Source organism: Triplophysa rosa, linkage group LG25, assembly GCF_024868665.1.
Source record: "Triplophysa rosa linkage group LG25, Trosa_1v2, whole genome shotgun sequence".
Classification (NCBI taxonomy): Eukaryota; Metazoa; Chordata; class Actinopteri; order Cypriniformes; family Nemacheilidae; genus Triplophysa; species Triplophysa rosa.
Window position 1 is genome coordinate 7,026,436 of NC_079914.1, and position 139,111 is coordinate 7,165,546.

At 40.2% G+C, this 139,111-nt stretch overlaps 16 protein-coding genes and 1 pseudogene across 29 annotated transcripts in view; 13 read left to right on the forward strand and 4 right to left on the reverse strand.

Annotated features, from left to right (window-relative positions):
- The window catches only part of vasna (vasorin a), a 16,248-nt gene extending 11,688 nt beyond the window's left edge, over positions 1-4,560 (reverse strand). The window contains exon 1 of the mRNA XM_057326374.1: positions 4,350-4,560. The gene's annotated coding sequence lies outside the window, so the exon portion shown is untranslated. The remainder of the gene's footprint in view (positions 1-4,349) is intronic.
- Positions 4,561-9,934: 5,374 nt separating this feature from the next.
- aars2 (alanyl-tRNA synthetase 2, mitochondrial (putative)) lies at positions 9,935-17,317 on the reverse strand. Its single transcript, XM_057325634.1, is given in 22 exon segments — positions 9,935-11,079; positions 11,165-11,278; positions 11,563-11,646; positions 11,718-11,828; positions 11,922-12,047; positions 12,153-12,261; positions 12,366-12,469; positions 12,590-12,727; positions 12,808-12,948; positions 13,161-13,274; positions 13,363-13,532; positions 13,999-14,143; positions 14,283-14,410; positions 14,744-14,858; positions 15,043-15,081; positions 15,155-15,263; positions 15,376-15,521; positions 15,635-15,779; positions 15,862-16,053; positions 16,122-16,267; positions 16,506-16,694; positions 17,056-17,317. Coding segments are annotated over 22 exon segments (3,006 nt in total). The 5' UTR covers positions 17,314-17,317; the 3' UTR covers positions 9,935-10,896.
- A 446-nt stretch (positions 17,318-17,763) lies between these two features.
- Positions 17,764-29,441, reverse strand: rrbp1b (ribosome binding protein 1b). Of its 4 annotated transcripts, none has more exons than XM_057325707.1 (25): positions 29,348-29,441; positions 26,571-27,309; positions 26,328-26,476; positions 26,119-26,241; positions 25,858-26,022; positions 25,655-25,773; positions 25,378-25,531; positions 23,420-23,558; positions 23,125-23,228; positions 22,915-22,952; positions 22,706-22,815; positions 22,570-22,603; positions 22,406-22,493; positions 22,204-22,296; positions 21,911-22,003; positions 21,087-21,188; positions 20,909-20,998; positions 20,639-20,731; positions 20,481-20,552; positions 20,239-20,331; positions 20,078-20,161; positions 19,172-19,255; positions 18,659-18,739; positions 18,422-18,565; positions 17,764-18,319 (listed from the first exon to the last, which is right to left on the reverse strand). In XM_057325707.1, the coding sequence occupies exons 2-25, from the start codon at positions 27,274-27,276 to the stop codon at positions 18,284-18,286; spliced, it is 2,994 nt and encodes a 997-aa protein (XP_057181690.1). In that variant the 5' UTR covers positions 27,277-27,309; positions 29,348-29,441; the 3' UTR covers positions 17,764-18,283. The 4 variants fall into 4 exon arrangements, with proteins under 4 accessions (XP_057181690.1, XP_057181688.1, XP_057181689.1 ...); XM_057325705.1 differs by having other exon boundaries at positions 22,570-22,604; positions 22,701-22,815; XM_057325706.1 differs by lacking the exon at positions 29,348-29,441 and adding an exon at positions 29,130-29,215 and having other exon boundaries at positions 22,570-22,604; positions 22,701-22,815.
- A 2,638-nt stretch (positions 29,442-32,079) lies between these two features.
- LOC130549009 (protein PET117 homolog, mitochondrial) lies at positions 32,080-32,708 on the forward strand. The gene is made up of 2 exons (XM_057326136.1): positions 32,080-32,271; positions 32,556-32,708. Exons 1-2 carry the CDS (start codon positions 32,176-32,178, stop codon positions 32,706-32,708), a joined length of 249 nt encoding a protein of 82 aa, XP_057182119.1. The 5' UTR covers positions 32,080-32,175.
- A 141-nt stretch (positions 32,709-32,849) lies between these two features.
- Positions 32,850-37,082, forward strand: kat14 (lysine acetyltransferase 14). Its single transcript, XM_057326135.1, has 10 exons — positions 32,850-33,108; positions 33,320-33,441; positions 33,658-33,779; positions 33,876-34,057; positions 34,189-34,608; positions 34,689-35,266; positions 35,441-35,574; positions 36,051-36,226; positions 36,302-36,492; positions 36,590-37,082. The coding sequence occupies exons 1-10, from the start codon at positions 32,850-32,852 to the stop codon at positions 36,761-36,763; spliced, it is 2,358 nt and encodes a 785-aa protein (XP_057182118.1). The 3' UTR covers positions 36,764-37,082.
- A 161-nt stretch (positions 37,083-37,243) lies between these two features.
- On the reverse strand, positions 37,244-41,826 carry dzank1 (double zinc ribbon and ankyrin repeat domains 1). 5 transcript variants are annotated; one of them, XM_057326134.1, is made up of 20 exons: positions 41,341-41,451; positions 41,095-41,245; positions 40,888-41,017; positions 40,737-40,797; positions 40,552-40,655; positions 40,382-40,470; positions 40,176-40,293; positions 39,816-39,929; positions 39,642-39,734; positions 39,433-39,555; positions 39,210-39,353; positions 38,911-39,133; positions 38,737-38,840; positions 38,516-38,599; positions 38,338-38,428; positions 38,174-38,259; positions 38,019-38,102; positions 37,767-37,894; positions 37,593-37,667; positions 37,244-37,479 (listed from the first exon to the last, which is right to left on the reverse strand). In XM_057326134.1, exons 1-20 carry the CDS (start codon positions 41,447-41,449, stop codon positions 37,308-37,310), a joined length of 2,283 nt encoding a protein of 760 aa, XP_057182117.1. In that variant the 5' UTR covers positions 41,450-41,451; the 3' UTR covers positions 37,244-37,307. The 5 variants fall into 5 exon arrangements, with proteins under 5 accessions (XP_057182117.1, XP_057182113.1, XP_057182112.1 ...); XM_057326130.1 differs by adding an exon at positions 41,738-41,826 and having other exon boundaries at positions 38,338-38,599; positions 40,552-40,797; positions 41,341-41,465; XM_057326129.1 differs by adding an exon at positions 41,734-41,787 and having other exon boundaries at positions 38,338-38,599; positions 40,552-40,797; positions 41,341-41,465.
- A 455-nt stretch (positions 41,827-42,281) lies between these two features.
- Positions 42,282-45,511, forward strand: polr3f (polymerase (RNA) III (DNA directed) polypeptide F). Its single transcript, XM_057325849.1, has 9 exons — positions 42,282-42,515; positions 42,818-42,935; positions 43,025-43,092; positions 43,224-43,291; positions 43,371-43,483; positions 43,791-43,934; positions 44,265-44,372; positions 44,476-44,667; positions 44,864-45,511. Exons 1-9 carry the CDS (start codon positions 42,460-42,462, stop codon positions 44,939-44,941), a joined length of 945 nt encoding a protein of 314 aa, XP_057181832.1. The 5' UTR covers positions 42,282-42,459; the 3' UTR covers positions 44,942-45,511.
- A 418-nt stretch (positions 45,512-45,929) lies between these two features.
- On the forward strand, positions 45,930-49,956 carry nptxrb (neuronal pentraxin receptor b). Its single transcript, XM_057326513.1, has 5 exons — positions 45,930-46,816; positions 47,800-48,034; positions 48,290-48,531; positions 48,601-48,780; positions 48,873-49,956. Exons 1-5 carry the CDS (start codon positions 46,124-46,126, stop codon positions 49,104-49,106), a joined length of 1,584 nt encoding a protein of 527 aa, XP_057182496.1. The 5' UTR covers positions 45,930-46,123; the 3' UTR covers positions 49,107-49,956.
- A 4,432-nt stretch (positions 49,957-54,388) lies between these two features.
- On the forward strand, positions 54,389-56,260 carry dnal4b (dynein, axonemal, light chain 4b). Of its 2 annotated transcripts, none has more exons than XM_057325972.1 (4): positions 54,389-54,571; positions 55,135-55,214; positions 55,318-55,401; positions 55,571-56,260. In XM_057325972.1, the coding sequence occupies exons 2-4, from the start codon at positions 55,143-55,145 to the stop codon at positions 55,733-55,735; spliced, it is 321 nt and encodes a 106-aa protein (XP_057181955.1). In that variant the 5' UTR covers positions 54,389-54,571; positions 55,135-55,142; the 3' UTR covers positions 55,736-56,260. The 2 variants fall into 2 exon arrangements, with proteins under 2 accessions (XP_057181955.1, XP_057181954.1); XM_057325971.1 differs by having other exon boundaries at positions 54,390-54,571; positions 55,132-55,214.
- Positions 56,261-58,597: 2,337 nt separating this feature from the next.
- fam20cl (family with sequence similarity 20 member C, like) lies at positions 58,598-63,865 on the forward strand. The gene is made up of 11 exons (XM_057326079.1): positions 58,598-58,699; positions 59,034-59,414; positions 59,663-59,838; positions 59,944-60,022; positions 61,840-61,932; positions 62,095-62,210; positions 62,297-62,477; positions 62,626-62,735; positions 62,828-62,909; positions 62,977-63,036; positions 63,128-63,865. The coding sequence occupies exons 2-11, from the start codon at positions 59,038-59,040 to the stop codon at positions 63,372-63,374; spliced, it is 1,521 nt and encodes a 506-aa protein (XP_057182062.1). The 5' UTR covers positions 58,598-58,699; positions 59,034-59,037; the 3' UTR covers positions 63,375-63,865.
- A 643-nt stretch (positions 63,866-64,508) lies between these two features.
- Positions 64,509-73,768, forward strand: LOC130548979 (contactin-6-like). Of its 5 annotated transcripts, XR_008962119.1 has the most exons (9): positions 64,509-64,766; positions 66,281-66,628; positions 66,712-66,936; positions 67,013-67,333; positions 67,524-67,742; positions 67,953-68,034; positions 68,135-68,192; positions 68,295-68,727; positions 73,631-73,768. XR_008962119.1 is itself a non-coding variant. In XM_057326081.1 (8 exons), the coding sequence occupies exons 1-8, from the start codon at positions 64,715-64,717 to the stop codon at positions 68,355-68,357; spliced, it is 1,359 nt and encodes a 452-aa protein (XP_057182064.1). In that variant the 5' UTR covers positions 64,509-64,714; the 3' UTR covers positions 68,358-68,807. The 5 variants fall into 5 exon arrangements, 4 of the variants coding, with proteins under 4 accessions (XP_057182064.1, XP_057182065.1, XP_057182066.1 ...); XM_057326081.1 differs by lacking the exon at positions 73,631-73,768 and having other exon boundaries at positions 67,524-67,733; positions 68,295-68,807; XM_057326082.1 differs by lacking the exon at positions 73,631-73,768 and having other exon boundaries at positions 67,524-67,733; positions 68,007-68,034; positions 68,295-68,807.
- A 1,321-nt stretch (positions 73,769-75,089) lies between these two features.
- LOC130549156 (protein turtle-like) lies at positions 75,090-77,541 on the forward strand. Its single transcript, XM_057326343.1, has 8 exons — positions 75,090-75,143; positions 75,234-75,306; positions 75,421-75,768; positions 75,946-76,269; positions 76,470-76,679; positions 76,830-76,926; positions 77,019-77,074; positions 77,185-77,541. Exons 1-7 carry the CDS (start codon positions 75,129-75,131, stop codon positions 77,044-77,046), a joined length of 1,095 nt encoding a protein of 364 aa, XP_057182326.1. The 5' UTR covers positions 75,090-75,128; the 3' UTR covers positions 77,047-77,074; positions 77,185-77,541.
- A 3,154-nt stretch (positions 77,542-80,695) lies between these two features.
- Positions 80,696-84,759, forward strand: LOC130548992 (uncharacterized). Its single transcript, XM_057326107.1, has 8 exons — positions 80,696-80,844; positions 81,291-81,638; positions 81,722-81,922; positions 82,003-82,326; positions 82,454-82,663; positions 82,971-83,085; positions 83,219-83,285; positions 83,383-84,759. The coding sequence occupies exons 1-8, from the start codon at positions 80,769-80,771 to the stop codon at positions 83,584-83,586; spliced, it is 1,545 nt and encodes a 514-aa protein (XP_057182090.1). The 5' UTR covers positions 80,696-80,768; the 3' UTR covers positions 83,587-84,759.
- Positions 84,760-85,755: 996 nt separating this feature from the next.
- On the forward strand, positions 85,756-90,915 carry LOC130548902 (uncharacterized). Of its 2 annotated transcripts, none has more exons than XM_057325951.1 (5): positions 85,756-85,941; positions 86,040-86,387; positions 89,244-89,358; positions 89,615-89,672; positions 89,793-90,915. In XM_057325951.1, the coding sequence occupies exons 1-5, from the start codon at positions 85,890-85,892 to the stop codon at positions 89,988-89,990; spliced, it is 771 nt and encodes a 256-aa protein (XP_057181934.1). In that variant the 5' UTR covers positions 85,756-85,889; the 3' UTR covers positions 89,991-90,915. The 2 variants fall into 2 exon arrangements, with proteins under 2 accessions (XP_057181934.1, XP_057181936.1); XM_057325953.1 differs by having other exon boundaries at positions 89,812-90,915.
- A 7,643-nt stretch (positions 90,916-98,558) lies between these two features.
- Positions 98,559-102,507, forward strand: LOC130549246 (sialoadhesin-like). Its single transcript, XM_057326466.1, has 9 exons — positions 98,559-98,576; positions 98,728-98,895; positions 99,593-99,940; positions 100,014-100,229; positions 100,348-100,671; positions 101,404-101,613; positions 101,866-101,881; positions 102,190-102,244; positions 102,322-102,507. The coding sequence occupies exons 1-9, from the start codon at positions 98,570-98,572 to the stop codon at positions 102,505-102,507; spliced, it is 1,530 nt and encodes a 509-aa protein (XP_057182449.1). The 5' UTR covers positions 98,559-98,569.
- Positions 102,508-105,927: 3,420 nt separating this feature from the next.
- LOC130548687 (vitellogenin-like) lies at positions 105,928-122,848 on the forward strand (annotated as a pseudogene).
- A 14,785-nt stretch (positions 122,849-137,633) lies between these two features.
- The window catches only part of LOC130548773 (vitellogenin-like), a 7,504-nt gene continuing 6,026 nt past the window's right edge, over positions 137,634-139,111 (forward strand). The window contains exons 1-7 of the mRNA XM_057325784.1: positions 137,634-137,697; positions 137,820-137,840; positions 137,971-138,122; positions 138,238-138,489; positions 138,564-138,725; positions 138,817-138,965; positions 139,046-139,111. The exon at positions 139,046-139,111 is cut by the window's right edge and continues 85 nt beyond it. Coding sequence (XP_057181767.1) covers positions 137,658-137,697; positions 137,820-137,840; positions 137,971-138,122; positions 138,238-138,489; positions 138,564-138,725; positions 138,817-138,965; positions 139,046-139,111 — 842 coding nt within the window. The 5' untranslated portion in view covers positions 137,634-137,657. The remainder of the gene's footprint in view (positions 137,698-137,819; positions 137,841-137,970; positions 138,123-138,237; positions 138,490-138,563; positions 138,726-138,816; positions 138,966-139,045) is intronic.

Genomic DNA, 139,111 nt, shown 5'->3' on the forward strand with positions numbered 1-139,111 from the left:
CGGTTTCTCTGGCTACTTGTCCCGACCTGTTTGTTTAACGGGTACCACAGTGACCTCGGGGCTCTCTAGGGGGGAACGTTTACCTCCTACGAATGATGTGCTCGCAAGCGTAAATACGCCGCCCAGACAGATTATGTTGTGCGTGTGTATGACAAATGTGACAAATGAAGCAGAATGACCTGTTGGCGGAATTGTGCGCATGCGCTGGCACAACATTGTGTTTTGTTACACAATGTCTACATTTCAAAAGAAATGACACTTGAGCAAAGGTGCATACACACTGACATGTACAGAGACGAAGCGGCTAAAGAAATGTAGTTTGAGTCGGCAATTTGCAACAACTGATAATGCAACAATTTTAAGCCGAGATTCTGAATAGAAATTACAAGTAGACTTACAAATATACAGAAGTGTACAACATGGCCCTGTCTTGACATATAAATTCTGGGATAACACGGCGCCATCCACCATTGCCAAGACATGCATGCAGTCATAAAACGCATAGCTTCAACACAATGAAAGATGCTTTTGGGTATCTACCAAATGCATAAGTTACCAGGAATGCACCTGGCCATAATTCTTAACATATTTCTCACCGATGAGCAACTTGCGTACAGGTTTCGTACCAGAGCGTTAGCCTTAGTAAACTCAGTATGTATCAGCCAAAGTAACCCAAAAAGCGTAGATCAAACAGCACACTTCTGGACTAGTGTGTTTGAAGGACTGCAGACGGATGTTTGCTGTTCTTGACTTGTGAAAACCTGAACCACCACCCAGCACACTCCACAAACACCATAACTCACTCGCTCTCTCTCCGTCGCATTCTCTTTTGAAAAGGGACTTACATGATGGTCACTTTCAGAGAGTTGCAAGTGTTTGGAGCACCTGCAACTTTTCTATGTATGCGTAATATTACATCTAGTCTTATTCATGCTTACATTTTTTCTGCTACCTCTTAGCTTTTATTTCGCTTTGTGCGAGTGTTTATACTATCTTGTTTATCTTGGCAGTGGTCCTTGCCTTTCGGTTATGTTCATACACATGGATGGGGTACGACTTAAACTGTTATTACAACTGGACACCACTACAAAATATAGCTACACATTAAATAGGCCAAGTCAGGGCAGCCACAACATAAGAAATTACAGGACCTACAGTTTTTTCTTATCTTCCTTATCGCTTTTTAGTTTTTGTTTATCTGTAATATCCGTCTGTGTTTGTGTGGATTTGTACACAAAAGGTATAAGAAGACTATATCCTTGTTGATAGCTAATACATAATCAAAGATGTAAAGACACAATCTTTTCCTTCTGGTTAAAAATAAACAAAAAATAGTTATTGAGCAGGTACATAAAAAATCTGATTCTTGAAACCTTAACAGTGGTAACCATATAATAATGATTTATACACTATACAAAAATAACACTGTAATATTCCGGCAGCTGAAAAATACATTAAAATAACAGTCTTTGTAAAGTAAAATTGCATGTTTGCACTATATTTCTGTAATTTGTATTTAAACAATTCATGAAAATTACGTAAAATTAAAGTTTTTTTACCATGTAAGTTGAGCTGTTGGGTATGATTTTATGGGAAATGTTAATTTAATGTTATCTGACAGCGAGCGTAAAGTGCATAAAGTTACCCGCAATTTTATGTTTCAAACAGAGATGGTGATATGGGGGCAAAAGTTAGATATTGCAGCTTTAAAAGAGATATGCAGGGCAGGCAGGGAATAGATAGACAGGTGCTAAAATTCTGCATTCTGATTTAGTGCAGCCGAAGGTTCAATGCTTTTTCATAGTTTCATGCTTAATGCTCCTCTATTTCAACTCTTTGCTTATATAACACCTTAAAGGTGCTGTGTGTATGTAATATTTAGGAGAGTATCTATTGACAGAAATGCAATATAATATACATAACTATGTCTTCAGACATGTATAAAGACCTTACATAGTGAAGCGTTACGTTTTATTATCTTAGAATGAGCTATTTCTATCTACATACACCGCGGGTCTGCTTACATGGATTTCGCCATGTTGTTTCTACGGTAGCCCTAAACGGACAAACTGCTCTAAAGAGTGCGTTTCATAAATAAGTTATCTACTTCAGGAAAGACGCGAAAACCTGACATCTTGCTGTGTCAGCTGCTGTAGTGCTTCAAAGGGGAGGGGTGGAGTGAGCTGTTGGTTGCAATTCACAACCTCACCGCTAGATGCCACTAAAATCTCCATATTGCTCCTTTGAGGAAGAAAGCAATGCAAAATTAAATTCCGCCTTATGAGGTGGGGCCATTCTTTGGCAACCACACCGCTGAGGCAGATTTCAGGATTTTGAGTGATTGGTATAATCCAAACAACAAGTGAAGTGTTTTTCAGAGTTTCAGAGTCCGTTGAACGGCCATGACCTTTAATGAGAGCCAGAGCTCCACTCAAGACACAAAAGCATCAAACTTTACAATCAAAGGGTTTCTATCTAAACATTCTTCACGTTGGACACTTGACTCTTTACCGTGGACTAATTAAAGTCATTCTTCCCCCAACATCTGCACACACTTACTCCTCTTAAAGTCCATCATGCAGTTATTAACTCCATGGTAGGGAAGCTCCCGAGATACTCCCCTATTTAGTTGTCATGGTGGCATGACCCAGGCACTTATTAGCTGACCCTTGGGATTAGTACAAGCCTGGCTAGGGGGTTTAAGCCTTCACCTCCGAGTGCCCACTCCAACATCCCACAAGCCCCTTAATTAAATTGCCGAGACACCGTGTCAGGAATGTTTGCTTCTTTGCTTGGTCTCCTTCTGTATATCTCTCTATCTTTGCTTTTCTCAAACTCTCATCCCTTCTTCAGAGCCTGATCCCCTCCCCCTCCCCCCGCAAAGCAATGACTGGCAGCTTGCCAGTTGATTTCTATCTCTGAACGAAAACAAGACAAAGTGTTAACATGCATAGTGGTTATTACCACAAATTACGAAAGAATGCAGTTGAACTTAGAGCAAATTGCTAATGACGGGTCAAATTTTACTCGCAGCTTGGCCCTTGGTCTGGTCTTGACATCATACGTAAACAAAAACTCAGAAAATAAATAAATAACTTGGGTTTTTGCATTCAGGGACTAGTTGAGTGTTGTAATGTTGTGGTATGCAATAACCTTATTACTGCAGAGCCTTAAGCGGTACAGTTGTGCAAAACACTTTTTGGGTTATTATGAGTGTATTTTTAAGTGTAAGCTAAAAAACATAATCGATCACTACATATGTGCAACACCTTATATTTTGTTCATAAGTTTTTACCACCCACTATATAACATTTCAACATCTAAAGCAAATGTGTAGAGATTTCCAGAACTATTCATATCCACTAAAATAAATATCACAGCATGTCATTCAGCACATTCTCCAAAGCAGAAAAACCTTCTACTGATGGGTTTAAAACCCGAATAACAGAACGTAATCTCCTTTACGCACCGTGTAACTAAACAGATTTACGCATTACGCGTGCAAGATATCGCTCATCCGTTTCAGTGCCCTAACGGCGGCAGACATTGAGAAGATGGAGGTTTAATGAGAGCAAGGATGATTTTAACAAACAAAAAATCTCTAGTTACGTTATTTTGGATCGTCTGATTTGCGCTGACTTCACTTTGATATTTGTTTTATTCGAAGATACCTTTTACGCCTCGCGCCATTCACGCGAGGATTAAAGTAAACACAGGCGGTCACCATCAGGCGACAATAACAATTAGAAATGCAATGCAGATGTTAAATAAAATAAATTTTGTTATTTGCCCTCTTCTTCGTATAATGATAATCAGAGGAATGTGTCAACTTAAGTTCACAGGAAGTTCACAACGTCATGAAGATATAATTTACCGGCTTCGGTTACCTGGTACGAAGCGCATATGTTTAAACTGGACGTGCTTTGGTGAAGGCTTGACAGCGCGAGCCCGGGCAGATTGACGATCAGAAGTGTCATACACGCTCAAAATTAACAGCACGTGTGTGTCCACAATAAAAACAAACAGCTGTTTAATTCATACATATTAAAATGTAAACTATGCATTTATGCCATTATGATCTTATACAGTTCTGGTTACGTGGATTTTATGACGCTCAAAATCAGCATTTACTTTCTAATCAAATGTTTAAGAAGCCTAATTATATAAACAACCTTTACATTACTTTTGAAGACGTGGAAAACGCCATTTTAAAATTCTCTGATATTTCCCAGTTTTCCATGACCGTATTAATCTTGTTCAACTTTTTTGCAGGTCTATTAAAGATCTTCACCCTAAAAAGGAAATGTACGCAATATTTTAGCGAGTGTGTAATTCACTGAGCTGCTTACCTGTAGAAATACAAGACGAATCGCGAAGTGCGGTGTTTTATCCACAAGAGACGACAGAGTGAACAAATGACGCTTAAAGCTCTTGTAGACTGACTAGACTCTTTACACAGACCATAATAATTTCTCCTGAAAGCAGTCTTTGACACATATTACTACGCGGCGTATGAAGTTCAGACGATCCGCACAGGTTGCGTCCAGCCAGACAGCTGCGCTTTAAACACGCTGGTGTTTTTCTGAATGGCGAGGACGCAACACCTCCAGAGTTTTGGGAAGGAGGAGCAAAACTCTTCAGGCCTGACTACATTGCTCCAGCTCTCCGTCGCCGGGCTGTGGTGATATGGGACATGTAAAAAATAATACTACAATACTACTTACATGGAATAGAGTACTGTGCTTTATGAGATATGTTAGAGTATGTTTGCAGTTAAAACTGGTGTGTTTCATACTGCACTACAGTACACCAATATATGGTCAAATTAGTAGGCTCATGTGAAACAATATATTTCATAACATTACCATTAAGTTGCATGTATAAAGCATCCATTAAAAATATTTTTATTTAAATGCAGTTGTGTAAAATTTCTTAACTCTTGGCAGTCTGGTCACCTATGGGGAGGCTGATATACAAATCAATGTTAAAAAACATTAAAAACTTTCAAACCGTTGTATTATGTTGTTTTTTATATTTTTTATACAGATTATCTCCTTTATATCTTGATAATAAACAATGTGTTTTAATTTCATAAAACCAACACTACATGAACTATGTAATCAGTACACAGACAAACAAATCATGCAGTGCCATCTACAGACTGACCAATACAAGCATTTATAAATAAACCCTGAGCCCTGTTGAATATATTCATATACTCACTTCATCCTCTGCCCTTTAATTTTGGCAAACATGACCCTGTCATTCAGTCCTTTATTTTTTAAAAACAATTTAATAGATTATTTAATAAAACAATTCTTTATAATAAGAATAAGACCCTGTAATATATTTTCACCAATCTTTTGGTTTATAGGCTATATGATAATATTTGCGTATAAAAGTGACTGATTTAATTTCGGCCACATTTTAGATGCAAGCAAATGAGTCCATTCTCAGTTATATTTATGAGTTATGCACATTAGTGAAAACATTAATTATAGAAATATATAACATATTTGCTTCTCACTTTGTAAATGCATAAGTTCGCTTGTAATGCCAAGCTCGAAGTGCGACAGCTTGTTTGTATTAGTGTGAAAACATTTATTTTTAGCCGGTGTCTTGGAAAATTGTCAATGGTGTCAAAGTACGCTTCCGATGCTCATCCAAAGTAGTGCTAAGACACTGTTTTGGTCTGCCAGTGCCAAGTTTGCACAGAGAAACATGATCCACCTTCTCAAATGCTTTTTTATGCAATATCATGATGTTTTATTTAGCTAACCATGGTTTATGCAGCATCACTTTATATTATATTACAATAAGTTATATTGGTTATGTTATTTTTACTGGGAAAGTGATGCTAGTTAGTATTGTCAGACATGTATGACCATTCATACGTTTGCATGTTATTTTAAGTAGTGAATTTCACCACCCCCCAATACATTCTTTTCTCAACCGCACACAACACATGATAATTGAAGCTTTAACCTTAACATAACTTTGTACACTAGCTTTGAATCATAGCTGGGATTTTATCTTTAGCCATATTAATGAACAGCTTTGCTCTTTCTGTTTGTAGTCTGAGATATTTATAAGGCGACTTTGACAAACTCGGCTATTATTTATGTCTAAAGCAGAACTAGCGTAAAAGTGTTTGTGCTATTCTGTATATCAGAATGTTATATTAAAGTAGATCTGAATGAGCAATCGTAGTGAACTTTTCAACTAGCATTAGGCATAAGCTTACAATGCTTATAAATTCCCCCAAAGTTTATGTTCGCATGTCATGAACCCGCTCACATGCAAGCACGCAAACACACACAAACCTTTATATTAGTGAGGACAATGCACTTTTATTCATAATAATAAATAAAAAAATTGCTATAAATAGGTCCAATCTGAAAGCACAGCTGCTTGTTTTACTGTAACATCATCTTTTTTTCTTAGTAGTGTGATTGTTGATATATAAAGTTCAGAAACAGTGTTAAAAGTCTTCGACCTCTGCCAGACTTCCCAGCATAGCGGAAATGACTATTCTGTGTAATCCTTCTCCTTCATCAAATCTGACTCAACTCTGTCTCTCATGTGCAAAAGTATTTCTGATCATGTAGTGATGAAAAGTGCTTTTGTGAGAATACAGTGGTTGGTTACTGGTAACTGGATGGTTGATGGTTCCATTCTGCAACAGCATGGGCTAAATTGTTTATATCAAGAAAAAAAGGTTAAATTGCTGAATGGAATCTTGCCTGCGGCGTGTGTGTGCGTGTGTTTCTCAGGGGAGCCAGTTAAACAGCATCTGGTTCTTTGCCAGATACTGCTAGAAAACAGCAAATAATCTCAGACACTTCTTTCATGTTCTCTCACTTTCATTCCTTTATTTACCCTCAATTCTTATTTCTATGGTCCATATGTGTAACAATTTTTTGTTTATTGCCATTTTGCCTCACAATACATCCCAATTTTTATCACCCCAATTTGTTTTTAGATTTAGCTGGATTGGCACAGTACACACTTTCTCAGGGAGAGTAAAATCTCCTCATCTCCATCACACGCTTGTAGCTCAATTGGTCGAGCATGCCACTAGAAGTGTCAGGGTCCTGGATGTAATTTTAATAAAATCAATAATTAAATTATTAAAAATACTGAACAAAAACCCACTGAAAAAAACATTTTGGCCAAATGTAAACTCTTCCAGCTGACTAAGTTTAAACTTGTTTTAGTCATAAAATAGGTATTATTTTTAATGTCGTATACCATGATTTTTTAAAGTGCTGTATTTTATGAAAAAGTCTGGACAAATGGCTCTTATGTCTGGTTTTCCTAAAATTGTTTGTGTTTTTTTTAAAAACATATGTCTGAAGTGTATACTAGAGTAAGAAAATACATAAAATCAAAAGGGACAAAGCAAGTAAAGGAAGCATTGAATTGAAAATGTATTGAAAAAATTAATAGAATAACAAGATTAACAACAAAATAAAATGAATAATATAAAAATAAAAAACATTATTAAAAAAATAATATAATAAAAATGTAATAAAATTAAATTAAATCTTTGTCTCTTTTTTCTGTCTTTCAGTTTGCAAACATGTTTCACTGTCAAAGCATCTCTGCTCATTATTAGAACAGACTGTGATGATATTACCACCTGGCAAAAAACATAGCAAACGGAACTACTGTAACAGGTTCACATACACTCCCTCTCGTTCTGTCACACTAACATGCTTTTTTGCTCCCACTAATAAAAACGACTATTCATCTTCTTATCTGCACACATACATGGACACACACTTTCCCACGAATCTTAACAGAAGCAAGTTTACATCCAGCAAAGATTGTTCCTGTCCGCAGTACTAACACCTGATCCATCAGAATAAAAGAAATACTCTTATTGAATTTTTAAAAAACAATTGACCGATTTATTCATGCATCAATAGTCATAATGATATGAGCCGCATAAGCGTTTGTATGCTCTTTAAACAGTATTGAAAATCATTTGAATGATAATCAATTATTAATATTCGCTAGCATTACACATACTTGTACTATATATTAGGATCTTACAGCACTGATTTTATTTCCCAGGTTTGTCTCAGTTGTTATTTGTGTGTGTAAGACAGCAGCGGGGCTTTACTGCAGCATCAGAGAACAGCTGTGTTTGTTCTCACTCCTTTAGTGTGTGTGAGACCGGCGGAGCTGATGATCAATACACCGTTCTGCATGTGTGTGTGATCCCTCTAATGACTGTACACACTGTCCACGGACACACAGCTGATAGTAATGACAGTAGCAGCAGTATACAGCCCCTCCTGCTGCTGCCCGTGTGTCTGTGACCTTAGGGTTACCTTCGTTCCCACATCCCCAGTTTACACTACTTGCCATGGGAACCCACAGACTTTATGGAAATGTAAAGCCCCTCCCACTGCCTGTCATTACTGAAGAGTGAAAAGACCTCTTGAGTAAATATTTTATCTGCACGAGTAAAACAGGTCTCAGATCAGTGTGGTTGTTTTCAGTGGTGCTGCTGTTTTACTACTCAATAGATTTGCAGCTATCTTTCTGTCTGTCTGTCTATAGGTCTGTCTGGCTGTCTGCCTGCCTGTCTTTCTATCGAAAGTATCTGTCTGTATGTGTGTCTGTCTGTATATCTGCCTATCTTCAGTACGTGTCAGTCTGTTATTCAGTCTACATTATCTGTCTATTTGTCTGTCTGTCTGTGTTTCTGTCTGTCTATCTGTCTACATTATCTGTCTGTCTATCTATCTACAGTGTCTGTCTGTCTGACTCTCTGTAATATGTCTTGCTAACTGTCTGTCTAGTGTCTACAGCATCTGTCTTTCTGTCTGTCTATCTACAGTATATGTCTGTCTGTCTATATCTTTCTGTCTTGTCTATCTACAGCGTCTGTCTGTTTACAGTATCTTTCTGTCTGTTTGTCTATCTACAGTATCTGTCTGTCTGTCTGCCTGCCTGCCTGTCTATCTAGCTACGATTTGCTTTGGCACCAGTGACAATTAGGTTTAGGGATGGGGTTTCAGTGTTGCTATTTTCAACTAATCGTCCGAATAGCCACCTCGTAAAATAGTTACGAATTCCCGTGAGATCAGGATGATCTGTCAATGTTGTACTTGTGTGTGAGAGTGGTATGTATCTGGGCATGACTGTGCTTTAGGATGGGACTAGAAAATGCATTTAAAAACACATAAATACACGAACAACATTCTTGCCGGTACTAAAAGGCCTGAATAGCAAAAACACAACTCTGTGCAGGTCTCGGCAGGCTAATACACACATTAAATGTAAAACAGGTTGCGTTTTAACAAGAGAATGTTCTGGTCTCATTAACGTGATCTTGATCTTCACTTCACACCTTTCTGAAGGCAGCGTGTTCACACGCTGGTAATAAATTGAATGAAAACCGGATCTGTTGCATGCTGTAGCTTTTAACCAGTACTTTTGAAGGTTGGGATGTAGTTCAAAAGCAACATGTGTATAAGCTTCTTTAATGCTGATTCTGTAGCTTGTGTTGTGTAAAAAAACACAAAGGTTCAAGAGGTCAACCTAAAAACACTCAACCCAGATACTACTACTTTCACACAATTCAACAGTTTGTCAAACTTTTTGAGTAAGAGAGAAATTATAGCCTTGGTTTCTAGGTTCTCTGAGGTCACAATATTTTGTTCCCTGGTCTGTTGATGTGTATTGAGTGGACACATTTTCCAAGACCGATTTCCCTTTCCAGTTTTTCTGTAATTCGAGCAGGGGACACAACCTGAGTATATAAACAATCGTTCACTTCTCATTAAAAGTAATGCACGTGCATAGAGGTAGGTTTTTTTGTCCCTTGCCTATATTTCTTCTCTTTGTGTTTCACATGAGGCAGCATACAGTATGAGATTATAGACCAGTCACACAAAAATCGGAGAAATTTTGAATCACTAGATTCATGTTTAATTGCTTAACATCACTGATCTCATTGCTTCAAGTAAAACAGTTAACCCCAAAAATCTAAAATAATTTTGGAAATAAAGGTGCTGTCATGTTATCCTACATAGGAATAAGTGTGTTGAAGCTCTTAAAAGCACATACAACTACCAAAACTTGATCTTGCCAGACAGAAATACAAGTGAGATTAAAGCTAATGAAGTGTTGCAATATTTGAATTTAGTGCTTGGATGTGATTGTTTTGGTTTCACTAAGATCAAAATATTACTTTGTCACAAATCTATCGCTTTGCTTAAGGATTACTTTATTACTTACATAATAATGGGTGCATGTGTTTGTTCAACATTTTGAATTCTAGATAAGATAACATGGCTGCATTTTAATTTTACATGTTTAATTCCTTTGATTTGACGCTTTGGAAGTATTTTATAATGACCGCCAGGGGGCAGCATTTAGACATGAATTTAGGCTGTTTAATGCTGTTTGTATAGATATTACAATATTTGTCTCATAGGAAAAATTCAATAACAATGAATTAACATAAAAATCCTCCCATAATCATATTTTTCTGAGATGCTTGTCTTGTTCAAAAATGTATAAAATGTCTACATTTAACATTATAACTATAATATATAATTATAATAAGTACAAATCAGCAAGTGTGAGAAAAATGAGTAACAATTCTTATATTCATAATAATTGTCTTATATATTATAAACTATAAACAGAGCACCCAAAAACAGAAATAAATAATTTAATAGCAGCAAAACAACCCCATCCACAAACAAATGTACAATCAAGACTACAGATGTGCCCGACCCTTTTAAAACAAAGGAATAGGACCAGAAAACCACCACATCTTATATTTTTTAAAGCTTGATTTGATTCTTTTCTTTTTTGATGAAGTTGAGTTCATCATAGTAGAACTGTCCATTTATTTATCCAGACCTAGCTTGTTCAGTCCACATTCTTAATTTTGCCACAAGCAAATTTTTCAGCCCAGCGCAGGATCTCTGAAACATCAGTGACATTGGTCGCATTGCTAACACCATTCGCGACTACGTCAGAGCCACCTGCATTTCCTCCAAACCGCTCACACACTGCGAGAGCCCACTCGCACGCAGAAACACTAGTACAGCCCTGTACAAAAAAGAGCGGGTATAAAAACGTTGAATTATCCTTAATTTACTGTCTTTGCGTACACAGTTTGTGTTTTTTGCTCTACCTTTGGTACTTGGCAGGCACACAGCACCTTCTCAGATGTCTGCAGGTGAGACAGCAACATGACCAAAGAATCTGGGGTATTCTTGCTCAGCTGGTTCACGGTCTTCATTAGGATCTAAACAAATATAATCATTTATGCAAATATTTTTCAATGAATCAGTTCAATTTGTTTGTGTTCACTGAAGTCATTCTGCAAATGTGATGTTCACTGTATTTTTAAGCACCGCCAGTAGAGCGCAGTGCATGTATGGGAAGGTGACAGGTATTTTAACAGGTTTAACCTTAATAATTTAATGCTTAACCAAACAACAACTAATATCACTTAGAAATATGTATTTTTTAAATAAAATGTATTACTCCTATAAATGAAAACCCCCTCCACATGATGGACATCATTACCGATGTGGAGTCAGTCTGGACAAAGTCTACCAGCACAGCTTTATTTGAGTGTTTCTCCAGCAGGTCATTTGCTTTCAAGGTGGCCTGAAACAGACAAAATTCATCATAAGAAAAAAAAAGAATGCCAGCTAAGATCACATTTGGACATTTTCCACCTCTCTGATCTCCAGCTTCCTGATGGTCGTGTTGCTGCTCTTCTGTAGAGCCTTTAAGTGAGACTGCAGCTCTCTTCTCTGCCATTGTGGAATCGATGTGCTCTCGACCGCCTACAACATGCACAGATGCAGTTATGCACTTGATATGCAGCTGAAAAGAAATGTTTGAATATGAAAAGGTGTGTTGAGAGATACAGTATGTACATCGGTCAGAAGGCCGACTTCTTTGGAGAGGCTCTGTGCTGCTGGTAGAGAGAGGGCGTTGTCGACACCAACACGGGCCGCCAAAGACTTCACCTCCTCTTGCATGACTTGGCCTGTCTCCCGAGCCTGGGTCAGAAAAACAACAATATAGACAATCTCTTTAACAAATAAAAACAAACAAGAATTCACTGGAAGCAGTATCAACGGTTTAGTGTTTTTTGTATCTCTAACCGCTTTAGCTTCGTCTCCGGTAACGGCAATGATGCGACTAATGCCTTTGACCATTTGACGCTCAGACACGATGATGAGGTCCCTGATTTCTCCCGTCCGCAGTAAATGCCTGATCAAGAAAAGGACACAGCGATCACCATGATTGCAGCTTGGGGGGAAAATGTGGCCAGCATTATCTCATTATCACTGAAGTATTGATTTTTGAGGTCTTACGTGCCACAGCACAGCTCCACAGAGGTGCGTCGGACTGTGTTTGAGTTGAGGAGATCTGAAACAGGCACAGCCACGGACACCACACGCACTGGGTCGGGATACACCTGAAACAAACACATCAGATGACTAAAAAAAGAAATGTTCTGAGATTATGTGTGGGTCTCCCCTGCAGTTTAAAAAACAGATATTTTCATCTTAAAATATCAATGTAACAGACTCGTTACCTCATCTATGGTCCTCAGGGTTGCGATCTGATTGGCTCTGGACAGTGGGATTTCCTCTATGTGCACCTCTGCGTTCTGCTGAATGATGTTCTGCACCAACGCCTGGACCTGCTGCAACTGAGACACGCTCAGAGAACCCTGAACATAAAAACACACTTTTAATGCTCACGTATCAATCAATTTCATTTTCATTCAAGATGCCCATGCAGGTTTTATACCTTCACACTAAAGTCAAAGCGGAGGCGGTTGGCGGCAACGTGAGACCCTCGCTGATTAACCCCAGGACCCAGCAGCTCTCGCAGGGCGAAGTTAAGAATATGTGTAGCGGTGTGCTTCACCATGCAGCCCAAACGCTGAGTCTGCACCAAAAAAACAAAACAAACTTTTAGGTACCATGGTACAAAGATTGTATCAGGCGGTAATATTAAGTTACTTTCATATAAACCATGGTACTGAATGATCATCACTATATTCAATTAACATGGTATTTGGATTTCAGGTTGTTTCCGATAGGCCCATAATACTTGTACGTCACCATTTGATGTGTCATAAAAAAACTCTAAAGTCCCACCTCATCCACATGAAGCAATACTTGGTCTCCGGTTCTCAGAGTCTCCGCCGCAGTGATCTGATGTACCACGTAACCTCCAGCCAGACGGACACGTTCTACTGGAAACAGCACATCCTGCAAAACACAATCCCAAACATGATCCAGTCTGATTTTTTTTGTATAAACAATTGAAACAAATCTCAGGTAGGAGGTGATAAATAACCTGCGGTTCGTCTTTGGTGAAGTAACCCTGGTCGTGCGCCTGTCCACCCTGTTCTGCATAGAAATTGGTACGGTCCAGGATCACACCACAGCGCTGACCTTCACCCACCTCTGACACCAGGGATCCCTCAGAGTACAACGCCAGGACCGACGCTCTGCAAGGCGGAAAGACTGAGAGGGGAATAGAGTTAGTCTCGAACTGTGTCCCAACCGGGTATTATCCAATGAAGCAACAACCGTCGGAGGTGGGAATATTTGAGTTGAAATGTCCCACTTTCGACTTCAATTCAATCACGTCACGTCATCATGTTGACCACATGATGTCACCACAAGACACTGAAAACTGTTCTTGTGGCACAAACAAACAAGAAATTAACACAAAGTGCTTGCATATATTTCATGAGGTAAGAATACTTCAAATTTGTGATGTCAAATAATGTGTCTTGCTGAGGTCGGGGTTGAACGATCTGCCCTGAATTCACAGTATGAAATTTTGACAGTATGACGTTATTTCCAGGTAGGAGAAATCAAAAGTTGTCTGGAACGGTTAGAGATTTGTTCACAAAGTAAAAGTGGTTTGGTTTACTAAATTTAGATTATCGGACTGTGACGCACACATTTCCTTCACATCCATTACCGTATCGCCCGTCCTGCCCCAGACTGTAGGAGTATTTCAGCGAGTCATCCGTATGAGGAACGTCTCGGATCTGCAGCTCCGCTAGGCTGTGAAGATCCAGCTGGTCCACCCCGTCTCCATCATCCTCTTCTGACTGACACCTCAACTAAAAGAAAAAACAACAACTTATAAAGTCTATAAAACTCGAACTGAAGAGAGCCCATTAATAAACAAGCCCATAATTTATCAACCAATCAAATTCTGGATTAAGAAATGGCCCTTTGTTTACTAGACAAGACTGTTACCTTCTCATATTCATCTTCGAGCTCCTTCATTTCTTTCTTATCGACCATCTTGTCCCTCTCCTCCAGCATCAGGTCAATGAGGTCAAGTGGGAAGCCCAGGTTACGATGCAGTGACCACGCAACTGAGGCTGATGTACAGATATAAAGAGAGGAACACATGAATACTACGTCCATGCAGGTGCAATGTGAGGTGCTATGGTGAAGCAGTTAAAGGTCTGGACTGCAGTGGCTTGTGTCCACAAGGGTGTCACTGGGTGGAAGCTGCCCCCCCATAAAAATGAGCTTTGCCACCTTATTTGCCACCCCAACACTGATCTTACAGTCACAACTTGGGTAGTAATGTAATGTACAAACAATTTTTGGATTAAGTTTATGGAGGGTATCCAGAAATGCACAAAGCAGCTGATTCTTAAAAAGCCTCATTGAATTGACAAGAAAGGTTAAGAAAATCAAGTCCTGACCTGGAAAAACAGCTGTGTCTTTATCTATAGTGTTCAGAGTCCTGTCGATGACTCTTCTGCCCTGTTTCAGCGAGGTCAAGAATTGGACTTCATTCTGATGAATCAGATCCATGATCTACAAAGCAAATACAGTTAAATCAAATGTGATGAATATGATAAAAGTTCTGTTATAGGCACTGTTACAGTGTTAACACGGCACCATGTTTAGAAAAATCTGAAAATACTATAGTACCTTTCAGCAGGTATTTACATAGTTCAGGTATAAATACAATACTGTTGTATCATTCTAACATACTTACTCGTTCAGATTCTGTGTGCAATTCTGGATAGGCATCACCCTGTGAATGTGAATTTGTGCTTTAATTTGTGATGGAACAAAATAGTCATGGGAGTATATCAGTGTCCTCTCACAATTATATGAGCTACAGTTGGCACCAGGCTTGCCAGCGCGCCCTCGGGAGCCTGCAGAACTTCTGTTGAAAACCGCACCGCACGTCTCAGTATACGTCTCAGCACCAACCTATGACAAACAAATGAATAACAAGATGGAAAAACCCTTGAACGTACTGTACATTTCAGGTCACAATCACAAGTTAGTTCTCATTTCATGAGAAATTTGGTTTAAAACTCACTCTGCGCCAGTCATGCCTGGATAAACTCCTTCGGCAATACACACACAGAGCGTGCGAATATGGTCAGCAACAACCCGGTAAGCCATGTCCACCCGACCCACATCAGCATCACCGGTCCTGCCCTGATACGCTGGAGCTTTAGAGCACTACACACACACATTTTTTTTTTACACTTTTTGGTACGGTAATGAATGAGAATAATATTATACATCACAATATTCGTTTAAAATTTGTTTTGTCAGATGAAGATTCAACACACCTGGTGGATAGCAGACAATAGAGGTGTGAAGAGGTCTGTGTCGTAATTGGAACGTCTTCCTTGTAGGACAGTAACCAGTCGCTCTAAACCCATCCCAGTGTCCACACTGCACCGAGGGAGAGATCGCAAACTGCCGTCTCCTTCCCTTTAAAACACACAAACACAATCTCACAATGCACGTGTAATAAAACACACATTTAAATATTCCACAAACTAGTATCTCTAACCTGTTATACTGCATAAATACCAGATTCCAGATCTCAACAACATCCGGACTGTCTGCATTGACCAGCGACGCGGCATTCCGATTCCCAACGTGATCGTAGTGAATCTCCGTGCAGGGGCCTCACGGACCCATCTCGCCCATTTCCCAAAAATTATCCTTCATTCCGAATGGCAACACGTGATCCGGTCGCAGTCTTCAAGAGATATGACGATAAATCTCACATAAGAAACTGATCCGTAAATTTGTCTTCTGTGAACATACCCCATGCTGAGCCAGATCTCCCGTGTTTCTTCATCAGCCGGCAGACCGCTCGCCGCATCTCCGGAGAAGTACGAGACATACAGTCGTTCTGCGGGAATGCCGTATTCCTCTGTTAAAAGACGCCAAGCCATCGCGCACGCCTCCACCTGATGAGTTATTGATTTACAGTCAGTCTACAAAGTGCACTGCACAGATATATAATATTAACGTTTACGCATTCTGCACATTCTGCACAGGAACTTGCAGTGTATTCAAGCCACACGTTTACTATTGGTATGTGTGTTCACGGGGATTCGAACCCACAACCTTTGTGCTGCTAATACAATGCTCCTCCAATTGAGCTCCAGGAACTCATTTGTAATAGCAACAACAATTCCACCAAACCTTAAAGTAATCTCCAAATGACCAGTTCCCCAGCATCTCGAAGAAGGTATGGTGGTACACGTCTCTTCCCACTTCCTCCAGGTCGTTGTGTTTCCCTCCTGCCCGGACACACTTCTGACTGTTCACCACCCGCCGGTATGATGCCATCTCACTGCGGGGGTCTGCGCAGCCCAGGAGAATGGGCTTGAACTATCAGACAACACAGAGCATAATGACATCATATGTTAAGACTTACATTAACAGTAAGATATACTCCAAGCACCCTTTTTCCAAAATAAAGCTTTAATTAAGAGTTTCTTATACATAAATATTAAATAACCAGGAGATACGGTTTTATATACTGGTCTGCTCATCTGTCATGCTTTGTTTTATATAACACTACTACTGTGTATTTCATAATACTTTACTTTATATTTTCTTATCATTCTTTTTTCCTTCTTTTATACAGGTTTATTCCAAGGTTTCGGCTGTTTCTGCTAACATGTATTTTCTGTAAACAATGCAAAAATATGAAAAGCACTATAGAAATGGACTGAACTGAGATCTGTACCTGGTTCATTCCTGCATTGACAAACAGTAGACTCGGGTCTCCTCTCGGACGCACGAGAGAGGACGGCACCTCTTTGTGTTCATAACCCTCCTTAAAAAAGTCAATAAATGTCCGACGTACTCTTTCAGATGTGAATTCTTTATGTGGCCGTGGGTAGGATAGCGCAGAGCATCTTCTTATGCTCGCCGAGAAAGCGCTTAATTTCGTATTTAAAAGTGCACAGTGAAGCCGTTTCACAAGTCGAATGTGCGCAGCCATCTTGGTGGCCGACTGCGTCACAGAGCTGCGCCCAATCAGGGACGAGCACGAAACTGAAACTAAAAATCAACCCGAGGACACAGAAATAAATGTCTAAATATAAAAATTTCTTTAAAAATATATTATATGTATAAAAAAATGTTCTCCCTCTCTCCGAATACCTTACATTGTATACAAGTTAAAATGCACCAAATTATATAAATATGGTATAAAACGTGCACAATTATAATTTGGAGCAATATTATCTTAAAATCTAAAATTATATAAATGTATTTAAATTTTCACACAAGTAGGCCTACATGTCAAAAACTACCCTGAAATCTTGCTGAAAACATATACTTTAAAATGTCGCTTTATAATTGACTTTAAAACACAGTTTTATTTTACAGTTTTTATTATTATTATTAAACATCTCAGTTTGAAGTCATAGCAAGTATTTGCTATGTCATTTTAACAAACTACTTAGTCTTTACATGTTTAATTAATTGTCCTACCTTAGTCCTAATTTACCTTGTGTGTGCCATACCGGTATTTCCTACAGGATCTGACAAAATTTAATCAGTTACCTAAACAATACAAAACATATGCCAACATACATGTACATAAAAAGGAAAATAACCAAGTAATCAAGTAAACACTTTATTATCTTATCACATTTTTAGCAGCAAACTACAACATGTAAGTAGTTGCGGCCCTATGAAATGTTTCTTCCCATGAAAACATGCAAACAAAAGACAAAAAGAGTGATTGCACAAGCCATGTGTCTTTCTTACAAACACTTTTCCTTTTTAACACTGAAAACGGTTTTGTAGGAGGTGATGGGTTTTAGTCACCTAGTACTGGCTCCAACAAAATACAAAATGCTCCTTTACAACCATCATTTCATAACAGTCATCATGTTTGCTACAGTAGCAGAGAATACAAAATAATACATAAGAACAATTAAGGGCTGTTTTGCTCGACTATTTGATCAGACAGATGTCCCTTCTTTTGACTCCTCAGTTTCCTGTAGACAAAGAGGAAAGAATGCAAAAGACGTTACACAGTGAATGATGTTTTCAGCATTGAATCTTTATTAGAATGATTAATAGAGATGTTGGTAAAGTACCTTGCCCTGTATCTGCTCCTGCTGGCTCTTCACAGTCTCCTTCTCTTTGGTCAGTTCTTCCTGAGTGCTCTTCAAGACATCCTGTAGTTTAGTGGCTGACTGGTTGAGGTCTTGTGTCAATTTCATCTCCTTTTCCAGTCTCTCCTAACATTAAAACAAAATGTAAGACTACAGTCCTGCATTCAAGGGTTTAACTTAAACATCTCAAGGTGATGGTATTTTATGTGTTGTAGGAACCTTTTGTTCTTCATTTGGTCCATCTCCAGAAGCTTTGAGCTCTTCTAACTGGGCCTCGAGATCCTTCACACACTTCTGCAACTAAAATAAAAAACGTATGCAAATGAAAATTGTAAATAACAATCTACACTACTTGGAATTATTAATATTAATTGAATTTTAAATGAAAATAGAATATAAAAAAATGAAGACAACCAAGTAAAATTTAATGAAATCAATTGGAAATTCAATTTAAAATGTACAAATTTAATAAATCTGTAAATAAAATAATTTTTAAATGTTAAATAAATTATATATAATTTATTAAAATAAATGTATATATAATTACTGTACATATTCTATTGAAAATAAATAAAATCTTACAATCCAATTAAATTAAATAACTTATTAATAAATATTAAATCATTTTAACACTATTTCAAATCAAATGAATGCCTAAAAAATCTCATGTAGAGACAAAATCAATGGTGTCGTTCAGCATTAAGACACATCTAAAGCCCTCTGACATGTCACCTGTTCATAATCGCTTGTCAGCCGCTGTCTAGTGTTCTCCTCTGTCTGGAGTTTATTTGTGGCTTCTTCCAGTTGCATCTGCGCCTGTAGAGGTAGACAGCAAGATCATTAACATACAAACATTACATTACAGTATCCGGACACAACCGCATGAACTGTACATGTATACGTCGATGTTGAAAGTAAATGATAACCAAACACCCTGGAAGTCTGTTGTCAGGTCAGGTAACTGCAATGAAGAAAACCAACACTGCATAAAACATTACACTGCATTAGACACGCTTCCACCATTTGAGATATTATGATTGACACCGAACACACACAAAATGTTCAGGTGAAAATGGAAGATGAAAAGATTAAAAAAGCCTAAGAAAAGATACACCTGCAGCAAAGTTAAAGCCAACGAACTGCCATTCAGACTTTATGGGGATCAATAGAATGGAGAGAATAGCTTCAATTCTTAAAGGGATAGATCAGCCAAAAATGTAAAGTTCCGCCATCATTTATTCACCATCATGTTGTTCAAAAACTGTATATGGCTCTTTCTTCTGTGAAACACAAAACAAGATATTTTGAGAAATGTCTCTGTGGTTTTGTGTCCATACAATGGAAGTCAATGGGGGTCGGTGGTTACCAACACTCTTCTTCTTTTGTGTTCTGCAGAAAAAGGAAGTTTTACAGGTTTGAAAGGACACGAGGGTGAGAAAATGTGAAGGTTCCCATAAAGCCTAAGGATGCCATGGCCATTCCCTATCCTGACCTGAGTGGACCGTGTGGTGTCCTCATTCTGTATATGCTGTGTGACCTTTTGTAGCTTCTGTCTGACCTGCAACGCACAGCTGTCACTCAAAACACAAAGCCACGTGTGCGTTATAAAGGGGAAGGGAGATAAGATGTTTGACCTACCAATGAAAGTTCTGCTTTTTGCTCCTGTGCCTCTGCTTTGGCGGACATCAGATGACTGTGAGCTTCTGATAACAATGTCTTCAGCTAAAAAAAACATCAAGATATGCTAAAATATTCAAACACTTTAACCTGGAAAACTGCACCTTGGTTAGATGTTTTACCTGAGACATCTCTTCTTCATATGTCTGACTGATGGTTATGGACTCCAGCTGTTTCTCCAGCTGTGCTTCCATCAGCATCACCTGACCCTTCAGCTGTAGAGAGAACAGAGAAATCATGAGACTTTTCTACAACTTGAGTTAGATATATCAATCTTTTGCAAATAGGGACAATCTGAACAATTTAATACCCAAAACCTAAGAATAATGAAAAATGCTGAAAAAGCAATTTTGTTGACATGAACCTGTTCTGTGTCCTGTGTGTCGGCTTTCATTCTCTCCATCGTCTCCTCCAGGACCTTCACCTGATCCAGGGTCTGTATGAGAAACCCACAAATTTAGCACAACAGCTGAGCCAAATAACCCATGACACAAATCCAGCATCACAGAGACAGGTTCTTACCGCCAGCCTTTGCTCTTCTGCATCTGAGATCTTTGACTTCCATGCCAGCTCTCCTTCCCCCACACTCTTCTGCAAAACCTTCAGCATGCTCTCCTGTACACACACACACACACACAAAGTTTTAACCAATAACCAGATTTAGAATATAAAGGTCTAATATCATGGTTTATCATGACCCGTCTTTTAAACCGATTTGTCAAAATAGAATTCATTTCTTTAGGTATAAAACTAAGTGCGCAATTTTATCGTAGCACTTTTAGTGTATCATACCGTTTCACTGAGAGTGGATTTGTACTGTTCACACTCAGCCTGCAGTAACCGCCCACTCTCCTCTGATTGGACAAGCTTCTGTTGTAGTTCCTGTATGACACAGAAACATGGATTATCAAGGGATGTTATTGACTATACTTATATTGGTGTGTGTATGTGTGTAGTGATGATCTCTAACCGTCAGTTCTGAGCTTGACACTTCATTCTGTGATGCTTCTGGAATCTGTTGTATGTGAGTGAGGGACGCCTGTGCTTGTGTAAACACCTCCAGCCAGTTACTCTACAAAACACATGTAAAATTCAATAAAAAACAAATGAATAACAATTAAACAGAATAAGGTTAAATACATATTAGGGCTGTGCAATCAATCATAATTAATCGTAATCGAAAATTTTAGCCAAAATAATCGAGGTGAAACAATTATTGTAGCATTCCATTTTGTAAGGATTTACAGCGGTGCAGCTTATTTTTTTATTTAATTGTATTTGTTTTTTCAGTTGAATTCCAGTTAAAATGACAAGTTATATATTTTGATATTGTTTCAAAAGTCAGTGACTAATTATTGGCCATTATCTCAATATTGGCCATAATAACCGTAATTATGTATATTTTTGTCATACTCAAGCAGTCCTGATACATATTTATTATAAAGTAAAAATAAAATAACATTGTTCTGATTAAAAGACGACCCTGATTATAAGACGACTCTTACCTTAAATTATTTTCATATTGCATATTTTATTGTATATGTATTGTAAATAAAGTATGTTCAATACTAATAAAATGTACCAACAATCAGTTTTAAAAACACTTTACGGCTCCATTCTTTTCAGATTTTTTTCCAAGAAAAATATTTCCAAATATGTCTCATATTGGAATAATACGGTTTATAAAGTAAAATTAAATATTTTTGATTTACATAATTACTGTAAATTGATGCTTTTCTATCAATTACTAAAAAACGTTTGTATTTTCTAACAAATGCACAGGGGAATTCTTACCTGATGCGTTTCTATAGCGACGTGAGGAAAGAGAGTCTGAAGTGCGTTTCTGGCATCATTCTGGAATGAGTTTAGCCGCTGTTCTGCCTCACTCTGCACAAACACAAGACTTTGATAACTAAACAGAATCTTGGGGGGGAAATACACTGTTTTAACCAGCTAGATCCTTTAAATGTTGATCTGAAGAATGAACTCCTCATTCCTCATACTTTGTGTATTATGTAGATATACAAGTGAACATGTGTTTATAGTGTGTGTGTATATATATATATATATATATATATCAAGGTTACCTGGGCGGCCCTGGCTTGACTCAATCGTTCTTCACCCAACCGTTCAGCAGCAGCCAGCGCCTCCACTGCAGCATAGTTCTTCTCCCTCAGTTCCTAAACACACACCAGTTATATAGTTAAATATAATGCAATTGATAGATAAATGGGTAATGTAAGAAATGGATGAAGGTGTTGTCAAATATAGACAGAGGAATGGACTCACATTGCTCTTGGTCTTCATTCGCTCCATCTCTTCTTTAATCTGCTGAAGTTCCTCCTCCAGTGAGATCATACGAGCGTCCTTCTCCAAACTAAAAACAAAAACTCTGAGATGAGGCAAATAAAAAGATATACATGAGGAAACTTATCTAAAAACTCATCTCTTACTTCTCAAATGGTGGCTCTACTTCAACGTTGTTGGCCTGTGGGTACAAAATTAGGAAGCCATAAACACACGTGTTACACACACACACACACTCACACACACACACACATTATTTATCAAACGCTGAACTGACACTTTCCGTATTCCTCATGTGAGTCCCCGTGGCATTCTTTTTTGTGTCAAGCTCCTCTGTTAGCTGACTAAGCTCCGCCTCCAGTGATGTCAGCTGATCCTCCCTTTCTTTCAGACTGCACATTGATATAGTCATATCAGCAAAGCCATTAAACTTTGAACATGAAATTTCAATTGCAAATGAGATAAATCAATAATATGTATGTCCACATTACCTGCTCTTCAACTGTTGAACCTCCTCTGAATTGTCAGTCTGTACAGAATCAAAACAGTAAACAGGTTAAGAATCTTAAGTAGTTTCATTTTAAATTGACAATTGACATGCCATATGGTATTTGATATTAAAATTTAGGCGATAGTTTCCAAAATACAATTTTGGTGCACTGTACTATGACTATGATGACCAGAATCTTAAATATTTATACCTGGGTCTCTTTTGGTGTCTGAGACAACTGTTCTCTCAAAGTCTCCAGCTCTTTGCACTTGTCCTGTAGCTCTGCTTCTGTAACGCGCATACGCTCTTGGAGCTCTGTATACAAGACACATGATAAGACATGACACATGACAGAAAACATGATACAATTTTAACAATAAGCTGCGAAACGGGTCATGGTGGCACGCCCATGAGCACAAACATGCAAATTTATACATCATCACATTCAATATTCTATTCAGTGTTTCAACAGTCTCTGCAAATGAGATGCATTCATGTCTACTGACCATCGACGATCTTGACCTGCTCTTTCACTGTGTCTAGTTGAGTCTGTAGGGTGTTGCTGCTGTTCTGAGCCTGCCGAAGTCCTTCGCTGACTTGATCTAACTTTTGCTGCAGAGCTTGTTCTCCCTCCACACGAGACGCCTGAACACACATAAAACAGTTGATCAGCTGATCGTTCGTGACACACCACACCTGAAAACATTAATGAACTACTTATATCAGAGAGCTTGTCCTTCATACAACTTCACAGAACCTCCACCTTCATTGTGGACCAACTTGCTAATTTTCATGGGTCATATGGGTTTGGAACATTAGGGGCGATTCACATTTCGCATCTAAAACCGCACGGAAAACGCGAGCCACACTGCTTTCTCCTTTTTTTCAAAGCGCCTAAGAGTTTGCGCTCTCCTGGCGTCTGTCATCGCTAAGCAACTGTTATGGCCCGTCTAAGGCCAGGCCACAACAGAAAGATGTCTCAGACCCAAAATTCGTCATAACAGAATATTTATTGAAAACAAATAATATGGGATCAACTTTCAGACTTCGAAAACGCCAAAACATGGGCCACGATAGCTGTTGAGAAGAGGAGGTATAGACAAAGGATATATGGATTGTAAGCACTGAAAATACCTTGCAATAAGTCTGCTACTAGATTTTTTTATGCCGTGCCCGTCTGTGTCTCAATCTTCATTGAGCTTGTCTATATTGGCTGGTTGATTCTTGTCACATGACCTGCAGTGCACGTGCGGCATTTTGAAAAGTTTAAATATTTTCATCTCGATGCGGCTCTGACGCGCCTAGAAAAACAGGAGCATCGTCGCTGTCTATTTGAGCACGCTTATTTAAAATAACAAATATGCGCGCAAAAAACGTGAAATGTGAATCGCCGCTTAAAGGCCTACATAGAAAAGTCTATCAACTAAATTATCAATGTGGGACCTCTTTAATTAACAGGGGTTTACATTGCTTGCATAGCCGAGCTAAAAAATTCCCCACCCACACAGATGGTGTGTGCCATCCTGATCTTGTACACACACACACACGCACACACACGCACGCACGCACGCACGCACACACACACACACACACACAGCACACGCACACGCACACACGTAGGCCTACCGTACCTTTAAGTGGCTTAACCAAAGTGACTTTGAGTTTGACATATTAAAAGTTCTAACAAAATTAGATAAAAATGACAATTATTAAGTTATATAAAACATTACTTATATTCAACCAAACCGAAATTATATTTTTAATCAAATAAAGCATTTTTATCATTTTCAACTAACTTTTCAGCCCACAATAGCCAACTGAATTAACCAGTCTTTCTAAATGAGCAAAGCTCATTCACATATTGCATTCTCTGTGGTTTACTTTAAATGATTCAATGATTTCTTATATTCGCTAGTTCAAAAGTTCAATAGTTTAAATGAATCGGTTCAAATGAGTGATTCGTGTGCGAGTCTTTCTGAACGCAATGTGCGTTCATACTGGCGAACTCGCTGTGTACAGTATACGCTGATTCAACGATCCAACTGCACAGCTAAAGACATTACAATGTTTTACGTCATGTTAATTTAAGAAATTTCAAGAAATTAAACGTACTTGGATGCAAAACAAACAGCCGTGAAACACAGGCTGGCTCTTGTTCTGCAACTCTTTTTAGCGCCTCAGTGTTCTGATAACGAAACAGCGCCTCCACTGTGGCGTAATGCCACAACTGCAGTTACAAATGACAGTCTGTTAAATGCACGCAGCATTTCTTGTGAAGACTCGCAACATAATTTTGGCGAGAGCCTGAGGCGGCACGACATTTGATGGAGGCAGCCGCCTCCAATTTCTCTATGCAGGAAAAACCCTGTCCAATTCTGTTTCCTTAGAATTGCCATGGTACAAAGACCACAACCACTTCAGAGAGATGACATAACAAGAAAGAGGTCAGACGTGAGGGCTTTACTTTTGTTTGTGTTAGCTGTTCTTCAGTGGCAGCCATCTTGGCCTCCAGAGCCTTCCTGCGTTCTTCCTCGGCATGCTGTGCGACTGTACGCTCGTTCAACTTTTGGTTGAGATGTAAACAGTCTTGACGCATCTTGGCCACCTCTGCATTCTGCCTGCAGATGTAAACAAGCCACAAATAAGTCTTGTGAAGATAAACAAATGACAAATTATACACCTGGATGCACATCACCAATAACAAACAAAAAGCAATGCAAGGGCAATATCGTGTGCAATACCTGCTCTCCGCCTGACTTGTGGCCTGGTTGAGGGCATCTCTGAGAATGGAGTTCTCCTGTTGCAGACGGGCCAGCTGAGCGTTTGGTCCATTTTCTAACTGCTCTTGCAGGCTCTGGATCTGAGGTCACATACAAAGCACATATTTACTAACACGGCACATATTACAGAGAAGAGAAACTGTAAGAGGCTGGTGACCTCTGACCTTGCTGTTGAGCTGCTGTGTCTCGAGGACATGCTCCTGGAGGGATGCTTGCAGGCGCTCCTGCAGGCTGGCCTGCAGAGCTGCGATCCTCTGTTCACGGGCACTTAGCTCGGCGCTCATGCGGGTTTCTACGGATGTCATTTTGCTCTTTGCAGAGTTCAGCTCCTAGTAGGGAGAAGGTAAGGACAATGTTTCGTGCCCAAAAACATAGTTTGAAGCTATGTCCATTGATTTACTTGAAAGTGTATTGACAGATGTTACCTTGGTAAGCTCATGGACACGGGTCTTTGCTGCAGCTGCGTTCTCCTGCTCAGTGGTCAACTGCTTCTCCTTTTCTTCCAGCTGCTTCTTCAGTGCCGCCAATGGGTCGCCCTTCTGAGATGCCTGACATTCAGAGAGAAAAAGACATTAATGCTAAAAGAGAAATACAGATATTCGATTAGAGTACAAGACAAGTTGAGACTTCATACCAATTGCCAGGAGTCCTTTCCTGCCTTCTTGCTGAGGATCCCAATGAGTTTCTGCATTTCAGGTTCACTAAACAAAGCATTGTTCAGACTGGAAACCAGAGTTTTGAATGGTGACTGCTGGGGGGTATCCACCGTCTCCACAGTAACCACTTCAAAGACAAATTTTGGGTTAAGGATGGTCTTGAGTTCAGCCATCACATGGATAGCCACAGTTTAGGAGCTTCAGGAGCAACGGACACTCACCTGGCTCAGACTTTTTCTTAGATTTCTTCTTGGTTGGACCTTCAGTTTTAGGTTCCTCAACCTTTGGGAGAGAAGCAACTTCAGAGATGACTTTTGCTTTTACTTTCACCTCAGCAACAACTGGCACCTCCTTTACTGTGACCTCTGGAACCTCCACAGGCTTGACAGGGGCTGGTTCCACCTTGGCAACCTTCTTCTTCTTTTTCTCCTTCTGGGATGGAGCAAGTGGAGCAGCTACAACACTTACAACAGCAGGGGAAAAACACTTAACAACCTCAGGTTTGGGAGCAGCTGGCTGGGAAATAACTTTAGGCTCAGGAACAGCTGGGTTGGGATTAACTTCTGGCTCAGCAACAGGCACAGGTTTAGGTTCGGGTTGGGGTTCTGGCTCCACTTTGGGTACCTGTTCGGGCTCGATATGCTCAATGACAGCTTCAGTGCCCGACTCTGCCTCAGATTCAGGAAGCTTCCCATTTGGTTTCTCTTCCTTCTTCTTGGCCTTGCTTTTCTTTTCGGATGCCTTTTTCTTCTTGTCCGAGCGTTGGGGTTGAGTCTTGCCTGATTCTTGTCGTTGTTTGGCTAAAGCTTCCTCGAAAGACATTTCCTTCATGGAAAAAGTTGATACAAGCGTGATGCCGATGGCAGAAAATACCATGAAGCCACCAAACACCACGATGCCCAGAGTTTGAGGGTCGTAAACATCCATCGTTGCCTAGTCCTGTCCGTCCTAATCCTGATCCTACAAAAGAACAAAAGTCATTGTCACCTCAAAATATATTGTAATGGATGAAAACATTACTACACAAGTGGTCACAACTGGGACAGGCAACGGAACTATTGCTAAAAATTATCCAGAGGCAATTTCACACCAAACGTGTTTTTAAGTTTAGTTAACTTTATTGTCCGATACGGCAGTAGTCTTGGATGTCACACTGCCATCTATCTGCACGGATGAAGCATCACACGTTTGTGTTTGCAATGTTTACCGATTCTTTTTTGTGTTGACTGATAGAAATGTCATGTCACACATTATGAACGTTGCAAGCACAGCTTTCGAATTGCTCTTGCGATACTGTGATAGTTCACCCAAAAATAAACATTCTATCATAATTTACTCACCCTCTTGTCATTTCAAACCTGTATGTCTTTCTTTCTTCTGCAGAACACAAAAGAAGATATTTTGAAGAATGTTGTTAACTGGCCCCCATTCACTTTTGTGTCAATACAATAAATGTGAATGGGGGCCAGTGCTTTTCAGTTACCATAGGTGTTAAACTTACTGAAATAAAACCATGTCACTTTTAAATTACAGCTAGCCCAGTGCTGAGCTGCCGACAGGAAACATTTGCAAAGTACACTTCACTAAAAAAACAAAACCTTTATAACAGAATGGAGTTCATGTTATGCAACACCCCACGGAGACCACACTCCTTAACATTCCCTCACACACACAAAGGCATACATTCAGTGTCCAGGGAATAGGTCTGTGTGCAGCAAAGCACAATAACCTTCCCCCAACCTCACATTTGAAACAGCCAGAGCAATTCTTGATTGGAATGTTTAAGGAGGGGGGTCTTTAAAGGTCTGCCACAGGTAAATTAGTCGGCTTCCCACAGACACAAAAATGCAGAAGGCTAACAGAACTTAAGAATCATCCAATTTAAACTTAATTTAGGTTTGTGTGGCATAACCCATTGAAGTGGTAGCATGGAATACCGTAATTGTCATTTTAAACATCACAGTACTTATTTTATTTAGACAACAATCCGCTGCAAAATTAAAGATATACAGTGCATGTTTTTTCCAGGTTCACAATTTCCACATCCACATGTGAAGACCAAACAGTAGAAGCATCATCACTAATATATTATGCAGAGTCGCCTTATCTAGTGCACATTCAAAAGCCTACATCTCAAAGAAAGTGGGCTTCTTTTCTGTGTCAGACATTAACCCCTTCAGTAACATCACATACATTACATAACAACTGTGTGTGTGTGTGCAAGAACTTCAGATCATCTGCCCTGTTAATTTATCCCTTAAAAAACTTACTCTAGTTAACATCCTCAAACACTTATGTAAAACATACTTAGTTTACATACTTTTTTAATACTCCAAAAAAAGTTTTATTAAAAAGTGTTTTAATTTACCTCTTATTCCTGAGAGTAAAAAAAACCCTTTTGATAAAAAATACCTGATCCACTCAATTGGATTCAGCAGTTCTCTACATGAATTTAACAGCGTTTTATTATTTTTGACAAAATCTTACACGTTAAACTATTTAAGAGCTTTTTCCTTATTATTGCATTAACGGAACATAACAGAGGGAAACAAATCAACAGGAGTGATACGCTCTCAAAGCCATATTTTATTCTTTATACCAACCTTTATAAAGATATTTGATCCCTGCCAGCATTTTTAATATTTCAACTAACTAAACGCGTTTAAAGAGCGCAGAACAGACAGACCACCCGTTACTTAAAAACAGTTATGAGCTCAATGAAACAAGGATATAACAAAACAAAATACTTCCGAGCCAGTGAAACAGTCAAGGACACGTACCCACTTGCAGGGAAGAAAAACGCTATTAGGTCCTCACACACACAAGTTAAAACACTTTGAAAATACAAAATATGATCAAACACACTCTAAAAACGCTACTTTGTTATAGAAACTTTGTAATAGACCGAAACTTATATAGAAAAAGACTTTAAGCAAAGTAACATAACAACTGCAGTGTTAAACGCCACATCAGTGGTGATGTAAATGTATGCGCTTACCTGCGGTTAAACCTTCAGTACTTCACAATCACCGCTGACTTTTGGAGTCGTGGCACTTTCTGCGACTGCGAGCTGGCGCTGTGCCCGACTCTGAAGATGATACTCGGAACGAAGCTCACACTTGATTGGATGAACGCCCGTCACTCAACGCCCTTTTAACCTTATACGTCACGAGTAGTATCCGCGAGGTGTGTGGCGCATAGAGGGATTTTGTGATCGTTCTTGGATAAATAATGTAGGAATTACAGAAAATTTAACAAGACAACTTTAAAATGAAAGAACTTTCTGTTTCCGTTTTTAACAACAAAATACAACCAACAGAACATTTATAACCGAATGAAAATGTTAAACGCATATCTTTAAGATTTAATCATACATGAACGATAAAAATAAAAATGAAACCGGAAGTGGTTATGAGTCAGTGTTTACATTTTGCAAAGCGGTCTGTATGATGTAAATAAATAAATAAAACATAGGATGTAATTCATAAACACTGGTAATTGACACACACTCACGTTTTCTTTAAAGTTGGACTACTGTTGTAGTGTCACATGGTAATACCAGGGTAGTTCCGTTCATACCGTAGTAATGTAATGAATGGCATTCATCATATTATGTGATTTTTATTTTCTTTAGATCAGTATCTGTCATGTTTGATTTGGCTCTTTTTGGTCAGTTTGAGATTAATCACCAATTAGCAGTTGATTTATTTCCAAAATGTAACAGCAAGCATGAATGGTTCAAGTGTTTTGTTATAAGAAAATGTGGAATGTCAGTTTAATTGCAATTGCAAAACCCAATATCGCTCCCTATTCAACTTCAAAGTAAGACGATATTTTCCTCTTAAACCAATGGAAAAATTTATCCACTAATCTGAGATAACAAGTGGCAGATAAGATTCCGATTAAGGGTAACATATCACCGTAACAGATTTGTCAAAAAATCAATAGTACAATAGGTTCACAGAGACTAGTGTTAGTAAAGATTTTGTTTGTGCGTTTGTGATCGATGGGAAATAATTGACTGAAACTCTTCCTAAATGTATGTCTTTGGATGATTGATTGATTAAGCAAGCTTGCATAGATCCATTTAGTTGATAATGTATCTAATGCTTGTGCTGTCAGTTGTCTAATTAAAGCTTTCATCTATGCTCTTTCTCAGACACTCACATTTACGTCACACTATTTAGATTTACTGTGCTAAACCATTCATTCATCTGATTTTATGACAGCTTTTATGTATTCAGCTGCTGTTTGATCCTAATATCATTCCATGCTCACCGAAAGCTTCGCTCAAAAAGTCACTGAACTTTTGAAGATACATCCAAACATTGTACACTTTCACCCACATGCTCACCCGCCCACACCCACAAACACAGACACAGACTGTTTCTTCTTCTCAGAAGCCCTTCAGAACTAACTCAGTGAAGTTCATTGAGAGGGGGAGAATTCACACGTTTCCAGACGTGATGAAGAAAAGGACAGTGTGCAGATCAACAAACAGCAAGGGAAGCTATTTACTTAGTACCAAGCAATCTATTCCCATGCTGATTTCAATGCAGAACACTGCTGAGTGATACCCAACTGCTAACTCCTTTTTTGGGGTGTGTTGATGTGATGGTACATTTAAACCTGGCAGACAAAATAACAAAATTAAGAAAGATGGAGCCAGAAGCTACATTATTTAGAAGCCACTAAACTTGATATTTAGCAAACAAAACAAAATATCCTAAATACATCTATAATTCATTAAATTTTTTAAGTTTTAAATTCTATAACATATTTATTTTTACATTATTCTTGCTGGTGAACCCTGGTATTTAGATAACTACTAAGCTCAACCAGAAGCAATTTGGGAACAACCACGCCAGCAGCGGTAAGCACAATTACATAGCAGTGGAAGTGAGGGGGTGGGGTATGCGGGGAAATCTGGATGTTTGCTTTAGCTGTCACTGACCAGGGCTAGCCCATCAAACAAACCTTTATGGTAGCCCCACAGGACACGCGGCCGAGGAGCTCTGAAGCACCAGATGTGCATGTTCATCCTTCTAATTCCTTCAGGATATCACTATTCCTCAGACACAGACACATTCATTTAAATAATTATAATCATTACAATGACTATTTTGACAAATAATCAGTGTCATATGTAAGCTGCAGCTGCCCCTGTAGTCAGTGACAAATGCTCTTATTTATAGCTTTTCCTTGTGATCGCTTATGAAACGGTGTAAGGGTACACACACACACTCACACACACACACACGCCACACCTGCGTCAGAGACTAAGTGAACATTATTGACTGTACTGATGAGTCTACCACACTTCTGCGGAAGAGGATGAGCTGTAAAATACATTATGCATGACAGACATAATAAAACTAGTATATTTATGTGGCATTTACAGTCATTTCTGTAGAAGAGCATTCTAATGACAGATAAAAAAGTAATGCAATATCCAATGGAACCTTCAAGATGTTTGCATCAATCATAGAAAAGTCCCATACTGGTCGACCAATAATCCTGGAAACATAATGTACTACAAAAATACATTAAATACAAAAATACTACAAAAACGTATATAATATACAATGCCAAAACAATATATAATACAATCTAATACATCATGTAATACATTTTTGGGTGAACTGTCCTTTTAAGTCGTTTGTTGTATTGCTTTTAACTATTTTGTCCATCCAGACCGCTAGGTGGCAGTAAAGCGCTTGATATACCATTGTAAACACTCCAGAAAAAATCTGCTCATTTCTGTTTCCAAAGTGCCCTAGCCGAGTAAAATACTGCCGTTGTTTTATTGCGTAATGCCGTTTAATAATGTCTACGACCTCTAAGGTTGTTCTAGGATTATCGATAGTTCTCACTTTCAGTACCGTCGCAGGCGTCCATATCAAGCAAGACTGGGATAGACAGGTAAATGCGGTCTGTATTAGCCAACAACATGCATTTCTATTGACCTCGTCCATTCAGAATGTCCTATAACTGTGTATATAGATATAACTGTTAAAGGATATAAACCATTAAAGGAGATGTCTATTGGTCTGGTATTTTATGTGTCAATTGTAGTTGAGTGCATGCTGGACTCAATGACCAACAGTTGGAAACATTCATGACATTCACATTCAATGTTAAATGTGCATTTAGTGTAATTTTTCTATGTGTTGTTGGTTTAATATGACCTGCTGTGACATTGGCAGAGGTTGCGCGAGGGAGTGCTGCGGGATCTGGATCGCGTGGAGCGGAAGCGCGAGAACCTGCGCGCACTCGAGCAGCAGATCCAGCTGACTAGAGAGCTCGCGGCCGAGCGAGAGAGACGAGAGACCGACACGGCGGAGACACACAACTCATAAACTGACAGTTTAAACGGTAACATAAATTATGAATTATTTTTTAATCCCGTCTTATTTTTTTGGCACAGTTAGGGCCCTCACAAAAATAGTTGAAAAGGTTAAATAAAATATCAGATGTTTTTTTATCATTTACATTAAGAGATGGATAGTGGGGACCAGAGGGGCCTTGCAGCACAGGATGAGGAGACCATGTGCACGCCTGCCTCCGAGGGTCTGGAGGAGGGTGAGGTTGAAGGTGAAACTCTGCTCATCGTGGAGTCCGAGGACCAGGCGTCTGTGGATTTATCTCATGACCAGAGCGGAGACTCTCTGAACAGTGATGTCGGGGAGGACGGAGAGGGGAGCTGGAATGAGGACATGTCCTTTTACTGCGACAAGTGCCACAAGTGGATCCCGCCCGGTGAGAAGACAATTCAGCTCCGATACAAGAAGACAAAGCACTTTATACGGCCACATTAGTGCATCCGTTTTATGAAATAATGTTGAGTGCTCTTTTCAGAGTAACATGTTGTGCACTTAATGTCTCAATAAAGACTCTTCCTGAAAGGAAAAAGTGTCCTTGGTCTCAGAGCTGTCTTTTCCTCTTTATTTATTTTCATTGTGTGGTTCAGCTCAGCTTCGTGGGGAGCAGCCCAGCTACCTGAAAGGAGACAACTTCTTTAAGTTTATCTGCTCGGACTGCGCAGAAGATGGAAAGGAGAGTTTTGAGAGAATGAGGTTGACCTGGCAGCAGGTACGTGAAGACCTCAGGAACTTCAGATAAACGACAAACTAAAAGACCAAAATAACGTCCATGTGGACTGTCAAAAATGCATTTTGGTTCTTGTTTAGAAAAATTGAACTGTATTGCTGCAAATCCTGCAATCCTTAACAATCTAATTTTGAAGAGTATATGGTGATTGTTCAATTCACAAAATCTGAATTTGTTACTGTTTTTTTTGTTTTATAGGTGGTGATGTTGGCCATGTATAACCTTTCTCTAGAAGGCACAGGACGCCAAGGCTATTTCAGATGGAAGGAGGACATTTGCGCATTTATCAGTCGGCACTGGACCTTCCTTCTTGGCTCCAGGTGCAAGAGAATCGCTATCTTTTATTTAGACTAGTTTTTATCTAACTTCTTTTGTTCCAGGGCTAACTTTTTGTATTCTGTTTAATTCACATTTAGAAAGAAGACGTCCACATGGTGGAGCACTGTGGCAGGGTGTTTGTCTGTCGGCAGCCCAACGTTTTTCCGTTCTGGAGCGCAGGAGTTTGGAGAGCCCGGCTGGTGGAAGCTAGTGCAGAACCGGCCGCCTACGCTACGACCTGAAGGGGAAAAGAGCTCTGCCGCGTCACTCAAGGCCAAAGGTAGTAGAGGTTAACAAAACAGTAACAGAATAACCAGACATCGGTTTGATGTCAGTAGTTTTGTCATCCGTTTATCATTTTATCATCTTTTATTTAAAGATCTATGTTACAGTTTGCTATTGTTTTTCCAGCTGTGTCAAAGCCGTCCTTGGACCCCATCATCACAGTAGAGGGTTTAAGGAAGCGTGGAGGTCGAAACCCAGTGGAGAGCGCCATGCAGCTGAAAGAGAAGCGTTCTCGTACACAGGAAGCTAAAGAGATCCGTCGGGCGCAGAAGGAGGCTGCCGGCTTTCTCGACCGCAGCGCTTCATCCACACCCGTGAAAATGGGTAACCGCGTGCGCCGGACTGAGCCTTATCTGGAGAAAGGTGAAGTCATCGACTTTTCCTCCCTCAGCTCATCAGACAGAACCCCTCTCACTTCTCCCTCGCCTTCCCCTTCGCCCGACTTTTCCGCACCCGGGACGCCCGCCTCGCACTCTGCTACACCCAGCCTGTTGTCGGAGGCTGATCTTATTCCGGATGTCATGCCCCCTCAGGCGCTGTTCCATGGTGAGATGATACACATCTTTTTTATACCTACTTTGTAAAATGTGTCATTTACGGATATTTATCGTATTGCTACCCATCAGATGATGAAGAATTGGATGCAGAGGGCGTTATTGACCCCGGCATGGAGTATATCCCCCCTCCCAGCATGCCGTTGGCCACCGGCACCATCATGGTCAGAAAGAAGCTGCGTCCGGCCGAGCTGATCAAACAAGAACTGGAGAGCGAAGATGAAGAACGAGGTAGAGATGCAGAGGAAGACGAGGGTCAGGACGAAGGCTTGTTGGCAACAAGGGGACGTGGTGCAGAGCGTAGGAAGATACTTCAGGATAAGGGCGAGGGATGCGTGTCTATGCCCACACCACACTACACATTCATCAGCTTGTATGAGGAACGCATGCTGCTCCACAAGCTGGAGGCGTGTCCTCAAGCATTAGCCGTCACGCCGCAAGCCAAAAGGCTTCATCGCAAGCTGCTGGTGCGACAAGCCAAAAGGGAGCGAGGACTCCCCCTGCTGGATGTGGATCAGGCTGTGAGCGCTACGCTTAGCCTGGTGGGGGGCGTGTATGGGGCACAGGGGGGTCTGGCCAGCCACAGGACGAGCAGAGACGAGAAATATAGAACGACAAGCCAGGACCTTCGTATTCTTGATCGCTTTCAGGTCAAAACAAAAGATTTTGGTTTTATAATGTTGGCCTGTTAAATGGATCCAGTTCATGTTCAGTAAAATGATTTGTTGCAGCAATCAAATAAGTTTAAATGTATTAATATCAGTCCAAAATATCCTGTTGGTGCACTTTTAGAATTCAACATGCTATGTTTTGTTGTTGTGCAGTCATCAGTGTCCGTAAGGAAAGGCTTCTACCAGACCACAGTGTCTTTCTGCCACAGGCTGATGGGTTCTGATGTCTACATGGATCAGAACATCAAGAGCCCCTACACGTCCAGAGTACTCAAGCCGTACATCAGGTACAGTACATCCATTCTGAGTATAAACTCGACATTCATTTGTTACCATTATTAGCAATTAGGAAAACACGATTTGAGTTTATTTAAAGGAGTAGTTCACCTTCAAAATGAAAATTCTGTCATTGTTTACACGCCCTCGTGTCGTTTCAAACCTGTATGGCTTTCTTCTGCAAAACCCAACAGAAGATATTTTTGAAGAATGTTGATAACTGAAAACTGTTGGTCCCCATTGACTTGCATTGGTTTTGTGTCCATAGAAGTCAATGGGGACCAACGGTTTTTGGTTACCAACATTTTTCAAAATATCTTCTGTTGGGTTTTGCGGAAGAAATAAAATCGCACAGAGTGAATAAATAATGACAGAATTTTCATTCTGAAGATGAACTATTCCTTTAAAAAGGTCTTTAAGGTACAGTAGCAACGATAGCCGGAGAACAGTGAGAAGTGGAAACCATAATGTGTTTCTGTTTCTGCAGGAGAGATTACGAGAATCGACCGCTAAAGCTCCGTTTGCTCTCAGAGATCCGTGCGTATCCTCACAGGAAGGATCCATCATGGGTCCCTGAATCTGACGAACCTATAGACTACTGCTATGTGCGGCCTAATCACATCCCCTCTGTCAACTCCATGTGCCAGGACATCTTCTGGCCTGGTAAGCAACTTCAATCCAGATTTTCTCAGTGTATTATTTTCGGAAAAATATACAGTTGGTTTTTCTACCCAACAGGTATCGACCTATCAGAGTGCCTGCAGTACCCAGACTTTAGTGTCGTGGTGCTCTACAAGAAGATTGTGATTGGTTTTGGCTTCATGGTCCCAGATGTGAAGTACAACGAGGCCTACATCTCCTTCCTATCAGTGCATCCGGAGTGGAGGCGAGCCGGCATTGCCACGTTCATGATCTACCATCTCATTCAGGTCAGCCAACTTATAAATGAATAAACAACGCGAATTGTAATATCCTATGTTGATTCTGGAAACAGTTGAGGAATTTCTTCCTGTGTCCTCTCTGTAGACCTGTATGGGAAAGGATGTAACTCTTCACGTATCGGCGAGCAACCCTGCCATGCTGCTCTACCAGAAGTTTGGCTTTAAGACGGAGGAATACATCCTGGACTTCTACGACAAATACTACCCAGTGGACAGTAAAGAGTGCAGACACGCATTCTTCCTGCGCTTGCGACGCTGAGGATTCCAGGTTTGAAGGTTAAGGTTGGTGCCAGTTGTTCTAAACAGGCACTTTGTTTTTATGTGGCTAGCCACATTATGATTCATAGCACAAACTGGAGACAGTCTGGGATGTCATTCAGGAAGTGTTTTAGTTATTAGTATGTTACCAAGTCATACTTGTTCTGTCATGTCACATTTGAGGTGTAGTATGATGTGTGATGTCATTTTCTATTTGTCTTGATGTGTCAACGAAAGGGGAGCATTTTGTGTTTGTTTTCATAGACCAGCGTGATGAGTCACATATTTGTATGCGTTCGCAATAGTACAAATAAAAATGCTGGCAAATAACTGTTAATGAAATATCTCAGTGTTTAATATTGACAGAATGTTTCAAGATAGATTCAACATATAATAAGAACATTATTATTTGTGTCTATCTATAGATAAAACATTGACATGTGGAGTATATTCTTAACAGAAGGATAACAGAAATTCTCGAATTATCAATATTAGTAAGTAGTTTTATATATAGGATTAACTTTGGTTGAGGTTGGTGATCTATCTCATGAGAATGTATCTAATCCCGAGGGGCTCCTGGTTTTCGTGTGCCGCTGCAGGAGACCCTGACCCATGTGAGCCGCCATCAGTGAGATCACGGAGTTATTCCCTGTGGCCACGGCAATGTCATATGCCGTCTGACCTCTGTCATTCTTCTTTCTGATACTTGCATTGCACCTGCACAAGACAACATTCTTTCATTAATTAAAAAATATATTTTTAAGTTATGTATTTTAAAATGATGTGGTTTAGGATAAACAGCATGGATTAGACGCCACATAAACTCTCACCCCAGCAATATCTCGACACTCTTCAGGCAATCTATTCCCAAAGCTGCAGCCTCATGAAGGGCGGTATTATTCAACCTGTGTGCATCACATAAAAACACAATATGCATATATCCCAAACCTCCTGATTTTTACCGTACTTATGAAAGGAAGCTCGTTGTTTGGTTTACAACTCACGGTCCGGATGTTTGGTTAACATTGGCATCTCTCTGTACCAGCACGGGAATGACATCATGATGTCCATTTAGCACTGCGGCAACGAGAGCAGGACGCCCATCGCTGCACAGGCATGCAGGGTCGGCACCCTGCAGAGGCACAACCTCACTTAATAACAATATACTTGTACTTAAAAGGGTATGAAATTGCGGTTACCGAAATGTAATTTGTACGGTTTGTTTTTCATGTAATGTGTGTGATCTCATCCCTCACCTCATCCAACAGCTGCTGCATCACAGAGATTTGGCCCCGCCCCTCCGGCCCCAACTCTTTAAGCAGCAGATTATCCTTAGACTCCTTAAAAACAACAACAATTATGACGCTACATTTTTCTTATAAACATGCCAATGTGTGTGTGTGAGACGGACCGGCTGCTTTTCTGTTGCGTCTGAGCTCCAGATCTTTTTCTGCTTCTTTCTCTTGACTGAAGATGCTGCTGTGCTATTGTCATTCACTGTACACATGTAAGATTCATGGGTTGATCAAAAAATATGCAACGGCCAAATGCATTAGTATTAATGTGTGTTTGTACCTGGACTGGCTGAAATTCTCCCCTCTGTCACAGCACTGAGATTCTGGCTCTCAGACGCCACGGATCTACTCTGCTGTCCGGCAGAAGACGACTGGAAAAACATATCACATATAGGTACAATCACAAACACAACAAACATACAAAGCTCAAGAGACACAAAATAAGGAGTGTTTAATACCCTGGACGCTTCAGGTGAAGCAGAGATGAAATTGATGCGCAGACTGACTTCATAGCTGTCCTCCTGAATCACAGCAGAGATCATCTGAAAAGCAGATTAACAGTAATGTAAATGTATAATGTGTATCGTTTAATATAATAATGTACTATTATAAGATATTAATAATGATTAATAGTGTATATGGTTTGTTTATCATGTTTTGTGATTTGGAAAATTCTTACTCTGCCCAGACGAGGTTCTCCAATCAGAGCTCTGAACTCGGTATTATTTTGTGTGTAACTGCGCAGGTGAGCGCAAATGTGATCTAGTTGCTTCCTCCAGAACCCTGCAATCATACACATATCAAAGTGATGCATATTTATTTATTTTAAAACCTGAATCGTACATCAACCCACCTCGGCCTGGGCTGATGGCAGTAAGCAGTGGCTTCCTGTCACTCATGTGTTCCTGTCTGCTTAGCTCCGCCTCCCTCTGTTGGCTTCGCTTTTTCATCTCGGTACTGGATGGAAAAAACAGACCCAGCGTTTGTGTCTGTGCATCCGCACAAGTGTGCAGACTTGCAGCCGGAGGCACAGTTGTTGATTCATGAGCAGGCACAGCTTGCCAGGTGGCTGAGGTCTATAAGAGAAACAGAGGTCAATATGTGAATCAATGAATGTTAATGTTACTATGTACACTGTAGACTGTACTGTACCTGATCTGATTCCTGTGTGATCGGTACCGGGGTGGTCCTGGGTGGTCCGTCCAGAGAGGCACCGCAGCCCCCGCAGTAATTTGCATAAGGGTGACAGCTCGCCCCACACTGAGAGCACGTCAGACTCTTGGTCGTATGGCCAGGCTAAAACGAACACAAAGACAGCATTTGAGCGCCGATGAAGATCTAATTTAGGAAAATAGAAGTTTAAAGGGTCTGTCACCTTCGCCCCACACCAGTCGCAGAATCGAGCATCTGAATGGTTGATTCTATTGCACTTGGAGCATGAGATCATTTTTCCTTCTGTAGAAGGTCGAGGTGCAGCTCTCTGTCCACTTAAAACAGGCTGTGGATTGATAGTCACAACAATAATGCAGACTCCTGTTTGGATCCTTAGAAAATATGCAGATATTTGGTGGGCGTGTCTCTTACTGTGCTTTCCTGAACAAGTTTGGATTCACAAGTGACGCAATGTGCCATGTGTGGAGGGTTTCCAGTGCCACATGAGTGACAGATGATCTTATTCTAAAGTAAAACACGGCTATATTAACAATATGCATGACACGTCTTCTCCAATAAGTGATTCTCAATATATAAAATATTTACCTGTAGTCTTAGACTAGCTTGAGGTTGAAGCTGTTGGGCCAGTGGAGATTCACACACAATACATGTGGGCGTGTTCAGAGGCACCATGGATTTACAATGCACACACAGACCCATCTGTGAAAAATCCCAAACAAGTACACAGACAAAATTCTTAAAACTAACTATCACAAAACTATTAAAACTACAAAAAGTATTAAAATGAAAATGACCTGCACAGATAAATCAACTATAATAATTAATAGTTATTAATAGTAAAAAAGTTTTTGATCGCATGCTGACTTTAATGTTAGATTCTACTGTATTATTTTTGGAAATGACAGTATTTGTTTTGGTCTTGTGCAGTAACGGGATATTTAGTACCTGTCCTCCCTCAGTAGGGGGCAGTCTCTGTCCGGGGATTGGGGGCACTGCTGCTCCACAGGTCAAGCAGAATCGGGCGAAGGGGTCTGAAGGGCGATGACTCAGGCACTTTGGACATCTACATAAAAATGTCATAGGATGTACTGACCATTGATGTATTTCATACCAGAAACGGCATAAACATCTCTGGAACTCTTTCAGCTCACCTAAGAAAATCTGTTTCTCGCTGAATCCGAGTCATCTGAGTGCTCGTGAGGTTTTTGAAGGGGCTTCGCACAACATCTGCACTCTGGCTCTGTTAGTATTGAGCACAGTATGATCTATAAAACAGGATGTGATTTGTTTACAGTTTAACAAAACATAGCCTGTGTCTTACTCCTGCGCTTTGTGTTGACAGGCGTACAGAGGAACCAGGACCCAGGCGTTGTGTGAGGAATCGAGGGCCTTTCAGGGCTCTCTGAGGTTCAATGCTGGGAACATCTGAAAACACCACAGTACCATAAGACAGTAAGAAAAAGTTTAACTTATTAATGAACAATGATTGTGAACCACCAAATATACCTAAATATTTAACAGACAAGTCAGCTCCATTTTGACTTCCCTTTAAATTCATGTTTGATTCCTGTTGAAATAGTTATAATAAATACATTTTAATATATGTGTCCATAGCAAATTTATCAACTATAGAAGCCTGAATAGGTTTAAAACTGACATCTTTGCCATTGATCTGTCTGTCATCCTTCAGTGAATCATCTTCACGTTTCTTAGTCAGGTCTTGCTCATCTAAAGGAGAAGATTCCACGATGAAAATCTTGGTGACGACAGCGCTGTGCCGTCCATCACTGTGTTACGAGAGAAAAAATGCATGACCTTCATACAATAAGTTTAAGAAACACCCAGCTCTGTTAAATGAACCTACCTGGTGACAGCCATGGCTCTCACAGACACTTTCCCCACAGGTAGGCGAATAGGTCCAGTGTATTTCAGAGTACTGTCAGCAAAACCTGTTCTCCTTACAATCTCAGGCTTACTGCCATCCAGTGTGTACAGGATTCTCACATCAGAGGACTCTAGTATATAAGCAATCATTCACAGAACATATTAATGTCATAATTCAGATCCCTGAAACATATGATGATGTAATGTTACAGGTGCACTGACTCACCTGATTTGATTTCAACAGGGGTGCAGGAGTCGATTTCATGCTTGGCTTTGCCCGGAGGAGGAATGCGAATGGGAATTATTTGTGGTGCTGCTAGTGAACCCGCAGTCATGTTTGCACTCTTCAACCTGGTAAATGCGATGAGTGTATTGGCAAAGACATTCAGAACTATCGAAATTATTAATTCAGTGCATGCGTAAAATCATTGACAAAAACAATCAGCATGTTTAATATAGCTAACCGAGAGGTGATCGGAAGGAAATGTGATCTTACACGTGGATTACTGTACATGAATGAGTTTGGTTTGAATAAATATAAAGAATATACCACATGCTTGTTAATAGAGAGATAAAAGCGAGTTTCTTATAATGATATATATATATATTTCTACACGACCTACTGTACAACACAACGCTGTTTCCAACGACGCTGCAACACTCCACAGACAGCTGGACGTGCTATTGGTGTGCGTCATGTAACCCATAGCAACCGTGTGAACCAATGGCGAGTTGAATTTTTGAGTTAATACTTTACTTTAAATAAAATGGAATATAATTATTGTATACCTGTTTACCTAGCAATCTATACACATTTTGGGGTAGAATATATAATATAACAATACGAAATAATTGAAAAATATAGTAATAGTAATGGGTAGAATTGGCTTAGGGTCTTTATAATGATGACTTTAACATGATTTTGTAACTTTCTTGTTTTTCATATATTGAGGTTCTTAAAATTAACGAGAGCCTGCAACAAGCGCTGTGAACATTTCCACAAGCGACACGACACTTCCACAAGCAAAAATAATTATAACAATTAAAAATATAATACATATATAAACAGATGAACATAATAATTTATATATTTTATTTATTTAATGTAAAGATAATATATATATATAATACGTGTACAACATCTGTCACAAAATTTTCATACAGGCATAACCTTGGACTACTAAATATGTGAAGCGGAAGTTCCTTGTGGTCGCAGTAGCGCGAGTGCACGCTGAAATGTTGACACCGCGTTGCTTGAATCTTTATTTCTAAATGGATATTTAAATGTACAGCATTGTCTGCGGTCTCCTTACTTTAATCTCAAGCCATTTATTTCACATGAACAATGACTGAAGTTAAAGTAAAAAAAGAGTCAACAGATCCGGTTGATATCGAGAACAGGTGAGTAACTTACAGCTGTCTCTGGTGCAGCGTTAGTTTTCAGATTTTCTTACCTAACCTTAATACCTAATTCCTACCTTATTTCGCGTTTTTTGGCAGAGATAAAAAAGCTTGCAATGTTGTATTTGAAATGTTAGTTGCTATATGTTAACTTTATGTATATAGAATTGTTATTGAAAAGCAGTGTCACACACACTGTAATACTACTGTGTATGAGCATCAATATGTTTATTGACATGCAATACAGTAGCGCTGTTGCTCGTGTGAATATAGTTTATGCATCTTGTATTGCTCTGTTAAAGGATAAAAGAGCTTTGTCAGCAGTTTCCACATGGGATCACAGACCAGGTCATTCAGAATGACATGCCACACGTGGAGGCGCAGCAGCGAGCCTCTGCCATCAACAGACTGCTGTCCGTGGTGAGATAGTGAGCTGTTGATGATGACAGCGAATAATACTAAATTCCTGCCCTTTATACTCATGTCAGGTTCTGCTGTTGTGTTTTCAGGGGCAGTTAGACCTTCTCAGAAGCAGCAATGGCCTGTTATACAGACTCAAAGATGGACAATCTGCCAGGTGAGAGCAAGCTCTATTATTAAAATTCTGCTTGTCTTAAAGCAGCAGTGCACCTATTTTTAAGTTAAATATCTCGTAGATGCATCGGATGTCCACATCTGTTACATCATTTTTGTATGTTTGTTTTGCAGCAAAGTAAAAGGCTCTGATAATCAAGAAAAATTAGTTTACCAGATCATAGAGGATGCTGGGAATAAAGGTAAGGTGAATATCCTTCTTGCTTCCTGTATTGGCTTCTATTAAGGCTTTGTTATCGACTGCGTTTTCTGCTTTTAAAGGAATCTGGAGCCGAGACATAAGGTATAAGAGTAACCTCCCCCTGACAGAAATCAACAAAATCCTTAAGAACCTTGAGAGTAAGAAACTCATCAAAGCAGTAAAATCTGTAGCGGTAAGTTGATGCCCACAAATTCTCACAAAAATAAGTACAATTAAATAAAACAAACTTTGTGTATTTTAATCTAGCCCCAGTACTTCACTCGTTATTTCGAAGACAAGGCTTGTTATAATATACAAATGTAAAATCTATAAAAACATCATTAGAAAATAAGTGTGTAGTGTCATGTAGATCATATGCATTTGAGGAAAAGAACCAAAGTGGCTTCAAAATAAAGGTTTTTTTACACTTTTTGTTTTTTTCGTGTGAGCAGTAACCTCTGCGGCATTGGGTGTAAAAAAACATTTTTCTTTTCATCCAGGCCTCTAAAAAGAAGGTTTACATGCTGTATAACCTGCAGCCCGACCGCTCTGTAACAGGAGGGGCGTGGTACAGTGATCAGGATTTTGAGTCCGAGTTTGTGGAGGTGCTGAACCAGCAGTGCTTCAAGTTCCTGCAGAGTAAGGTGAGATGTTACTTAGAACCTTACATCGTTTCATTTTGCTCAGTGTCTGTGCCGCACATGTTCTTCATGAAACTCCAGCGGAACCAAGTTTACTAATGAATTTCTAAAAGAAAAATGTTCACTGCAAATGGTCCGTAAATGATTGAGATGACAGTCAATGCGATGATGCATTGACATACCTCTTGATGTCTGTTGTCATGTTATCATTAAGTGTTCGTTTAAGACCTTGGCGTATTTGATTATCTGAACTACAAAATAATTTAATCCTAAATAATTTTTGAATGACAGTAATCTTGATCTGTCGTTTTTGAAATGTTTGTGTTTCTATAGGCAGAAGCAGCAAGAGACAGTAAGCAGAGCCCCATGGTGCAGAGAAACAGCTCATTTGCTACATCTCATGAAGTCTGGAAGTACATCTGTGAGCTTGGCATCAGCAAAGTGAGAATCTGAATATGACATGATAGCGGGTTTATCGTGTTATTATTCTGCTGCTCATGTCATGTGAGGAAGCCTGTATGTTTAATCCTGCACCTGTGTTTAGGTGGATCTGTCCATGGAGGACATTGAGACCATCTTAAACACACTGATCTTTGATGGGAAGGTGGAAATGACTATAATCGCTGCTAAGGAGGGGACAGTAGGATGTGTCGACGGACAGATGAAACTCTACAGGGGGGTGAACCCCATCATTCAACCGACTGGCCTGGTCAAAACGCCATGTGGACTGTGTCCAGTAAACTTAACTTTGCTATTCGATTTTTTTTAATTGAAATGAAATTCATACATTTGTGACCTAATTTAGGTTTATGTGGGCTATAGATTTACCCTCTATTTCCAATGATGAGTGTTTAGAGCTCTCTAGAGTAAATAAATGGTTTCTTATAGTAAAAAAGGAGCAATGATGTAACCATGGTAACGTTTTCCCTTAGGTGTTCAATGACTGCCATGAAGGGGGCGAGATCTCTCCATCTAACTGTGTTTACATGGCTGAGTGGCTGGACTTCTGACCTGCCAATCGGATGTCTGTTTTTCTCTGTGGAGAAAGTGTAATTTTCATGCAGCGATTCGATGCAACCGTGGATATCTTTTTATTTATATTGAACAATTATAGCTTTAATAACATAAGCAGAACTACATTAACTGAACAAGAAGCGGCATCTGGTCTTCACTGATGTTTGGGAGCATAGAAAGACTGTGATTTTGCTTTTTTCCACATAGATTATCTTGTCTGACCTTTACGTCTATCCATGGATTAAAAGGTCATTTTTGTTGATTGGAGGGCTACGTGTATTTGACTATGTGTGACTATGTGTTTGTTTACCCAAAGTCTAAGGTTAAGGTTTGGGATAGAAGGTGGTTTGGAATAACAAGAAGACTGTAATACGCTACAAGCAAAACATGCTGGAGTAGAATAAAAACAATTTTGGTTTAAATGAAAAATGTGCATATTTATAGGGTTATAGGTTGATGCACTTATAACTGTTTTAGTCATATACACAAATTTGATTGCAAGCTGTAACTTGTCCATGTGTTTTTCAAACAAAACAAAAGCCGTCTAATAAATAAAGAAAAATGTGTTCTTTTTTTCTTTATTAATCTACACTGTAAACAAAACTCAACCCATTTAATCTTAAAAAACTCAAAACGTACGTTTATTTGCCCTTAAATTGTATATATTGGCCTACTTAAATTCAAAGTAATTTAACATCACCTCATCTTAAATATTGCCTAGTGCTGGCTTCAATTATTTTGATGAGTTAATATAAAAACATGTGGCCATTAATCACATTTTTTTAACATTATAATGTTCAGTTTTCCCTGTCATCTCCCAGCCTGTTCTCCTGCACATCTTCTGCCAAAGCATTCACAAATGATGATGAGAACAAACTGTTTACATCAACGTGACCCATCACGCATTCTCATCACAGTCTCTCACAGCCCTCTTTCGCGCGAGCTGTAGCCATAGTAACCATCCAGAGGGGCGCTTAGCAACAGAGAGGAGGAGACAGAGAACGCGCGAGACTGTTTCAGCTGCCGAGAGTGGAGAAAAATAACGGATGCGTTCGAGCGTCACTTCATCGAGACGTGTTGAACAACGTTAGATCGTTTTAAACAAATTATTTTATTTAGCTAAAACTAAATTTCGTTCTTTAATCGTTCACACTGATTTGTAAATCTAAAGTGACGCTATGAAGTTCGTCGTGGTTTTAGTCGCAGCTGGCCTTTTGGCTTTTCTTGGCGCGGTCATCTGCATTATCGCGAGCGTATATTCGCGACCATCCGCCGCCGCGCCCCAAGCGTTATCAGACAACCGCACAGTGTCGCTCCTCGAGCCGCTCGCGGGATCCGTCGCTCGCGCCGGTCCGCTGGGCGCTCTCCATGGTGCTGAATCATATGAAGGAGGCGGACTGGACATCGGCCTTGAGATACCAACGCTCAATGAACTCAGTACCGGTGACGTTACAGGCCCGAGTCCGAAACAGTTCACTCTCAATCGACTTATTTGCACTCCCGTTCCCATCGGTGAATGCAAATCGAGGGCTTTGAGGCAACAAGCTGACGACCCGTTCGGGGATGAGGAGGACTGGAACTTACGCACCACCGCCGAGGAGCTCCGGCAGATCGTCATGCAACAGAACGATCAGATCCTCGTGGACCAGAAGACCATCACCGAGCTCACCGGGAAGCTCTCGGAGTGTGAGAATGGGCTGGAGGAGACAAGTCTCCACGAGAGGAGTATGGGAGTCTGGGCGGGGAACCGGCGCCACATGGCCGGGGACGATGTGAGCGGTTCGGTTGCGGTGCAGCTGCAGACAGCCCGGGCTGTGGAGGAACTGGAAAGAGCGATATTACAGCTGAAAGACCGTATAGAGAAGCTGGAGGTTGGTATGATAATGTAAAAATGCTTCAGATTTGATGGTACAAGTAAAAATTTCAAGGAAATAGTAACCATATAAGGTTATTAAAATATTTTGTCTGTTAACTGAAATAAACGGTACATTTATTTTATTATTCTGTTATTAAAATAAAATATCAGTGTAAATACTATTTGAAAAAACTAATGAAAAATGAAAAAAGAAAAATGTCATGAAAAAAGAAATGCTACCTCAGCATTAAACTGAAAGAAATACAATCAGGCTACTACTCAATTTATTATTATAAATACAAAAATTAACTTAACAAATTCATCTAAAACGGAAATTAAATAAATTAGGCTTACACTGTAAAAAATCCCGCCAGTAAAATACCATATTCAATTAAAATAATATATTTTTCATGTTATTTAACAACCATCTTGTAAATTTGCAGTCCATTACGGTTTTTCATTACAGTATTTCAAACATCTACAAAAACCTGTAAAATAAAACGGTTTCGAAAAATTACAGTTTTTTTACAGCAATATGTAAAATAAACGAAATAAAATAACAACATAACAAAATTGCTAAATTTAAATTGAAATAACAAAAATATAGGCTATTAAAAATAATAGAAACTTGCAGAAAACTGCAAATAAAAAATTAAGTCAATCCTACTAGTTGTTTTTTAGTTTTAAAAAGTATTATTATATTAGAAAGTATAGATTTTCAGAAAAAATTCACAAAATGTTCTCAGTTTTTATGCGTCTAACCTGCTGAGTGCCTCCATTGCGCTCTGTTGCGCATTTCCTGGGTAAAATATACAGATTAATAAATTATAAGAGAATCAAAAGAATCACAGATTATAATGTGTGAAGCATCATCCAGCCACCTAAATTTAGATATTGGGATAGAGTCCTTTAATAATGTTCGTTAGATGCAAATTCATCTGGGTTTCACACTAATGAGTTAAATAATGATTTCCCTTCCTTCATTTTTCTCTCTCCCAGCTGGAGATAGGCCCCGCTGCGTTGAACCACACCGAGCATGTTTCCAGCACAGTGGGTAGCGTCGTGGTGGGCGAACCCGGCAGACCCGTGGAGGATCTGGAGGGAGAGCTGGAAAAGAAGATCCGGCTGCTGGAGAAGGAGAGGAAGAATCTTCGTAAAGAGACCCAGGGCCACCACCAGCACATCGACCAGGGTATCAACACCCTGCAGGAGCGTATTTCAGAGCTGGAACAGAGTAAGAATGGAGGACGGGTCAAACTAGGGGCAAAGGGAATTAATCCGGTGTTGGATTAAGATATAGAGGCTTGTATATAAAAAGATTATGAATACCTGCAATTTGGCATGAAGAGGCTGTCGGACATGTTGAAAACCTAATAATCGTCACAAGTAATTCGGTTGTGTGCGTCATACTAAGCTAGTTACTCAATTACAACAACTCTTTGCCTCTCTCACTCTCACAAACTCAATCTCTCTCACTCTCGCCTCCCAGGTTTTACAGATTACAGCTACCCACAAGGGTATAAACTTTCCTTCCCTGTGCGGACTAACTACATGTACGGGCTAGTCCGGCGGAATATTCCAGAGATGTACACTTTCACAGCGTGTCTGTGGCTCAAACCGTCCGAGCGCGGAATCGGAACCCCGTTTTCCTACGCGGTGCCGGAACAACCAAACCAACTTGTCCTGCTGCAAGGAATCCATAACCCAGCTGAACTTCTCATCAACGATAAGGTAAGACCCATTGCACTCAAGGAGAGACTGCACAGACTGCAGACTTATTTTAACACGAGTCTTTCGCAGGTGGCACAGCTGCCCCTGTCACTGCCCCAGGGCATCTGGCAGCACATCTGCGTGAGTTGGACTCTACGGGACGGGGTTTGGAAAGCATACCAGGGCGGTAAATTAAGAGGACGGGGTGAAGGATTGTCAGCGTGGCATCCGATCAAATCCGGGGGCCTGCTGGTGTTGGGACAGGAACAGGTAAGTGGGTCGGTTAATGCTGGAAGAGTCTTAATGTGCCATATTGTGTTTGTCCATGTGTAACCCTCCTACTCTCCCTGGCTCTGGTGCAGGACACCCTCGGTGGGCGGTTTGACGCATCCCAAGCTCTGGTTGGAGAGCTGTCGCTGTTTAACCTGTGGGACCGCGTGCTGTCACCCACGGAAGTCGCTGCTTTGGCAGCCTGCGCAGAATCAGCACTACTCGGGAACGTGGTGCCTTGGACTGATCGTGACGTGGATGTTTTTGGGGGGGCTGTGAAGGAACCCGTGGATCCTTGCGTTCAGACCTCTCATCCCCGACAGTGAGCGGGGTCTTTCTTTATTGAGAAACGGGGTAAGATGAGACAAAGAGAGTCTTGAAATGTCAAATATGACAATTGTATCGGTATGTATCTACACTCGAGTATGCTGCAGGGGAGAGATCTGCTTGTGTTAGTTTGGATCTGTAGAGCTGTCGCCAAAAGCTTTAAGGTCTGTCTGGTGTTGTTTTTTTATGAACATTACTGCACTGTGGTTCCTTCAGAGATTTTTATGTAAGACTTGGCTCATTTTCATGTGGTTATCTACACGCTTGTCTCATTTTTTGTGTAAAGTGGAGCTTTTGTGTCTTGCAAAGCAGTCTCAATGTCTTTGTTTATATTACTGTCTCTGTTACTGTCCACTGCAGTACCCCAACAGTACAATGTCACTCAACATGAAATCTAAATTGGCACTGTTTACTTTAAAGCACATACTTGATATTATAATAAAAAAATGTATAAGTGCATGTTATTCCAAAACAAGTTAAAATGCACTGACTTTTTTCCCATCACCAATATTTTTTTACAACCCCTTATTCCATTCATTCATCATTAGATAACATTTACGTTTTTCTTTTATATTATCCTGCATCAAATTAAAAAAAATGTTTTAATTTTATTAACACTTTAAAATTAGGAATGCAAAACAGTGTTTACTATCTCACAGCATCTTGTCGTGTTCCCATTGCATTGTCCTTGGCTATCATAGAGAAAGATTAGGGAAGTGCCTGTCTATTTATTTGAGTACCGCTATCGATTGATGATCAGCTGTGATGTCACTGTTAGTGCTGCTTCATACGTGCACCACCACGGATCTACAAAGATATTGTGAAAAATGTGGATGAAAATAAAACTGTGATGAAAACGACGGTTGCATTGTCTATATAAAGTTGTATTTATGTGTGAAAGAGAGAAACTGAATTGAAGCCTCTCTTGAACGTTTATAACATTTTCACTTTGGCCTCACAGATTTTCTATTGATCTTAAAGGGAAACATTCACATAATTTACCCTCAAGTTGTTGAACATCTGTATAAATTTCTTTATTTTGAAAACAGAGAAAGATATTTGAAAGAATGCTTGTAACCAAACAGTTCTTGGCCACCACTGACTACCTGTCACGGTCCTGCCTTCTTGTTTCTGAATTTCTAGTCATGTGGCAGGATCGGGACGGAGCCCTTAGGTTTTATGTGAGAAAGCCATGAGTTGTTTATGTTTTTTACATCTCATGTGCTTTCTCGTGTCTTGTCATTGGCCCCGCCCCTCTCGTTTCATGTATTGCTTCCCTGCCGTGTCTAATGTTTCCCACCTGCCCTGTGTTATTATCCCTCGTTTGTGTTTCCCTATAAAATGCCCTCGTGTTCATTGTCCTGTGCTCGTTCATTGTGTATTCACTATGTTTGCTTGTCTGCTGTTCATGCGCTATGTCTTTGAAAACACCACGTCTTGTTCCTGTATGTGAGTTACCCCAGTTTAAGTCTAGTGTAGTTCTTGTCTAGTGTTGTTCTAGTTTAGTGTTAATTAGTCTATGTCCTGTTTCGCCTATTGTCCTGTTTTATGGTTTATACCCCATCGTGGGTCTTTGTTTTGTGTTTCTTTGTTTAAATAAATATCCCTTTTGTTAACCCCTTCATCACCGCTTGCCTGCAATTGGGTTCTTCTTCTCCACCGCGTATCACGACAGAATGAACGAGCCATCGCAGAACCCAGTAGGCAGCATGAACTCTGGACGATCCCACCTAGCTCGCCTCCTCTGTGGACTTCGCCAGGGGAGCGAGAGCGTGGATGAATATGTGGAGAGGTTCCTGGACGTCGCAGAGAATGGCGTCTTTGGGGAGGAGGAGCTTGCGGTGTTGTTCAACTACGGTCTCAGGAATCCACTCTCGAGGGCGGAGATGAGGGCGTTGAGGCCGCTGGACTTCGACGCCGTGTGGCTGTCTGCCGTGGAGCGATCGGAGTCCACGGTCTCAACATATACCAGTTACCCATCTCCACTGGTCACGATCCTGGAGGGTGGTTCCCTGCAGATCAGGCTTGTGGGCACCGCCACGCTATCCTCCTCAACCTCTGCAGCCTCTCCACCGTCCACCAGCCTCGTAGGCAAGCGGGGGAGGTGAGCATTCTGGGGGTCCACGTCTGAGGAGTCCCAGCCGGAGCCAGCCGTGCTGTTTGCCTCTTTCCTTCAGCCGACCTCCAGGCGGGTGGCTCAGCTGAAGAAGAAGAGGCAGCGGCGGGTGGCGTGGGCCTCTTCCCAGCCGGTGCAGCAGCCGGCGTCCCAGCCAGCGTTTCGTCCGGTGTCCAGTCCGGTGTCCAGTCCGGTGTTCAGTCTGGTGTCCAGCCCGATGTCCAGTCCAGTGTCCAGTCCGATCTCCAGTCCGGTGCAGCCGGAACCCATTCTGGTGTCCTGTCCTGCCCAGCCGGTGCAGCAGCCGGCCTTTCAGCCGGCCTTCCAGCCGGCGGCCAGCCTTGTCCCATCGACTTTCCAGTCGGCGGTTCCCCCCAGGACTTCCTCCCCTAAGTCCCCCAGAACTCCGTGCCCTCGAGCGCAGCCGGGGACTAGGACTGTTCCCCCCACAAGCCCTTGTCCGTCCCCACCCCCCCTCCCATCTTTGTTATTTTTATTGAGTCACCCCAATCCCTTGGTTTTGTTGTCTTGTTTGCCCCTTGTCTTGTTCACCATGTCTGTCTGGTTTTTGTCTTTTTCCCAGTTTGTCATGTCTTGTTTGTCAGCCCCTTGGTGAACACCTGGGGGTGTTCATTAAGGGGGGGGGCTCTGTCACGGTCCTGCCTTCTTGTTTCTGAATTTCTAGTCGTGTGGCAGGATCGGGACGGAGCCCTTAGGTTTTATGTGAGAAAGCCATGAGTTGTTTACATCTCATGTGCTTTCTCGTGTCTTGTCATTGGCCCCGCCCCTCTCGTTTCATGTATTGCTTCCCTGCCGTGTCTAATGTTTCCCACCTGCCCTATGTTATTATCCCTCGTTTGTGTTTCCCTATAAAATGCCCTCGTGTTCATTGTCCTGTGCTCGTTCATTGTGTATTCACTATGTTTGCTTGTCTGCTGTTCATGCGCTATGTCTTTGAAAACACCACGTCTTGTTCCTGTATGTGAGTTACCCCAGTTTAAGTCTAGTGTAGTTCTTGTCTAGTGTTGTTCTAGTTTAGTGTTAATTAGTCTATGTCCTGTTTCGCCTATTGTCCTGTTTTATACCCCATCGTGGGTCTTTGTTTTGTGTTTCTTTGTTTAAATAAATATCCCCTTTGTTAACCCCTTCATCACCGCCTGCCTGCAATTGGGTTCTTCTTCTCCACCGCGTATCACGACACTACCATAGTAGGAAAAATTGCTTGATAATTTTTTTGTTCTTTTGAACACAAAAGAATATATTTTGAAGATAGTAGGAAAGCAAACAGTTCTGGGGCACTTTTAACTACAATTGTCATTTTTCCTACTATGGTAGTCAATGGTGTCCTAGAACTGTTTGGTTACAAGCATTTGTCCAAATATCTCGAGCAACTCGAGGGTGAGTAAATGATGACAGAATTTTCATTTTTGGGTGAACTGTCCCTTTTAGGCATATTTGACCTACTCCACTACATCCAAAAACAAAGGAACTAATACACAAACAGAAAATAATACTCTGTTGTATGTGCACAATAACTAAATTATGTTGTTTTTCAATAGCTTGAATAATTCAAATTCATGTGATTTCTGGGTAAGGCTTTTGCCTGCTTGCAACCGCAGTCTCTCTCTCTCTCTTCAGGATGCTGCTGTTGAATTATAGATGTGTGTTATTCACCCCCCTCAATCACATTGACCCCTGCTGCATATCCTTTACCTACTTCTCTCTCCATACATCTCTGTTTTTTCCTCTAAACAACACTTGGACTTTGCCATTTTATCTTGCCAATATTGCTTGATTCATAACCATGAAAAAGCCAGCTCGGAATTCTTACAAGAAAACTAAATATAGATTTGAATCATAGATGATGATCAATGCCTTTATTCCCCACAGCATTTCTTACACACGTTCATGTAGTGATACTTGGAAGTAGTTGAGGTTGGTAGTAACGCACCGTGAGTGTCATTTTGTCCTATTCATTTTCCTCCACAGCACAGCCGGTATAAAAGCCATTTTTAACAGTTTCCCATCTGTTGCAAGCCTTTCCATCACTCTATTGATTCTTCTTGTCTCTCCTCTTCCTTCATCTCAGCATCTCTCAGTTCTTCTCATCTCCATTACTGTCCTCCAGAGGTACCATTCTTAACCTACTCTTATATTTGTGCTCCAATAAGAGATTAGATTATCCCCTCCCCCTGCTTTTATTTGTAATTTATCTAGAAACTGAAAATCCCATGTAATCCACAAAACTGAAATCAAAGCATTGTCTCTGTGGGATACTCACAAAAAGCTTTTAGATGATCAAGCGAGATGACGTGCCTACATATCAGCACTGTTCAATGCAATAAAAAGACTCAATACACAAACTCAAATTTTTATATTTAACTTACTGTTTAACCGCAATGCACATCTATTGCTTATGCACATTTCTTGAAAATTTGGTAAAATTATGATCATTTTTGTTTTGGCTGTTTTTATGGACAGAAATAAATGACTATAGAAAACTACAGAACTGCAAGAGTAAGCTGTTCTGTGCATCAGCGTCAGCTATCTGGGGCACAACCGAAATCACCCGCCGGGCACAGATGTGACTGGAGCTTAATACAGGTCAGGGAAGAGTAAGACAAAACAACAACAACACAGAGATGAATGTAATGGGTCCTGTGCAGCAGAAGGTCTCTGGAGCTGTTGTCATTTAGATTGCAGGATTCATCCTCTGTTCAGACTGCAGTAGGGTTATGTGGGGATATGCCACAGACCGCATCTGTGCCTAAAAACATCAAGCTTAAAGACACAGATCACCCAAAAATGACAATTCTATCATCGTTTACTATGTGTCCTCTGATGTACCACACAAAACAAAATTAGATGTAAGCCAGGATTTTAGAGTCTTCATAAAAGTTAAGAGTAAAGGATTTGGAGTCCTAAAAACACTTGAATAAAATGTTAAAGCTAAGAAGGACTTGAAATATAACATCTTTTAATAGCACTTCTGTGCTGCTATAGAAATGTTGTGATGTGTTTATTTTATTTTGTTTTGTTTTATTTTATTTTATTTTATTTTATTTTATTTTATTTTATTTTATTTTATTTTATTTTATTTTATTTTATTTTATTTTATTTTGTTTTGTTTTGTTTTGTTTTGTTTTGTTTTGTTTTGTTTTATTTTATTTTATTTTATTGCCCGAGTGAATGAATGAATGACAGGTCCCCGGACCAATCACGACAAATAACGTTTGGAGGGGGCGGGGCTACGTATGCTACTGTCGCGTAGGAGTGGTTGCCATGGTGGACATGTCTCCTTAGCGACGTTGTTTTAAGTGCATCGGACTTCATTTTCCCTTCATTACGGTACGTAACGTCTCATCCTGTTTGTCTCATTAAATAGTATACAACGTTAAACAAGTAGTCAATGAAAACGCTGTAATGGCAGGGCATAGCAACCTAGCCAAGCAGGTTAGCTAACAATGCTAGCCTGCTAGCTGTTTGGTTATAATGACTGCTTTTCACTTTAAATCATGGTACTTTTATTATAATAAACGCTGATGTTTTAACATTGGATTATATTAATGTCATGGTTTTAACACTGTTATGCTATCGTACTGTCTAATGTTGCTTGATATATTATTATGTGTATTACAGTACCACCTGTCACTGTGTGGTAAAACCTCATTCATAAGGAAAATACTTTATCAGGCATTAAACAGGCTTGAATTTAGACATTTGTGTTTTATTGTAAATATTATGATTATTTTACAACAACAACAACAAGCTATAGAGTCTGTTTGTTAATGCTAACCAACGATCCAGCTGCAACAGAGTCATAAGATGAATGGAATTAGGATATGGGTCAGATACATTTCATGTGACCTTTTTAATACCGGCAAACCCGTTCTTGTGTCCTCACCCAGAAGAGAACACAATGGCAGACACTGCTGACAGCAAGAAAGATGAGGCAGACTACAAGAGACTGCATAGCTTCCCTCTTATACGGGTATGAATGAATGAATTGGACTCTGTACCGGATGATCCTTGTTTTTTCATTTATCACATATAAAAGATTCAAACTGTATCAAGTTTCATTTGTTTTTCCAAAGCACACAGATATGTCTGAAGAGATGAGGGTGGAGACCATGGAGCTGTGCGTTACAGCATGTGAAAAGTTTGCCACTAATAATGAGGTAATAACGTTTTTTTTTTACTTTTGATACGATCAATACTTATTTTCTGGTATTTCAATACATATTTTGGCAAAACTGGCAAACAATGTGAGATTCAATCTCCTTTTAATCTCATCGCCATCAAGAAGAACCAAACAAGATCCAATGTGTGCCTTTTCTTTCCTAACAGAGTGCTGCTAAAATGATAAAAGAGTCCATGGATAAGAAGTTTGGAAGCTCTTGGCATGTGGTTATTGGCGAGGGCTTTGGTTTTGAAATCACACACGAAATGAAGAATTTACTTTACATGTTTTTTGGTGGAAGCTTGGCCGTGTGTGTATGGAAGTGTTCCTAGCCCTCGCAAACTGTTCGGCAAACACACACTACAAAGCAAAACCAACTGGCAAAAACAAATCTCAAGTTTGTCTTGGGCTTTCCAACTTGATAATGGATGTGCCACTTACACACTTTGTGTGTGTGCTCAGAAAATATATGTTTTTCTTTATTCTTTGTCATTTCCCTACTGAACAGGGTCATAGGTTCATTTCTTGAAGTTTTTTTGAAAGTTCTCGTCATCTTTGCCGATACGCCATCTTGTCCGTCTTTTTCTTCTCTCCATCTGTCACATCTCTGTCCATCTATTCCACTTTTTACTCTCTTACAGTTTCTAAAATCCATCCTTTTCATGTTTTCTGACATATAATGTATTTTTATAAGATAAAATGCTATTTTTAATGAATCTGTGAATATGTATGATCTGTTTTTAAAGCGTCTAATTTTTTATAGGCTGTAGTTGTACATTTTGTACAGCTGTAATGTGTTTGTTTTATTTGTTATAAAAATGACTATGGATTATCTTGTGTAATAAAACACCATTAGAAATGAAGCATCTGTTGTCTTGTTTGCTCTTTAGACTACTTTTATCCAGCAGCGGTGAGATTGTGTGATAACCAGTGGGTAAAGCCTCTAAACCACATCCTGTGTCTGGCTGGATGACAGATATGATGTAATATTCAATATAACAAGACTGTGCAGGGAGATATACTTAGAAAGTAAATGGTGTTAAAGCTGAAGTCATGTTAAAATACTCTGTGCAATTCATTTTAATACTACTGTCATTTGTTAAGCTAAGTATTGCTTTGAGTATATTTTATAAAAATATAAAATAAAATAAATAAAATAAAATAAAGTTGAGTTGAGTACTCCAAGCAACACTGGCTCAACCAGGTTTGACAAGCTGTCTGTGCATGTGTTCACATATTGAGTGTAAAGTTTTTGAGGCGTGTTTTCATTGACAGATTATTGCACAAGGGAGTGTACAAATCTGAATCCGAGCATCTGTTTACTCAAGAGAGACAGACTTGCACTGACCGGCTGTCAGGTTACTGTGCCCTCTGTGTCTATACACACACTAACCTTTATTTGCCTTTTTTTTACTTTTTAAACATAAGGTGATTTGTCATTGGGACACTGTAAACTTGTATGACTTGCTGAAGTTATTGCTTATTGATAATATTTTCTATTCTCAAGCTCTGAAATCTTAACAAGGCATATGACATGAACATATGAATACACATTCAGCAGATTTGACTTTAGTTTATTTGTATATGAAGTATTCTTTACGATTCCTTTTGTGTTCCAAGAATGAAAGACAAGGTTTTGAAAGACATAAGGGTAAGTGATGAATTTTATTTATTTATTAATATATTTGGCTGAACTACTTCTTTAAATGCATCGCCTCTTTTATAATTCATTGATATATACCATCTACAGTATATCAACTACAGTCAACCTTTTGGCCCACCCCACTTCCACACTGAAACACTTTTTAAAGGATTTATGTGCACACCCATCTATGTGCTTGAGGAGTTTGGCCTTTGCATCTTGTTTGTTACTTAGCAACCCACAAAATATAATTGAGCATCCTCGAGCACAGGACAGAGATGTGCCTCTAGTTTTATTAGTAGATCTTTCATTTCTGTCATTAGCATTTAGTCACACCACAGATGTGTTTATCTCCCTTTTGTTTGTACTGTATCATACAAGTTATTCGGATCGCAGATGGTGTGAGGTGTTTTCCAGTACGATTATTCATCTGATGGGACACGATTAGATGTGATGCGATTGTGGGCGCATGTATGTGTGAGAGACATGTTGCCAATCACATGTGGGCCAGTCTGTCTCAGGGTTGTTACTGGGGTGAGATTACAGGGCTTTAAAGATTATTTAAGCACCCATTTTTTATTTGTGTCATTTTTTTTCATCCTCACGTCATTCAAAACCTGTATCTTGATCTTTCTTTTGTGGAACACAAAAAAAGATATTTTAAGAAATGTTTCAGTGGTTTTGTGTCCATACAATGGAAGTCAATGGGGGTCAATGTTGTCTGCTTACCAACGTTCTTCAAAATATCTTTTGTGATCTGCACACGAAAGAAAGTCATACAGGTTTGGAATGACATGAAGGTGAGTAAATCATAAAATAATGTTCGTTTTTGGGTAAACCTTTAATCTAGAAAACTTTGTCATAGCACAATATTTTAGAAAAAGCCTATCATACTCTATTAGCCATTATTGAACATCACAAAATGTCGTTTTCTTCTACATAGTAATTTAGCAGACGCTTTTATCCAAAGCGACTTACAAATGGTAAACAATATAAGCAATTGGAACGACATAAGGACAACGAAAAGCATAAGTGCAGTAAAAACATGGTCTCATATAGCCTACCACAGTATACAGAGCTGAGGATTTTTTTTAATGGATAGAAAGAGTAGTTAAAGTGAATTCCCTACATGAGATAGTGTTTTTCAAAGCAAACGTTCCCATTTTCGTTGTACTTTGGTCAACTGACAATGTATAAAATGTTGTTTAGTTTTTTGAGAACGCAGAAGAGAAAAAGCTTTATGGTTTCAGTACATTACTGTTTCCCAAACCAAATAATGATTACATTCTTTATAATAATATACAAACTATAAATCTGCATACATTACAATTACATTTGTTTTTGTTAAGGCTTTGGAAGCCGATCATCATATTTGATGGTCCTTTCTGCATTTAAAACATTTGAATACTCCTGAGGCCTAGAGTCCAACTTGAATACACATTGTTCTGTTAATAGAGAAATCCAGTGTTGGACAGTGTGTGTGTGCGTGTGTGTGTGTGTGTGTGAAGGGGGTAAACACACACTTCAATTCAGATCAACCTAACCTGGCACCAAAAGAGTAAGAGAAAGAGAACAAACAGAGGAATGAAAGGCTAAAGGACAAACTGAGCTTTCTTTTTGTCCAAACAGTCGGATGAGAAAGACTTGAATCCGGGTACGTTTTTCTATGTATTCTTTAACAGTTTAGGCTTAAAATGTAAGGGTACTTCACCCATTTACTTATTTTCTTCATTTTCTTACCTTCATGCTTTTGTTAACCCATCTGACTTTTTAAACTAAGAGGGATGTTTTGGAGAATGTTAGGGACTAAGTCACCATTCACTTTTAATTGTAGACAAAAAGATGAAACGAAAGTGAATGGTGACTGAGGTTGTCAGTCACTAACATTGTGGCTTTATAGGTTTGGAACAACATGGATCAGTAAATGATGCTAAAATCTTAACTTTTGTTAAAATATCCCTTTAAAACTCTTCACCATCTTATTTCAGCACAATGAGAGTATGTATGCGCCGGCGCTCCCGGACCTTGCGTGCTTGGCTGGTTATTTTATTCTTCACTCTGCACTTGCTCTTGGTTTTGATGGTGCTGTCCATGAACCAATCTCCCTGTGAATCCCTTTCAAACCCCGACACCCAGGCCTCCATCAGCGTCTCCATACACAACGCATCCACATCAGTGAGCGAGGCAGCCACTGCAGGAAGTGACATCACGGAAGAGGAAATAAAAGGTGCAGCAGAAGACCTCGCCAAACTCTTTGCTCTGTTCTCCCACCCATTGTATAATTTGCCCACCCCACCGGTGCCTGATAGTGACTGGCTGTTGAAAGTTCGAACGAAGACAAAGGAGGAACTGCATAGCACGCAACAGTTGTGAGTGCACTATGGCTGTTATGACATAACTTGAATTCGCTTGCATATGGATTTCATCATTTTCTATTATAACATGCATAATAAATAGCTTATAAATTGAATCTGTAAAAGTTTTATATATAACAAAATAAATCTGACAAACATGATTTGATGATTTTTATTGTGATCATATTTTAATGTCGTAAATCAAAATCTCAAATAAGTCAAAAGCTCATTTCATCCCATCTGTTAACATTGTTCCTCCCTAGGCTGAGTGCCAATGAGAACGGTTATGATCCTGTCCAGTGGAACTCCAGCACTGAGACACATCCACCCTGGCTGCGCTTTCACCTTGGTATATCACGCTGGCAGATGTATGGGCACAAAGACCACAACCTGCCAATGCTGATTCAGCAACTGGCAGCCCACCGCATCGTGAGTGCCGGTAGGTGACCTTACATCTTGCAACCTAAGGAATTTTATATGCCAAAGGAACGTGACGAGAGACACAGAAGTGCTTCGTAAGTGTTATCTGTGACGATTCTCTCAGTGCAGAAATCTGGCGGGACACAGCTGAAGTTGGTGATGTCATTTCCTAATTACGGACAGGCGCTCTTCAAACCCATGAAGTGAGACCCGAACAACATAAGACAACATGGTTTTCATTGTGAGGTGCTAAATAAGGTTCTTAGAAGTGATGTCATAAGGACCTTTTTGCTTCCCCAAAGAAGCATTTCTGTCTTAGCTTTATAGTCTAAAGACCCTTTTACCACTCCCATTAACATTTTGTGCAAACAGTGTGTGTGGATGTAAAAGATTACTTCCTTATAGGAATCTTTAGGTCAAGCAAAATTTATGTATATGTACACTCACCTAAAGGATTATTAGGAACACCATACTAATACGGTGTTTGACCCCCTTTCGCCTTCAGAACTGCCTTAATTCTACGTGGCATTGATTCAACAAGGTGCTGAAAGCATTCTTTAGAAATGTTGGCCCATATTGATAGGATAGCATCTTGCAGTTGATGGAGATTTGTGGGATGCACATCCAGGGCACGAAGCTCCCGTTCCACCACATCCCAAAGATGTTCTATCGGGTTGAGATCTGGTGACTGTGGGGGCCATTCTAGTACAGTGAACTCATTGTCATGTTCAAGAAACCAATTTGAAATGATTCGAGCTTTGTGACATGGTGCATTATCCTGCTGGAAGTAGCCATTAGAGGATGGGTACATGGTGGTCATAAAGGGATGGACATGGTCAGAAACAATGCTCAGGTAGGCCGTGGCATTTAAACGATGCCCAATTGGCACTAAGGGGCCTAAAGTGTGCCAAGAAAACATCCCCCACACCATTACACCACCACCACCAGCCTGCACAGTGGTAACAAGGCATGATGGATCCATGTTCTCATTCTGTTTACGCCAAATTCTGACTCTACCATTTGAATGTCTCAACAGAAATCGAGACTCATCAGACCAGGCAACACTTTTCCAGTCTTCAACTGTCCAATTTTGGTGAGCTCGTGCAAATTGTAGCCTCTTTTTCCTATTTGTAGTGGAGATGAGTGGTACCCGGTGGGGTCTTCTGCTGTTGTAGCCCATCTGCCTCAAGGTTGTGCGTGTTGTGGCTTCACAAATGCTTTGCTGCATACCTCGGTTGTAACGAGTGGTTATTTCAGTCAAAGTTGCTCTTCTATCAGCTTGAATCAGTCGGCCCATTCTCCTCTGACCTCTAGCATCAACAAGGCATTTTCGCCCACAGGACTGCCGCATACTGGATGTTTTTCCCTTTTCACACCATTCTTTGTAAACCCTAGAAATGGTTGTGCGTGAAAATCCCAGTAACTGAGCAGATTGTGAAATACTCAGACCGGCCCGTCTGGCACCAACAACCATGCCACGCTCAAAATTGCTTAAATCACCTTTCTTTCCCATTCTGACATTCAGTTTGGAGTTCAGGAGATTGTCTTGACCAGGACCACACCCCTAAATGCATTGAAGCAACTGCCATGTGATTGGTTGATTAGATAATTGCATTAATGAGAAATTGAACAGGTGTTCCTAATAATCCTTTAGGTGAGTGTATATTACTGTTTAAAAGTTAATGTTAATGCTTATACTTTTGGTCCATTTAAAGCTGCAATCTGTAACTTTTGCCTCTTGTTTGAAACATAAAATTGTACTTTACTTTAAGCATTACATGGGTTAAAGTCAAATAAAGTCGACCCGACTTAACTTATACCCGGCAGCTCGGTTTATGAAACCTGACGTTGTGCATTTTTGTGGATGAGAAAATCCTTGATGTTGATCATCTTTTTTTATGTACTTGCTTAAAAAACTGACTTGTTGTTTACGTTTAGCCAAAAAAGTTACAAATCGCAGCTTTTACAAAGCTTTAATATTTTTGTAAAACTCACTTTAACTTTAACACTTTAACTGAAGACAGGAGCGCGATGAGGAGACCAATGTGAATCTGTATTACTTCTCTGACTTTGAGAGGCACAATGCAGAGATCTCAGCGTTCCACCTCGACAGGTAAGATTAACGCTTCATACTAGTGTTTGACAATATACTACATCAAACATTTCATTCAATTGCATTGAGATGCAAAGTGTTGCAACACTGCCGCAATTGTACCAGTACTATCCCAATATGCCTCATTGTTATATGCATACTTTCTTTTGCTTTCACACTAAGGATACTGGGATTCAGAAGAATGCCTCCGGTGATCGGAAGACTTGTTAATGTAATTAAAGAGATCAAAGACATCACCACAGATCATAAACTCGTCACAACTTTCTTCACTTCCCCAGGTTTGTTTGTTTTAAATCTAAAACAGGTGTTCTAGATCTTCCAGTGTTGTTGTTTTGATACATCAGATTGTTTTCTTTTTTTGTAGCGGGGAATTGGTGTTTTCATGGCCAGTGTTCTTATTATTGTTCCACGGAGCATGCCATCTGTGGGCGTCCACACATGATAGAGGGCTCTATGGCCGCTATGTTGCCAGACCTGTCTTTGGCACCTCGCCGCTCCTGGAGGAGCCCGTGGAGACGGTCCTACAGCCGGAGCAAGCTGGCACTGTGGGTGAAGTGTTTGTGTTATGTAATATCTGGGTTTGGCTATAAATGCATTGTTTTTTAGATAACGTGATATGGTGAACAATGGAACATTTATTTATTTACTGTAGGGACAGCACCTACAACACATTGATGGTTATTATTGTGTCAGGTGGGAGACAGACTCCAACTACTGTGATTCAGTGAAAACAACTCCTCCATATGATCAAGGCACGCGATTGGTGGATCTGATAGACATGAGCATTCTTGATTTTCTCATGAGTAAGTCTTGCGCTTGCGCAACAATACTTTCTTGTATTGTTCTCTGTTGATGTCTTTTAATTTACTTGCTATTTTATTTTTACCTCCCTCAGGTAACATGGATAGACATCACTATGAAACATTTGAGAAGTTTGGCAACGACACATTTCTAATTCACTTGGACAACGGAAGAGCGTGAGTACTCCATCAATAGCTGAGATAAGAAATGACCAAGATTGAGAGTTGATCTGTGTGTTTGTAGGTTTGGACGTTATTCTAGAGATGAACCCTCTATACTGGCTCCCCTTGAGCAATGCTGCAGGTAAAACAAGCATCGGTAACAAGTTATACGTGTCTAATGAACCAGACTTTTCCATTTAACCATCTGACCATATTCTCTCTCACTTTCTCAGGGTTCGTCGTTCGACCTTGCTTCGTTTACGTCTGCTCTCTCTCCCCCCGTATCGCTTGAGTGACGTCATGCGTGGTTCTTTGTCTCGAGATCCCCTTGCATCCGTGGCCCCACTCCTCACTGAGCCACATCTCTCTGCTCTCGACCGTCGCCTAGCAACAGTCATTCAAACCATTCATGAATGTTTACAGCAGCATCAATGGCACAGTGACGTCATATATGATGACATCACCGATTACAATGGCTAATATTATGGGCCACTCAAATCATTTACATTTAGTCATTTAGCAGACGCTTTTATCCAAAGCGACTTACAAATGAGGTGGACAAAAGAAGTATTGATGAAATATAGGTTATTGTATTTTTTTGTATATCAATGACTGCTGTTACATTGCTGTTGATTTTGGTTGAGATATACTGCTTAACATTTAAAGACCCATTAACATCAGTCAACGAGCAACAGCCAATCAGCATAGTTTTATATTTAAGCAATAAACATAGATCTTTCAAAATGTAACACTTTTTATAATTATTGGCTATGTAAACTATGTATATCCAATCATCTATATTGACGTAACTAATATAGATTAATTTTACTAGACTTGAGTTTATAAATTGCACAGTTTGTTGAAATAATACCTGATAAAAGTTTCCCTCCAAGCAACTCCAGAAAACCTGCAACCTTGAATGTCCAAATCTGCTGTTTTTCAGGAAATTAATAAAAGAAACACTGTACTTTTTAAATGATTAAATACTGTGTTGTCAAAGTTTACAAATACGTTTTAATACTTTTTATTGGTTAGATATAACGTTTGCAAACCCAGTAACAAACATAAAGGATGGCTAATAATAATGATTCATTGCAAAAAATAAATATCACAAAATATGGAGATACAAGGTTTGAGCAGCGACATATTAAACTTCTTATAAATTGAAGTTTAAATTGGTTAAACTAGATTTTTTATGTTGGCACTGTCACTGCATCAATAAATGCTAGCACATTCACAACACATTGCCAGAGTTTCCGGAGCAAGCAAAAGTTTCTTTAAAGTTCTCTTAAAAGGTTTCTTTTGCCCAAGCAACAGCTTCTCGGGTACATGCAAAAGTTGTGGATTTTCCAAGGGGCTTCATACGCAATATATATATATCTTTTTTTTTTGTTTAATAAATTTCAGTATTAATTTCAGTTATAAACATATAAACACAAATGAACAAAGACGGTAGTTCACACACAGGTGAAAATGAGCCCAGCCAATGTGTTACAGAGAGACAAAGTAACATTACAACATCTGGATCATATTGCAAAACAGTTACAGAAAAGTAGAGAGGACAAAACCCCACTCGGTTTAACTACAACTCGTTTTTATAAGGAAGGAAGGAAATAAGATCACGAGTTTGCTTGCCTCCAATTTTATGATGAAATACCACCTTTGTAACACACTTCTGTAAAGTTTTTTGAAAATCTTTTTTGTTTTTGTTGATTAAGAAGAAGAGAACATTTTCAGAATTATTACTGTTTTGCTCTTCTGGATTTCTGAACAAACATTTAGTGTACTCTTTATATCACATTAGGCACAAAAGTAAGAGCATGGGCTTTAACTTTACATTCATATCGCTGATTCTACTGGTGAACATCGAAGGTAAGATCATTATTGTGTTTATACTGTGTCTGTTCTGTTGTCTCATCAAAATCATTTGAAACATGCACTAAAAAAGATGATTTTTGCTGCTTCTTCAATTTACTTAACTTGCTTAAGTTAAATGAACACAACTTTTGGAAAATTTGGTCACAACATGATTTTTTTATGTTTAGTCATATAACTGAATCCATTCATGTTGGGACAACATAAAGGAGTTGTGTTGTGTTAACATAAAACCGTTAAAATTGGGCAGAGGGGCAATTCCAGCGTTATGGACGTGACATTTTGCGTTATGGACGTGACATAAAAATGCTCAGAGAATGAATTTGTTGCGATTATATTGAACCATCTGTTTATATTTTACTGAACCCTTGTTGATAGTCTAAACATCAAAAAATGTCACTCTATGAAAAAAATGTATATTTAAAAAAAGGGAAATAAACATGCGTTATGGATGTGACAAAAAAAGGACGCGGTTTTTGGGAGACGATGAACTTTGTAGGATTTCTATAAAATAAAATGCACAATCCTGAAGCAATAATACCCAATGAATGGAGAAGGGATGCCTCTTTATAGAACATAAAATAGTTACTTTATATTCATTTTCATGTGTCCATTTATGAGGAATATGTAGCGTTATGGATGTGACAATCCTGAAAATGGCACTTACCTGACTATGAAAAATCATGCACTAAAAATAAAACAAATGCTTTACAAATTTGAAGAGAGATCTCACATGGGTATTTGAACCACCAAATGTTAAAATCTGCGCTGTTACCATAGTAAAAACCGCTGGTAAAAACTTAATTTTTTCGTGGTAAGGTTGACATTTTCACGGAATTGCCCAAAGGACTTATATTTCCCAGAATGCTTTGCGTACAACTGCATTTTGAGAGTTATTTTCTTACATAAGTGTTATTATATGCATTTTTCAGTAAAAAGAAACACTTGTTAGTGTTTAATGTTCATTTATCTTTAAGGTTTGGAAGAGTTTGTTATATTTTTGAGTTTTGTGGTTACCATTGTTCAGAAAAGCGTTGCCTTTGGTTACATCGTGGTCGGTTTTAATCCTTAATTTGCATTTCTGTTGAGTTCAATTATCTCAATATCTTCTTATTGAAGTTAAATGAAATAATATATAATTAATGTTAAAAATATGTAATATGAAAAAATGTTCTTGAGTGCATTAAATAATCTAATCGATAAGATATATTGGTTTATGTAAAGTATTCATGTATATGACACAAATTAATTTAATCAAGACTACTAAAAAAATTTAATTAAAACAACAAGATTATAAAGAATCGTTTCAAACAAATTAGATTTTGTTGGAGAAATGTAATTAAATTTCGTGGAAAAAATTTCCTTAATTTAATTCGTCCAACAACTTTTTTTTTTAGTGTAAATTTGATTTGCCTCATCACCCTCGTAAGTACTATTATTTAAAATAATTCGTTTTTCATAAACATCACATTCAGATCATGGTCTTTATTAACGATTTTTATCTTTTATAGATATACTAACATTGGAGCGCTTACATGTAAACTGTGAACACAAGAACAATTGTGCACTGAGGGAGACTGAAGTGACACTGAGGTGTGTTTACTTAAAAGGGGACATCAAAACTGGGTTCTGGTTCAGCCACAAACAGAGTGAAAACTGGAGAGAAAGTGATGAACCTGAAGATATAGCTTTGGATTTCGACTACTCAGGACGAGTGAAGCAGCAGATCACTAACTATCAATCAGCTCTCACAATAAGAGACGTGAGAGAGAGAGACTCTGGAGAATATCAGCTCATGTTCATTATGAAGGATGGAGTTAAACACATCAGCTCAGTCACAGTCCATCTAACAGTCACAGGTGAATCCACAGCTCACTTCTGATCAGTGGATTGAGTATCCTCATTTGTCATGTAAATGTTCTCAATGTTTTATTCTCTTCAGTCTTGCAGGTGAAGGTACATGAGCAATCTACAGAGGAGAGAGATCAGACAGTATTGACCTGTGAAACTTCCTGCACTTTGTCCCCGAATCCTGGGTATGCCTACTGGAAAAAAGATGGACAATATATACAACATGTTTATACTGAACGCCTTTCCGTTTCATCAAGTGAATATGCTGCCTACTTCTGTCTTACTCCAGACCATAAAATCTCTTCTGCTCCTGTGTGTGAGTGTGACATTTACTTTTCGTTTGAATTAGTATTTTATATGTGTGTTTACATCTAACACTGTATTTACTGCAGGTCTTTCTGACAGATGCTGGCACGTGACTTACACGTCTAGAAGAGTTTGTGCTTTAGTGGGATCAACAGTAGAAATTCACTCTTCATACTCCCATCCCACTGGATATACAGTAGTGAACACATACTGGCATTCTCGTCCCGAGAGAGTCATAGATATACGTGAGGAGCAGCAGTTTGCTGGTCGTGTGGAGTATGTGGGAAACACACTGAGAATCAAAGACGTCAACATGAGCGACTCTGGAGAATATCAATTCAGAATCATCACTAACACTTCTGACGGCAAATATTCTGGTTCACCGGGAGTCAATCTTACTGTTACAGGTAACTGCTTGTGATATGTAAAGCCAGGGCTTGAGCTAGCCAGCTGTCATTGAAGGTTAATTCAAAATATTGGGGTTGGGGGGGTCATATGGCTTTAATGCACAATATTTGTTACATTGAGTATAGACTACTTTTGTTAGATTATTCAGTAGATATTGACTAATAGGACTAAGAGGTTTTTGTTTATCAGACACACAGGTGACAATCAGCCCAGTCGTTGTGTCCGACGGAGAGAAAGTGATATTAAGCTGTTCAACCAAATGCACTCTGGATAAAAGCATGACATTCTCGTGGTACAAGAACGGACAGCCAGTAACAGATGGATTTACATTATTAAACAAGCTGTACCTGGACTCAGTCAACAAAGATGAGCTGAAAGAATATTCCTGTACTGTCACAGGTACCACAGGTAACACATTTTATTGTGGGGATTAGTGCAAAATGTGTGCAGGTGATAAAACATCCAACACATACAATTTGTGTTTCTAGTTCTAAGGTTGTTGCATTTGCTTCAACTTTACACTTTTAGTTTTTTTATTTTTATTTTTGTTGTATTATGTTTGGTTTATTTCTGAGTATTTCTAAAGTTGTTTCTTATATTTAATATCTTTGTGTTTAGAGGAACCAGTGAAAAGTCTAGTGCCTGACTTTCTGATTGTGTTTGTGGTTCAAGTACTCATTATAGGTGCTGTCTGGGTGTGGTGAGTAAAATAATGTTGGTAATCATTCAAATTGTAAAACTTGGAGTAAATATACAGTACAGTATTGAAATGAATTCAGTATTGAAATATGGTCCCACAGGTTTTTCTTGAAAATATTCTTCTTGTCTAAATACCAGATTAATGACAAAAATGAAGAGGTGAGAACTTCTAGTAATGTCTTTTTGGACTGCATGGCCAAATTGGTTTTACTATATAAAATGTTATTCATTTTTCATTTATTATTTGTCTGCCTATCTTAGATTCAGGTGTCTCATATGTCTGCATGTACATCTGCTGTCTCTTCAACGGAACTGGTGGCGTGAACACAATGATACAGTAATATCACATACACTGGGATAATAATTGACCAGTTTGCATAGTCTGCAAAAGTACATTTTTATTATTATTGTGCAGTAAAACACCAACTCTAAAACATTTCTGGTGTATACAAGGGCAGAAAATTGTAGTTTTGTATCACAAGTATTACTTTTTACATTTTGTACAAATTTTGTGTCTGTATGGTATTGACTGCTTGATATTTTAAGTGAGTAGTTCCTGCATATGTGCACATGTGTATTAGAAAATGTATTCATTTCTTTTATTAAAAGTCTCTAGGTGGCCTACAGTTTACTTGTCTAGCCTGAAGTGCTGCCTCTTGGTTATGATAACTAACAACAAAGTCACTTATGAAATGTGTTTCCCTTTCTGTCGGTCTCTCGACGTTGTGTCGAGCCGACAGATGGGGTTCGCGCTTGAGAACCTATCAACTTCTGACTAGTTTAGAAAAGGCCAATGAAATTGGCGAATGAAATTTGCATGCCGGACTCCGCCCCCGGATATCCGGGTATAAAAGGGAGACGGCGTGCTGCATTCATTCACCTTTTGTTCTTCGGAACCTTCACACTGATCGACTTCGAGACTTCAAACTCTATGCCGAATTACTGCTGGAATCTTATGACAGCGAGGGTGATATGAGGATTACTGTGAGCGTTAATCCGCCAGCCACTGGCTCACGGACCGTTCGCACCTCGTCTCGCTCGTCTGACCGTTCCCCAGGAGACGGTCCCACCATCTTGTTCCTCAACCACGTATTCGGAAACGGTGCGTGACAATGATGAGATGTCCCTTGCAGCATCGGGGGGTGATGTACTGCCATCCGACTCCGGCGATTCCTCGGAGCTCCCTCCCTCGGGGGGTCGAGCCCAGGAAGAAGCGGACGTCGAAATGTCAGCCATGCTTTCCGGGCCGCCGTGAGCGTTGGGTTGCAGTGCCCGCACTGCCTCTCCCAGCGCTTGCGGCTGGTTACATGGTGCCTCGGGTTTGAGCGCGGCTCCAAGCCGTGCCCGCCCCCAGTGCCGTGTTTACCGGAAGTGCATGAGGAACTTAGTAAGACCTGGAACGCCAAACAAGTTCTGTCACCCTCTCTTCCCTCAAGGGTGAGGCAGCTAGAGGATACGTTGATGTCCCCCAGGTGGAGTATGCCGCCGCGGTGCACTCATTCTCGCAGGCAGCGGCCACCTGGGGGGCTCGACCTAGACTCCCGTCCAAAGCATGGAGGGTCTCTACATCTCCGGTGTCGAGAGCTTACATTGCTGTGGGCCAAGCTGCCTCCTCTCTCCACGCTATGGCTCCTGCCAGGCCAAGGCGTTGAGAGAGCTCCACAAGGGTAAGACCGACCCAGCGCTTATGCAGGAACTCCGCGTTGCCACCGACCTCGCTCTATGGGCGACCAAGGTGACCGCGCGGGCCCTGGGTCGGGCCCGACCCCAGCCATTCCATCGCTGGGTGGTCGATCCGGGACGGTTCCTGCCCCGTCCCAACAGCCCACTCTCTTAAGAGTTTCCTCTCTCTCTGGGTGTTTATCACAGCCGCTCTCACCCTCTACACGACGGTGTCGTCGTGGCGTCACGGCGAGACCCAATGTCGAGGATAATCAGTAGCCCTCAGCACTCTCAATCGACAGTGCGTTGTGCTACATCATCGCCAGGCAGGTAAGCAGCAGAGCCGATCTCCTCCCCGGGGGCCTCCCCACAGCAAGGGATCTGCACTGCTCGCCATCGAACCACCCCCTGGGAGGTCGATGAAACAGATCATACCCCTAGCCCCTGTCTCGGTCCCTGGGAGCCTGACTAGAGCCCCCAAACCGTCACGGTGGCTACGGGATACGATCCGTCTCGGCTACGCGATACAACTCACCAGACGCCCGCTCAAGTTCAGGACATCCTCTCAACCTCAACCAGAGGTTAGGATGCTCCTGTGCTTCGGGCCAGGGTCACCACCCCTCTGGCAAGCGATCGTGCTCGTCCCTCTAGCCGGGATGTTCAACGGGTTTTGCAGCCCGTACTTCATCTTCCCCAAAAGGGGGGTTGCTAGATCTGCTTACCCTGAACAGGCACCTACTCAAGCTGCCATTCAGGATGCTCACGCAGAAGTGCATCCTGGCATCTACCAGATGTCAAGATTGGTTCATGGCAATCGACCTGAAGGACGCTTACTTTCATGTCTCGCTTTTGAGGGCGGGCATATCAGTACAGAGTCCTCCCTTTCGGTCTGTCCCTGTCCCCACGAGTCTTCACGAAGATCGGGGAAGCCACCCTCACTCCCCTCGGGGAGAAAGGTGTGCGGGTACTAACTATCTCGACGACTGGCTCATCTTGGCACACTCGCGAGATCTGTTGTGTACACACAGGGACCTAGTGCTCCGGCACCTAGATCGGTTGGGACCACAGGTCAGCTGAGAAAAGAGCAAACTCTCCCCTGTGCACAGCATCCTCTTTCTTGGTATAGAACTCGACTCTGTCTCCATGACAGCGTGACTGACTCAGAGCGCGCTCAGTCAGTGTTGAACTGCCTGAAACAATTTCAGAGGCTCCTGGGCACATGGCATCCTCGGTGGGGGTGGTCCCCCTCGGGTTGATGCACATGCGACCGCCCCAACACTGGCTACAGAGTCGGGTTCCCTGGAGAGCGTGGCACACCGGCAGCAGGCGTATGGTCATCACGCCTCTCTGCCGACGCACCCTAACCCCCTGATCTTCAATGACCTTTTTGGCGGACAGGGTCCCCCTAGGGCAGGTCTCAAGGCACGTCGTGGGACGACGGATGCCTCCCTGCAGGGTTGAGGTGCCGTGTGCAACGGGCACGCAGTGTCGGGGCGGTGGATGGGCCCCCACCTGCGTTGGCATATCAACTACCTAGAGTTGTTGGCGGTGCTACTTGCACTGAAGAGGCTGCAGCCTCTCGTGCAGGGCAAGCACGTGCTGGTCCGGTCGGACAGCACAACTGCCGTGGCGTATATAAATCGACAGGGTGGCATTCGCTCACGGCAGCTAACACGACTCGCCCGACGCCTCCTCCTGTGGAATCAGCATGTGGTCAGCTCCCTGCAAGCCACACATATCCCAGGCGACCTGAACCAGACAGCCGACGTGCTCTCTTGTCAGTCGACGCCTCGTGGAGAGTGGCTACTCTATCCCCGCGCAGTCCAGCTCATATGGGAACATTTCGGCCAGGCACAGGGGGACCTGTTGCCTCCCCGGACTCCTCCCATTGCCTGCTTTGGTACTCCCTGACCGAGGGACCCCTTGGCACGGATACCCTAGCGCACAGCTGGCCGCGGGGTAAGCGGAAGTACGCCTTCCCCCCAGTGAGCCTCATTGCACAGGTCTTGTGCAAGGCCAGGGAAGAGGAGCATCAAGTGGTACTAGTTGCGCCCTATTGTCCCAACCGGACTTGGTTCTCGGAGCTAAGGCTCTTGACAACAACTCCCCCCTGGCCGATCCCCCTGGCGAAGGACCTGCTTTCCCAGGGGAAGAGCACGTAAAGGCATCCCAGGCAGACCCCTGGTACTTCCATGTCTGGACGGGACGAGGAGATCCTGAGTGGCCCACTCCCTGCGGTGGTTGGGACATCACTCAGGCTGGGGCCTCGGACACTAGGCGGCTATACGCCCATAAGTGGCGCCTCTTCTCGTCCTGGTGCTCTTCTCAGAGAGAAGACCCACGGAGTTGCTTGATCGGGAACGTGCTGTGCCTTCCTCAAGAGAGACAGGAGAGTAACCTCTCCCCCCTCCACACTGGGAGTGTATGTAGCCGCTACGGCTGCTCATCATGACCCAGTTGCTGGGAAGCCTCTGGGACAGCACGACCTGGTCATTAGGTTCCTAAGGGGTGCGAGAAGGCGAACACCTCATCCGCGCTCCGTACCCTCTTGCGACCTAGGTGGCGGGCCTCAAGAGGCCCCCCCTTCGAGCCCCTCGGAGCTGCCGCTCTTTCTCACCTCACGATAAAGACGGCTCTCCTGATGGCGCTCACATCCAAGAGGGTAGGGGACCTACAAGCACCCTCCGTGTCCACAGATTGCCTAGAACTCGGGCCCGGTGATTCTCACTGTATCCTGAGACCCCGGCCCGGCTACGTGCCCAAAGTTCCCACCACTCCCGCTCCACGAGACCAGGTTGTGAACCTGCAGGCGCTCCCCACCGAGGAGGAAGACCCAACCCCAACTGTGTTGTGTCCAGTATGTGCACTGCGCCTCTACTTGGACCGCACGCAGAGCTTCAGAAGCTCTGAGCAGCTCTTTGTCTGTTTTGGAGGTCAGCAGAAGGGGAGGACTGTTTCCAAACAGAGGCTGGCGCACTGGATCGTGAATGCCGTCGCTACGGCATACCGATCTCAAGATCGCCCCTGCCCGTTAGGAGTGAGGCACACTCCTCAGGGCACTGGCTCAGGGCGCCTCTCTGGCAGACATCTGCAGAGCTACGGGTTGAGCTACGCCCAACACCTTCACGAGGTTCTAATACCTACGTGTGAAACTGGTGTTAGCCCGTGTCCTGCAGGGCAACGTGTAGGACCGGCAGCCGGTAGGGTGTACGCCTGTGAAAGCCCTTCCCCCTTCCTCTAGGGGGATCAGCGGCTATTTACACCTCCCTTCTTTCCCCACTGGGTAAAGAACAGGCATTCCGTCCATCACTAAGCACCTTCCTGGGGGCAGGCTGGGCAGAGCAGCCCTGCCCCCTTAGGCCGGGGAACAGTTGAGTTATCTACCACATAGCTCTAACCAGACCTAGTGCTCCAGATGTGATAACCCCCCCCCCCCGTGGGCGGTTCCGTCTGATGTATCATCATGAATGGTTCCCACCTCGGCAACCCATGACCTCCCTAGGTGGACCTCCACCTTGCGGTTAACTCCTTCAGTCCGCACGTTTTCCCATGAGTTCTCCCCTGATGGTGAGACCATGTGGTGTCTCCACTAATTCCTCCCTATGGTAGGTAGTGGTCTCTGTAGCGTTTTTCCCCCGGGGGGATTAATGCTTACCCAGTGGCCCTTACAGTGCCGGGTGGCTTCTCGCTGTTAGAGAATCAAGGCCTCCGCCCGTGACGTCCGGTGACAGGGGCTTCCCACCTTTTCTTAAAAAGCTCTGGGACCCCCTACCTCTACACTGGAGGGTTACAATTTCGCGCTAGCGCTCACGTCTGACTCGCCCAGGCCAGTCAGCGTCGCTCCGCTAGAGATTGTGATGCGGCACAGCGCTGTGGCGTTTTCCACAGGAACCCCATCTGTCGGCTCGACACAACGTCGAGAGACCGACAGAAAGGGAACGTCTTGGTTACGGATGTAACCTCAGTTCCCTGATGGAGGGAATGAGATGTTGTGTCCTTCTTGCCACAACGCTGGCTGCCCGCCGCAGCAGTCGAGGGATGCTCAGGCTCCTCAGACCAAAAGGTGAATGAATGCAGCACACCATCTCCCTTTTATACCTGGATATCCAGGGGCGGAGTCCAGCATGCAAATTTCATTCGCCAATTTCGTTGGCCTTTTCTAAACTAGTCAGAAGTTGATAGGTTCTCAAGAGCGAACCCCATCTGTCGGCTCGACACAACGTCTCGTTCCCTCCATCAGGGAACTGAGGCTACATCCATGACCAAGACGTTTTTTCCACTGTAAGCACCTGCACTTTTTTATTAAAAAGGGTATAAAAACAATGTTTTTCTTTTATTGTGGTAAAATGCAAAGAAAATAAACCTGCAATTTAAGTTGCTTTTGATAAATTCATTTTACAAGTGTATGAATTTAAATATACATAACAGTACTGATGTCATTTGACTTGATCCGTTTCTTACGTTATCAAATTTATTAAAGATTTAAAACTTCATAAGCTTTGTTTAGCATAACTATGGGCTTAATATAATAAGAATTAAATTATGAAGTCATAATGATTAAGCATGAACTGCATGGGTATCATCCTGTTATGCTCAGGTCAGGTTGTGAACTTGAGGTCACTAACAACGAATCACCACATGAACAGACACACACGTTATTGGTCATTGACTGCAATTCCTTCTTGATGATAAATACCTAAGATTGGTTTACCGTTCTTTGCAGGTCTCGCGTTTGTTCTGAGAATTCTGAGAATTCAGAATGTGAGTGCTTGCGTTTGTTGGATCAGTCTGAATTAGCTTTTAGAAGGGTGGTGGCCAGATTTCATTCGGTCAGGCTGAGAAACTAGCTAACCTATTTAGACTGGTTTATTTTTTATCAACTTTGTTATTTGACTAAAAGTGTTTGGTGTGGTGCTGGTTCCCACAATAACCACAGACTCTTGATGACACAGATATGCTGGCCATACTGCTATGCAACTAACGTCCTAAGAACCAAGCACTTGTTGTTACCCTTGTTAAGACATGGCGGAGCTGTCAAATGTTTAACATTTATTTTGCAATTGTGACGAGATTGGTTTGCTGCTTGTGTAATTTTTGTAATATTTATTTCAATTGTGCATACCTTTACGATTTAAGTTTGTTTGAAAGTTAATCAGCTTGCACGATTAGCATCCATGGGTAGTTAAAAGCAAGGCACAAGTGTATTATTGCTATAACTGAAGATGCAAACACAAGCCTGAAAACATAAACACTACTAATTTTGTGGCGAGTCAACAAACAGGAGAAATGTAAAGGGACTTTACATAAAAATGGAAACCACAAAATGAAGGCCAGTGATGATGAAACATGAAATGGAGGAGGTGTTGCTTGCACCAGCTTTAGAATAAAAGAAGGAAATAAGATCATTCTTAAGTTTGAAGTTTGACTGCAACAATGAACAACAGCTTCGTAAGTTCACTTTCGAAGCTGTACTTTCTTGTTAAAAATCTTTGTACTTGATTTGTGAATAAGATCATTTCTGTGTATTATATATGTCAGATTATACACAATCGTAAGAGAATGGACTTTAACTTTGCATTCATATCACTGATTCTACTGACGAACATTAAAGGTAAAATAACTATTTTGTTAATAATATTGTGTTGATAGTAAATAGAGTAAAGCCAATTCATTTTAAGCCATGCTAGTTGAAATTAGCAGAAATGAGAAATTTCTTCTTTTGTAGACATTCTAACATTGGAGCCCATACGTGTAATCTGTGAACACAAGAACATTTGTGCATTGAGTGATACCGATGTGACACTGAGGTGCTCTTACTCAAACATCAGCATCAAAACTGGGTTCTGGTTCAGCCACAAACAGAGTCAAAACTGGAGAGAAAGTGATGAACCTGAAGATATAGCTTTGGATTTCGACTACTCAGGACGAGTGAAGCAGCAGATCACTATACGTCAGTCAGATCTCACAATAAGAGACGTGAGAGAGAGAGACTCTGGAGAATATCAGCTCATGTTCATTATGAAGGATGGAGTTAAACACATCAGCTCAGTCACAGTCCATCTAACAGTCACAGGTGAATCCACAGCTCACTTCTGATCAGTGGATTGAGTATCTTCATCTGTCATGTAAATGTTCTCAATGTTTTATTCTCTTCAGTCCTACAGGTGAATATTTATGTTGCATTACTACTTTATACAGTATGTGTCTTTATATATAATATATACTGTATGTGTATACGTGACACTTTCAGGTGTGTCTAATAGCGGCTGTTGGGATGTGACTTACACGTCTAGAAGAGTTTGTGCTTTAGTGGGATCAACAGTAGAAATTCACTCTTCATACTCCCATCCCACTGGATATACAGTAGTGAACACATACTGGCATTTGCCAAACCTCAGATTAAGAGATCTGCGTGATGAGCAGCAGTTTGCTGGTCGTGTGGACTATGTGAGGAACGCACTGAGAATCAAAGACGTCAACATGAGCGACTCTGGAGAATATCAATTCAGAATCATCACTAACACTTCAGACGGCACATTGTCTGGTTCACCTGGAGTCATTCTTACTGTTACAGGTAAGAACCTGTAACAGTAAGTAGGATTTTTGTAGGACCTGTAACAGTTTTGTAGGATTCGCTTGTGACGAATCCTACAAAACAGTTTTAAAAAAGTATTGTGTTTTTAAAGCGTTGACCTTAAAAAATATCACTATATATGTTTATTGTTCATGTTGGTTAATATTGACTAATAGGACTAAGAGGTTTTTGTTTATTAGACACACAGGTGATAAGCAGCCCAACCGTTGTGTCAAAGGGACAGAAAGTGATATTAAGCTGTTCAACCAAATGCACTCTGGATAACAACATTACATTCTTGTGGTTCAAGAACGGGAAGCCGGTAAAGGATGGTTTCAAGCTATTCAACAAGCTGTACCTGAACTCAGTCAACAATGACGAGCTGAAAGAATATTCCTGTACCGTCACAGGTACCACAGATCTCTTGTGCTTTAGTGCAAAGTGTGTTTTGGTGACTCGAAAATAAAAAATCTTATTTTTTTCCTTTGTTCTTTATTTATTACTTTTGTTTATTCGAGAGTGTCAACTCATGTCCCATATTTTATTTCTTTGTTTCGAAGGACCAGTGGAAAGTCAAGTGTCTGTTCATTCTGACTTTCTGATCTTTCTGATTGTGTTTGTGGTTCAAGCACTCATTATAGGCGCTGTCTGGGTGTGGTGAGTAAAATAATTTCGGACAATTAAATGTAAAACTGGCATAACTTTGAGTAATATGGAGTACTGAAATTTATTGAAATATGGTCCCACAGGTTTTTTATTGAAAAACTTCTTGTCTAAAAACCATATTGATGACAAAAACGAAGAGGTGAGATCTTGTAATATCTTCTTTAATGCAACTATGGCCAAAATGGTTTTACTTTATTTTCTAAATCTATCCATTTCTAATGCATTGTAATATTTGTCCGCCTCTGTTAGATGTGGATGTCTCATATGTCTGCATACATCTGCTTACTCTCCAAGAACTGGTGGCATGAACACAATAATACAGTAATATCACATACACTGGGATAATATTTGCTCAGTTTGCATAACTCCTTCATTGGGTTTTTATATTTAAAGTAATCTACTGCACATTTAATATAAAAAACTAGAATCTTTAATACAGCATAGCACTAGTCTTTTAGCAACATTTTGCTTTTGTTTTGCCAGATGTATTTCTTTCATTTTCTAAAAAAATAAAGTCTTGTGTATAGACTCCTTTATTTGTTAAGTGAGCAATTGCTGCATATGTGCATGTACTGGAAATGGAAGATGAATATTTCGTGTTTTAAAGGTTTCTAGATGACCTATTTTACTCCTCTAGCCCGCAGTAGGGCTACTGCCTCCTTACTGAAGTCAGGTGACTCGGTCAGTTTCATACATGATTGAAAGCATTAGTAAAAAGTGTAATTAAAGGTTCTAAGCTTTGTAAAATTTTTACAAATTTTAAATTTCTAATTAGTATGGCTGAACTTCCAGTTCATGTTGCATACTGTTGCAGAAAATTGCAACATCAAGTTACAAAAATGGTAATAGAAGATTTTAGGGCAATATTCATAAACATTGTTATACTGTAATGAGTGCTGTTTGTGTTTGAAAATAGGAAAAACGTTTAGTGAATACTTTACAAAGAATTTAAGATTTATTTGTAAATAGTTAATTTTGAGGTCATAATAACTAGCATAAACTAACTATTGTCCTGTTATGTGCTCAGTTCAAGTTTTAGTTATGAACTTGAGGTCACTAACAGTGAATCACCATTTGGACAGACACACACGTTATTGGCCTTGGAACTGATTTTTCTGCATTTTGTCTTTAAATAAAATTATACAAATCATCGGTTTTGTTCAGAATTTGTACTTTATGAATATACTAAATCCTGTGTGTTTAGTCTTGATGTTGATGGTATCCTCTGCCTGCCCTTCCAAGGATTAAAACCTTACTTTACTCTTCTTTTAAGATATCAACTTCTTTATTTGACTGAAAGGGTGTGATGATCAGGTTGGATGATTACCATCTATGGCTATTTACTCAATAGTATTTAGCTGTTGTTACTAGATAACCACGGCTTTTCATATTTTAACATGTAAAAAAAGCTCGGTAACACTTCAGTATAGGGGACAATTCTCACTATTAACTAGTTGTGTCATGGGAATAGCGTGAGGAGAACCCAATTGCAGGCAGCAGGGAATTAAGGGGTTAAACAAAAGACTTTATTTAAACAATAAATAAGGAACAAGGATCAACACAAGCACAGAGCAAAAACTAACTAAACACTAGACATGAACTAAACTCAAAACTTACTGGACTAGACACGGAACAGCAAAACTGGCACTGAGGCACAAACGGCAGAACACACGGGTGGCACACTGAACACAAGGCAACTGGAAACAATGAACCGACACAGGACTAGGAATACACAGGGTTTATAAAGAGGAACACTAACAAGGGTTGATGACGCAGGGAGGGTGACGGCAAGGTGACAATACTCAAACAATAATGGGACAGGTGAGAGGGATGAAACACAAACGGAGAAACAAGGGGGCGGAGTTAGACGAAAGACAGGAGGACACGCGGCGAAATGTCAAAACAAACCGCCACGTGTCTCCACACAAGACGAAACACACACACAAGACATGGTACTGTCACAACCCTGTCCACAAGACACGAAAACTCCGAATAGGAAGGACAGGACCCTGACAGTACCCCCGCTCCAAGGGCCGAACCCCGAACGGCCCAAGGGGAAAACATTCAGCGGGACAAGACAGACAGGAAGACAGACACCACACAGACAAAACAGAACATACTAGGGGCAAGGCTGACAGAACTACGAAGGGGTTGGTCAATAAGAAAAATATCAACGGGAAGGGAGGGGGGAATGGGCAGGACAAACTTGGGGACCAGGGGTGGGGACCTAGGAGGGTCAGCGTGTTTCCTAGGGCGGGGAGGTGGGGGAACAAAAGAGTCCATAGGGGGAAGTCCTAAGGGGCTGGGACATGAAGGGACAGTCTTAGGGGGAATAGTCTTAGCCCCTGGGCGCGCTTGAGGGCGCGGAGTTCTGGGGAACCCAGGGAGGGAAGTCCTGGGGGGGACCGCCGACTGGAACGCCGGCGGTACCGGACTGGACGCCGGCTGGATCGCCGGACTGGATGCCGGCTGGATCTCCGGACTGGACGCCGGCTGGATCACCGGACTGGACGCCGGCTGGATCACCGGACTGGACGCCGGCTGGATCACCAGACTGGACGCTGGCTGGATCTCCGGACTGGACGCCGGCTGGATCACCGGCTGGGCAGGGCTTGACGCCAGCTGGAAGGCCGACTGACACACTGGACAGGATACCGGACTCGGGACCACAAGACTGGACACAGGACTGGACACCGGCTGCACCGGCTGGGATGCCGGCCGCACCGGCTGGACCTCCGGCTGCACCGGACTGGATTCCGGCTGCACTGGGCTGGGCACATGACTGGACACCGGACTGGACGCCGGCGGTACGGGACTGGACGCCGGCTGGATCGCCGGACTGGACGCTGGCTGGATCTCCGGACTGGATGCCGGCTGGATCACCGGACTGGACGCCGGCTGGATAACCGGACTGGACGCCGGACTGGACATTAGACTGGACGCCGGCTGCACCGGACTGGACGCCGGACCGGATACCGGACTGGACGCCGGCTGCTGCACAGGCTGGGACGAGGCCCGTGCTGCCCGCCGCTGCCTCTTTTTCTTCAGCCGAGTTCTCCTGTTCCGTGAGTTTAGTGTCTGTTAGTTTATTGTAGTTTTTCCAGTGTGGTCCTTAGTCTTTGTATTTTAGGTTAGTGAGTTTATGTGCCTGTTTTGTCCATCCATTTATTATCGTGTTTTGTTCCCCACTGTGGGTTTTTGTTTTGCGTGTTTTGTGTAAAATAAATATTTCTTGTTAACCCCTTACTGCCTGCCTGCATTTGGGTTCTTCCACGCACCACATCGTGACAAGTTGTCATTAGCATGCCTATTACTGGCATATTGGCTGTTTATTAGCACTTATAAAGCACATATTCTGCACGACCATACTCTACATCCCTAATCCTACCCAATACCTAAACCTAACAACTACCTTACTAACTGTTAATAAGCAACAAATTAAGAGTTTATTAGGGAAAAAGTCGTAGTTCAGGGTTTGTTAATAGCGAAAATTGGCCCCTATACTGAAGTGTGACCAAAAGCTCATAAACACAGGTTGTCCAGTGAGTCAGGGGAGATATGTACAAGGGATTTTTTAAACTGAAAACCACAACTTTAAGCCCAGTGACGAGGAAATAAAAAGTGGAGGGGTGTGTTGTTTGCACCCACTTGAAATAAGGAAGGAAATAAGACTATCATTTTGACTGCTAGTTTTTTAAAATAACGACACATTTGTAACTTTGTTAGAGATCTTTCTACTTGACGCATGATTGAGAAATAAAGAACGTTATTATTATTATTGTATTGTAATACTTCAGGTCAAACATTTTCTAAGCACATGCTTTGCATTTTACATGATATTATATACTATTAAAAGAATGGACTTTAACTTTGCATTCACATCACTGATTCTACTGATGAACATTGAAGGTAAGATCATTATTCTTTATAGATTAGCTTTGTTCGCCTGTTGTATTGTTATCCAAATGAGTTGCAATATACTGTAGATGCTTTGCTTTAAATGAATTGAAATCAGGAATTATTGGTAAGTAACTGAGTAAAGCCTTTCAATATTAAACCAATATTAAAGTTGAAATGTAAGTGAGGTGGGATTGATTACATTTCATATTAAAGTACACAAACTAACTAACTAAACTAACTAACTACTTGCTTATTAATATGCATATTGGTTATTTATTAAAACACATATGAATACCTTATTCTGCAAGACCTTACATCCCTTAATCCTTCCTAATACCTGAACCTTTACCTTATAAATTGTAATTAGGATTGTATTGAGGCAAACGTCGTAGATATCTGTAATAGACAGTAGAAGATGGACACTAATCTAAAGTGGGACCTTTTTTCTTTTGTAGACATTCTAACATTGGAGCGCTTACATGTAAACTGTGAACACGAGTACATATGTGCTGTGAGGGAGACCGATGTGACACTGAGGTGTTTTTACAAAAACGAAGACATCAAAACTGGGTTCTGGTTCAGCCACAAACAGAGTCAAAACTGGAGAGAAAGTGATGAACCTGAAGATATAGCTTTGGATTTCGACTACTCAGGACGAGTGAAGCAGCAGATCACTATTTTTCATTCAGTTCTCACAATAAGAGACGTGAGAGAGAGAGACTCTGGAGAATATCAGCTCATGTTCATTATGAAGGATGGAGTTAAACACATCAGCTCAGTCACAGTCCATCTAACAGTCACAGGTGAATCCACAGCTCACTTCTGATCAGTGGATTGAGTATCTTCATCTGTCATGTAAATGTTCTCAATGTTTTATTCTCTTCAGTCCTACAGGTGAAGATAGATCTGGCACTGTTGAGATATCAGCTGGTATATCTGACCTGTGAAACTTCCTGCTCTGTGACCTCAGGGCCTCGGTATTTCTACTGGAAAAAAGATGGACGATATATTAATTTAGCTTCAATTGAACCTGCTGCCTACTCCTGTGATCTTACTGGAGATTTTAAAATCTCTTCTGCACCTGTGTGTGAGTGTGAAATTTGAATATTTAAGTTGCATTAGTACTTTATATGTGTCTTTATATATGTGTATTCGTGACACTTTCAGGTTTTTCTAACAGCGGCTGTTGGAATGTGACTTACACGTCTAGAAGAGTTTGTGCTTTAGTGGGATCAACAGCAGAAATTCACTCTTCATACTCCCATCCCACTGGATATACAGTAGTGAACACATACTGGCATTCTCGTCCCGAGAGATTCATAGATATACGTGAGGAGCAGCAGTTTGCTGGTCGTGTGGAGTATGTGGGAAACACACTGAGAATCAAAGACGTCAACATGAGCGACTCTGGAGAATATAAATTCAGAATCATCACTAACACTTTAGACGGCACATTGTCTGGTTCACCGGGAGTCAGTCTTACTGTTACAGGTAGAGTTACCTTTAAGTGACCCTTGAGTGAACTAAGTTTGAAGGGACTTTCATCAGGAAACTGCAACTAGTAACTTATGCCGCTTGCCAAAGGTTATTATAATCATCATACTGACCTTTTTTACAGATACGAAAGTGACAAGCAGTCTAGACCCTGTGATAGAAGGACAGAAAGGGATATTAAGCTGTTCAACCAAATGTACTCTGGATAACAACATTACATTCTCGTGGTACAAGAATGGACAGCCGGTAACAGATGGATTCAAGCTCTTGAACAAGCTGTACCTGAACTCAGTCAACAAAGATGAGCTGAAAGAATATTCCTGTACTGTCACAGGTACCACATGATACACGCATTAAGATGATCCTCTAGAATGAGTTATGACTATTAAAAAGAGACTTTCCAACACAATCTCATGGGAATTCTTAACTATTTTACGAGGTGGTTACTTCATATAAATTTGTGCAATCTTATGCTTATGTTTTAGTATGATTTGCTTTTGCGCCTGTGATGTTATGTTAAGGGAGGGGCTTCAGTATTGCTTTTTCTAATGATCGAATTAGCCACTTCATAAAACACATGCAAATTCTTGTGAGATCAGGTTGGACCTTTTGCCTCATGGTTTATGTTTTTAAAAACCCAGACAACCAAGACAGAAATCTAGCTCAAGATCCAAGCTTGCCAACACAAATCACTATCTTTGTTGTGATGCTGTCTGTGTTACTGATTCTTGCAGTCATAGGAGTCCTGACGTACAGGTAATGTGCCACAACGGCTCCTTCCAAAATGTCATTTTTTACATTTAAAGCTACATTAACTTCTATGTTAAAAGGTCAAATAAAAATACTTCTTCCCATTATTTACATCTATTCTTCTTCTTTTCATTAACAGGTTCTTGAGACAAAGCAAGTGTAATTCATCTCAAAACCATGACAACACAAATTATGCGTCTGTACGGGTAAGAACATTTGACCACACATACTGCACTCATTCCCTACAAAGTGTGATTTTCATTCATATTTTTATCTTCTGCACTTTTACGGCCCACATCTCAGGCTGACCCGTCTACATCGGATAACAACGCACCCTCGTCCACAGTCTCTGACTCCACCCACCAGACAGACTCAGAGGAACAGATCCTTCATTACTCAAGTGTTAGTTTCAAACATTCTGACAAGACTATGTCTTCCACCACTTCTGCTATATATTCATCGATGGAAGATGTTCAGTATGCCACTGTCAAGTTAACTAAGAATTAAGTCCGCGGTGACTGTTGCCTGACTTCTATAGGGAAGTCTGTGTATACGGGTAGTTTTAGTAACCAGAGGAAGCGGTCCAGAAAGGCTATACGTATGTGGTATTTTATGGTAGGCCTATGTTCATGTATATTGATTTTTTTTAGTCAGTTAACTTCTTAAAAAAAGGCAGTCCTTAATCAAAAGAGAGTATTTCTTTATTGGTAACTGCATGTGCTTTTCTTTAAAGTCAACCATATTCATGTTTTGTATAGGGTGTTTCCCTGGAGTAGATTGAAACTGTATTTGAATGTCTGTAGACATTGCCAAGATGACTTATTTAAAGGGACTTTCAACAGGCAACTGTATCAGTTATTGCTACTGTATTATCTTTTTCATTTAATTTAAGTCTGTGCTGCATATTGGTTGGTTTATGGCCATGTTCAGTCACATGGTTAAAAATGCTGGTAAAAAGTTTTTAGATAACAATGTAAAAAGTCATGTTGTGTAATTTGTACTTTGCTGCAAACAAAACTGTCATGGTTCTGCTTCTTTTAGTCTTGGATTTCCTGGTCCTGAGGCAGAGCCATGACAAAGTCTTTGGTTATGTGTGGAGAGAAACATATTATTGTCCTTTTGACAATATGCGTTCTCTCCAGTGTCTTGTCATTGGCCCCGCCCCTCTCATTTCTTGTATTGCTTTCCTGCCGTGTCTAATGTTTCTCACCTGCCCTGTGTCGTTATCCCTCGTTTGTGTTCCCTTTAAAATGCCTCATGTTTCATTGTCCTGTGCGCTTCATTGTGTTTGGTGCGACCCCGCGTCTCAGCCTTGCCTTGCCTTGCCTTGCCTTGCCTTGCCTTGCCTTGCCTTGCCTTGCCTTGCCTTGCCCGTAAACCTGTTAAGTGAGTTGTTTTAGTGTTCTTTGGTTTTTGTTTTGCCCTATTGTGGGAAGTTTTTCTTTGTCTTCAAGCGTTTTTGGTTATTGTGTTTGTCCCCCATCGTGGGTTTTTATTTTGAAGTTATTATTAAAGTCTGTTTTGTTTACCCCCTCCTTCTGTCTGCGCCTGGGTTCTGTCTGCTACTTGTCATGACACAAAACAATAAACAAACAATTTTAAATTTGTATTATTGAAATGAAATCCGTCTTTGTGTTAGATGAAAAAACAAGGTCCTAAAAATAATATTGCAAAATGATGTTATGACATGCACTGCCATTTTCAAGTTAAAGAATTCAGAGTGCATAAATGCATCAAGCACATTAAAGCATAAATGTGTTCATGTAATTAAATTGAATACATTTAATTTAAAAATATAATAATGCAGTTTACGCAAACAAATGTCAATTACTGTATCATTGAGTTCACACAACCAGTTCTACCACAAAGACTCGGGAGCCATGATGATGTTGCAATGGTATTTATTTAACTAATTGCAAATGGAACAAAGATTATATGATAAAGTTATATGACGAGCGCAAATGTTAGTAAATTGCACTGGCTGATTCGTTTAAATACTCTAATCCTACACATTTTGTGTCTGAAAGGGAAACTCCTAATGCATATGCAATAATAGAAAAGGTTTTGCTGAATTTTGTTCACAGATGGTTTGGATTGTTTCCCCTGTTTTATATTTAGGACTTGATTTTTTCAATTTTTTCATGCACACAGAACTTTAATAAGACAATGTGTTTATATATGAATGTACTAATTTCAACGTGTTTAGCTTTGATGATGATGCTATCAGTGCCTGCAATTCCTTCATGTGCTCATGATAAAAACACAACATGGTTTACTGTTCTTTGCTGGTCTCCTTTGTTGGTCTGTTGGCTGGTTTCAGAGGGGTGGTGGGCAGTTTTCATTTGGTCAGGCTGAGAGACCAGCAAATCTGTAAAGGCTGGTTTGATCAATTTCTTTATTTTGCTAAAATTGTTTGGTGTGCTACTGGTGGTGACAGGATTGGTTTGCAAACGAAAGCCCATAAACATATACAACTGGTTGTCTAGTGAGTCAACAAAGTGGAGGAATGTAAAAGGCATTTTTACAAAAGTGTGGAAATCACAAAATGAAGGCCAAAGACAAGGAAATATGAAGTGGAAGAGGTGTGGCTCGCATCAGCTTTAGAAAAAAGGAAGGAAAAAATTGTCAGTTGGATAGCTGAAGTTTCATGAATAAACAACAGTTTGTACTGCAACATCCTAGTTCAAAATCGTTCAACTTGATGTGTGATTGACAGAAGAAGATAATTTTGTGTTATTGTATTTTTTCCGGGCAAGTGTTTCTAAAAAGAAAATTGTGTCCTATTTATGTCAGGTTATACACAATAAAACATGGGCTTTAACTCAGCAATCATTTCACTGATTCTGCTGATGAACGTTGAAGGTAAGATAGTTATTGTGTTAATAGTAGTTTTGTTCTGTTGTCTCATCAAAATCAATTGCATTTTGATATTATTTTAGGTATACTTTTATCTTTTGTAGACTTTCTAACATCGGAGCCCATACGTGTAATCTGTGAACACAAGAACATTTGTGCATTGAGTGATACCGATGTGACACTGAGGTGCTCTTACTCAAACATCAGCATCAAAACTGGGTTCTGGTTCAGCCACAAACAGAGTCAAAACTGGACAGAAAGTGATGAACCTGAAGATATAGCTTTGGATTTCGACTACTCAGGACGAGTGAAGCAGCAGATCACTATACGTCAGTCAGATCTCACAATAAGAGACGTGAGAGAGAGAGACTCTGGAGAATATCAGATCATGTTCATTATGAAGGATGGAGTTAAACACATCAGCTCAGTCACAGTCCATCTAACAGTCACAGGTGAATCCACAGCTCACTTCTTTCTTGGTCTTTGTTATGAATCCATTCATGAATTCAAGTCTCAGTTTTAAAACCGGTTCCCAATGTCATCAGTCTAAGTGGGCTCACGTGTTCTTTTTAACCGAAACACCATCACTTTTGTATATAATTTCTAAATAATGACTTTGTGAAATGACACATAGGCATCGGTAGACTAAAAGCCTGGCTCAGACTACAGGAGTTTTAAAATCCTGACAGATTTCTAAATTCTGGTTGCAGCACACACATAAGGAGAATCTTGACAGATTCTCTTATTTAAAATCTTAAAGCCTGGCTCAGACTACAGGAGTTTTAAAATCCTGACAGATTTCAAATTCTGGCTGCAGCACACACATAAGGAGAATCTTAACAGATTCTCTTATTTAAAATCTTAAACCTGGCTCAGACTACAGGAGTTTTAAAATTCGGAAAGATTAAAAATTCTGGTTGCAGCACACACATAAGGAGAATCTTGACAGATTCTCTTATTTAAAATCTTAAACAAGCTCACACTCATCAGTGTACAACTAAATTACACATATTTTACATATCCATAGGATATGCAGTTTTGTAAAAGGAGCTAATAGTAACCGTTTTAATGGGTTTACTATTTTTAGATGTTGACATCACATCTACATTTGAATCTCTTTTTCAAGCACTACAAAAATAGGTTTGCCCTTTGTAAACTTGCATTTATGAATGTGAAATGTCCAGATAAGAAAACGTTGGGGCGTAAAGTTGTGTTTATAAATAAGCCTAAAGGTAGCAAGTGCAAAAATAAAAATTTAGAAAGTTTGATTGGAAGTTTTTTTATTTCATAATTGCACATCAAAAGACATTCTAAGACACCCAAACTACAGGATAATATTAAGATTATCATACCAGAGGACGCCTCTTACGTCATCTCACCGGGAAACAGAAGTAAACAAAGGGACATCGCAAAGTTAATTTCACGTGATCTCACCTGGCAACGGTTGTGTAACGTCTTTGTCGCTCTCTGAATGATTCTCTGTCTGTCTGTCCAAAGCCGCGGGAACGTATTTTGAGCAGGGGGTGCTATAATGCTTTTTGCTAGGGCTGAAGTTATGACTGTGCTTTGGGCGAGCCGCTTAAGTTTAATGTTAATAAATAACGGAAGAAAAAAAATAGTTGCTGCCGAGAATAAAGATGAATGCCAATGTGATTATAAGATACAGCATAAAAACAAACACATAAACGCATGTTATTGTATGCCTATAGCCAAATAACAATCTGTTGAACGAAACTACAAGCTGCGCGTTAGCAGTTAACTTACCCGGTACATTTAAAACCGACGCGACTTCTCCCCAGCTCTTTTCCTTATCTGTGCGGTTGTGGTATGTTTTGGAGGATACATTATATAGACAATCATGCTGTTGCCACAAGTTGTTCTTCCATCTCCGCTGTCCAACGTACCCTTGCAGGAGCTTTCGCGGTCGACATTTTTAAAGGTCTGTCAGTCACCTTGCAGATGTGCCTCTCATTGGCTGTTGCGAAAGTACCAACGTCATCACCCCGATTTAAAATGAGAGGCACATCTGCAAGGTGACGGAGGTGACTGACAGACCTTTAAAATGTCGACCGCGAAAGCTCCTGCAAGGGTACGTTGGACAGCGGAGATGGAAGAACAACTTGTGGCAACAGCATGATTGTCTATATAATGTATCCTCCAAAACATACCACAACCGCACAGATAAGGAAAAGAGCTGGGGAGAAGTCGCGTCGGTTTTAAATGTACCGGGTAAGTTAACTGCTAACGCGCAGCTTGTAGTTTCGTTCAACAGATTGTTATTTGGCTATAGGCATACAGATAACATGCGTTTATGTGTTTGTTTTTATGCTGTATCTTATAATCACATTGGCATTCATCTTTATTCTCGGCAGCAACTATTTTTTTTCTTCCGTTATTTATTAACATTAAACTTAAGCGGCTCGCCCAAAGCACAGTCATAACTTCAGCCCTAGCAAAAAGCATTATAGCACCCCCTGCTCAAAATACGTTCCCGCGGCTTTGGACAGACAGACAGAGAATCATTCAGAGAGCGACAAGACGTTACACAACCGTTGCCAGGTGAGATCACGTGAAATTAACTTTGCGATGTCCCTTTGTTTACTTCTGTTTCCCGGTGAGATGACGTAAGAGGCGTCCTCTGGTATGATAATCTTAATATTATCCTGTAGTTTGGGTGTTTTAGGATGTCTTTTGATGTGCAATTATGAAATAAAAAAACTTCCAATCAAACTTTCTAAATTTTTATTTTTGCACTTGCTACCTTTGGCTTATTTATAAACACAACTTTACGCCCCAACGTTTTCTTATCTGGACATTTCACATTCATAAATGCAAGTTTACAAAGGGCAAACCTATTTTTGTAGTGCTTGAAAAAGAGATTCAAATGTAGATGTGATGTCAACATCTAAAAATAGTAAACCCATTAAAACGGTTACTATTAGCTCCTTTTACAAAACTGCATATCCTATGGATATGTAAAATATGTGTAATTTAGTTGTACACTGATGAGTGTGAGCTTGTTTAAGAATTTAAATAAAATAATCTGTCAAGATTCTCCTTATGTGTGTGCTGCAACCAGAATTTTTAATCTTTCCGGATTTTAAAACTCCTGTAGTCTGAGCCAGGTTTAAGATTTTAAATAAGAGAATCTGTTAAGATTCTCCTTATGTGTGTGCTGCAACCAGAATTTGAAATCTGTCAGGATTTTAAAACTCCTGTAGTCTGAGCCAGGCTTTAGATGATCTTCTAGAATTGAAAATGAAAATATCTGAACTTTTGCCTTATGGTTCATGTTTTTTAACACCCAGAGAACCAGAGTAAAGAAGACGTTCAAAGTTCAGAAAAGAGGACGAGAACACAAATCACTATAGTGATGCTGTCTATGTTACTGATTCTTGCTGTCATAGGAGTCCTGACGTACAGGTAATGTTCAAGTCCTTCATTATATTTTATTCCACATTATGTTGGTTGAGATTTTTTCATGGCAAAGACAGTCAACCTTGAGACGTTTTTTTTTTGAGAAAGTAAAAAACACTATTGAGCATATACCTTAACAATAGCTTGTTACAAAATACGTATACTTAACTTAATAGTTTTAATACTTGGGCTTATGATATTCTGTACATTAACTTCTATTTCAAAAGGCAACATAAAAATATTTCTTCCCTCATTTAAACAGATTCCTGAGGAGGAGAAAACATAATTCATCTCAAAAACGTGACAACACGAAGGTTGAGGTGAGGAGGTTCAACCACGCACATGCAGTTAGGACTCCTGTTCTAAAAATGCGTGTTGTTTTGGACATTGAAATATTGATAATATTTTTTTATTCTGCATTTCTCTGGCCCAAATCTCAGCCTCATCCGTCTACTTCAGGTAACGTTGCACCTCAGTCCACAGTGTCTGACTTCACACATCGGACTGACTCAGAAGAGCAAGACCTTCATTATTCATGTGTTAGTTTCAAGCAGTCTGACAAGAGCACATCCTCCACCCATACTGTTATATATTCATCAGCGGAAGATGTTCATTATGCCACTGTGAAGGTAAAATGAACTTAGAATGAAGTCCTTCCATAAACGGACTTGTTTTAGGGGACTTTCAACAGGCAACTATTACATCAGCTACTGTATTTTCCTTTTTCAAATGTAAGAAGTTCGTAGTGTATGTAGTTTGATTTATGGCCATGTTCTGGCATATGCTTAAAAATGCTTTCGATCAAAGGGCATTTGTCTAGTGTAAATGTGCTTTTATTACCAAAGTTATAACAATATAAATAGTCATGTTTGTACTTTGTAAAAAACATAAACACCAGACTAATATTAATTATTTGTTTTAAATAAATAGAAAATAGATTAAAAAATATATAAAGGTACTCGTTATCTCTTTAGTAGCAATCATGTTAATCATTCATGAGTTGTGAAAAGTTAGATTTTTCTTACTATAAACAGGAAAAAGGAACAGTAATAATATAACGAAATGTTTATGACACACTACCAATTTCCCAACACAATCTCACGGCAAAAACGTAAGGTGGCTAATTTTGGTTAACTCTAACAATCTTATTCGTACATTTTGTATGATTTTATTTCGTGCCAGTGGTTTAGGGGTGGAGTTAGGGGAGGGGCTTCAGTAATGCTTTTTTCTAGTAATCGTACGTTTTTGTACGAATCACAAACTAATTCATACGAAGTAGCCACCTTGTAAAAATAGTTATTAATTCCCGTAAGGTTGGCTTTGCTAAAGCTTGTGGCCTAAATGTACTCTTGTAATAAAACATGGTTCTGAAATCTTTTTAAGATATAATAAAGGAAATACAAATATTTTAAGTCATAATGGGACATTTCATGTAACGAATTGTTTTGATAAATAAAGGTTCTGACCAAAAGAAAAAGCTTGGAGAACCTGACTTCATGGGAAAATGTAAGTGGTCGTGAGTTTGAATTCATTCGAAGTAAATCATACAGTAATACACAACCATTACTTGATGAAAGCAGATTGTATGAAAATAAATCATGGAAATGATGAAAAATCTCATGCATTAGTGTTGTTTGGTCTTTGGTCCCAATGAGAAAAACAGCTGATAAATCAAGCTAAATTATGTTTATGTGAAAATGTAAAAATGCAAAAAAAGATTTCTGTAATGGTTTGGTTTGAGGGAACATGATGCAATATACTTTTTGTAAAGTATAAAAATCATTAACAACTGTACATCTATGGAAAGTCACCATAAAACACGGAAACATGTGTTTGCATGCATTTCTTAATCAGAATTCAGGTTGCAGCTACCTCTACTGGCTCGTTTAATTTTATATGCATGCTTTACGGCTGTAGCTACACCAGTCATTTTCATTCTTCCCTTTCAATTTTACTCAAGTAAAAAATGTGTTACTATAACTCAATTGTAGACCATTGCGTTAGTAGTGGCAAATGTTGTGGGTTTGATTCCCATGAACACACATACACATACACATACACATACATGTACAGCTTGAATGCACTGCATTGTGGATAAAAGCGACCCCTAAATGTATAAATCTAAAAAAAGTACTTGATCTTAATATACTTAACTAGCTTAAAAAGTAATGAATGAGGTTTTGCAATTTTAAAACAAGCTTGCTATCGCAGTACAAGATTGCCTGCCTCATGTTCAATGTGTGGAGCAGCAGGGAAGCAGCACATTCAGTTGACTATGGTTGGTCACACAGCAAGGCTTTACAAAAAATGCAATTGAGTCACAAAAAAATGACAGGTGTATAGCAAATAGAAACTTGTAGAAACTAGACTTGCATGAAAGTTTTTTGAGAGGGTTACAAAAATCGCTAATATTTAGTTTGACATGCTGAAGTCATCGAACAACATTGTCTGAAGGTTAAGCTCCTCTTGACCATTTCCTTAAAAAGAAATGACCTCATTATTTGAAAGAGTTTCAGACTCTATAACACACAGTTCTGTGGAAGGTGCCAGCTCAATGTTTTTCTTCACATTCATTTAATAACAAGGAAGGAAATAAGATCATCAGATCATACCAGCCTATGAAACTGACAGAAACTTCAAGTCAGAGAACTGCACATGTATGTATACATTTTATCTCTTCACTGGGCTGTAACTTTAGAATAAAATGTTATTTTAAGCATAGACCTATTTGTTGTCAAAACATGATTGCGTAAATTTTGATTTTACTATAATGAGGTATATCTGAATAATAACAGATTAATTGAGTTTCACAGTGAAACTAAATGGCTGTTTTGTTTTTTTCTCAGGACTAAAAACGTGTTGTTTTGTATATATATGTTTCTACAGAGGGAAATCATGAACTTCAGACTCTCTTCACTGATTCTGCTGTTACACATTCAAGGTATGATCACTATTGAATGGAGGACAGTTTTTGTTGTAGATGTAGCACTTATTTCTACAAACTCCTATGAGAACTAATTACATATTGACAGTATAGACCATTTCATCAGGCGTGCACACCCAGACTGCAGTTAACTTCCGGTCTGTGTTTGTTTATCTGTCTGGCTAGTGTCTAATAATATAACTATTTATATTTAATTTAATTTATGTTAAGATTAATTTATATTATTATTTTATTGTATAATAATTGTATTAAATAACGATTTGTCGATTTTGTTGTATATTAATTTTGATAAACAATTTGTTGAATGGGTCCTGTAGTTTAGAGAAACCGTATAGTAGGCCTACATTGACATCTACTAGCAGTTCTTGAATCGCAGTCTAAATGAAAAATATTGGAGAGTTTAGCCAAGTAACAGTTCTTCTCGGTATCTTTTGCTTGTTATCAGAAATAATCTTCAGGCACGCTATTATTTGCGAATGTGTACCTGAAGTTAAGGGCAGTCCACGAACGCACGCATGCACAGTAGGCTAACGTTTTTTTATGCTGTTGCTTTGAAACAGTCTATTGTATTGGGTATTGTTTTGGGCTGCTTTTTGAAAGCCGTTTTCAAGAATTTGTCATAAAGCAATAACAATTTAGTAATGTTTGGTCATAAATAAAGTGTCGTACAGTGCATTAGAGCCATAGGTTACATTTTAAAATGTACGTGTTTGATTGTGAAGCAATGTTTAAAAAAATAACCATTTTGCTTTTCCAGTAAAATTTTTTCTCTGTAATAGCTGAATTTAAATGCTGCACAAATTCTTTTTATTTATACAATTATGTGATTGTTTTTACATTAAAGTCCCCGTGAACCGGAAGTTGCGATCATTTTTATTTCCTTATTTTGACCCATTCCAAGTGAAATGGAATTTCTAATGAGAAACATAGTGGGCGTGGCTTTCGTCTTTCTCTGCGATTTGATTGGATGTATAAAAACAGCCTTGCATTTAGAAATAGAACTGGCAGCAGACTGACAGTTAAAGGGGAGGAGTTAACGGATGCTCCTCCTAAGCCGTCTAACATACGTCATTTAAGATGGATAGGAAGGAAGTGCATTTTCAGATTTTAACTAAAGATTATGAGGGCACACGAATTTAAAAAAGAGAATGACCCACATTGATGAACTATTTACAATAAACGCTGCAATATTTCATGAAAAAATAGGCATTGTAAATTTTAATTTAACTGGGAGTTTAACAATATTCATCACATGGTGCGCTGGAATATTTGATTCTTACTGACTAGTTACAACATTTCAAGGTCTGTTATAGGTCTACCCAGATAACAACCCATCAAATCTAATAACACATGGTCATCCGAGTATTGAGATTCAACTGGTGGTTAAAATGACACCCAAAATTAAATATAAATAAGACAAAACCAAAACAGGATAGATTCTACATGTGACATATGTCTAATTAAAGGAAGGATAGATGATTTCATAGCAAGCTAGCATTGAGCATACGATCTCACCCTCCCTTCAGAGCATCTCTAAAGCCACAACACACATAAACATAATGACCGAATATCAGAGAGGCTTGAGCATCGAACATGTTAATCTGAGCCTTATTGGTCTATCTGAAGAAGACTGAGTTTCTCCTCTATTTCAAGGGTAGATTTACTGTATACATTTACAGTATGATACAGTTACAAACTAAAATGTTACAAACATCATAATGTACTTTTTAATTTTACATTTGTAGGGTCCCTAACAGTGGACAACTTTCCTGTAAATTGTAATGAACAGAATATTTGTGCTGTGGAGGTGGAGCATGTGATGCTGTTGTGCTCTTACTCAAACATCAACATTAAAACTGGGTTCTGGTTCAGCCAGAAACAGAGTCAAAACTGGAGAGAAAAGGATGAGCCTGAAGATTTGACTTTAGATTCAGATTACTCAGGACGAGTGAATCAGCGGATCACCAACTACCACTCCCGACTTACGATAAGAGACGTGAGAGAGAGAGACTCTGGAGAATATCAGCTCATGTTCATTATGAAGGATGGAGTTAAACACATCAGCTCAGTCACAGTCCATCTAACAGTCACAGGTTCTGTACCATAAGATTCTGGTGAGATTCTTTATCTGATTCTTCATCATATAATATAATCTTTCCTTTATTCAGGTCTACAGGTGAAGATGAATCTTATAGACGGACAAGTACAACTGATCTGTGAATCTTCTTGCAATTTAACATATAAAGCTTCATACTATTGGCACAAGAATGGACAGTATATAAATAATATTAATGAGGAATCAAGATACATGTTTGTGTTGCCCAGTGGGAGCACAGACAGTTATTCCTGCTTTGTTACTGGCAAAAACAATCCTTCAGCTTACTTGTGTGAGTATAACTTTTACATATTGTTTCTGTTTAAATGGAAGAGGAATAATGAAAGAAATATTATCATTCCTTTGATCATCTATACAATATAGATATATTTGTACAGATGAATAAATCAAAACAGCTGTCATTTTTTTACCTATTCAGGTTTGTCTAACAGCGGCTGTTGGAATGTGATTTACACGTCTAGAAGAGTTTGTGCTTTAATGGGATCAACAGCAGAAATTCACTCTTCATACTCCCATCCCACTGGATATACAGTAGTGAACACATACTGGCATTCTCGTCCCGAGAGATTCATAGATATACGTGAGGAGCAGCAGTTTGCTGGTCGTGTGGAGTATGTGGGAAACACACTGAGAATCAAAGACGTCAAGATGAGCGACTCTGGAGAATATCAATTCAGAATCATCACTAACACTTCAGACGGCACATTGTCTGGTTCACCTGGAGTCATTCTTACTGTTACAGGTAACTGCTCATAATGAACTCTTTGTAAAGCTGCTTTTCTGTATAAAACTAATCGGTACTTACCAATAATTGACAATAAAAAGTGATCTTTACACACAACAGAAAAGTCAACACAAAGCCAACACTGTTGGTCAGATATAGCCTCTTACTTCGCTCCTGTACTTGAGCACTTCTTGGCAAAGTTAGAGATCATTCCTTAATGTGTCCATGTGTCTTCAGGCTTTAGAAAAGTTTTGATTTTATATTAATCTATGCATTGGGGAGAACTTTTTATCCAAAAAGATTTGAAGTGTACTCATAGTATACATGTTATCAGTGTGTGCTTCCCTAGAAAACCACTGACCATGTTGGACCAGCTGAAATGCTTATAGTAGTTAACGTTGATACTGTTTTTAGACACGCAAGTGATAAGCAGTCCAGACCCTGTGGTAGAGGGAGAAAATGTGATATTACACTGTTCAACCAAATGCACTCTGGATAACAAACACACTTACATCTGGAATAAGAATGGAACACAGGTAACAGAGGGATTCACATTATTCAACAAGCTGTACCTGAACTCAGCCAGCAGAGAGGAGATACAACAGTATTCATGTGCTGTCACAGGTAACATCATGTGCTCTAGTGCTGATTATAAAATAGTTTTAGTCCTTCATGCTGATTGGTCAATAGTTATTTATGACATCATCACTGAGCCACTTTCACTGTGCAGGACTTAAAGAAACGATGGACAGCTCAGCATTTGTCCATTACACAGTCTGTCTGCTGGTGTTTCTGCCTCAGTTTCTCATTATAGGAGCTCTGTGGATGTGGTAACTACATAACATACACTGGAGATTGTGAATTCAGATTGTAAGAGTCTGAACTATACTGTAATGTGTCAATGTTTATCCTACAGGTTTTTCATCAGCATGAAAAAAATAACATCTAAAAACAGAGCTGATGACAGAAATGAAGAGGTGAGACATTCTGAATATAGAGAAACTTCCAGAAATATATTTTTTTATAACTCTGTTTCTGTGTTTATCATGTTTAGATTCCAGTGCTTCACATGTCTGTGTGTAGATAAGCTGTCTGTCCATCAGAAGTGCTGCAGTGATGTCATCAGAATCAGAATCAGAATCAGAAGAGCTTTATTGCCAAGTGTGCTTGCACACACAAGGAATTTTCTTTGGTGTTGGAAGCTTCTAGTACAGACATTTAACACAATGACAATACAATATAATACGATTTACAGTCTAAAAGATTCTAAATTGTGCATATATAAAATAAAGACTATTTTACAGAAAATGGGGGATAATAACATATAAGAGACATTGTACCGGGTAGTATATAGTAGAATAAACATATTAACAGATTGTATGTACACTTGTGCAAATGGATAATTTAGTAAGTAGAGGTAGTGTTATATCGTGTGCAGAACTCATGTTGATGACATCTTCACCTAGCAACAGCCTTCAGCAGCAACATCCCTGATGCAGTTATAATAAATGATTTCTCAGTGTACATAATCTCAATGCTCAAATACATAAATGATTCTTTAAGTCTTCATTCAAGTCTTGCGTCAGTGCTGGATAAACGGAAACATCTGTCAAAAAGCCTTTATGTTGCAATGACTGATCAAAACACAAAATTGAGGTTTTGTCATGATTCTGCCTCATCTTGTCATGTCTTTCTTGATCTTGTGGCAGAATCATGACAGGATCCCCTGTTTAATGTGGAGAGAAGCAGTTTTGGCCTTCCATATACTCCCTCTCTCCGGTGTTGGGTCTCTGTTCCCGCCCTTTTGTCTCGTTATTGCTTGTTAATTAGTTCATGTCCCGCACCTGTTCCCTCTTGATTTGCTCCCCTTTATATAGTCCTCATGTTTCATTGTCCTGTGTTGGTCACTGTGTGTGTGGTGTGCTTACCTATGTGAATTCCACTGTATGCTGTGGACTTATGTACTGCTGTGTTCCTGTTTTCTGTGACAACCCCAGTCAAGTGTAGTAAGTGTTCAGTCTAGTTTATGTCTAGTGTTGTTTATTTCAGTTTAGTGATAGTTAGTCTATGTCCTGTCTTTACCCCGCTTGTCTTGTTATACCCCACCGTGGGTCTTTGTTTTGTGTTTTTTGTAATAAATATCCTTTGTTAACCCCTTCATCCCCGCTGCCTGCAATTGGGTTCTTTCTCCCTGTGTAATTCATGACAGAATGACCGAACCCAGCAGGCAGCAAACATGGACAATGCAGCGTCGTCCCTATACGTTCTCGCCAAGCCCACTTGCTACTTGGGTTCCGTCAGGGTAATTACGGGAACCGGGAGTTCGACAGAGCATTCTCGGCGGTGGCGGAGGAAACCGAGTTTAGTGAGGCAGAGTTGAAAGTGATTTTCGACTGCTGCCTCACTCGGCACCTCACGCCGTCAGAGAAGAGGCTGCTGGGTGCCCTAGGGTTTGCAGATACGGACAGATACGTGGTCAACCGGGACGATCCCGGGGGTGAGGTCCCAGTTGGAACTCCCGCCCCGCGGCTGATTGTACGGAAGACCTCGTCCTGGCTACCATTACCCGGGGGGACTCAGTACCCGCTGGTTCGAGCTCCACGGCCCCCGGTCCTCCTGGCGGCGCCCATGGCAAGTGGGGGAGGAGAGATTCGGGGATGCCGTCTCCTCCGACGCGGAACTCACTCCCGTCCCCACGGTCCACCAAAGTTGGCAACGGACCCGGTGGTGCGGAGAAGGAGGGAGAGGCATCATGGAGGAGCGTCCAAGCTGGTGCAGCCGGTTTCCAGTCCGGTGCATCCGGTGATCCAGCCGGCGTCCAGTCCGGTGCAGATGGCGTCCAGTCCGGAATATAAAAATTCTTAGTAAAAAAAGGCTAAACTTAATGTTGCGTTAACTGTGCAAAGATGTTTGTTTAATTATGTGTATTACCTAAAATAGCTTGTTCTACTGTTTAATGATTTTCTTATTAAATTATGTTATGTTGAAAAATGTCTGTTTACTACATTTGTCAAGCTTTTACCCTTGTTAACAGCTAACGACTCCAATAACACATGTTCATCCAGGTATTATGAGTCATTATGTAAAGTTTGTTACTCAAAAATGAAAACTCTGGCATCATAGAGCCTACTTACCAAGTTGTTTCACACCATAGGTTAAAAAAACTACCATGAGTTCTGGTATGTGTTATCCCTATTGGTTGACATTGATCAGGTGTACCTAATGCAATCAGCTGAAGCAAGCCTGAATAACATGAACTAATGGTATATACTTGATTTGTAAAATCTATTTTTATATCACTATTCTGCTAAAACTGCCAGCAAGTGCTATTTTTCACCAGCTTTAGTAAAAAAAGGAAGGAACTAAGATCAGCAGATTATCTACCACTTTAAATCACTGCTGTCACTTTCAAGACAGAAAACTACACAGCAACATGTCATGTAAGTAGTTCATCTTTTTATTACTGTAACTTTAGAATAAAGGTTTTTAAGAATGTTTGTTGTCATAACAGTACTGTAGGCTTTACTCTAAAGAGGCAATCTGAACTGAATAACACACTAACTTTAAAAACTGACTGTAATAACACTTCAGTTGTCACAGTGAAACTACTGTACATGGCTGTTATGTTTTCCTCGGGACTAACAAAAGTGTATGTGAGTTTCTGTAACGGTCCTGCTTATGTGAAGTTGTTCCAGTTTCTACAAAGTAAAACCATGAACGTCAGACTCTCGTCTCTCATTCTGCTGTTACACATTCAAGGTATGATCACTATTAAAGTGAAGCTTTTTTCTTATTTCTTCACATACCTAATGACAAGAATTACGTCTGGACAGTGTGCAGCGTTGTGATATTTTTGTGAAGTGGAGTGCAACAGCTAAATGAATTTTAACATATCAATGATTTTAATTCCATTCTCCAAACACTGTGTTTCAGTGAAGCAACATTAATAAAAATAGGAATTCTACTTTTCATTAAGTTTCCACAGATCACTAACAAAAATGACCTGACTTGAGTTTACTGAATGTAGTTTCTCTGTATAATAGTATTTAAATGCTGCACATATCATATTTTTATGAAATCTACTTATTTTTAAATATTATCTTGCGTTTTGGTTTTACTGCTTTGCAATTAAAGATAAAAATCATTGAAACATGTATTTTAAGAAAGTTATTTAAGTAAGAAAGTTATTTAACTACTGTACACGTCAAGTGGGTTTTTGTACAGTTTTTTTTTTGTACAGATTTTTGTAACAAAGTGTTCTCCAGAGGCAGAATTTTACATTGTCTGTTTGAAAACTGAATGGGCCTGACTTCCAACCAAATTGGCTAATGTCGGTTTTTGGTGAATCTGTACGCTTATACTTATAATGGACTGTCTGAATAGTGAACCTCTCCTGTGTTCATGAAAACTTCAATGATGTTACAATATATTATAAAAATCTTTTTTTTCTTTTTAGGGTCCCTAACATTGGGCAGCTTTTCTGTCACCGCTACTAAAAAGAACATTTGTGCTGTAAGGGGAGCACAGGTGACACTGAGGTGCTCTTACACAGACATCAACATCAAAACAGTGTTCTGGTTTAACAAGAAACAAAGTAAAAACTGGAGAGAAAGTGATGAACCTGAAGATATAGCTTTGGATTTCGACTACTCAGGACGAGTGAAGCAGCAGATCACTAACTATCAATCAGATCTCACAATAAGAGACGTGAGAGAGAGAGACTCTGGAGAATATCAGCTCATGTTCATTATGAAGGATGGAGTTAAACACATCAGCTCAGTCACAGTCAATCTAACAGTCACAGGTACATTTAGATTCTGGTCAAGTGTGTTAAAGTCGTTTCATTTGTTGTGTAATGTATGTTTTTACTCCTTTAGTTTTACAGGTGAAGATGATTCTTGAATCTACAGGGCAGCAAGTAAAACTGATCTGTGATTCTTCCTGCAAGCTGACATCTGGATCTTATTACAACTGGTACAAGAATGGACAGAAATTAAACTATTACACATCAAACATATTAATGTCATCCAGAGGAAACGCTGACAGCTATTCCTGCTCTGAGTCTCGTGAAAACAACCCCTCCACTTCTGTGTGTGAGTATAAATCTTAAAAGCATTATTGAAAGATCAAGTATTATAGTTCTATTGATTAGCCATATTTAAGGTTAAAGTGAGTGTAAATTTTACAGATGTAATTTCATGTCTCGTTCAGGTGTGTCTAACAGCGGCTGTTGGGATGTGACTTACACGTCTAGAAGAGTTTGTGCTTTAGTGGGATCAACAGTAGATATTCACTCTTCATACTCACATCCCACTGGATATACAGTAGTGAACACATACTGGCATTTGTCAAACCTCAGATTAAGAGATCTGCGTGAGGAGCAGCAGTTTGCTGGTCATGTGGACTATGTGAGGAACGCACTGAGAATCAAAGACGTCAACATGAGCGACTCTGGAGAATATCAATTCAGAATCATCACTAACACATCAGCCGGCAAATATTCTGGTTCACCTGGAGTCAGTCTTACTGTTACAGGTAACTGCTTATAATAAACGGTTTTTAAAGCTGCATTCATAGTTCACACGCGGGTTGATCAGCTTTTGGCAGCACCAAACCAGCACTCACAAGTCTAAGATGTAAAATAGAAGCTGGTATAAGCTGGGTTTCAGCAGAAATGTCTGTGCATGAGGATATTGTGCAATCGAAGCATCATAGAAAGACTGAAACACATGTTTTAGAAAATTGATGAAATTATTTCTTGATTGTAAATGACAGCAGTCTTTTCTTGTAATCTAAAATAAATAATTACAAATGTTGAGTTAATGGGTTAGGCTACTAAATGGGTTAATGTCATTGTTGTAGGGTAAGCAGTGTGTGAGTGTACAGTATAATTCATAAAAAAGACATGATCTTACCATTTTTCACATGCTTTCCTGGTAAGACTTAAATTTAGATTTGCTCCAAACATCACATTCAGTAAAAAAGAAACTTGAGGTTGGTCACTGTCGGTCAGACACTCTCTTCCTGTCTATGCAGGCAATTGTTGGCCACAATAAGATGCAAAGCTTAGATTTAGACACTCATTCTTGCAGCTTTATTTCCTCTTTTTATGTGTTTAGAGGCTTATTCAGTGTGATTGAAAATGTGTTCAGAGTACATTATTCTTTCCCTGAATCAAACCCATGACCACTGCTCATGACATGCTGTACCAGCTGAGCAAATTATCAGCAACATAAAGTAGATCATGACTCATTCATTGTTTTTCAGATACGCAGGTGACAAGCAGTCCAGACCCTGTGGTAGAGGGAGAAAATGTGATATTACACTGTTCAACCAAATGCACTCTGGATAACAAACACACTTACATCTGGTATAAGAATGGAACACAGGTAACAGAGGGATTCACATTATTCAACAAGCTGTACCTGAACTCAGCCAGCAGAGAGGAGATACAACAGTATTCATGTNGGAACACAGGTAACAGAGGGATTCACATTATTCAACAAGCTGTACCTGAACTCAGCCAGCAGAGAGGAGATACAACAGTATTCATGTGCTGTCACACAGATCTCAGGTAACACAGATCTCATCAAACATGCGTTTTTGTGCAAAATGTTTTTTACAGTCTGTTTGGCTGTATTTGATGCAAATTTTCAGTTCCACAGAAGCTCACATGGTTACGAAGCATTATGGTCACACTGTCTGTATTTCTGACTCTTGCACTCATAGGAGTCCTGTGGTACAGGTCAGTAAAACCAATGTGGTTTTTAACCTAGAAATACATGTTATGTATACATTAAATTTAAGAACGCAACACAAAAACATTATGACATAAAATGAACACGTGTCTGGCTCATTGAGATTGTGATTTGTGACAAAGGTCAGATTTTCTGCAATTGAAGAACACAGTTATGTTTCTTAAAATAAAAAAAAGAAACTACCACTATCATTTGTAATGTGTTTTATTCAAATAAAAGATGTTAAAAGAAAGCTGTTCACTGGAAATTCTTACAGTATGTTTAAAAAACATAATATGATCTATTTCTTTTTAAGGATAAGAAAGTATACCTTGTCTAAAAACCAGGAGGATGCAAAGATGGAGGCACAGGTAATAATGCATGACAAAAACATTTTAGTTGCCACAAGTATGTATTCTCAGATGTATTTTGTTTTTTTTTACTTCAGTATGAGTCAGTGTACAGTAATGCTGCACCGTCTGAGCCCTCGCATAAAGAAGAAAATTATGAAAATCAGGATATTCATTATTCCAGCATTAACTTTGGAGACTTCAAAACAAAGCATGCATCTGCAGAGACCACAGACACCACAGAAAAAGAGGATGTTCAGTACGCCGCTGTAATGTTCAGTTAACGCACTGTTGCAATCGTATCTTAGCCTACTTTTGTTATTGCTCTTTATCTATGTTGTGTGCACAATCCCAAGCATGCACCAAAAAGTAAAAACCAAACAAACGCATTCTTTGGGTCTTTTAGCATTAATATCTGCTAAAAGCATTTACAGCACTTTTCACTAGCGATAGCCGATAGCAAATCATGTACGGTAAATGGCTAAGATAGAAACTACAGGCTATTCACTTTTGTTTTCCCTCAACTTCCTGTTTCATTTATTAACATATCAACACAGCAAATACAATGTATGGAGGACTAAACCTGCAAAAATTATAAATAAATAAATGTATAAATAAATAAATATATAAACGAATAAATGTAATAATATGAAAATAAATAAAGGAATGAATGGTTTGATAAAACAAAATAATTCGTTTTAGCTATTATTGATCTTAGCTTTAACTTTTCTTTTCATTTTTTAAATTGATTTATTATTTTTTGTGTCCATTTTTAATTATTTTTAATTATTATTATTTTTTATTTTTAGATTATTTTATTTATCATTTCCTTTTATTTTTACATTTATTTATTTATACGTTTATTTATTTTTATATTTATTTATTATCGCATGTATTTATTTCCACTTTTATTTATTTATTCTTGAATTTATTCTTACTTTTCTGTGTCTTGTATGATAATTAGATGGGTTGGTCTTGCCTACTATTGGTTCAGCGTAGATTGAAGCGTTTGATCGATTACTCTTGACTTGTTTTGGACTAACGTCACGTCACTCACTGATCGTTTGCTTCGTGTATAACGTTAAGTAACTATGGCGTGCGCACAATTAGCTAGAGAGTTACAGCATTTAGCCAATGAAGTCGATAACCATGCATCAAATGACTATGTGTCATTCAGATTAGATGCATTTATTGAGGATTTATTACAGATTGACGGCGAGATAAATGACAAAGTTCTTCAAAATCTGTGCGAGTCAGGGGGTGCTAAGGTGGTGACCAAGTTCCGGTTACAGGTCCTCTGCCAAAGAGGTGCATGAACGACCTCAGCAGATTCGTCGATTCTGAAAGCACAAGACGACTTGATATTAAGATGTCTAATAAACACAGACTTTCTTGTTACATGATTTTGACATTCTTGTTAAGATTGCAAATTATTGGTATGATCGCCCGTAACGGCTGAAGCGAGGTGAAAAAATAAATAAAGCGATTTGACACGGGATTCGTACCCATACAATAAAGCGAGGCAGCGTGTCACTACGGTAACAATCACACTAAGCTATTTCGCAATGCTAGCTGCTGCGGATCTTTGCAATAATATCAAGATGTCACACAACAATATGCAGCTGGATGAATCAAGGGAATATGCCCGTTTTAACTTGTGACCTCTGTGTTATTTATCTCTTATGGAATGTAGTTTACGAGTACCGTTTAGTAACCACGTCTTTTTAGAAGGAATGGTTTCCATTTGATGGCCCCTGTAGTGAAAGAACGATGCTCATTACTACCGTGTTAACTTGTGACTTAAGTTCACTATGTCTCAATTCATTTACATTATGTTACATCATGTTACATTAAATCTTTACGCTTTTTCTAACCGAAAGGCTGCTTATAACTATCACTTTGACAAAGCGTTAGCTTGCGACTTCGGTTTACAAGCTCATCTGTGTAGTTAAACCTTATTACATTTTGTGCTTTATGATTTTCACCAGTTGAACTGTAACGCCACCATACCATAGCACCCTCTGACTCGCACAGACTTTGAATGTGCTGCAAAGAGGCTAACAACCGAGGGAGAACTTTGTCATTTATCTCGCCGTCAATCTGTAATAAATCATCAATAAATGCATCTAATCTGAATGACACATAGTCATTTGATGCATGGTTATCGACTTCATTGGCTAAATGCTGTAACTCTCTAGCTAATTGTGCGCCCGCCATAGTTACTTAACGTTATACACGAAGCAAACGATCAGTGAGTGACGTGACGTTAGTCCAAAACAAGTCAAGAGTAATCGATCAAACGCTTCAATCTACGCTGAACCAATAGTAGGCAAGACCAACCCATCTAATTATCATACAAGACACAGAAAAGTAAGAATAAATTCAAGAATAAATAAATAAAAGTGGAAATAAATACATGCGATAATAAATAAATATAAAAATAAATAAACGTATAAATAAATAAATGTAAAAATAAAAGGAAATGATAAATAAAATAATCTAAAAATAAAAAATAATAATAATTAAAAATAATTAAAAATGGACACAAAAAATAATAAATCAATTTAAAAAATGAAAAGAAAAGTTAAAGCTAAGATCAATAATAGCTAAAACGAATTATTTTGTTTTATCAAACCATTCATTCCTTTATTTATTTTCATATTATTACATTTATTCGTTTATATATTTATTTATTTATACATTTATTTATTTATAATTTTTGCAGGTTTAGTCCTCCATAATGCACATGCTGAGTTCATAGTGACTTTGTTTTTTTTAAAATAATGAATGTGTGGATTTGTAAATATTACCTAAATCGTTAATCCTTAAAGGTCTAGTGTATAAAATTGAGAGGTTTTGAATGGCAAACCAATCACTCCACCACTCCCCCTCCTTTTGGCGAATTCCATAAGGGGACCCGCAGTGTGTGTAGATAGAAATAACTCATTTTAAGGTAATAAGAACATAACGCTTTATGTAAGAGCTTTAAACACATCTGAAAACATTATGTATATTATATTGCATATCTGTCAATAGATCCTTTAAAAAATGACACATTATTGAGATACCGAGCATGTGAAGAAGCAGAATTTTTTTTTATTTGTTATTTGATGAAATGACATGTTTGAGTGTATGCTTAACATACAAAGTAACATTTTTAGATGCAGATTTTTTTCACAAATATAAATATATATCTTCACTGTCGGACAGAAACCTTGTACAGTATGTCATATTTCATTATTTTTTATTGTTTTATAAATCATTACTATATTGTTTTATATAATCATTACTAAGTTACCCTTTATGTTTGTTTGTGAGTTTTAAATATTTAACCAAAAAAAAGTATTAAAAGATGCTTGCCAACTTTGACAACAGTGTTTGCATTTTTAAAATACTGTACAGTGTTTTTCCATTTCCTGAAAACAAGTAGTTTTGCTGCCTGTACTGTATATAGTATACAATTCTATGCTGCTCTTTTGAATAAAACATTAAAAAGTCTCCCTCTAGATGTAAATGCAGGTTACTGCACTAAAGTCCAGGTTACTCTGGTCTATCATGCACTTCTGTTAGACCAGTAAGCTGCCCAGAGAAAAGACAGATTGATTCAGGTTAATCATACATCATGACTATCAGTACCGTTATTATGCCAACAGAAGCTTGACTCTAAATCACATTACTCTAGTGTTTTTGCCTGACCGCTGACCATGAGAGCTGTTATCATGGCTCTGACTATAGCCCTTGTGGGTAAGTACAGTTCTCTACAACCTAAAACAAAGTTATTAGGTTAAATCATAGGATTTAAAAATCCTATGGCATATTATAATTTGACAAAATACTTATTGCAGAACTAATTTTAATCTTTCACTGATATTTTAGCAAGTCATCATGTGAATCTTGGTAAGCAAATTGTAAAATCTCTTCTTACCTTTTCCAGTAAAAAATAATTTTGTGTTTTCAATTGTGTTACAACATTTTGTGCTTTTAGTGCCTGTGTTGGCAGGTACTCAGACCTATGTGTACAAATATGAGGCTTTGCTCTTCAGTGGTCTTCACCAAGATGGTCTAGCCAAAGCCGGGATCAAGATCAACGCCAAAGTGTTCATTAGTGCTGTGTCTGAAAATACATACTTGTTTAAGGTATCCGAAACTGACATACAAGGGTCGACACAAAGATGTGTTTTCTTACTGGCTATAAATTAGAAAAGCGGTACCTAATAGTTTGACTACATTTTTCCAGCTTTCACATGTTCAGCTTTTTGAGTACGGTGGAATCTGGCCTACAGATGCTTTTTCTCCTACTAAGCTCACATCAGCCCTGGCCACTCAGCTGCAGATTCCCATAAAGTTTGAATACAATAATGGTGCGGTTGGAAGAATATTCGCTCCTTCAGAAGTTCCAACCACCATTGTCAACTTGCACAGGGGATTATTGAACATCCTCCAGCTCAACCTCAAGAACACAGAGAACATCTATGAGATTGAAGAAGTGAGGTCAGATGAATAAAATTCAATAAAATGGATCTAGATTTTAATTGTGAGGCTTAATGCATTGTCTTGTTTCCAATAAGGCTGGAGTTCAAGGCATCTGCAAGACTCAATATCTGATCGGTGAAAATGAAAAGACAAACAATATTGTTGTCACCAAGTCCAGAGATCTTACACATTGCCATGAGAGGATAGTAAAGGATGTTGGCTTGACATACATGGAAAACTGCATTGACTGTCAAGAGGTCAGGCTAAGAACTTATTCTAAAGTGATGTAAACCGTTCAATTCAGATAATGGTGCTTTTCAAAACATTGGATTTGACCCCAAATAGGAAGTAAGGAGCCTGTCTGGAGTTGCAACCTACAACTACATCCTAAATCAGACTCCCGAAGGTGTTCAGATCACTGAAGCAAGAGTTCATGAGATCCATCAGTTTCCACATCTATTTGAGATCGGTGATGCTACCCAGATGGAAATTAGGTTCATCTGTTTTACATTGGGTTACATACTCTTATTTTGAATTTATTCAACTTTTGTGCATACGTATAGATTGTTATATAATAAAAATGTTTGTTTATTTTTCATATTTTAGACAAACCCTGAGTTTTTTAGACAGTATAGCAACTCCCATAAATCCAATCAGTGCTGAATATTTAGCACGTGGATCTTTACAATATGAATTTAGCACAGAGACTCTCTGGAGCAACATTCAGCTCATGAGAATCAGCAATCCACAGGCTCAGGTGAGAATATATCATATACCACTTAACATTTACACTTTTATTTCTAAATTATTATTGTCTCCAGATTTTATATTAACATGCTACATATATTTCATTATTTTTTATTTTCATTTTTTATTATTATGTTATATTATATAATATTTTATTATATTATTATTTATATGTGCTTATTATTTGTTTTCATAAAGATTGTGGATTCTCTGAATCATCTTGCTACCACAAAACTGGAAGAAGTCCATGGAGATGTTCCTCAAAAATTTATTCGTCTTATCCAGTTTATGCGTTTTGGAAGTCTGGATGATTTTGAAGGGATCTGGGCTCAGTTCAGAACCAGACCAAATTTCAGGTACATTCCAGTTAAATGTAAGCAGTCTAAAATAGTAATTTGCGAATTGTTTCTCATTTATGAATCTTCTAAGGAAATGGATCCTAGAAGCCGTTCCTTCGGTTGGCTCCTTCGTTGCTTTAAAATTCATCAAGAAGACATTCTTAGCAGGTGATCTTTCCATCTTGGAGTTTACTCAGGTCCTTCTGCCCATGGTGCACATGGTCACTGCTGATTTGGACACTGTTAAGATGTACTCTGTGCGTACACTCTTCTCTGAAGATTACCTGAAAGATTAAACTCCTTACTTAGCTTGCCAGATAAAATCCAATAATCTGTAAACTTCTGTGTAGGGTCTGGTTCTGAGTCGAAAGGTTCAACAAATACCAGGTGTGCGTGAATTTGCGATGCTTGGCTATGGGACACTGATTGCCAGGTACTGTGTTGAAGCTCCTCTATGCCCAGTGGAGCTTTTGAAGGTAAAATAGATTGTTTACTAATTTAGATGATTTGTTTGACTTGTTATATGAGTGTAAATACGTGGAAATAAACTTCCTCTTTTTCCTCAAGCCCATTCATGACATTGCTGCTGAGGTGACTGCTAAGGCTGATATTTCCGCAATCACACTGATTCTCAAGGTATTGGGCAATGCTGGTCAACCTGCTAGCATTAAACCCATCGTGAAGATTCTATCTACATCTGCATTCCCCTTAAACGTCCAAGTTAATGCTATTTTGGCTCTAAAGGTCATTGCCAAAAAAGAACACAAACAGGTTAGTCATGCTGTGCTATATTAAATTGCTGAATGATGATGTCCACATCATGTGGGATGCTATGTGCATTTGTTTTTGTGTTTAAGGTCCAAGAGGTAGTTCTACCGATCTTTTTGAACAAAGATCTCCACCCAGAGCTGCGCATGGTCTCATGGATTGCTCTTTTTGAGACAAAGCCAAGCATCGGTCTGGTGACTATTTTGGCACGTACTTTGCAGGAGGAGACAAATTTACAGGTGGCCAGCCTTGCATACTCTCATATCAAAGCTTTGGCGAAGAGTACTTCTCCTGACCTTGCTACAATGTGAGTTTACACTAAACACATGCCTAAAATACAGCTCATAAGATTGTTATTGTAGGTACATTTTATTTATGTTCAGCAAAGATTATAATGGCCGCCTGTCTCAAAAACCCCACTATTTTTCTCCAATATAAAATTCTATTTAATACATCAAAATATAAAAATACATCAGTAGTGGTCGCATACTTCAAAGCCAAACAGTTATTCAGCATAGAGCCAACTTTAATACGTTTTATCAATCCACATTTTATCTTTGATCTTTTCAGTGCTGTGGCCTGCAATATTGCTATCAAGATGTTAAGTCCAAAACTGGACAAACTCAGCTACCAATACAGCAAGGCATTTCTCTTGGATGGTTATCAGAGTAAGCAAGTCCTAATGGTGTCACTTAATGGCTTTCTCTTAAATCTAACACATTCGTTTCCTTGTTTAGATCCCCTAATGATTGGAGCTGCTGGGAGTGCTTTCATCATCAATGATGCCGCCACCAACCTGCCCAGAGCTGTTGTAGCTAAAGTCCGTGCTTACTTAGCTGGAGCTGCAGCTGATGTCATTGAGGTACGTAGCTACGGAAACAGCGTCTCTGTTCTATTTCATTTACTAATTTCAGCATTACCTCACAATAGTGCTTACATTCAGGTTGGTGTCAGAACTGATGGAGTTCAGGAGGCTCTTTTGAAATCTCAGTTTCTGAATGAAGACTGGCCGGTTAAGATGAAACAAGTGCTTAATACAGTAAGTAAATATGTCATGCACCTAATTTGTTTATGCCTTTTTAAAATGACAAATTTTCTTGTATGTTTATTGTGGTACACTGCAGCTAAAGGGGTTCAAGGCCCTGCCAAACAAGCAGCCCCTGGGCTCGATCTATGTGAAAGTCTTCGGACAAGAGATAGCTTTTGTAGATGTTGACAAAGCAGTTGTGGATCAGGCAACACAGGTATATATTATGGTCATGTAATTTCATACAAACTACAATCACTGGTTTATTTGCAAATATTTTCTATTGTTAGAAAAAAAATTCTCACTAGTAGTTCACTGTATGCTTTTCACCGACTCTATGGACCACTTTTGCAAGGTGTAAACACTGGTGCAGATGCAGTTCTGGTTTTATTTTTGTTTTTTTTCTATATTACAGAGTAAATCGTAAAGATATGCATTTAACATTTTAAATTGGTTATACGTGTTCTGTCGGTTGTATTTTGTTCAAACGTTTGTGTAGTGTGAAAAAAATGAAAGAGGAAGTTCTTTTGGACCAGCGTTGAATTAGTGTTGTTTACATTTTCCGAAGTGGTCTTTAGAATTGTTTATGTTAAGTTTTTGGTTAAACTTTATGATTACTGTAATCTCTATTAAAATACGATCTACAGTTTGCTTCTGGAGGTTATCTATCTGAGCTGGCTGTTGGAACTCTCAAAGCCTTGCAAAACGGCATCGCCTTCCAATATGCCAAGCCCTTACTGGTAGCAGAAGTGCGTCGCATCTTCCCATCAGCAGCCGGTGTGCCTTTAGAACTCGGTTTGTACACTTCTGCTGTTGTGGCTGCTAATCTGAAAGGTAAACCAGTTTAAGTAGCACAGAATTTGATTTACTGTACAAATAGAAAACATAAATTTGCTGTTATGTCCAGTCAAGGCTATCATTACACCGCCTGTAACTGAGAGGGTCAGTGTGGCCCATCTGATGAAGACAGACGTGAAGTTAACTGCTGAGGTTTCACCAAGAGTTGCCTTACAGACATTTGCGGTCATGGGGATGAACACTGGCTTTATTCAGGCTACTTCAATGGCTAGAGGAACAATCCACACATTTTTGCCACTGAAAGTGGAGGCAAAGATTGACATCCCAAAGGCTAACTTCAAGATACAGGCCTTTCCTGTTGTGTTTCCGGTGCATGTTGCAACTGCACGGTACAGAGTATTGTTTCAAAATCGTATCTTTATTTTCCGCATATAGTGTAACGGATGTTTCATTTCAGATTTCTTTTTTGTTCAACATTAGTTTTAATATGTCGGCAGCAGCTGGAAACATTGAGGAGGTTGATGCCGAAATGAGCATACCAGTAATACCAGAGAGAGTGGTTGTGCAAGAAACTCGTGGCTCTCCAGGTTCAGCTGGAGATTTGGTAAGAAAGTGGTTACATGATGTGTCTTAACTGGCAGAGAATGCTAGTTAAGGCCATGGTTTGTTTTTCTCAGGCAGCGCAAACTGACAAATGAATGTATTGTAAATACCAGATCTATAACAAAAAATATTTCTAACAGTCTGTCTTATTTTCGCCTGTTTAAATAGACATCTGAAATGGATAGATCTGGTGTGCCACCTGTTATGGAATCTGAATTGAGGACAAGTGTTCCACTTCATAGAACTCTATGCTCTACTTTCCCTCACATTGGAATCAAAGTATGCATGGAGGTTATGTCCTGTAATGCTGCCTTTATCCAAAACACAGCCCTTTATAACATGATTGGACACCATGGAGTACATATTACAATAGCTCGAGGCAAGTGTCCAAACTTAAACATATGAAAACTGTAATGTATTTGGCTTCAGTGGTACCTTTTTTTTGACAGCCAATGGTCCTGCTGTTGAGGGTCTAGAGTTTGAAGTCCAAGTGGGCCCAAGAGCAGCTAAGATGCTCCTTAAGAAGATCAATGCTAATACAGAAACCCCTAAAGTCAGGAGGAGCATACTGCAGAAACTGAGGGAAATCCTGGACAATGGGCAAAGAAACATCAACTCTAGCTCAACCAGGTTCTTCAATAACAAAACGTTCTTCTACCCTAAAAGCAGCAGCAGCAGTTCTAGCAGATCTACCAACTCTCATCTGTTCAAAGTGAGTCTTCTCATTATCACCAAGGCCATTTTAGTTTATTTACACAATACATAACAATTCCATTAAAGAAACACAGTGATTTCAAAGTCAAAAATTACTTATTTTGAAATGGCCCTTGTCAACTCATTTCACATATATATATATATATATATTACTAGTACTTATATACTTCAGTTCATTGACTCTACAGATTTAAAATGAATGCATCAACACTGCAGAGAAAAATATATAAGCTTGTACTTGTATCACAATAAAGAGATTATCTGTTTACAGGAGCTGTCCAATCGACAAAGCAGTGAAAGTTGTATTATTACTTCAAAGGAATTGATATCATTACTTCACTTGATTAATAAATCGTCATTTCATTTTTATTTTGTGTTTCTTTCAAAGTGGCGAATGCACCTCTTTAAAATGTGTCTTTACGTAACTGTAGGCAAGATTTCTTGGGGAATCAGTTCCTCCACTGTTTGCTATCATTGCACAAGTTGTACGAGTTGATCACAAGTTGTCGGGATACCAGCTTGCTGCTTATTTGGACAAACCCACCTCAAGAGTGCAGATAATAGTGGCCTCCATCGCAGAGAAGGACAACTGGAAGATGATTGTTGATGGCGTTCTGTTGAGCAAGCGCAAAGCTGCCGTAAGAAAATTCATAGGCTTTCTGTTTCAGCCACCCCTTATCATTATAATGATACATAGAAAACTTACTTTTATCTAGGCAAAGATTGCCTGGGGTGCACAGGGCCAAAAATATTCAGCAACCATCAAAGTAGAGACTGGTCACTCTGATTCAAGTCCTTTGGCCCATCTTATAGTGAAGTATGAAAAGATGCCCAGTCTTATCATCACCTATGCCAAGAGGTTTGGTTTTTTTATTCCGATTTTTTTTACATCTGATCAACATTTGTTGTGCCATCGAGCATTTTACTCCATTGTATTGTACCAATATTCTCATAGCAAGAATAGATCCTGTTCTATTTCTTTCCTTTTCAAGGTTGTCCGATAACATTCCTGCTGCAGCGCAAATGACTGGATTTTCCATTAGTAATGCAAAAAATAATAAAAAACAGTTAGAACTGATCATGTTAATCCAAACTGACAAAACCCTATATATTATCAAGATGCCAGCAGTAAGTAACAATCTATTGTTATAACTGATTTGATGTTTGACAGCATTTTAAAACCTGTGGATTTACAGATGACCCTGTTGAAGTCAGGCTTGGTTCTACCTATTGCTTTGCCTTTTACAAGTGAGGCTATATATTCCAGTGAAGAACAAGATGTCACAGGCATCATTTGGAGTCTTTATGTAGTTGCTAGTTCAGGTTAGTTAAGTGCAGTAAAACTTCTCTTTTCTCTTAGTCTTGTGATTTTTTTTAAAGTGTACATTAAAGGTTCTACTCATCTTGTGATTTAGCAAAATGCAGTATGATAAGAAACACCGTGACCACATTTAACAACAAGCAGTACAAATATGAAGCTCCATATTCCTGTTACCAAGTCTTGGCTCAAGATTGTACTCCAGAGCATAAATTCATGGTCCTAATGAGAAAGGATAATGTTTCTGAGCACGAACACCTGAACATTAACGTGGCCAACATGTAAGTCCAGCTTACTGGGGTCCCTAATTCCATAAAGATGACCTCATTGCAATATGTAGAAAATCACTTTTCTTTTTTGCAACAGTGATATTGAGCTGTTTTACCAAAAGAATGCAATAAAGTTTCAAATGAATGGAACTGAAGTACACATGAACCATCTTTCATACAAGCACTCAACAGGTTACATTCATCTCCATATTAATTTGTTATTTAAGTATGTTGTATTTGCTTTACTGTTTTCTTTGTGTGTGCATTTAATAGACCTTTTTGATGAAGGAAACATACAGATTGTAAAGAAAGGTCAAGGTATCTCACTCTATGCCCCTGACTATGGTCTTCAAGAGGTCTTTTATGCCACTGGCCAGTGGAAGGTAAGCCAGAATTGGACAGTCAATAAATATTTTTGTCACTTTGCCATGCAATGTACAGGAAGATAAAAAAAGAAGTCTCCCTGTCCTGTAGATTTTTGTTGCAGATTGGATGAGGGGACAAACCTGTGGTCTTTGTGGAAAGGCGGATGGAGAAATAAGACTGGAGTACCGCACACCCACTGGCTATCTGACAAAAAGCCCAATGAGCTTTGCCCACTCATGGGTACTCACCGCTGAAAGCTGTCTTGCTACTCGCCGTAGGTGTTTGGATACTTACTACGTGAAAACCATGCATAGTATTAATAAGGATGTTTTTGAACAACAAAATGTGTGGACCCACCAAATGCTTTTATTTTGCCCTATTTCTCCTAGAGTGTCACATGAGACTTGAAACTGTGAAGCTTGAGAGGCAGATGATGGATGGACATGATTCCAAATGTTACTCTGTTGAACCTGTGTTGCGCTGTCTGCCCGGCTGTACACCAGTTAGAAGCAGCCATATCGCTCTTAGATACAACTGCATGCCATCTAGTACGACTTCCTCCCAAAATTACCCTCATTTTTTTATTTAACTGTTTATCATTAACAATATGTTGATGCTTTGGTTTTAGGCTCCAGCTTGAATCATCCTGAAATTCTAAGCAGCAAATATGAAAAGGAAGATCTAAAGGAAACCGAGGTTCACATGGCCTGCCGTTGCACTAAAGGCTGTGTCTAAACTGCAATATACTGTATGTCAGTTTCTGAAAGCATATCTAAGGGTCTTTTATAAGGCAATACAACGTGTAATAAAAAAAGCATTATTTTACTCATGGTGTAGTCATGTTAAAGATGAACAAAAATGTGTTAAATCTGCATCTGAATAAGATGAATCTGCGAGATGTTAGAAGCTTTTTTTAAATGTTTTTAAAAGATTTTTTTTTATTTGTATCAATTTTACTTTAAAGGTATGAAATTTAGCAGAATTTAGTGGTGAGGTTGCGAATTGCAACCGATGGCTTACTCCCCCTCCCTTTCAAAGCTCTGTGGTGGCTCTCACAAAACTAAGATGTTGTTGCGTTATCGCTTCTTTGCCGAAGGAGATAACTTTTTTACGAAACTTGCTCTGTAAGAGCAGTTTGGCCGTTTAGGGCTACTGTAGAAACAACATGGTGAATTTCATGCAAGGGGACCCGTGGTGTATGTAGATAGAAATAGCTCATTCTAAGGTAATAAAAACAAAATGCTTAATTATGTAAGGTCTTTACACCCCCTCTCGACATAGTTACGTATATTAAATTGAATTTCTGTCAATATCCAAAAAATGACACACAGCACCTTTAAGTCACAAATTCTGTGTTTTTAATTTGATGTTAATATAACTGTTGGCTTACTAAATTAATGATTGCCACACCACTAATCTGAAATGTTGCTTATTGAGCTGAAGAAACACTTACACTACAATTACTACTTATCAAAAACAAAATTAAAATTACTCTATAATAAACTTGACTACTTTTTAATCCACCACTTAAAATGTTTATGCATGTAAAAGTGATACATCATTGAGCTGATTTGGATGTTAATCAGATTTTAGTGATAAGGGCCATGATTTGTTTGCTTTGCTACAGGTAAAACTGACACTGCTCTTTTATCTTTCAGAAAATGTCTTTTACTCATTGTACAATTAAATATACATTTTATTCATAGATCGTTATTTAGGTTCATCATTTTAGAAGAAAAAATTCAGACAGCACTTAGAGGCTTTTGCATCTGAACCGTGCGTGTGTATAGTAAAAGGGGAGTCAGTAATGTGTATACAATATTCTATCCATCAACAGTACAGGTTTGTGAAATGTTTTATAAAAATGTGTTGGGTCTCGGGTCTAGCATTCTCTGTTTTTCCATGTTGTCCTCTGTCTTTGTTATGTCGGACACGTGTCTCTGTTTTGACAACTCGCCACGTGTTCGGAGTCCACGTGCTTCACTCCTCCCCTCTCGTTACCTTGTTATCTACTCATTAAGTTTTCACTGCTTTCACCTGGATCTTCCCACAATTTCTCTCTCCACGGATGGTTCCTTGTTTTCTGCTCTATCTTCTTCCCCTTATATTCCTCGTGTTGTCTTTTGTCCAGTGTCAGACCTTTAGAGTTTACACTCTGGTATCGGCAGCTCTAAGCACTCTTGTCTAGGCTACTCTTGCATAGCAACAGTTTTGTAGATTATGCGCACATTCGTGTCTTGTCTTGGCTCCAGTGTTTAGTTCACGTCTGGGTGTCTGCACTTCTTTGCCATTGTCTGCCCAGCAATATCTTCCATCTCGTGGGGTTCCAGCCGAGTGGGTTCAGTTCCTGTTCTGGGAGTCTCTTGCCAAGTGGTTTTTTTCCGGTGACGGGAGTTTCTATTAAGTGGATTACGCTCACCTTTAAGGGATCTTGCCGTTTTCAAGTGTGTCTTGCCTTGTGGATTACTCGGCTCTAGAGGACCTCTCTGTTCAAAGGTTCTTGCATTGTGGATTATTCTCACCTTTTGAGTTTTTTGTACATTATCTCCCTCTCGCTGGCTTGTCTCGGATGCCCCCTTGTGGCACTTTGTCATACTGGTCACGGAGACCTTTGTAGACTGTGGAGTTTCCCATCTATCACCACGGGGTTGTTATTACTCTCAGGACTCTGTGAACTCTGCTGCCTCTCACGTTGTGTGTCCCTTCTCCCGGCCGAGTGCTCGAGCCCCTTGTCTAGTGTGTACCCTGAATATTGTTGAAATCTTGTTCCGCTACGGCGGTTGTGAGACTCTCAGTACTGGCGGACTCTTGAGTTGTCTGTGACCTTTATTAAAGAATTATTGTACCTTGCACTTGACTCCTGAGTGATTCGTGACAGAAAGGTCTGACCAACATGGAGTAAGCGGGGCCTGACCCTGTCCGTACTGCTCTCGCACAGCAGGGTGCGTTGTTGGGGCAACAGGGCGCTCAACTTAATGCCGCCACCCAAGAGATGGCAGCGCTCAACACACAGATGGCACAACTTCGTTCCCGTTTGGATGATATCCAACTTGAACCTGGGATTCGCCCATCGAATGCTGAACCTCATGCTAACAATCCCCCCCATCTACAATGGCGATCCAAGCTCCTGCAGAGCATTTCTTTCACAATGTGCTTTATTATTTGCTCTTCAACCCCGTTGGTACGCCGCAGAGGGCTCCAAAGTGGCATACGTCATCACTCTCCTGTCTGGTTCTGCTCGTGACTGGGCAATCGCCGTCTTGGAGGCCAAGGCGACCTTCTGTGCTACTTTGGAAGATTTCCGCAAGGAGATGATCAGCCTCTTTGACCGTACAGCCCAGGGAGACGAGGCAGCAGCTCGACTCCCATGCTATCCGCCTTTAACCTTTGCCGCTACCTGTGACTGGTATAACAACGCCCTACGTGCACGATTCCTCGATGGACTGGATCAAGCCATCGCCGATGAGCTTGCTCCATTTGATTTGCCCAGTGACCTTGACTCTCTTATTTCTATCTCTCTTCGAGTCGAGAGCCGGCTGAACCGTCGTTGACAGCTGCGCCTTTCCAACACCTCATGGCACTCACCACCCACACTGAACACTCCCACCTCGGCAAACCCACAAGTTAATTCGGAACCTATGCAGCTGGGCTGCCTACACCTCACCCTGCAGCAGAAGCAGTTGCGCCTGGCTCAAGGCCTTTGCTTATACTGTGGCAAGACCGGTCATTTCGCCCTACACTGCCCGTTAAAAGCCAAGGCCCACCCGTGAACCGAAAGATCCAGGTGGGCGCTATCACTTTTTCTTCCTCACCTCTCAACCACACTCTACTACCTTGCCGGCTCCAGTTCCAGGATACCTACCACACCGGTCATGCCCTGCTGGACTCTGGTGCAGAAGGGAATTTCATTAGCACCCACACAGCCTGTGAATGGGGTATTCCTGCCATACCACTTGACAAGCCCTAGGACGCCAGGTCGTTGGGGGACCGACCTCTCACCATTTCTCATGTTACCCCTAGTGTAAATCTTCTGCTCTCTGGTAACCACCACGAGAACATTGTGTTGTACATTCTCGATGCCCCTGGGAACCAGGTTGTGTTGGGGCATCCATGGCTTGTACAACACAATCCTCACGTGGACTGGCAATTTAGTTCTGTCTTAACCTGGAGCCCATCGTGTCATGTATCTTGTCTTGGTGTGGCTTCCTCTCCTGTTTCTGTGTCTTGTCCTCCGCAGGTGCAACCCGCAGACTTGGCTGGCGTCCCGGTGGAATACCATGATCTCAGCATGGTTTTCAGCATGTCCGGTGCCACCGCTCTCCCTCCACATCACCCCTACGACTGTGCCATAGACCTTCTCCCGGGCACTTCTCCACCTAAGGGTCGCTTGCACTCCCTTTCCGGTCCTGAAAGAGGCCATGGACAAGTACATCCCTTCTAGTTGGTCTCATTCGTCACTCATCTTCCCCTGTGGGCACTGGGTTCTTTGTCGGGAAGAAGGACGGCTCCCTTCGGCATTGTATTGATTATCAAGGTTTGAATGACATCACGGTTAAAAATAGGTATCCCCTACCTCTCATGTCTTCTGCCTTTGAACTCTTACAGGGAGCCCGGGTCTTTACTAAACTAGACCTACGCAACGCCTACCACCTCGTCCGCATTCGGGAGGGTGATGAGTGGAAGACGGCCTTCAACACTCCGTCGGGACACTACAAATATTTGGTTCTCCCGTTTGGCCTTACCAATGCCCCTGCCGTCTTCCAGGGCCTCGTCAATAGCATTCTGGGTGACATGATTAATAAATTTGTCTTTGTGTACCTGGACGACATCTTAACATTTTCCCCCTCTCTACAGGTACACACCCAGCAGGTTAGGCGGGTCCTTCAGCGCCTACTCGAGAACCAGTTCATGTTTCCTCTGTCAGTTTTTAGACCTGCCCAAAAAATGACAATTGGATACGTGCGAAATTTCTCATACTATCCCCTAGCTTGCCACTGGACCCAGACCACGTGAACCGTTAAAGGAAGCCCTTAAAGCATTACAGGAAGGAATTGCCGTGAAGTATGCCAAACCTCTGCTAGTCAGTGAAGTGCGTCGTATCTTGCCAACAGCAGCTGGTGTGCCCATGGAGCTCAGTATGTTCACTGCTGTTGCTGCTGCAGCTGTCAATGGTGAGTTTTTTTTTATATTGGTCATTTTCATGGTTAAGGATATTTTATATAAATGCTGTTCTGTTCATTCTTCTAGTTAAGGCCACATTACACCACCAGTTCCTGAGCACCTGGAGACCTTCACTCTTGAGCAGCTGAAGTAGACCAATGTTCAATTGCAAGCTGAAGCCAAACCAAGGTGCACACTAATAGCTACATATGTGAAAAAGAAAAAAAATGTAATAGATTTACAAACCAATGCCCCCTCTACTTTTTCATAGTCTTGCTCTGCAGAAGTTTGCTGTGATGGGAGTAAACACTGCCTTTATCCAAGCTGCTGTAATGGCCAGAGTGAAGACCCATATTATTCTCCCTGGTAAAATAGCTGCTAGAGTTGACATTCTCAAGGGCAACTACAAGGTGGAGGCGCTGCCTGTTGAGGCTCCTGAACATCTTGCCAACGTGAGGTGAGAAAGTTGATTTAAGATAGAAATTTGGTACTTAAAGAAATTATCAATTGTTTCCAAAACCGTTTGTGAGCTTAGTGTCCCCTTTTTTTGGACAGATTTGACTCTTACTGTGATCAGAAACATTGAAGATCCCACTGCTGAGAGGATTGTTCCTTTGGTACCCGAGTTGTCTGTGCAAAACTACAAGACACCTTGTAAGCCAAATTTATACTGCTCATGGACATAGATATGCTAGACACCTCTTGTCCTTTTATTTACTTTACCTTTCATATTCATCTTTCTTTTCAGTCGTCTGAGATCACTGGGTATATGTCAGCTGAGGTTCCTGTGAGAGCGCCTGCTCCACTGCACAAGACCCTCTGTCTTGTTGTCCCATACATTGAAATCAAGGAATGCATTGAGGTGCACTCTCACAATGCTGCTTTTATCAATAATGCACCTCTGTTCTATATAATTGGACAGCACTCACTTCGTTCTACAGTGGCCAGAGGTATTGCTAGAGACACAGTCAAGTTTAAGCAAACTGTTTATTCAATGAGAAAATCATGGTTTGTTATTTTACCTGCAGGTAATGGTCCTGCAGTTGAAAGACTGGAGCTTGAGGTTCAAGTTGGTCCTAGAGCTGCTGACAGACTCCTTAAGCAAATCAACCTTGTTGATGAGGAAACTCCAGAGGGAAAGACCATCCTGCTGAAACTGAGGGAAATCCTGGAGGCTGAAGCCAAAAATGCTCCGGTTTAGTAGCAGCAGCAGCCGCATCATCAGTTCCAGCAGTTTAAGTTCCTCCCAGTCCAGCTCTCGCTTAACTGAGGTACAGTAAGAACATGAAATGTTGCTTGTAGGTTAGCTAGCAAATGTATCATGTATTCAACCTATTTCATATGGGTTTCTAGACTGCCAATCTCAGACTCCTTCAAGAAATTCCACAAAGATCAGGTAATATCTAAGAAATATTTTTTTGTTTATCTTCAATGTTACTGTTAACACATAGTTGTGTTCCTGTAATTGCAGAAAATGTTCAATTTCTTATTTTGTTATTTGCTAAACTTTGCTTACAGCACTTGGTACCCCACAGAGTCTCCAAGGCAGTAAGCAGTGGTAGCAGTGCATCTAGCTTTGAGGCAGTCAGGAAACAGGTGAATCATATGCATCATCTGAAACATGCAATTTCACACAGAAACTTAATGTATTAATTGCTTGCATCCTTGTTTGTTTCCAGGTTAAATACCTTGGAAATGCCTTTGCACCTGTTTTTGCTGTTATTGCCCGTACAGTAAGTTGACCAAGCTTCTGGGCTACCAAGTTGCTGCTTTCTTTGACAAGCCAACAGTAAGAGTGCAGCTTGTTGTTTCTTCAATCGCTGAAAATGACAACATGAAAATTTGTGCTGATGGTGTATTGCTAAGCAAACACACTGTAAGACCAAAACTTAACTTGTTTGAGGTATGCTGGTCCAAATAACTTTATCACAGGCCAAGGTTGCTTGGGGTCCAGAGTGTCAACAATATGCAGTCATTGCCAAAGCAGAAGCTGGTGTTCTCGGAGAATTCCCTGCTGCCTGTCTGAAGGTGGAATGGGAGAGGCTTCCAATAATCGTCACCACCTATGCCAAAAAGTAATTTTAATCAACAACAAATTCTTGGAGTTATGTCAAAATTATGTATTCACTTCTCAAGGCTGTCTAGGCACATCGCTATGGCAGGATTCAAGCTTGAAAGAGTCACAAACAGTGACAAGGAGATTGAACTGACTGTGGCCCTGCCAAATAAGAGGTCCCTCAATTGTCATTGCTAGGGCTCCAGAGGTTAGGAGTTTACACTTCCTACTACTCTAGATGACACTGTCGAGATTGGCCATTCCTCTCCCGATCACTGTTCCCATCAATCCAGATGGAACCCTTTCCATTCAGATTGATCAGGACATTCTCTTCAGAGCCCAGAATTATTTGTATGGATGCACTACTGGTAAGAACATGATTACATTATGATAACACAATTAAATGCATCCATGTGCTGAAAAGAACTGTTTATCATTAATTTCCTAAATACTGTATTATGAATATTACACATTTCTAGCTCAGTGCAGCATGGACCACGACACAGTGACCCCATTCAACAACAGAATGTACAAGAATGAAATGCCTATTTCCTTCTACCAAGTCTTGGTCCAGGATTGCTCACCAGAGCTGAAATGTATGGTTCTGTTAAAGAAGGATGAAGAGTCAGAACAAAACCATCTGAACATTAAGCTTGCAGATATGTAAGGTTACTTTGTAGCTGATGTGATTTTATCACCACTACATGGAGTTAAACAACTTTTTTTTTGTGATGTTGACCTTTATGCTTTGGGTGACCATGCCAAGGTTAAGGTTAATGGAATGGAGGTTCCAGTCAGCAGCCTTCCCTACCAGCATCCCTCAGGTATGTTTCTTGCATCCTCAGGGTCTCTATAACATAGGGTAACCAAACGTGCCATTTTTCCCGGACACGTCTTAGCCAGGATTTTTAAACTGCGCCTCAATTTGAAGGCTGCGTCCTCCTGAGGTAACATTTGTCGACCACATATGTCATCGAGGTTGTCTCAAAGTTAAAACATTATAAATTATATATCAGTTAAACATTACAAAATTAGCATTTATTTTCTTAAGACACAATCACTTTTTATTCTTGCCTTGAAATGTAATGGTTGCTTTCCTGAAATAGTAAACCGCGATGACGTATGCGCCTGATAAATCCAGGCTCGGGAGGACGCAGCCAGCTAGAAATCGTGTCCGGGACGTGGCCGGGAAAAATGGCACCTACGGTGACCCTATATGACAAACTGTTCCGATTAAGTGAGGGGATTTTATAGTTAATGTTGTTTGTTTATTTAGCCTCCATCCAGATCAGGCAAAAGGCTGATGGTTTGTCAGTTTATGCTCCACGCCACGGGCTTCAGGAAGTCCACTTTGCCAATGGTGCATGGAAGGTGATCACAAGTTATTACAAGTAATTAGCCAATGTGTCCAAAAAGAATAGATTTTTAAAGATTGAACAAATCCTAAATTTTCTGTTTAAAGATCGGAGTTGTAGATTGGGTGAAGGGTCAGACCTGTGGTCTCTGTGGAAAAGCTGATGGAGAGCTCAAACAGGAGTACAGCACACCCAGTGGATATATGACGAAGAGCTCAGTCAGTTTTGTCCACTCATGGGTGCTTCCTGCTGAGAGCTGCCGTGATTCTAGCAGTAAGACTTGACTGGCCTTTTTTATCACATGTTCACAACACATTCTTTTAATAAATTCTCTGCTCCACCAGAATGCCGCTTGAAGCTGGAGAAGCAGGTGGTTTTGGATGGACAGCAATCCAAGTGCTATTCAGTTGAACCAGTGCTGCGCTGCCTGTCCACTGGTAAGTAATTCTGTAATTTAAAGGGTGAGACGACTGTGGGCTATATTCATTGTTAACCATTTCAGATAGAAGTGTTACTTTGTAATTTGTTACAGACTCCAGTCACATGTCCAATGGAATCTATGAGAAAACTGTAGACTTGAGAGAGACAACAGATGCCCATGTGGCCTGTCACTGCACTGAGCAGTGTGCTTAAACACACCTCTTGGCTCAGCAGACCTAGTTCAACATTTTCTGAAGCTGCTGTAATTTAAAGGCTTAATTCTAATAAATCAAAACAAGCATTCTCAAAGTTTGTGAGCTGAGTGTTTCTTTGACCGTTGATCAATGTAACTGGAAAACTATAACTTGTTCTACTTTTTGGTACTATAAGATTCAAAATATAACGGGGAATAAATTATGAAATGAATTTGAAAAACCATACATGTATGTATTTGTCACAGTCCCGATCTGTCCCCATGTCTGTTTCTTTCCCCTTTGCACTACACCTCCCACGATTCTCCACACTCCATCACCTGTCCCTTGTTTGCAATCACCCTCACCTGTCAGCGATCACCCCATCACCAGGACTCCATTTATACTCACCCTATTGTCTTGTTCTCTGTCTAGTCTTGAATGTAAATGTTTATGGTATTCGCCGGTGTTGTAACTCTCGTGGTGTTGCTCTTGGATTATTAAAGTTGATTGTTTTGTATCACCTCGTCTGTGGTCCTTGGCATTCCATTACAGTATTGTAGTAAGCATATTCTGCTTAGTTTTTTCCAGACACAAATTCATAGGCAGCATCATATCCCCTTATAACGCTGAAATAAATACATTATTAATTTAGTTTTATCCAAACCAATTTACAATAGAGGGAGCATTGTAATTTGTCAACAGGAAGCATATTACAAAAGCTGTAATATGCTAGTCCTACAAGATCTTAGTGATGCATTTGACACTGTAGAACATGCCATACTTTTAGATCGACTGAAAAATTATATTTTGGATTCAGGGACATTATAATGGTTCAGATCATACCTTTCTGTTCTTTTTCATTTTGTTCATATAAATGGTGAATCATCAGATTTAATGATTTTATTAGAAATCATTGGATTAGCTTCCACTGCTATGCAGATGATACTCAATTTATGTATTTCATCAAGACCAGGGGACTTGCGTACATGTGATTCAGTGAAAACGGATGTACGCACAAAAAAACGTGCATACAAATCACTTTTTATTGTCACATCACCACAGCACAAGTGCCTTGGTCAGTGAAATTCTTGAGAGCGTGCTCCAGAAAGTGCAGAAACAGTTTACATATAGACAGTACTATTTACATTAGGGCTGCATAATGATTAATCGCGACTAATCGTTTGCAGAATAAATGTTTTTGTTTACATAATATATGTTGGTGTACTGCGTATGATAATTATGTATATATAAATACACGTACATGCATGTACTGTATATAATTAAGAAATATGTAACTTTTGATATGTTTTATATATGTAATTTATATTATATATAAATATTAAATATATTTTTTCTTAAAATCATGCATCCATGTGTGTGTATTTATAAATACATTATCACACACAGTGCACCAACATATATTATGTAAACAAAAACTTTTATTCTGCAAACGATTAGTCGCGATTAATCGTTATGCAGCCCTAATTTACATACTTACAGACTTATACAGAAGACAGTGTGCAATATACACATACATATACTAAGTACACACAGTGTACTATTAGACATTCAGTTATCAATACACATTATACACCATATACGCCTCTTTACCAAATGTGAGATCTATAAATAATGCAAATAATCTTAAAATTGAGTGCAGCTGAACTGTTTCATATCAATTAGACATATAGTTATCAATACACATTATACACCATATACGCCTCTTTACCAAATGTGAGATCTATAAATGATGCAAATGATCTTAAAATTGAGCGCAGCTGAACTGTTTCAGATCTCCGCTTTGTAAACGGCCCCTAATTAATATCATTACCATATAAAATAGCACAAGTCAATGTCCGATGTCCTATGCTTGAAAATGACAAGCACAAAGAAAAAAAACTTTAGTGAGCCTGAAATTGAGGTCCTGCTGATGGCGGAGGTAGAGGTTCATGCGGGGACACTTTTTGGAAGCCTGTCCAGTGGGATTTCAAACATAACCAAGTATGTGGCATTGCAGTGTGTAGCGCATGCTGTGAATGAGGTAGGGGGACAGGAAAGGTCCCTAAAAGACGTTAAAAAAAATGGTCTGACTTCAAATTAAATTCCAAAAAGCGTGTTGCACGTCACAGAAGCAATGTGCAGGCCACAGGCGGTGGAAGTGGCACTGTACCCCTCACCCCGGAGGACAACTGAATAGCTGCCATAATTGGTGAGGATGCTGTTCTTGGCGTTTATGAAGAAGGTGATACAGATCTTTTGTCTGCACCAGCTTCAGAAGGTATGCTAGCATGTGATAAAAGTTATAGAATATCAAAACTGAGTGTTTTGATTGTGCTTTGACTGAACTTTATTGTTGTAGATGAAGAACATATACAAAGGAAAACCATGACTGGAAGATCTGTCTCCCAAATTGCGACAGCAGCAAGCAACACTCCCGCTCAGGAGGAATCTCCCAGGCCATCAACATCCACCTCGAGCTGTCCTTGCCAGGGGAGAGTGCTATCTGTGGCCGTCCTGCAATCACAGATAGAGCTGAATCAATCAGTTTCTGATGTTGTGACTGAACTGCGGCAGGTGCGACAGTCTCTAGTTCAGATGAACCAGACTCTGTCCTGTCTTGTTGATTGTTTGAAAAACTGTGTATGTGAATAAAGTATTTAAAACTCTAAACTTTTAGGGGCGGTTTCCCGGACAGGGATTATCCTAAACCAGGACTAGTCCTTAGTTAAATTAGGATATTTAAGGCGTTTATAAAAACATGCTTTACAAACAAACATTACAGTGTGCATATTGAGACAAAACAATCGCACTGATATATTTTAAGATATGCAAGTGCAAGTTGTTTTTGATCAAGATGCCACTCATTTTTAAAGTAGTCTGGGACTAGGCTAAAACCCTGTCCGGGAAACCGGCCCTTAAAGTTTGATTCTCTACTGCTTCTCATAATTTTGCATTGCGGCAAAGCAGCTGTATAGAAAAACTGGACAAACTGGTATAAAAATATAAAACATTCATAATGAAATAGAATATATAATACTTGCATGGTGTGCTATTCTAAACCATGTTTTTCCATAATCTCGGTGCACTGTAAACCCGGATAAGTTCTACTAACTCAAAAAATTTGAGGCAACTGATTGCCTCTATTTTTTAAGTTTGCAAACTTAAATATCATCAGTGAGCATATAGTTAGTTATTTGAGTAACTGTAAGTTTTAAATAAACATTAATTTAAATCAAAATATATATTTAGTGTTTGGTTCATCTTAATTTAATGCAACTCAAAGTTTTGAGTACTGACAACTTTACTTTGTCTGCAACATTATTTTAAACAGCTGAAAAAGTGAAAGTGAAGTGATGTGTGGCCAAGTATGGTATTCCATACTCGGAAATAGTGCTCTGCATTTAACCCATCCAAGTGCACACACACACACACCATGAACACACACCCAGAGAAGTGAGCATCCATTGCTGTGGCGCTCGGGGAGCAGTTCGGGGGATCGGTGCCTTGCTCAAGGGTCTCACCTCAGCCGTGGTATTGAAGGTGGAGGAGAGAGCTAATCCTTGATTCCCCCCACCTACAATCCCTGCTGGTACTGAGGCTCGAAACGGCAACGTTTGGGTTACAAGTCCGAGTCTCTAACCATTAGGCCACAACTTGCATATTTTGAACTGATGTCGAATCCAACTGCCGTGCCCTGCAAGTGCGAACGTCTGGGACTCTGGGTATCTGAGTGAAAGCATCTGAGTGGTGCACGTTCAGCGATTACGTCACATTTAGGTAAAAACCGGCACTAGAGGGCATATGTTTGAAATTAAAATATTAGAGTAGGGTTGCATCTATTTTTTCAAGTCCCCTAAGCTCTAAACTTTAGCGTAGTTGTAAAAACTCAAAAAAATATTTACTGTTAACTTAAATCTCTGATAGAGGTTGCATGAATTCAAAAATATTAGTTAGTTCAACTTTTTGGCACATTTTGAGTACCAGGTACTTTCCATTATAAGTTAGTTATACTGTTTGGGTTTACAGTGTGGTTTTACCTGTTGGAATAACCTGTGGATTAACTGCCATCTCCTCATGACCGCAACGGCATGTGCATTCCAGTCAGCGGGTAGTGGAGGGGGATCCTCTGGTATATCCATGCGCATTTCCTCTTCTGGCAGCCCAACCCCATAACTCAAGCAGATATTGTGCAGAACACAACAAGCCAAAATAATTTGACACACTTTGACTGGATCATATAGGTGTCGTGATTCTGCTCATCTTGTCATGTCTTTTTTGATCTTGTAGCAGAATCACGGCAGGATCCCTTGTTTTATGTGAGAAGCCATGAGATGTTTGTTTTTTACTTCTCATGTGTTTTCTCGTGTCTTGTCTGTGGCCCCGCCCCTCTCGTTTCCTGTATTGTCTCCCTGCCGTGTCTTATGTTTCACACCTGCCCTAGCTCGTTATCCCTCGTTTGTCGTGCCTTTATATACCCTCATGTTTCATTGTCTTGTGCTCGTGCATTGTATATGGTGTCTTTGGTGGCGTTCCTTGTTCATTGTATCCTGTGATTTCCTGTTTCTCCCGTGCTCGTGGTCCGTCTGGAGTGTCCTGTCAGTCTTAGTAAGTGTTTAGTTTGGTTTATCTAGTGTTGTTTATTTTCAGTTTAGTGTTAGTTAGTAGTCGTCCTGTCATTATCTTATTGTATTGTGTTTTCCCCCATCGTGGGTTTTTGTTTTGTGTTTCATGTAAATAAAGTCTTGTTTTTTGTTAACCTCATTCCCCGCTGCCTGCAATTGGGTTCTTCCGCACACATTTCGTGACAATAGGAGTCTCCCGCCCGATGCATCCAGACATCGCCACCTTCCCTTCAATAGCCCAATTGTGCGCTCCACAGCGCAGGCATGGGCCATGTCATAGTGGGCCTCTTCAGCTATCTGTGGCTGCGCTAGGGGGGTGAGAAGCCATGGCTTCACCTATAATTATATAGAGAATTATTTTTGAACACGAAAATGCAATAACTGCTAAACACGAGTTATTTACCTAGAGGCCATCCCTCTCTGCCTGCTCCTGCCTCAAAATCATTGCCCACGCTGCTATTGCGCACAATGAAGGAGTCGTGCGTCGACCCTGGTCATCTTGCAACTGCATTAAGAATTGCCATGGAAGTTTTTCCTATTAACATACACATGTTCATGTGCATGAGGTGCTCGTATGGCAACGTGATTGCAACCTACTACACCCAGAATATTGGGGAATCCTGTTTGGCGCATAAAATCATCCATAACATGTTGCTGCTCCTTGGTAGTTTATGGGAACTTATATCGAGCGGATAATGCCTTGAAGCACAGCTGGCAAAGTCTACTTACAGATGGCTGGGACATTCCTAATCGGTCACCAATCTCTCTTCAAAATGTTCCCGTCACCGTGGCAAGGAACCCAAGCATGGAGAGCACCTGTACCTCCACAGGTATGGCCTGGTTGCAGTTAGTGCGTCTATATTAGGGCCTATCTGGGCACAAAGATGTAACAGTGCAGCTCTTGGCTATCGGTACCTGCTTATCAGCCATTCCTCGTCATACGCAAAGAAATCTGCCCGATCTCTAAAAACACTTTCTCGTCTCATACGAGAAACGGTTCACAATATCTTCAAAAAGCGCCAATGCTGCCATTCTGCCTCTTGCAGGCTACTTCATTATAGGCCATTTTATAGGCCATAGATCAGTCGTCCTCAATTGGCGGGCCGGATCCGGACCTTTGCTTCATTTCATCCGGACCGCGAGACATAGCCTAATAAACCATTTAAAACATTTGACTATTTCGGTTGTTTGAATTGAGCCTCACGTCTACACAACGGAGAATCACACGCACTCTGAGGAACATTTATGTAATTGATCAAACGCGCTTCATTTTAACTCTTTCTGCTCCACGCAAGCTAGCTTCTCTCCTGCCAAAGACGCGCTGCATGAAGAGCAGCAAACACGTACGTGCTTATTTTTTAACAACAGTAGTGCAGACACGAAGAGCAGGTAAATGGACACACAACAGTAAACAAAATTCAGTGTTTTTAAAGTATCCATCAGTCTGTTTACTGTTTGCTATATGTCTCCAACCTTTTCGACAAGATTTGTGATATTTTATGAACCATAACGTTTTTATCTACATTTAGCATTAGGATTATTGATCAGCATGAACACATTTGTGACCCTGTGAAAACCCAGGCTAGCCTCATCATCTAATTCATTATTAGATAACAAGCATCAAAGATTAATTTCAAGCATTAATTTAACTAAGATTTCAATCTTTAAAATGGCATTATTCAGTCAATATTGAGGATATTGTTGTTATTTTCCACAGAATATCTTGTAGGATGATTTTATGTAGAAAACAGTAAAAAGACTTTTGCTGGGTTTTTACAAGCAGGGTCTCATTTTATAATGAACAACATTCTAATTGGGAAAATATTTAAAGATAGAAGTAGCTCTGGTATGAAATTATGTTTTATTAACAAGGTTCGGGAGGAGCACGTACAGATAACTAACTCGGCTGGCTTTCGATTACACATCACAGCAATCAATTAACGCGGCTGGCTATCGATAAGCAAGACAGCAATCATCCTATCAGCCCTATAAATAGTCAAGCTGTCTAGCCTTCATTCTTCCGAATGTCTTGCAACATTGTTGCTCATAGACGCACACACAAGCACAGCAGTTTGTTTGCTTTACACGGTTGTTTTTGCTTTTCGATAAATTATTCACTAAACTCTAAGAAGGATTTCATCAGCACAGGGCGGACATAAGGTATTCAAGTGATCCTATGGAGTTTAAAAGCGTTGCAGCCACGCAGCATGCCCGCAGGCCCGATCCGTAAAATCAACATTTCCACATGTATCTTCCACATGTAGATTCGGGAAGTGATTCCGTATACCCGCTTGTTTACATTTGCACTCGTCACCTCGTTCGTTCCCAGATGCAATTGCTGCCAGTATGCTAGCTCGTTGCTAAACGCCGGCTCGCTGCTAACGCTGGCTCGCTGCTAGCTCACTGCTAATGGGACACGGCACCCGTAAACATATGCTAGTCATGCTTGCAAGATCGCTGTATGTCGACCCAATTCAATAACGGTACGCCAATGCCAATACATTGTTTCAATGGCTGTACACTCATCTTCTGTGAAGTGAAACAATCATCTTGGGGGAAACAATTCATTCTGTTATTCCATGCAGTCGCTCTAATCAACCCGAATTCCATGCCTCATTACTGATACTTTACTATTTACCATTTATAAACTGAGTTTTTCTTGTGTTGAACAGCCGAACACGCGGTTACGCAAGAAGCTGGGTGAGTACAATCTTTCTACTTGAAAAATACATTTAGCTTTATCCTCTGTCACCCTGCGTTGACACTGCTGCACTGCACTCAAGCGTGAGATATCGCTGGCCAGCACGGGCGCAGTTCCTCGGCGCCCTTATTGTTCGGCGAACGTCAGTTGAGCTTCTGGAGATTAGTAAATATAATTGGCGCTTCCAAAAGTGACAGCTGGTTAACTAAAATCTGTCTGTATCATCCAGCGGCATACGTTTTCTACATTGCGTGTCGTTCCCATTCACATCTTGACCAAAATAATGCACGCAGCCGTTACTTTTAAGTTAACACAAACAGCGGTATGCATCAGTATATTCGACCAGTGCTTAACAGCAAGATCTCTCTCGTTTGCCAACCCGAACAAAACTGCATCTTGGACTCATGACCCCAGCCACAAATGTTAACTCTGGTATCATTAATTGTGTTCGACACAGCAATTTGAAGATATAACAGCATTTCAATGAGAACGTTTGGGTGACGGTAACATGCTCACTCTCCGTGTCTCTCTGCTCATGCGTACAACTAGGCATCATGCACATGCTGGCTATACTCCATCTCCAAGCACAGGTATCACCTACACAAGACTTCATCACATCATAATGGTCGTTTTTACCTTTGCAAAACAGACCTTGTGTGTTCACTGAAGTTTCAGTGACATTGCTACACCAACAAACAGTGCCATGCGAAACTAAACATCATCGCATACCTGCCAGTCATATGTTCTCTTGGGCGGTCCCCGGATTTTCAGTATCAGGTTCCGGCTGCACGAGACTACATTCGATCACAACCAGACCTTCCATTTGCCCTTGCCCAAGCAGTCGACCTAAGCGTGAGGCTGCCTCCATTCTCGGCTCCAGCGGCCACCTCCCTTCCTCCTCTCGGCTCTGGACGTCAGCTCCTCAGCACCACTTAAATCCTACAGGCAGCTCCATTAAAGGGTACCTAAGCAGAATTACAAAATTCACAAACTCATCTATGGCTCACCCTCCCCAGCAATAGCCAGCTCTCAGACATTGATACTCATCAAAGGCATTGAAAGAGCCCAGTTCAGACCCCAGAAAACCAATCACCCTGGAGTCATTAACTAAATGCATTTACACTGCAAGGCTACCATTTAATCCACACCGCACGCATGATCGAGGCTGCCTCTGTTAGCTGGTCCGGTGGCTGCGATCCCCTCCCTCCTCTCTCTGCCTTTGGCCCGCCCTCACCACTCATAGGCCACAGCAGCAGCCATCCCGGTCCTGTCCAAAGCCCCGGTTCTGGAACCATCCCCCATCTCCAGCAGCATCAGGACACAAATTCTGGCAGAAATTCAGGCTGTTAGCGCCGGTAGCAGACCACCTGCCAACGACGGTCCCTCCTTATTCGGAGCTGATCTTCTAATGAACCACTCTCTAAAAACCCTGCTAGATGCCTCTCTCAACTCAATCATCCAAGCCGTCTCACCCAGGACTAGGGGTGGGAAAAAAAATCGATATGGCGATTTATCCCAACATTTCAGCCCGTGAGACGTTATCGATACTCTGGCACAAAGTATCGATTTTTTTTCAAATACAAAAGATCTAAATTCATACCTACACTGTGCTTACCAGAATGGCAGTACCCACATATTTCTTGTGGTGATGCTCCCAGATTACGGATGGTCAGATGAACGGAAATTGTAATTCACAGCAGAGAAGAAATATGAGCATAATGGCGGACCAACAACAAATTAGAGAGCACTTTTTCACATGGATTTCGTAGTGAATGTAAATAAGTAGACGTGGTTAACTCAGCGCTCTGCAAGTTGGGAATACTCTTTTGACCTTCTTTCAGTCTGTAGTTTCGTGATTCGCTCCAGTCCGGCGCTTTCTCTCTCACCCGCAGTGCTCATGCAGGGGTGCAGGTATCTGCGCGTGCATATTAAAAAAGCTCATTCTCACGTATTTCAGAAGTCAGATTGTTTTGTAAAGCTTTAATAGTTTATATAAAGTTCAACTTTAGGCGAGCCGAGGCAAAACTTGCGTTGAAATGCGCGATGATCCTCATAGCTTGAGCATTTTGACGTGACGTGCCGCAAACCCCCGTTTTTGCAGGCGCGTGTGGAGTCACCAGAGAATCACAGTCCAAAGACAAGCGCAAGAATAAACAAACCTAAAGACAGACAGTCGCAACACTCTAAAAATGCTCATCTAATAGATCCTTTTTTCCCTTCATTTACAGATTTTTTATAATTGCCAAGTGATATATCGATTATCGCAGAATCGGCGCATTGTGATATTATCGGTATCGTGAGCCCTGTATCGCGTATCGAATCGTATCGGGAGGTACCCTGCGATTCCCATCCCTACCCAGGACCCTCCAATCCTACCTGACTGCATGGAGGAGCTTCAAAACATTCCACCACATTTACAACCTCCCCTTCCCCAACTTTTCTTCATCTCCTTCCTCAACATCATCAAAAACCTCCAAGCCAGCTCAATAAAAGGCTACCTGAGCAGAGTGCAATTCTTCCACGCCCTGTCCCAAGCCCACGCTCTGCCTCAACATTCCACCACATTTACAACCTCCCCTTCCCCAACTTTTCTCTCGTCACCATCACTTCCTTCAACTCCTTACTCAACATCGTCAAAAACCTCCAAGCCAGCTCAATCGAAGGCTACCTGAGCGGAGTGCAATTCTTCCACGCTCTGTCACAAGCCCACGCCCTGTCCTAAGCCCACGCTCTGCCGCAGTAGACACTGCCCTGTCACAAGCCCACGCTCTGCCACAGCAGACACTGCCCTGTCACAAGCCCATGCTCTGCCACAGCAGACACTGCCCTGTCACAAGCTCACGCTCTGTCGCAGCAGACACTGCCCTGTCACAAGCCCACGCCCTGTCCCAAGCCCACACTCTGCCGCAACAGACACTGCCCTGTCACAAGCCCATGCTCTGCAGCAGCAGACACTGCCCTGTCCCAAGCCCACACCCTGCGCAGCAGACACCAGCCCACGCCCTGTCACAAGCCCATGCTCTGCCGCAGCAGACACTGCCCTGTCCCAAGCCCTGTCCCAAGCCCACTCTCTGCTGTAGCAGACACTGCCCTGCCACAATCCCACACTCTGCCGCAGCAGACACTGCCCTGTCACAAGCCCACGCCCTGTCCCAAGCCCACGCTCTGCTGCAGCAGACACTGCCCTGTCACAAGCCCATGCTCTGCAGCAGCATACACTGCCCTGTCCCAAGCCCACACCCTGCGCAGCCTGCACCAGCCCATGCTCTGCCGCAGTAGACACTGGCCCAAGGCCATGCCCTGTCCCAAGCCCTCGCCATTTCCCAAGCCCTCGCCATTTCCCAAGCCCACACTCTGCTGCAGCAGACATTCCCTCCTACCCCACCACTTCCCTCACTTCTACACTCCACCGCTCAGTAAGCACCAATTCAACAGGACCTATGCCCCAGCAGGAACCCATATCTCCATCAATACAGCCTCATCTGCTCCAGCAAAAGCTTGTGACTTCTCTCAGTTGCCGCACCAACCATGCTCCAGCAGGAGCTAGCATCTCCATCATCACAGCCTCAGCCGCCCCGCAGGGGCCAGCTCTTTTCACTGCTGCAGCAGACACCACCCAACACGAAGCCAGTACCGCCGCAGCGACCCAGGTGCCTTAATCTTACTCCACTCTGCCACAGTAGTGCCGCTCCCCAAGAGCCCTATCTCTACTCCGCAGTAGTGCCCGCTCAACTAGAAGCTTCATCTTCCTTCCTCGCTGCAATAGACACACTAGACCCCGGACCGAGCTTGACGAGCACCTCGCCAACTCAAGCCAGCCTCTTTTGGGGATACGTTGCTCAGGCTGCTGTCCTGCACCAGTTGCATTTTTGGGGGTATGCTCCAGGTTCGGGCACACACCGGGCCCGGGGCCCTCTCCCAGGCCAAAGGGCAGGTGTTCCGAGTTCAGGGAGAATCACCGAGCTCAGAGCCCTCGCCCCGGGACAGCACGCCAAATACGCATACTATCCATCCCAACTTATTATCTGTGAGGTGAACTCGTGAAATTATGTTTTATTAACAAGGTTCGGGAGGAGCACGTACAGATAACTAACTCGGCTGGCTTTCGATTACGAATCACAGCAATCAATTAACGCAGCTGGCTATCAATAAGCAATCACAGCAATCATCCTATCAGCCCTATGCAATGATAGGATGAAGCTCAAATAGTCAAGCTGTCTTGCCCTCATTCTTCCGAATGTTTTGCAACATCCCCGACTTTTCCACATCAAAGACCGTTTTTATAAATATGAATGTTGCCGTGGATTTTAGCGTACGCACACTCTAAGCACGTTTTATAAATGAGGCCCCATATAAAACTCTAAATTATCCGAATTGGCAGAATAAGTACAAGACATAAAACACTGGATGACCAACTTCCTTCTTTTAAACTCAGGTCCTCTGAGTAATTTCACGGTTTTATCAAAGAGCTATAAGCAGAATACTGTGAAGTACAACCTATTTGGCATTCAAATAAGTTAATTTTAGAGAAAATACATTTCTGACATTTCATGACTTTAAAAATAGAGTGATCGTTAGAATTGCGCTACAGTGTACTGTATAATCCATCTATGCGCTTCTGTCCAAATAGACTGAACAGCCTGACGTTTCGTCTTATCACCTGTTTACCGGCACATATTTCATGTGGTGATCTTTATTCCTAGAGTTATTCCTCTATTACTAAAATATATTATTTACATGCATTTTAAAGTCTTGCCCAATTAAACTTTCAAGCGTTTTTGCAGCACACCAGTTTTTTGACATAAGCACAACGCAAGTAAAGCGAGCACACTGCGCCAAGTTATCACCTTAGTCTTAGTCATATTATGCTTAAACAATCACTATCACAATGTTTATGTCAGTCAAAGTCAAAGTCTGCTTTATTGTCAATTCTGCCACATGTACAGTACATACATATAGAGAATTGAAATTGGTTTACTCTCAGACCCATGGTGCATACAAATAACACTAACATAAGAAATACAGATTATATATATACATATATATATATATATATATACAGTATATATATAATGTATGTATGTATATATGTGTATATATGTATGTATATATGTGTAAAATACAACTTTACAAGAAGTGATATTTAAAAAAAGAAAAAGATAGGTAATGGCAAATAGTGCAAACCAGTGAAATATACAACAGTGCAGATGTGAGGTAGTGCAAAGAGCTTATCAGTCTGTTTAAAGTGACAAAGAGAGCAGGCTTTGTTTAACCTGTCAGAAGATGTAGTTGAAGAGGGGCAGACCGATGCTGAATGAGGTAGTGAGCAGTCCAATGCTGCATAAAGTGACTTGTACGGGTCAGTGTATGTTGTGTGGGGGGGATGGAAGGACCTGCTGATGTGGTCAGAGTTCAGTGGTGCATGGGGCAAGAGAGGGGAGGGAGGGAGTTTAGCTTCCTGAGTGCCTTTTGGATGAAGTTCTCCATTAGTTTGCTGGTCTTGGCCTGGAGACTCCGCACTCTCTTATATGTATAAATGTCGATTTTTCTGTGACACCCTATCATAATTTTTGGCCCATGTCTGGCCAACTCAATAAAATAATCCATGGATCCATTGTTTAAGGGGTTCTCTATTAAGTGCCCTATTTGAGATCCTACAAATTGCTAGATTTACTAAACAGGGCAAAATAGCGCGAGAACGCAATTTTAAAAAAGCGCAGATGGGAGAGGAAAGTTCTGCGGGTGATTTAAATGCTCACATTAAAAAACACAGGCGCCAAATCTTATTCCCATGATGATCAACGCAATCTACAAAGAGAAGCACAAATTAGTGCAGGGTTTAAGACTTGCTTTTTTGGGGTGTTAAATAAAGCCACAAATACCAGTACAATGACGAGCGCAAACCTTAGTAAATCACATTGCGTGATTCGTTTAAATACTTACTTCTCATTAAGTTTGCATATCAACAGGAAACTCCTACAAATGCATATGCAATAAGGTCACTCTCAAAAACAGTGGCGTCCACTACTTTTGAGCGATAACTTTCACTGGGTGTTTTTAGTAAATTCAGACAGTAGTTTATATGCCAAAAGAGGCATTTGCACTGCCGCAGCTGTTATTACTGTGTCACCAATAATGTAAAGTATCACTTTGTAAAAGTAACAAAACAGTTTAAAGTGAATAATTGTCCATGTGAATCATAGTAATCTGCTAAATGAGTAAAAATGAACTATGCAAAAATTGTTAATACTGTTATTGCAAATTACGTGCAAAGTTCATCCACTGTTATTTGATCAGTTAATCAATAAAATAAATGAACTAATATGGACTATAACAGTAATATTTTGTTGAGATAATTAGGGGCCAGGGTAACCTGACCCAAAACTGATAGCTCTATGTCATCAAGCCAGTTTAACATAATGATTATACAATGTAAAGGGGACAGAGCATATCAGCTTGAAACTGTCCAGTCTATCAAATAAAAAAGGTAAAACAAGTATTAGGAATTGGTAATGGGATATACTAATGCATAAGTGACCGTTGTTACCTAGTTGCACATTGTAATTGTTAACAGTCCCAAATAAACAGTAAATAAATAAATAGTCACAAATTGACATTTTAGCTTTTTCATTCATAATTTCTTCTAGAATTTTTACTTGATAATTTAACATATGAATTTAGTGACTCAGATTGATCAGCCACAACATTAAAGCTACTAAAAAGTCAAGTGAATAACATAAATTACAGTATACAGAATGATTATAATGGTACCTGTTGAGGACTGGGATATATGAGGCAGCAAGTGAATGTGAAGTGAATTTCTGAGTGACTTTCTTAAAAGATCTGCCTGACTTTGAATTTCTGAAAAGATCTGAGTGACTTTGAGAGGGTTCAAATAATGATGGCTAGACAGCTTGGCCAGGAATCTTCGAAACATAGCTGTATGTGGGGTGTTCCTATGCAGTGGTTAGTACCTAGCAAAAGTGGTGGCAGGAAGAACAACTAGTGAATCGACTTCAGGGTCATGGGCCCATAAGGATCATTGATGCAAGTGGGGAGCAACAGCTACAATAGCCCATCTTAGGCCAATCACACAGAAGAGTGGCTGCAATAGCCCCAGACTACAGGTTAGAGTGCCCAGGAATGATCTGAGGAACATGACAAAGACTTCAAAGTCTTGCTTTGGGGTACCATGCTCAAATGTTTACCTTGAAACTTTATCTCCTGATGAAATGACAAAATATACATATTTTTTCTGTCTGCCTTTCTTGCGTAAGGTGAAAAATAATTCACGGTGGACATGAGGACATTGTCCTGGAGGATGACCAGATGGTAGGCCAGGTTAACCTAACCTCTGTGCTCAAAATTAGTTGATCTTGTCTGATGTACAAAGTGATATGAACCTAAGACATCTGTTAATCAATTACAAAAACTAATACTTTGTCAGCAAGAAACTACTATAAAAAGCTCTCTACATCTCTGGAGTTCTTCACCAACCACCAGCCATGAGAGTTGTTGTGCTTGCCCTGACAGTGGCCTTCGTGGGTAAGTCAAAATTTATACATTTTATGCTTAAAGGTGATTCAGATAAACTCGCCAGTTTAAAGGAAACATTTTGAAACCTGAATTAAATGGCAAAATGTGATTGTCCTGTTTCTTGTTTACAGCCTGTCAACAGATTAACCTTGGTAAGTTTTATGAGTAGCTAAATATGTTATTTTAAATTTTGTTCTTGATGTCTGTATGGTAGTGTGATCATTTAATGAATAATAAATAAATTGAATAAAGTGGCAATTTAAAATCTCCAACTCCTTTCAGTTCCTGAGTTTACCCTCGACAAGACCTATGTGTACAAGTATGAGGCTCTGCTCTTGGGCGGTCTCCCTCAAGAAGGTCTGGCCAGAGCAGGAATTAAACTCAGCAGCAAGGTTCTTCTCACTGCGATGACAGAAAATATTTTCCTGATGAAGGTAAATTTGACAAAGAACTAGATTTTTGAAGTTGTATTTCGAGGCAAAACAAAGATGTACTACAACAGCAAGCACATTACCGTACCATCCTTTAAGTGAAAATGTTTCCATTCAGCTCATGGATCCTCTGCTCTTTGAGTATGGGGGCATCTGGCCCAAGGATCCTTTTGTTCCTGCCACTAAGCTAACCACAGCACTGGCCGCTGAGCTTCAGATTCCCATCAAGTTTGAGTATGCTAATGGTGTGGTTGGAAAGATATTTGCCCCAGCAGGAGTGTCCCCTACTGTCATGAACTTGCACAGAGGAATCCTCAACATCCTTCAGCTCAACCTCAAGAAGACCCAGAACGTCTATGAACTTCAAGAGGTGAGGAATTGACCCAAGTACATTTTAATATATTTTAAAATGTGCAAACTAACTTACATAGCTTCTCCTTAAAGGCTGGAGCTCAGGGAGTGTGCAGGACACACTATATCATAAATGAAGATCTAAAAGCCAACCATATTATTGTCACAAAGTCTAAGGACCTCAGCCACTGTCAGGAAAGAATCATGAAGGACATAGGCTTGGCATACGCAGAGAGATGTGCCGAATGCACACGGGTAATGAAAGTCTAGAATTATTATTTGATTCATTCGATTATATACATTTATACTATATGTTAATAGATAAATGGTTACATTGTTTTAACAGCGTGTCAAAAGTCTTATTGAAACTGCAACTTACAACTACATCATGAAACCAGCTGCCACCGGTGTACTGATCACTGAAGCAACAGTTGAGGAAGTTCATCAGTTCTCACCACTCAATGAGATTCATGGTGCTGCCATGATGGAAGCAAAGTATGCATGAGCCAGCGATATTACTTTAAAATTGTAAAAAAAAAAGTGTATATAAAACTAAAAGTGAATTTTTGTTTCAGACAAACTTTGAATTTTGTTGAGATTGAGAAGGCCCCTGTTGTTCCCATCAAAGCTGATTACCTGCC

Excerpts from the sequence above, each read along its gene's own strand:
- rrbp1b (XM_057325705.1), bottom strand. The coding sequence starts at position 27,276 with ATGGATGTTTACGACCCTCAAACTCTGGGCATCGTGGTGTTTGGTGGC. Across the intron at positions 22,816-22,914 it reads GTTCAACAGTTGAAGAGCAG|TCTGAAAGAAAGGGAGGATC; the intron begins GTAATGTGGACA and ends ATCAATGTGCAG. Across the intron at positions 20,332-20,480 it reads ACACACAGGACACAGAACAG|CTGAAGGGTCAGGTGATGCT; the intron begins GTTCATGTCAAC and ends TTCTCTCTACAG.
- LOC130549009 (XM_057326136.1), top strand. The coding sequence starts at position 32,176 with ATGTCTACGACCTCTAAGGTTGTTCTAGGATTATCGATAGTTCTCACT. Across the intron at positions 32,272-32,555 it reads AGCAAGACTGGGATAGACAG|AGGTTGCGCGAGGGAGTGCT; the intron begins GTAAATGCGGTC and ends TGACATTGGCAG.
- kat14 (XM_057326135.1), top strand. The coding sequence starts at position 32,850 with ATGGATAGTGGGGACCAGAGGGGCCTTGCAGCACAGGATGAGGAGACC. Across the intron at positions 35,575-36,050 it reads GTACTCAAGCCGTACATCAG|GAGAGATTACGAGAATCGAC; the intron begins GTACAGTACATC and ends CTGTTTCTGCAG. Across the intron at positions 36,493-36,589 it reads TGATCTACCATCTCATTCAG|ACCTGTATGGGAAAGGATGT; the intron begins GTCAGCCAACTT and ends TCCTCTCTGTAG.
- dzank1 (XM_057326130.1), bottom strand. The coding sequence starts at position 41,449 with ATGACTGCGGGTTCACTAGCAGCACCACAAATAATTCCCATTCGCATT. Across the intron at positions 39,930-40,175 it reads CCCCTACTGAGGGAGGACAG|ATGGGTCTGTGTGTGCATTG; the intron begins GTACTAAATATC and ends GATTTTTCACAG. Across the intron at positions 39,735-39,815 it reads AAGCTAGTCTAAGACTACAG|AATAAGATCATCTGTCACTC; the intron begins GTAAATATTTTA and ends GTTTTACTTTAG.
- polr3f (XM_057325849.1), top strand. The coding sequence starts at position 42,460 with ATGACTGAAGTTAAAGTAAAAAAAGAGTCAACAGATCCGGTTGATATC. Across the intron at positions 42,516-42,817 it reads CCGGTTGATATCGAGAACAG|GATAAAAGAGCTTTGTCAGC; the intron begins GTGAGTAACTTA and ends GCTCTGTTAAAG. Across the intron at positions 43,093-43,223 it reads AAAGATGGACAATCTGCCAG|CAAAGTAAAAGGCTCTGATA; the intron begins GTGAGAGCAAGC and ends TTTGTTTTGCAG.
- nptxrb (XM_057326513.1), top strand. The coding sequence starts at position 46,124 with ATGAAGTTCGTCGTGGTTTTAGTCGCAGCTGGCCTTTTGGCTTTTCTT. Across the intron at positions 48,532-48,600 it reads AACTTCTCATCAACGATAAG|GTGGCACAGCTGCCCCTGTC; the intron begins GTAAGACCCATT and ends AGTCTTTCGCAG. Across the intron at positions 48,781-48,872 it reads TGGTGTTGGGACAGGAACAG|GACACCCTCGGTGGGCGGTT; the intron begins GTAAGTGGGTCG and ends GCTCTGGTGCAG.
- dnal4b (XM_057325972.1), top strand. The coding sequence starts at position 55,143 with ATGGCAGACACTGCTGACAGCAAGAAAGATGAGGCAGACTACAAGAGA. Across the intron at positions 55,215-55,317 it reads ATAGCTTCCCTCTTATACGG|CACACAGATATGTCTGAAGA; the intron begins GTATGAATGAAT and ends GTTTTTCCAAAG. Across the intron at positions 55,402-55,570 it reads AGTTTGCCACTAATAATGAG|AGTGCTGCTAAAATGATAAA; the intron begins GTAATAACGTTT and ends CTTTCCTAACAG.
- fam20cl (XM_057326079.1), top strand. The coding sequence starts at position 59,038 with ATGAGAGTATGTATGCGCCGGCGCTCCCGGACCTTGCGTGCTTGGCTG. Across the intron at positions 60,023-61,839 it reads GCGCTCTTCAAACCCATGAA|ACAGGAGCGCGATGAGGAGA; the intron begins GTGAGACCCGAA and ends CTTTAACTGAAG. Across the intron at positions 61,933-62,094 it reads TCAGCGTTCCACCTCGACAG|GATACTGGGATTCAGAAGAA; the intron begins GTAAGATTAACG and ends TTTCACACTAAG.
- LOC130548979 (XM_057326080.1), top strand. The coding sequence starts at position 64,715 with ATGGGCTTTAACTTTACATTCATATCGCTGATTCTACTGGTGAACATC. Across the intron at positions 67,334-67,523 it reads AGTCAATCTTACTGTTACAG|ACACACAGGTGACAATCAGC; the intron begins GTAACTGCTTGT and ends TTTGTTTATCAG. Across the intron at positions 68,193-68,294 it reads TTAATGACAAAAATGAAGAG|ATTCAGGTGTCTCATATGTC; the intron begins GTGAGAACTTCT and ends TGCCTATCTTAG.
- LOC130549156 (XM_057326343.1), top strand. Across the intron at positions 75,307-75,420 it reads TCTACTGACGAACATTAAAG|ACATTCTAACATTGGAGCCC; the intron begins GTAAAATAACTA and ends CTTCTTTTGTAG. Across the intron at positions 76,927-77,018 it reads ATAGGCGCTGTCTGGGTGTG|GTTTTTTATTGAAAAACTTC; the intron begins GTGAGTAAAATA and ends ATGGTCCCACAG.
- LOC130548992 (XM_057326107.1), top strand. The coding sequence starts at position 80,769 with ATGATATTATATACTATTAAAAGAATGGACTTTAACTTTGCATTCACA. Across the intron at positions 82,327-82,453 it reads AGTCAGTCTTACTGTTACAG|ATACGAAAGTGACAAGCAGT; the intron begins GTAGAGTTACCT and ends CCTTTTTTACAG. Across the intron at positions 83,086-83,218 it reads ATAGGAGTCCTGACGTACAG|GTTCTTGAGACAAAGCAAGT; the intron begins GTAATGTGCCAC and ends TTTCATTAACAG.
- LOC130548902 (XM_057325951.1), top strand. The coding sequence starts at position 85,890 with ATGGGCTTTAACTCAGCAATCATTTCACTGATTCTGCTGATGAACGTT. Across the intron at positions 86,388-89,243 it reads AGTCCATCTAACAGTCACAG|AGAACCAGAGTAAAGAAGAC; the intron begins GTGAATCCACAG and ends TTTAACACCCAG. Across the intron at positions 89,673-89,792 it reads GTGACAACACGAAGGTTGAG|CCTCATCCGTCTACTTCAGG; the intron begins GTGAGGAGGTTC and ends CCCAAATCTCAG.